Here is a 125,735-nt window from a genome sequence, read left to right on the forward strand (position 1 = left end):
TTCTGAGGCAGGGTCACCAGACCCGAAACGTTAACTCTGTTTTCTCCTTCACAGATGCTGCCAGACCTGCTGAGCTTTTCCAGCAACTTTGTTTTTGTTCCATCAGATTTTAAATTCAATTGGCTTTGAATTGCTGATTTTGGTTTTAAATTAATTGGCTGAATTCAAACTCATTATCACAGCATCAAAACAAGACTGTTGTTTTGTCTGTCCCTGTAAGGCTTTTTTGAGGCTTTTTGTACTGACAACTTCAGCTGCTGCTCACAGGCATACATTATAGACAAAGCACAAATCTCTTAAAGGAACTACACATTTTAGCTTCCTGCCTTCCACCTCACAATTACTCCAGTCAACTTCGTAACAATAGTCATTGCTTGACAATTGTATGGCGTGAATGTCAATTGCCACTTTTTAGCACAAACCTAAATATTATTCAGGTCTTGCTGAATTTCGACATTAACTTTTTCACTGGCTGAGTAGTTGTGAATGGTGCTGAACATTGCATAGTAATCAGCAAATTTCCCTGTTCTGATCTTCTGATGGAGGAATGGTCATTGAAGGAGCTGAAGATGGTTGAGCCAAGGACACTAGCCTGAGGAACTCTGGGCTGTTGTGGCACAATGGTAGTGTCCCTAACTCTGAACTAGGAGACCCCAGTTGAAGTCTCACCTGCTCCAAAGGTGCGTGTAATAACACCTCTAAACAGGTTGGTTGATTAGAAAATATCTACCTTGAGAAATACCTGCAGTGATATCCTGGACCTGAACTGGTTGATCCAACCATAACAACCATCTTTCTTTTGAGTCAAGTATGACTCCAACCAGTGGAGAGTTATCTCCCAATTCCTAATGACTCCAGTTTTTCTAGGGCTCCTTAATGCCACGTCAGTCAAATGCAAAATTGATGTCAAGGGCAGTCACTTTCATCTCACCCCTCAGATTCAACTTGGACCAAGGCTGTAATGATGTCAGGAGCTGAGTGGCCCTGTGGAACCCAAACTGAACGTCTGTGAACGGGTTATTGTTAAGCCAGTGCTGCTTGATAGCACTGTTGATGACACCTTCTTCATTTTTTGTGACGATCGAGAGTCGACTGATGAATCGGTGATTGGCAGGATTGGATTTGTCCTGCTTTTTATGTACAGGATATACCTGGGCAATTTTCCACATGCATGGGTAGATATCAGTAGTGTAGCTGTGCTAGAACAGCTTGGCTAGGGGCAGCAAGTTCTAGAGCACAGGTCTTCAGTATTACTTCTGGAATATTGTCAAGACCCCCCTAGCCTTTTCAGTATTCAATGCTTCGTGAGATCACATGGAGTGAATTGAGTTGGCTGAGATGTTGATCAACATCTAGTTGCCACTTCTGGCTGTAGGATGTTCCAAATGCTTCAGCCTTGTGTTTTGTACTGATGTGCTGAGCTCCCCCATCATTGAGGATGATGTTTATAAAGTCTTCTCCTCCAGTGTATTGTTTAATTTTTCACCATAATTCATGACTAGATGTAGCAGGACTACAGAACTAAGATCTGATCAGTTAGTTGAGAAATCACTTGGCTCTTCCTATCACTTACTGCCCTACTGTTTATGCTGTTTGACGCACAAGTAATCCTGTTTTGCAGCTCCACCAGTTTGACACCTCATTTTTACATATTCTTGTTACTGCTCCCTGCATGCCCTCGGAGTCATAGTTATAGAACATGGAAACAGACCCTTCGATCCAACCAGTCCATCCAGACCATAATCCCAAACTAAACTAGTCCCACTTACCTGCGCTTGGCCCATATCCCTCCCAAGTATTTCCTGTTCATGTACTAATCGAAATTTCTTTTAAACGTTGTGACTGTACCTGCAACCACTACTTCTTTGGAATTTCATTTCACACGAACTACTCTGTAACAAAAATTGCCCCTCATGTCTTCTTTTAATCTTTCTCCTCTCACCCTAAAAAAAATGCCCTCTAATTTTGAAATCCCCCACCCTAGGGAAAAGACACCCACTATTCACCTTATCTGTACCCCTCGTGATTTTATAAACATCTGTAAGGTCACCCCTTAACCTCCTACACTCCAGTGAAAAATATCCCAGCCTCTCCTTATAACTCAAACTTTCCATACCCAGCAACATCATAGTAAATCCCTCCTGAACCCACTCCAGTTTACTAATATCCTTCCTATAAGTCGGCGACCTGAACTGGACACGGTACTCCAGAAGAGGCCTCACCAACGTCCTGTGCAACCTCAACATAATATCTTAACTCCTATACACAAAGGTCTGAGCAATGAAGGCAAGCGTGGTAAACACCTTCTTGACCACCCTATCTTTATGTGCTGTAAATATCAAAGAATTATGTGCCTGAACCCCTAGGTCTCGCTGATCTACCAAACTTTCCAAGGCCCTGTTTTTAATTGCATAAGTCTTGCCCTTGTTTGTTTTACCAAAATGCAATACCTCACATTTATCTAAATTAAACTCCAACTGCCATCGTTCAGCCCATTGACCGAATTGATCAAGTTCTCTGATGACTCTTCCATCCTATGTTTGCCTGTTTAGAGTCAGAGAGTCATATAGCATGGACCAGACCCTTTGGTCCAACCAGTCTACCCTGACCATGTTCCCAAACCACACTAGTCCCACCTGCTTGCATTTGGCCCATATCCCTCCAAACCTCCAAATATATTTTCAAGCGAACTGTACCTGCATGCACCACTTCCTCTGGATGTTCATTCCACACACACATCCGTCACTGTGTTTTAAAAAAAAATTGCCCTTCATGTCCATTTTAAATCTTTCTCCTCTCATCTTAAAAATATGCCCCCTAGTTTTGAACACCCCCACCTTGGGGAAAAGACCTTTGCTATTCACCTTTTCTGTGCCCCTCGTTGAGTCATAATCGTACAACACGTAAACAGACCCTTTATTCCAACCAGTCCATGCCAAACATAATTCCAAACTAAACTAGCCCCACCTGCCTGTGCCTGGTGCATATACCTCCAAACCTTTTCTATTCATGTACCCAGCCAAATGTCTTTTAAACATTGTAATTGCACCCACATCCACCAATTCCTCGAAGTTCATTTGACGTGCAAACTACCCTCTGTGTAATGATTTCATAAACCTCCATAAGGGCACCCCTCAACCTCCTATGCTGCAGTGAAAAGTCCCAGCCTATCTGGCCTATTTTTATAACTCAAACCTTCCATTCCCACTAACGTCCTGGTAAATCTTTTCTGAGCACTCTCCAGTTTAATAATATTCTTCCTATAACAAGGCAACCAGAACTGCACACGGTACTCCAGCAGAGGCCTCACCAATGTCCTGTGGAACCTCAACATGATGTCCCAACTCCTATATTCAGAAGTCTGAGCAATAAAGGCAAGTGAGCTAAACATCTTCTTTACCACCCTGTCTACCTGTGTTGTACATTTCAAAGAATTATGTACCTGAACCCCTAGGTCTCTGTTCTACAACACTACCCAGGGCCCTACCATTCATTGTACAAAACCTGCCTTTTTTTGTTTAACCAAAATGCAAGACCATGCATTTATCCAAATTAAACTCCACAGCCCATTGAGCCAATTGATCAAGATCGCTTTGTAATCTTAGATAACCTTCTTCACTGTCCAATATACTGCCAGTTTTGGTGCGATCTGCAAACTTGCTAACCATGCCTTCTATATTCTCATCTAAATCATTTATATAAACAACAAACAAAAGTGGACCCAGTACCGATCCTTGTGGAACACCGCTGGTCACAGGCCTCCAGTCCGAGAAACAACCCTCTGTCTCCTATCGTCAAGGCAATTTTGTATCCGGTTGTCAGGCTCACCGTGAATCCCATGTGATCTGACTTTACTAATTGGTCCACCATGCAAAACCTTTCAAAGGCTTTCTAAAGTTCAAATAAACAAGGTCTACCGCCATGCCTTCATCGATCTTCTTGGTTACTTGCTCAAAAAACTCAACCATGTTTGTGAGACATGATTTCCCTTGCACCAAACCATGCTGATAATCATTCCTTGTCACTCCAAATGCATATAAATCTGATATTTCATAATCACTTTCAACAACACATCCACCACTGAAGTAAGATCACAGGTCGACAGTTCCCAGGCTTTTCCTTACATCCCTTCTTAAACAAAAGCACAACATTAGCCATTCTGCAGTCATCTGGCACCTCGCCCATAGTTATAGATGATACAGATATTTCTGCAAAGGGCCCCACAATTTCCTCTCCAATTTCCCATAATGTCCTGGGATACACTAGATCAGGTCTCTGAGATTTATCCACCTTTGTTTCTTAAGATCTCCAGCACCACCTCTTCTGTAATGTGAATTGTTTTCAAAACACAAATATTCATTTCTCCAAGTTCTCTAGCATCCACAGTAAAAACTGACGCAAAATAATCATTTAATATCTCTCCCATTTCCTGAGTTTCAACACAAAGATGACCCCTTTGATCTTTAAAGGGCCATATCTGTCTGTAGTTGCTGTCTTGCTTTTAATGTACTTTGGCTTATCCTTAACCTTATTTGCCAAGGCTGTCTCATATACCCTCTTTGCATTCCTGATTTCCCTCTTAAGAATGTTCCTACACTCTTCATACTTTTCAAGAGATTCATTTGATCCCAGTTGTCTATATCTAATATGATTTTTTTTGTTCTTGCCTCGAACCTCTATCTTTATTCATCCATTGTTCCTAATCCTACCAGCCTTACTTTTCACTCTAACAGGAACCTAATGACTGAACTCCCATTATCACATTTTTGAAAGCCTCCTGCTTATCAGATGTCCTTTACCTGCGAATAGTCTACACCAGTAAATTTTTGAAAGTTCTTGTCTCATACCATTAAAATTTGCCTTACTCCAATGAAAAACATTAACTTTTATGGAAGGCTTATCCTTTTCCGTAACTATTTTAAAAGAAATAGAATTACAATCACTGGACCCAAAGTGTTCGCCTGATATGCCTTGTCTTATTAGCCAAGAAAGGTCAAGTTTTGCTCCTACTCTCGTAGGAACATTTATGTATTGAGAAACAAAATTTCCTTGAACACACTTAACAAATTCTTCACCAACCAGATCTTTAACACTAATGGTATTCCCAGTCAATGTTTGGAAAATTAAAATCACCTATTGTTACAACCTTATTATTCTTAAATATATCTGAGATCTCTCTACATTTCTCTTCAATTTCTAACTTCCACCGATATATTTTCATTGGACTGTTTTTCAGAATTATCTTCTCTAGTTACAGTAGTAAGATTTTACTTAACGTTTTCTGTGATCTCCTCTTTGAACCATTTCATAGCATTGCATACGATATGTAGAAACCTAGAAGATAGGAACGGGCCTTTTGACCCCTTAAGTCTGCTTTGCTATTCATGATCAAGGCTGATCGTTGAGCTAGTACCGTAACCCCCAACCCTGCCAATTATTCCATGATCCAGTCTGTTTCTGTGTTGTATGACTCTATGATTCCATAATTAGTTTGAGCTTCCGGATTGCTAGTTTAGTAAAATAGTCACTGTACACCTTTTTCTAGAGTGCTCAAGGAATTGAACTTTGAAGGTGTGGGTTGTTAAAGCAGTTGGGAGAGCATTCAAATTCAGTGAGATTAATTCAGTTAACAGTAGGTTGAGTAATGTCTGAAGAAGGGTGTAGGCCCGAAACGTCAGCCTTCCTGCTCTTATGATGCTGCTTGGCCTGCTGTGTTCATCCAGCTCTACACCGTGTTATCTCAGATTCTCCAGCATCTGCAGTTCCTACTATCTCTGAGTAATGTCATATATATTTGAATAGAAAGCAATAAATATGTGCAAAATGAAAAATCTCATTTAACAAAGATGAAAATGTTTACATATTGTTTATTGAAAGTTTCCATTTGATCTGTCACTGTTACCAATTTAATAAGATGGGTTGCAATAAGAAAATGCTAGAAATACTCAGCTGGTTTGGTATCATCAAAATTTACTCTTTCAAAAGAGAGCCCACATTAATGTTTTAGGATGAGGACGAAGGCCCTTAAATCTGTCTCTTCACATGCTGCCAGATCTGCTAAATGTTTCGAGTATGTTATTTTCAGTTTTTTTTAATTTCTGATTTTTGAAATCTGAAGTATCCAGTGTTTTGCTTTCATGTTACAGTAAGTTACATTTAGGTAGCATTTATTCTGTCAAAATTAATTATTCTCATCCATAAATCACGTCCAGTTTCAACATCCATCCCCCATGTGGGCAAAGAAGAGATAAAGATGAAACCGGGGCATAAGTAAGGAAAAGTTCATGGAGCCGAACTCGTTTTTGCAGAAGAAATTAACAACGTTGATAAATGATCTAACTTTTAAGCGCTCAGAGGCAGTAGAGATTCCGTAGAAATAAGGTACATGCTGCTACTAGTCTTGCTTAGCGTTAGTGCACTAATTCAGTGTTTATAGTAAAACCTAAGCAAACCAATTTTAATAGTATAACAATATACTGTCCGTGCAATACATTTAATTTATCACTTCTAATTGCTTCTAGCATTGCCACCAACGATGACATATCGTAAGCTGCTAATACGTTAGTTATGTGCTTCGAGTTCAGCAGACAGTTTGAGTTTGGAAGCACAGAATCCAGGATTGCAGTCCTGGGTATTTTCTGTAGTTCAGATAGGCTTAATTTGCAAACCTGCCTTGTCCACCATCAGGTTTATGAAGGTTTAGTGACACCGATAAAGACTGAGTGTAAGCTCAAAGCTTGCACGCACAAGTGTAATATTAAACAATGCTCAAATGAAAGTATAAATTAAAATAAACATTTCGCTTCTTAGCTCAATTCTATACTGGTTAAATGGATTCTCAAACAAAAACACAAATCCTTCACAAATGGACTGTACAAAAACTGGAAGAAGACAGGGACCAAGTTAACGGTTACTTTTCTGCATGCTGGTGATAGTGGTCGTGGTACCCCTCGGACTTTAACTCTGGAGTCATTTCTATTTGTTGTACACATCAATGATTTGAATATTGTCATAGAGAGAAGAGTATTAAGCTTTGCAAATGACACCAAAACTGGGTGATACAGTTGATTATTGTGCTCAAAGGTAACTCAATGAGGAGGATAATGATTTGATTGTGAATAGGCTAAATAGTGGTGAATATATTTCACTGTCCATAAGTAATTAGGTGATGTGCTTTGGTCTTTAAAGAAGCAACAGCAGTAATTGCATTCTGATTAAACTAGTCTCAAGGTTATGGAAGAATAGAGGAGTTTGAGGCCAAAGGTTCCCAGAACACTAATACAAAAGTTCAAGACACAAAATTCAAGGGGTGATAATGAGACTCTAAGTCTTAAGGCCTCAGAGTATGGTGCAGCATTGGTCAGCATGTGTTGGAAGAATATTAGAGCTTTGACAGTACAGCACAGATTTACAAGCTGTTTTGTTTTATTCATTTACAGGATGAGGGCATTGCTGGCATTTATTGCCCATCCCTAATTGTTAAGAGTCAACTACATTGCTGTGGGTTTTTCCCAACAATCAACAATGGATTCATGGTCATCATTAGACTCTTAATTCCAGATTTTTATTCAATTCAAATTCCACCATAATGGGATTTGAACCCCGTCCCCAGAACATTACCTGGGTCTCTGGATTAACGGAGCCAGCAGTAATACCACTAAGTCTATCTTTGTATTTCTTATTTCTTATTTCCTGGAATTTATCTTTGGTCGTCACAATGGTCAATATACTTAAAACATTTTGTTTAACATACTTTGGGTGTTCTGTTATGAAAGGCATTAAATAGGTGCATGTAATTTGAGTTTTATAATTAAATGACGTGATTGAGTCAACACTTTGTATTCCCAGAAATACTAATCACTGAAAAGTGATTTCAAAAGGTGCTGATAATGGTATTGGTCCACTGGCAATAAAACTTAATATATTCATTCTGTCGCATTGCCAGTTTTCTGATTAAAAAGTTTCTTTAATGGCGTTGCCCAGCATCGCGTACTTTTAATTATTGCACTTCTCCAATGAGAATTTGGGAAATTGCTTCCTAAAACACACTGGTCCAAAATTTGCATTTGCAATAATGGTTGCAACAAATTTGCAACAAATAAAACTGTCAACAATTACCATAATTACTACAGGTGACACCTGCACCACCATGAGGTGTGATGTGGACGCAATCTACATAGGATCGCTAAATCACATGAGCAATCAGTCTGTAACTGTACTGAAAGAATTTGGCTGGATGTGCAGCAAATTCTGAAGCACAAGTCTTCAGTACTGTTGCTGGAATGTTGTCAGGGCCCACAGCCTTTGCGGTTTCCTCCAACTGTTTCTTGATATCATGTGGAGTGAATTGAATTGGCTGAAGACTGGAATCTATGGTGCTGGTGACCAATGGAGGAGATGGATCATCCACTCGGCACTTCTGGCTGAAGATTTCTGTGAATGCTTCAGCCTTATCTTTTGCAATGATGTGTTGGGTTCTCCCCATTTAAGAATGGACATATTTGTGGAGTTGCCTACTCCAGTGAATTGCTTAATTGTCCACCACCATTCACGACTGGATGTGGCAGGACTGCAGAACTTGTGTCTGATCTGTTGATTGTGGGATCGCTTAGCTCTGTCTATCACTTGCTGCTTATGCTGTTTGACATGCAAGTAGTCCGATTTCGTCGCTTCACCAGTTTGATACTTCATTTTTAGGTATGCCTGGTGCTGTTCCTGGCATGTCTTCCTGCACTCTCTGTTGAACAAAGGTTGACTCCTAAATAAAACCAAAAGAACTGCGGATGCAGTAAGTCTCGAGCAAAAACAAAGTTGCTAGAAAAGCTCAGCAGGTCTGGCAGCATCTGTGAAGGAAAAAGCAGAGATAACGTTTCGGGTGTGGTGACCCTTCCTCAGATCCCTGGCTTGATGATAGTAATGTTTGACTGGGGCATATGCTGGGCCATGAGGTTGCATGAATAATGCCAATGTTGGAGATTCCAGAACTGGGACTGTGTGGCAGTGGTGAGCCCACCTACTTGCTAGAAAAATTCAGGGTCAAGTGTATTACCCTGAAAGCCTCGACTCAAAATGGTGAGATAACAAGGTGTAGAGCTGGATGAACACAGCAGGCCAAGCAGCATCAGCGGAGCAGGAAAGCCGACATTTCAGGTCTAGATCCTTCTTCAGAAATGGTGATTGTTCAGGCAGTAAATAGCCTACAGTAGTGACTTCTGCATCATGAAGGCCAGCATCGCTGCATTGCCAGCAGGGACACTGAGTGATGTTGGAACTGCAGTAGGCCCTGAGCTAGAAACCATTCAGCAGTCTGCAGAGTGCAGGTAATTAAGTGAAGTATGTACATACTAAGGCCAAACTGCATAGCATGTCCTGCTGTCTAATATTTTTACATTATCCACATTTCCCATCCCAGTCCAGAAGTGGTTTGCATGCATGCGCATGCAGGTGTATGTGTGAATACTGTACACAGTCCTCCACATTCTCCAGTTCTCAATATCATCCTGAACAAGTGTAGCATATCCTTCTTACTTTTGTATCCAATTTCCCTCAACATTCATAAATAACGGGCCAAATTCTGCAAATAGCAGCAAAGGGACAACAATCACCACACCGCTCCAAGACAGAATTTGCAAAATGATACTGCAGAATGTAGATTTTCTTCATTCCATGGGAATCTATGATGGTCAGGGGTGGCAGGAGAGATGAAAGGGGAAGGTGATAGCTTGGTGGTATTTTCACTACATTCGTAATCCAGAAACTCAACTAATGTTCTGGGGACCCAGGTTCTAATCCCACCATGACTGATGGTGGAAGTTGAATACAAGAAAAATATCCAAAATTAAAGAATCTCCTCATTCATGAGCCAATGCCCTTTTAGGGAAAGAAATCTGCCATCCTCACCTGGTCTAGCCTACATGTGACTTCACCCTACAGCAATGTGATTGACTCTCAATTGCTCATTGAAATGGCCTAGCAAGCCATTCCATTGTATCACATTGCTACAAAATCTCAACAGAGAAATAAAACTGGATGAAACACCCAGCATCGACCTGGGCATCAGGAAAGACAACAGCAAGAACAGCTCTGTTGATCTTGCTAAGTTCTCCTTACTAACATCTGGGGGCTGGAACCTAAATTGGGAGAGGTGTCTCACAGCCTAGTTGAAAAAAAATCATACTCCCAGAATCATACCTTCTAGATAGAATGTCCCAGACACTACCATCACCATTCCTGGTGATGTCTCATCCCACTGACAGGGCACGCCCAGCAGAGATGATGGCACGTACACAGCATAAATTGGGAGGAATGCCCTGGGAGACCTCAACATTGATTCCAGACCCCTTAAAGTCTCATGGCTTCAGATTGAACATGGGCAAAGAAACCTCTTGCTGATTATCACCTAGTAAGGGAATTGATGATAAGAAGGAAGATACTCGACCTCAACCTTACCAATCTGCTCATTGCAAATGTATCTGTCCGAGACAGTATCAGTAAGAGTGATCATCATTCAATCCTTGTGGAGACGAAGTCCTGCCTTCACAGTTGAGAACACCGACTGATGTGTGGCACTATCACTGTGCTGAATTTACATCATGGGTTATTTTTAAAGATATTTTTAAAACAAATTAGCTTAGCAAACCTCTGAAGTTTTTTGTGCTCTTGGAATGAAGTCTTGACAAAAGATAGTTGGGAACTTATTGAAGCGTGTAGAATGAGTGGACTTGTAGAAATGCAGGACAGTCCAGCACAGGAACAGCTCCTATGACCATAATGTGCCAACTGTGATGAGATTGCTAAGGCAAAAACAAAATACAAACTGCAGAACAGATTTTAAATAGGGAGACTACTGTCATTCTGAAAGTTTATAACAGCCACTTTACATTCCTCCCCAAACACAACCATTTTCCTCAGTAGTGACACTTTTTTTCTTCTTTCCTTCACTTTATAAGTTTTAGGGCTGCCCATGTTTCTTAGTTAACATAAAAATAGCGGAAGAAGATAGTTAGCTGAGTAGTAATTTACACAGAATTGTGGCCTTCATACTGTTCGCAACTGAATAGGGTCTTAAGAAGAAGCAAAAATGTAACTACTGCTTACACAGAGACAATTATGACTATGACTGATAGAAGACCATCTTGCAAGCTAATTTAAAGCATGCTATTTAATATGAGATAGACGGAGAAAAGCCTGACTCTTATTAGTTTAGGACCCGTTAGGTGATTGTAATCACATGCAAATACACATATATAATGATTTTAATTTGAGATCAAGGAATTTAATTGGATTTCTGTAGAGTCAGCTTTAGACGCAGACTGTGTCTTGATAAGGAACATCCTTGAAAAACATTGTTTGAGGTCCCTTTTACCAGCTGGCTCAAAGTTTGTGAATTAGTAAAAGTTAGAAGAAATACCCTGATACCACAATAATTAAGACTGTAGGTGATTATCACTACATATTAATATATACACCTCTACAGGTATACTGAAGTTCTAAATGCAACTAACAAACTACTATTTAACTGAATTCCTATGGACGGACAGCCTTAGACAGTAGAGAGAAGCCTCCATCCTGCTAGCAGAAGGAATTGAATAACAGATGTCGAATTCAGCAATATTGGAATGTGGTTGAATAAGGTGCATAGTGAAAATCCAAGCATAGGTAGTAAGGATGTCTGCTAAATATCATGAGATCATGGAAAGATAATCATTTACCACGCAGTTGATTATCCTGATTACATACATTTCCAATCAATAACACGATCGGTTTGCAATTGGTTTGTAAATAAACAGTTAGGTGGGCTGAAAACAAATGTCTAAAAGTTCATCTTTCCTTTTGTTCAGTGAAGAAGCTTCTGAACTCCCAGAGGTTTCTTACCACGAATATAGCATCAATAAATTCTTTGGTACTGGAAGTGAACTCTGGGTGTTAAATGATTCATTTAGTCATTCTGCCCCAGCACCATTCAAAACTTGACGCAAGTCCTGCACGTGGTCCATATTCTTCTCTTCCTTTTCTATTTCCATGTCTGTCGAAATGCTTCTTAAATTTTCCTAATGTATCTGCTTCTACCACCTCCCTTTGCAGTGCTCCCAGACATCTACCTGGTTTAAAAAAACTTTCCTTGCACATCTTCATTAGCGGAACTGGCTCAAAGGTGGAAGACAGAGGGTGGTGGTGGGGTGGGGGGTTGCTTTTCAGACTGCAGGTCTGTTACCAGCAGTGTGCCACAAGGATTGATGTTGGGTCCACTGCTTTTCATCATTTATGTAAATGATTTGGATGTGAACGTAGGAGGTATGGTTAGTAAGTTGCAGATGACAGCAAAATTTGAGGTGTAGTTAAGCTAAGGAGGTTACCTCAGTCAGTGGGATCTTGATCAGATGGGCCACTGGGCCAAGGAGTAACAGATAGAGTCTAATTTAGGTAAGTGAGAGGTACTGCATTTTGGAAAGGCAAATCAGGGCAGGACTTACCATTACCACTCCTGCGGAGTGTTGCTTGAACAAAGAGACCTTGGAGTGCAGGTTCATAGTTCCTTGCAAGTGGAGTTGCAGGTAGACAGGATAGTGAAGAAGGCATTTGATATACTTGCCTTTATTGGTCAGTGCATTGAGTATAGGAGTTAGGAGGTCATGTTGCAGTTGTACAGGACATTGGTTAGGCCGGTTTTGGAATACTGCGTTCAATTCTGGTCTCTCTGCTATAGGAAGGATGTTGTGAAACTTGAAAGGGTTCAGAAAAGATTACAAGGATGTTGCCAGGGTTAGAGGGTTTGAGCTATAGGGAGAGGCTGAATAGGCTGGTGCTGTTTTCCCTAGGGCATTGGAAGCTGAGAGGTGACCTTTATAGAGGTTTATAAAAAGATGAGGGGCATGGATATGGTGTATAGCGAGGTCTTTTCACCAGGAAAGAGGAATCCAAAACTAGAGGGAATAGAAGGTGAGAGGGGAAAGATTTAAAAAAGGGACCTAATGGGCAACGTTTTCATGCAGAATGTGATGCGAATATGGAATGAGCTGCCAGAGGAATTGGTGGACGCTGGTACAATGACAACATTTAAAAGGCATCTGGATGAGTATGTGAATAGGAGGGCTTTAGAGGTATGTGGGCCAAATGCTGACAAATGGGCCTAGATTAATTTAGGATATCCGGTCAGCTTAGTCGAGTTGGACCGAAGGACCTTTTTCTGTGCTGTACAGCTATATGATTCTATCATCTTTCCCCTCTCAACTTAAACCTGTGCCTCCTGAGTATTTGACATTTCCACCCTGGGGAAAAAGACTCTGCCTATCAACCCTTTTATTGTTTGGGTTTTGTAGTGTGATCCTCTGAGTTAAAATATTACTTGACCTACAGTGCATACGTTTTTGATAATTTAGCAAAATTTGGATTTTCCACTCTCCCACTTATTATGATAGTAAAATATCTACCTTGAGTTTGAAGAATAGAACAATGGTGAACAATCGTCACCATTATCTTCCTAAAAATCATCCACTGTCAAACAAGCCTGAAATGGAACGTAACTGAAAAATAATGCATGCTTACAGACCAAAACTGCAAATCATAAAGTCCAAAGTGTGCCATTCATTGTTATGTTGAACTAAAACAAAGTCATAAAGCTATAATTCAAGCACTTTGAAAAAAATAATTGGGTACAGGATCATAAAGCTAAAACTGAAGAGATGGTTTAACAATAAATAGGTTCAATAAAAAAAAAATCCAATGACGCCTGTTGGATAAATGTAAATGCTGAGGGGTTGTTTCTCCCCTGTGGAACAGTCTAGGACAAGAGGGCATATTCTTTAAAGGGTCACTTGATTAGAAAAAAGATGAGAACCAATTTCTTTTGAGTAATGAAATCATGGCATTATCTACTGCAGACGGCTTTTGAAACTGGGTTGTTATAGAGAGATTTTTAATCTTTGACCGCTTGGATCAAACCCCAGTATCAGTCCTCTGTATTGCCACCCATGTTTTTGAATATGAAATTTATTATAAATTTAAATCTTCCCCTGGTTTTGCATCGCAGTGTTTTGAGCAATGCCATTTGTTGTATACTGGACTGTTCCAGAAATAAGTGATAGGGTGAATAGCCAAGATCTTTTTCCCAGGGTAAGGGAGTGTAGAATTTGAGGGCATAGGTTTAAGGTGAGAGTGGAAAGATTTAAAAGGACCTAAAGGAGCAACTTTTTCACACAGGGTGGTATGTGTATGGATTGAACTGCCAGAAGAAGTGGTAGAGTCTGGTGCAATTATGATATTTAAAAGGTATCTGCATGGATACATGAATAGGAGGGGTTTAGAGGGATATGGACCAAATGCTGGCAAATAGGACAAGATTAATTTAGGATACCTGGTCAGCATAGACGAGTTGGACCTAAGGGTCTGTTTTTGTGTTGTATGACTCTAATTGGTTGTTGAGGAAAAAACAGTTCTGTACCTTTCCTATATTAGAACACAAATGATGGTACAAATAACACTTGCAATCCAATAACCTTATTTAACATAATATACATTTCCTTCTTTCCATAGCTTCTCTAGAAATGTTTTTCTTTAGTCATAATTATAGTCATAGAAACACACATTTTGGCCCACCATGTCTATGTCAACCAATAAACACCAAGCTACACTAATCCCATTTACCTGTACTTGGTCCGTAGCCTATTAATCATACTTGCCATATTAATATTAATAAAGTCAAATAGTATAAAAAAGAACTTTCAAAATAAATTTTATTTCTCCTGGTTGGTCTGCCAATTTTAGGCATGTTGATAGTGACGGGCAGCTCTGTTGCAAGAACTAGTTAAAGGCCCAGAAGGCAGGAAACATTCATAATGGCCTTTGCAGTACAAGAGCACCATCAGTTGATTTTGACATCTTGGTACAGACGCCCCTCTGTCTTCATCTAAGTGACCTTGGGTAATGTGGCTTCTTCTTGAAGGAGGATGTTGCAATGTTGCCTAACTACAAGTTTGAAAATAATTTGAAACGTCCTCTGAAATCTATATTTAGTTGTTTAACCACTTTGGGGCTGTGCTGGCAGGAGTTGTAGGTTCCAGCACAGAAATAAGGTAGAATTTGTCAATCTTGTAACTTTTTTTTTGGAATATTTGACCTGTTGCCAATCTCTTGGAGACTAATTATGATTTTTTTTTGTTTATTTTAGGTACTGGTAACATAGTCGCAGTCATGATTTCTGAACGTAGAGGTCGTGAGATTCTGAGTTACATAGAAAAAAACTTCACTGTTTTGATGTCTATAGCGGTTGGAACAGCACATTTTCCACAGTACAGCCGTGGCTCTCTTGTTTTTGTGTCCATCTCATTTATTGTGCTGATGATCATTTCTTTGGCTTGGCTGATCTTCTATTTCATCCAAAAGTTCAGATATGCAAACCTACGTGGGCGGAACCAGGTCAGTGACTTTCATTTTTGAACTTCTGCTAGATTTTAGATTAACTGAGACTTAACATGCTGCTGAAGTATGATTTTGATTTTGTGAAGATGGTGGAAAAAGCCAAATTAAAGGAGACAGGTTTTGGTGGTTAAATTTCACCATTCCTTTTCCCAATCCGTGCAGAAATGAAGAATGCACTAAAGCTTAGTACTGAGTGAAATGTCTGAACAATCTGTGTTTATTTTTCAGAAATTTAAAAAAAAAACAGTTGTGATCCCAACTCTGTCACAACAGCAGTATCAGCAAGCTTGGAAACCTGAAGTTCTGCCCTGAAAATGGCATTTCTGTGCTGCATTTTCATTTTTGAACGGAATTATTCCAGTAGTTAAGTGGGGCTGTTAATATTGTCTCCATGTTGTCAATGAAATCTTTTTTTTCCCTAAAGATGTTATCACAAATATGAGTGCAAATTTATGCATTCATAAATAAAAGAATGATAGAATCATAGAGTACAGAAGATGCCCTTCGGCCCATCAGTTTGTATAACCAAAAATATATTTCTACCCACACCAATCCCATTTCCCCTTGCTAGGCCCATAGCCTTGAATGTTATGACAGTTTGCGTTCATCCAGATATATTTTAAAGGTGGTGACGTTTCCCTCCCCAATTACCCTTTTTCAGTAGTGCATTCCAGACCCGACCACCCTCTGTGGAAAAAGTTAATTCTCAAAACACCTCTAAACCTCCTGTCTTTAACTTTAAACTTACGTCCCCTTGTTATTGACCCTTCAACTAAGAGAACAGCTGCTTTCTATCAACGCAGGCTGGAAGAACATCATCTCATTTTCTGCTTGGGGCTCTGCAGCCTTCAGGACTCCATATAGAGTTCAATAACATTAGGGTCTGAGCACCTTCTCCTATGTCCTTACCCTAATCCCTACACACCAGGCCTTGACCTCGCATAGGCTGCTGCCACAACTAAGGCAACGTCAGCCACTAATGGTTTCCATTAGCAGGCTGACCTTTACCTATTCCTTTGACTATCCAACTGTTGTTCTGTCTCTTTGGGCTCCATCTCCATCAATTGTTTCTTACTCCTGCACCCCACCTTCAGCACATATGTACCAACCTTTTCCTAGCTACAATCGGTTTGAAAGAAGTGTCACTGGACCCGAAACGTTAACTCTGCTTTCTCTCCATAGATGCTGCTAGACCTGAGTTTTTTTCCAGCAATTTTTGTTTTTGTATCTGCTTTTTATTCACCCAATCTTGGCCCCTCATAATCAATACACCTCTGTCAGGTCTCCCCTCAACCTTCTCTGCTCTAAAGGAAACAACCTGAGCTTATTCAGCCTCTCTTCATTACTGAAATGCTCCATCCAAGGCAGCCTCCCGATATATCTCCTTTGCATCTTCTCCAGTGCAGTCACTTCCTCCGCATAATCTGGTGACCAGAACTGCATTCAGTATTCCAGCTGTGGCCTAACCAAAGTTCTGTGCAGCTCCAACATGACCTCCCTGCTGTTATTGTCTATGCAATGACTGTTAAAGGCAAGTGTCCTATATGCCATCTTAACTGCCCTGATAACCTGTCCTGCCATCTTCAGGGACTTGTGGACAAGCACCCCAAGATCCCTCAGTTCCTGTGAGGTTCCTAGTGTCTTGCCATTCATTGAATGTTCCAATGTCCTTGTTTTAAATTCCCTTGTGGGACATGGATTTTGCTGGCTGAAGCCATCAGTTATTGCCTGTCCCTACTTGCCCTTAGAAGGTGCTGTTGAGCTGCATCCTTGAGCCGATGCAGCCCATGTGCTGTAGATAGGCTAGCAATGCTGTTAGAGGGAATTCCAGGATTTTGACATGGCAATATATTTCAAATCAGGTTGGTGAGTGGCTTGCTGGGAACCTTGCAAGTGGTGGTGTTCCCATGCATCTGCTGCCCTTACCCTTCTAGAGGAAGTTTTTATGGATTTGGAAGTTGCTCTCTAAGGATCTTTGCTGAATTTCCACAGTGTATCTTGTAGATCATACACATTGCTTCCAAAGTGCATCACTTCACTGGGTTAAATTCCGTCTGTCCATCTCGCCAATATGTATATCTTTCTGTAACCTAACACCTTCCTCCTTACTGTCAAACATCTGGCTAATCTTTGTGTCATAGAGTCCTACAGCACGGAAACAGACCCTTTGGCCCAACCACACCACGCCGACCATAATCCTAAACTAAACTAGTCTCGTGTGCCTGCACTTGGCCCATTTTCCTCCAAGCATTTCTTATTCATGTACTTATCCAAATGTCTTTTAAATATTGTAACTGTACCCACATCCACCACTTCCTCTCCTACAAAGTTACTTGTGATTCCTTCCCACACTCTCATCTACATCATTTGTGAATGTTGCAAACAATAAGGAGCACTGCACACCAACCTCCAGTCACATAAATGGCCTTCTACCACCATCCACTGTCTCTTAGCACTAAACCAATTTTGGATTCATCTTACCAAGTTACCCTGGATCCATGAGCTTTTACCATCTTTATCGGATTCCCATGAGGGGACTTGTCAAAGGCCTTGCTGAAATCTGTATAAACTATATCAACTGCCCTCCCTTCATCCAAATACTTGGTCACCTCCTCAAAAAGTTCAATCAGATTTGTTAGGTATAACCTCCCCTCTGATCCATGATCAGATCTTGCCTCTCTAAATGAAGATTAATTTTCTCCTTCACTATTTTCTCCAATATTTTCCCTACCATTGATGTTAAACTCAGTAGCCTGTAGTTCTCTTGTCTATCCCTACAATTCTCAAAGTTAAACCACATTTATACCACTATTATACTTGGGCATTGACTGAAAAAAAGAGACGTGCTGTCAAGGCTTTTTGTCTTGCACTTAATGTAAGAATGCTAACTTCCAGAGGCAGCACCAATTTGTACTATATGAAGAAAAGAGAAGAGTCAACTCTGGTCAAGGTGCAGTGAACATAGAGAATGCACCAGGGAACTACTGTCCACAATGCCCACACACTCACCATTCTTTTGTTTAGTTTAAAAAAAGTGTTGGTGGCAAGACATATTGCTTTTGCGTGCACTGTTTGGGTCCCTGTGTAGTATATGTAGCTTCTGACAAGCATTAATGAGCCACGTTCTGAACCTGACGGATAATCTTGAATTGGTTGTTAGCATAATTCTTAGTACATTTGGGATTATTCAGCAAAAGTTGTGCAGCTACAGAATCACATTTAAATTAGACATAATTTTCTAAGTCTCGAAAGGATGGGTTGGTTGTGTACATTCAGTACTCTGCCTATTGTGAATAGCGGAAGGTATGTGCTGTTTGTTTGACATGATCCACCAGTAATGAAGATGTAAAGCCTAAATACATCATACCGACTTAGAAATTCATATAACACATTACTAATTTGTGTTCTGGCCAGAACATCTTTTTGACTTGATGGCAACATCCTGTTAATTGACAATACCACAAAATACTACCATGAGTTAGTAACGTGTGTACATTTTTGAGATGAAGTTTAATTTGAATAAATGCGAGGTGTTGCATTATCGTAAAACGAATAAGGGCAGGATTTGTACAGTTAATGGACGGGCCCTGGGGAATGTTTTTCAGCAGAGCGACCTAAAAGTTTCAAGTACACAGTTCTTTGAAAAATGTGTCACAGGTAGATAGGATGGTAAACAAGGTATTCTGCATGAGAAAAAATTACTGCAGATGCTGGAATCCAAGGTAGACAAACAGGAGGGTGGAAGAACACAGCAAGCCAGGCAGCATCTGGAAGAGGGTAAGCAGTCAACATTTTGGGTATCAACCTTCTTCCTGACTGCTGTTTCAGGACAAAACTCAAATCACCCCAGGACCTGAAGAAGTCCTGAAGACGGGTGATACCCGAAACGTTGACTGCTCTTTTCCTCCAGATGCTGCCTGGTTTGCTGTGTTCTTCCAGCCTCCCGTTTGTCTACCAAGGCATTTAGCATGCTTGCCTTCATTGCACAGACCTTTGAATGTAGGAGTTGGGACATCATGTTGAAGTTGTGCAGGACGTTGGTGAGGCCACTTTTGGAGTATAGGATACAGTTCTAGTCACCCTGCTATAAGGAAGGATTTTATTACATTGGAGAGGATTCAGAAAAGATTTACAGGGACGTTGCCAGGACTGGAGAGTTTGAGTTATACAGAGAGGCTGGGTAGGTTGGGTCTTCTTTTGTTAGAGCATAGGAGGTTGAGGAGTGATCTTATAGAGGTTTTATCAGTCATGGGGAGCATAGAAAATGGGAATAGCAAAGATCTTTTCCCTAGGGTAAGGAAATTCAAAACTAGAGGGCGTATTTTTAAAGTGAGAGGAGAAAGATTTAAAAGGAGCCTGAAGAGCACCCTTTTGACAGAAAGGGTAGTTTGTACGTGGAATGAACTGCCAGAGGAAGTAATAGATGCAGGTGCAGCTAGAATATTTAAAAGACATTTAGACAGATACATGAATAAGAAAGGTTTATGGGATATGGGCCAAACAGAGGCAGGTGGGACTAGTTCAGTTTGGGAAACTTCGTTGGCATAGATGAGTTGGACCGAAGGTTCTTTTTCTGTGTTGAATGAATCTATGGCTCCGACCTTTACTCTTTCTGGATAATTTGTGAAAATCTCTTCATGACAGACCTTGATGAACTTTGGCCCTTTCAGTGAGAACGCATGATGTACATTAAGCCATGATCTGATCAAGTAACCATTATCCTGCAGAATAGCTTTAATGAGCTTTATTTCAGAGTCAAGCTTGCACTGTGAGCAAAAAACTTAAGCCCTGGTTAGGAAATTGCCAATGAGGCCAACCTTTGGGATAGTTAAATGTGTTAAATGTGTACTTTGACTGATGAAACCAGGTTTGTAGGGGGCACTAATATAGAACCTACTGGCAGATTTCTCAATTAGCATGAAGAATAAACGAGTTCATTAGGCTGTTCTGTTTCAAAGGTGAATTTGATCACAAGATGGAGTGCATTAAGGTGTATAAGAAATTTCATTATATATAGTTGCAGAATCAAACATAGCAAATGTACCAATTAAGTATTGGAAAAATATAAAGGGGGAGTCCAAGACTTGTCAATTCCTCATTTGTCTGTTATTAGTGAATGTTGTTATGAATGCAGTTCACTTTTCTGTTGGTCTCAACATACATTGAAAAGTTTCTGATATAGGCAGTTGTATATTTTAGCTAGCCATTAATTTCAGATTCCAAAAAAATCCATCAACCACATTTCTTCAGTGGGCAATATAATTTATTAGTTTCTAATAAAAAGATTTAGTCAACAATAAGATGCAAAGTTCAGTTGCAGTACTCTGAAATATGAATATCTAAACGTTAACCTTCCAAATTACTCTTTCTTGAGAATACATTTTGGCCATGTAAGTGCAAGTCCCTGAAGAAAAAGTATATGATTTGAAATATTCCAGATGAATTTCAGTCTGGTGTCCTAGCATATGTTGACAGTGTCATCTGACTTGTGTGGTTCTCATTGAGATCTTTCCAAAAGCAGTTCATTCAGGAGATGCTGAAAGGTGGTCTTCCAGTAGTTTCTTGGGAAAGTTGCCGCATCAGTTAATATCTGCGCTCACACTGCACCTTCCGAAAGGGATTTCCTAAAGTTGGGAAAACACCAGTCATGCGGCTTCTCTCTTGGTATTTGAAGAAACTGAGGGTTACATGTGGTGATTTTAAATGTAGGTGGGCCTTCTAATCTGTCACCTTCACTGTCCACCCACCTCTGGGCTTCCTCAGGCCTGTCTCTAATCTGTGACCACGTTTCTGACATAAAAGTAGTCAGGTGGACTATCCAGGATGGAATCAGGATTGCAAGGCGGCAACACCCATCTCCTTGACAAAACTACAGCTTAGGTTTCTCACAATTTCTGTTATGTTCTTTGGTGTCTGACTTCATAGTTATGCCAAATTTTATTTTTGATGGTTACACTGTGTTGTTCTTCCCAGTTATTATTTCCCCTGTCTTGTTGTTATGGCTAATGAAGGTATGTCCTATTCATAGCTTCAAATATGGACTGTATTCATTAGAAAGCTTCTGGAACTGTCTTTCCTATGAGTTCTATGATTCTATGAGTTGTATGAGTCATCTGTGGTTGGGACCTTCCCTGGAATTGACATGATTGACAGCAACGCTTTGTGTATTTACACCAGTTATCATTCAAAGTCATCCTCAGACCCAATCAATATACTTGGTAGATTTCTCATCAAGGTCGATGCCTCACAAAATTGACTGCTAAAGACACCAATTTTCAGTAAAGCAAGTGCGAAAGACAACCATCTATCAGCGTAATAATGTTGTTAGACTTCCAAGCCATTCTGTTTAGACAGTACCAGTATTGATCAGAAAGATCTAGCTAGAAATAACAGATTTTGATGTAAAAACTTTTAAAAACTGCATACTACTCAAGTAGACTGAAAGCTACAGAACAGCAGCAAAAAGTTGTGTCTTCCCTTTTTAAAAAGCTTCCCAGCCTGATTCCAAACCCCCAACTCTATCTGTAAAGAAATCCTGCTGATCATTGATTTCAGCTACTTTTGGACCCAACAGCAATACAGTTTGTGTGGAAAAAGATTCCTCTTTACCAAGCCCAATTCAACTGATCTTCTGTGTCAGTACTTCCCAAACACTTTCCCACTCCGGCCTTGTTTTGAAGCTTAAACTGTTGTGACACCTGGAGGAGGAGGCCACCTGTTAGATCAGGGGTCAAGGGGATTGGCCATTGCTAGCTCAGAGCTCGTGATCCCACAATTTCAGCTTATGACCCCATGTGGGATCCTGACCCACCATAGTTTGGAAAGCACTGTTCTAAAAATAGGCTAACCATTAACACTAACTACTTTTTTGGTGTGTAGTTGTAGAAGTATAGAGCCTTTTTGAATTGTATCTTTTTACAGTGTGTTAATGATTTAGACTTCCTTGGTGTGTGTGAATAAATCACCTGTATTTTAAATCAATGGAAGTCTGCTGTTTCTTTAAAGTGACCACACATTAAATAGGGTTTAGAAACACACTCATCTACCTTTCCAAAACAACCACACTGCAGACAATAAGGGAAGCAGGTTGGGGGATTTAGTTAATTTCTCCTCCCTTGCCTATGACAGCTGTAAGATACTAACACTTACTGATTTTTTTTTTTTCCTTTTGAAATACTTGCAAAAGGCCTTGCAATCTTTTTTTTTTATATCTCTAATTTACTCTCCAATTCTGTCTTCTGCCTCTTTATAAATTTCCCAGGCATTTTCTTCTGGTTTTGAAAACTGTCCCAATCCTGTTTTAAAGTGATGTGCAAAAGAAGCAAGGGTGATGTGAGGAAAACGTTTTTTTCCACACAGTGAGTAGTTAAGGTATAGAATGCACTGCCTAGAAATGTGGTCAAGGCAGGTTCAACTGAGGCATTCAAGAGGGCTTTGGATAATTATTTGGTTAGGAGGAGTGTGCAGGAATATGTTGAAAAAACAGGAGATTGGTACTAGGTAACTGAAGGCACGATGGGTCAAATGGCCTCCTATGCTGTAACAATTCTGTAATTTATTTCTGGACACACTGCAAACCTCTTTTGATCTAGTACTATATTTAACATCTCTAATTATTTTCAACTTTTCTGATTGAATTTTTCAAAGGAATATACAGGTTGTATTCATTCAAGAATTGCAAATTATTTCTCTGTTTATTAATTAGCTATTGTCATACCTTTTAAATAATCTCCCAATACATGTCAGCCAACTCACCTATAATTGGCAATGTTTAAACTTGAGACTATAGTTGTGGATTAGATGCATCATTTTCAAACCTGATGTATTATTTATTATGTTTCTTCAGATAATTTTCTACTGTAGGATTTCTAATTAACCCTGCATCATCTCACAATTGTATAGTATGTAAATAACAATAAAAATCATAATGTATTATTTATTAAGTTCAGGGTATGATGGGCTCTTAACTGTGCATCTTATTTTCTGTGCCCTTTGTTACAGAAGTAAGAGTATTTCATCCAACTCCTAATAAATTACTTTTGCATCCAAAGTATTAATATAATCAGACTTTGGATTAAGTGCATCATGAAATTTGCCTATGCAACTTTGAGATAAATCTATGTTGTAATTATAAACTAAAAATCAAATTTCATCACTTGGTTCCACCTTCTTTCTCTTTGATATTTCTTGCCTAACAGTGGACTAACAACCTGCTTCCAACCATTTGTCTTGGCTGTTCTTCTGAACAGGGCATGTCAGAATGGTTTGGGTTAATGTTGCTTCCATCTTGATATTAAGTAAAAACTCTCTCCATGGTGAGTAGCAGAAAACGTGCTGCAATATTGCTTGTAGAAGGATTGTATTATGCCTTTGGCTTTTCACTTCTAAAGTCTTCTGTGTTCAGCGCCTGATTCGATGATTCCAATGACCTACATAAAGTGAAGCCTAGAAATGATTGAAACATAGGATTAGAATTAGATTTTATTTGAATTAGATTTTATTGTCACATGCACTCAAGTATAGGAATACATGAGTACATGAAAAGTCTACAAAGTTGGCATTCTGTGGCGCAATCTTGGTTAGGAAACAACTTCAAAAAACAGAAAAATAGAGTCACAAGGTAAGAAAACATCCAGGTCTTTAAGTCTAAAGTCTTATCTTCATAAAGGTGTTTGGAACACTCAGCCACTGGTGCAGGTACCCAGGCCTAGTCATAGCCTGGAGTCTAGGTCAGCCTGCAAGTCTCGCATTGATTACTGGGCAGAGCTGTGTTCTTGTTGCCTCTGATTGCTGGGAGAAGCTTTGCTGCCATTGAAAGTGGGCTTTTTTCTGAAAACTGTACTGAAAGCAACAAATGCTAGAGATCACAGTGGGTCAGGCATGTCTTCCGGAATGTTCTGTGCCTTCTCTATCGATTCTTCTGTCAGGAATGCCTTCTCTGTTGATTCTTCTGTCAGGAATATTTGTGCAATGTGTACCTTTGTTAATTAGATGTTACTTTCTCTAAGACATGGAGGAGGCTGTGGGAGCCATCAATTCTCTCTCTCGAGAGCGAGCTGGGGGCTGTTTGCTCTGGTGCTTTGTCCAACTGCCCCTTCTTTTATACCCTTGATAACATATCAATATTTCTTATAACAGAATTGGTCCTATGTTGTAAAAACCATCATATTTAAATTTAATTGGTTTTTGGTATCTAAGTGCTTGGTTCAAATTGATTTGCCAAATTCAAAAACTTGTTGTCTTGTTTGAAAAAAAACCTACTGCTTGGCCTGCTAACTGTACGGCCTTTTGATACAAATGTTTCAATTCGGGTGCTCTTTGTTAGTTTGCAAACTTTCAATCTGCTGCTCACAGGCATCCATTTTAAATCTCTAAGCGCAGAAAAAGCACATGATCTTTTAAAGGGACCAAGCAATGTCCCCCCCCCCTGCCCCCCCCCACCCTTTGCACTTTACAAACACCAAATTCTAACTTCTTACCTCTCAATCCATGAGTACTCCACCTAACTTTGCAACACTTCCCCTTTTTAAAAAAAAAAGGACCCATCATTATGAAAACATGGCTTCTTTTTTTTTGCTCTCTTTTTGTAAAACTTTAACTCCATTATATTATTAGATCCATAGCTCATTAATCTAGAGTTACACATTTTATCCTAATTCTATATAAGAAGATAAGAACTAGGAACAGGAGTAGGCCATCTGGCCCCTCGAGCCTGCCCCGCCATTTAATAAGATCATGGCTGATATTTGAGACTCAGCTCCACTTACCCGCCCACTCACCATAACCCTTAATTCCCTTCCTGTTCAAAAATTGATCTAGCCTTGCCTTAAAAACATTCAGCGAGGTAGCTTCAACTGCTTCACTGGGCAGGGAATTCCACAGATTCACAACCCTTTGGGTGAAGAAGTTCCTCCTAACCTCAGTCCTATATCTGCTTCCCTTTATTTTGAGGCGATGCCCTCTAGTCCTAGTTTCACTTGCTAGCGGAAACAACCTCCCTGCCTCCACTTTATCTACTCCCTTCATAATCTTAAATGTTTCTATAAGATCTCCCCTCATTCTTCTGAATTCCAGTGAGTATAATCTCAGTCTACTCAGTCTCTCCTCATAATCCAACCCTCTCAACTCTGGAATGAACCGAGTGAATCTCCTGTGCACCCCCTCCAGTGCTAGTATATCCCTTCTCAAGTAAACTGTAACATTACCGTTTCTATCTTACATAAACATTTTTCTTTTAAACTCGCAATAAAGCATCTGTGATCACATCTTCACAACCTGCAACATGTACAATCTGTAAATTAAATGCTTGTAATATGAAATGCCGCAAAATAATCTGGTGTTCTTGTCCTTAAATCTTTGCAGAAATGTCAAAGAATTGCAATTGGTATGCACAATCCTCTCTGATGCATTGTTTGCAATGTAAATATTAAAATGTTGTAAGGCCATTACCAAACTGAATGGTTGAATATTTTTTCTGGTGGACAGTGAGTTGTTTTGAATAATAACCAATTGGCCTTGCAGTTCCCCAATTATCCTCCTGTAACAACAGTACAGCTCCGATACCTACATCACTTGCATCGAAGGCGACTTTGAAGGGTTTCAAAAAATTTGACATGGCTAAAACTGGTGCGGTGGTTAACACTGCTTTTAAATTCTCAAATGCCTCCTTGTTCTGTCCACCAAAATTTCATGTATTTTTTAACAAATCCATCAACAGTGCCGCTACGATACTAAAGTTTGGTACAAATTTCCTGTGGAATCTGCTCAATCCTAAAAATTGTAGCACTTCCTTCTTTGACAGTGGTCTTGGAAATTCCTCGATGGCCTTCATCTTCATGTTCCTCCATGTCATCTGTCCGTATCCAATGTTGTGTCCTAAGAACGTCACTTCCACCTTCAAATTCTGTTTTTGCCAAGTTTTTGCCAAGTTTATGACCAACTTTGCCTTCCATAGTCTCTCAAAGAGCTCTGTCAAATGTTCCATGTATCTTTCTATGAATGGCTAAAGATCACTTAGTCCTCTACGTAGACGGCACAATTAGACAATCCTGCAACAACTCTGTTCATAAGCCTTTGAAAAGTGCTGGCAGGTTTTTCATTCCAAAGTGCATTACTTTAAATTGATAGAGCCCATTTGGGGTTACAAAAGCAGAAACTTCTTTTGCTGTCTGTGACAAAGGTACTTGCCAGTAACTGTGAAGTAAGTCTAACTTTGTGATGGAAGTGGCTTGTCCTACTTTTTCCACAGTCCTCCAGACTTGGAATTGGGTATGAGTCAGATTTGATCAAGGCATTGACCCTCTGGTAATCTTCGCAGAATCGTTGAGTACCATCAGGTTTGTGAACCAACACAATCGGGGAACTCTACTCACTTTGACTTGTCTCAATGATGTCTTCTTGGAGCATCATTTCCACTTCCTGAGTCTGCGCTGCTTTGAGAGGATTAAGCCTGTAGGGGTGTTGTTTTATTAGAACAGCATTCCCTGTGTCAACCTCGCATACTGTGGCATTATTCCTCCCCATTCTATTTCTACATAGGTCCTGATAGCACTGTAACAAGTCTTTCAATTCAGTTTTCTGTTCTTGGAACAGATGGCTCACTACCCTATCCTATTCCTTAAGGACTTCCTCATTATTCAATTTATTCTGAGGCACATCAAAATCCCAATCATGTGGATTTGATTCCTCACTCTGAGTGGCAGTACCTAATACTTGTTTCTCCGGTTCCCTTTCCCTGTCATTGTAAGGTTTCAGCATGTTCACGAGATATCCGATAATTTTATTTTTCCTATCTGGCATCTTTAATTTGATTTTGGTTTCGATTTTATTGTCATGCGTACCAAAATACAGTGAAAAGTTTTGTTTACAAGCAGTACTAGCCGATCACAGCGAGCGAAGGATATACAGATCAAAAGGACTTGGAGGCATGCAGGTTACATTTTTTGAGGCTAGAGTCCATTCAACAGTGTGATAACAGCCAGAAAGAAGCTGTTCCTGAACCTGCTTGTGCGTGTGTTCAGGCTTCTGTACCTTCTACCTGACGGAAGAGGTTGTAGGAGGTCATTACCAGGGTGCGATGGGTCTTTGATGACTTTGGCCACCTTTCTATGGCAGCGAGCATATAAGTGGAGTCCGTGGATGGAAGGTTGGCTTCCATGCTGGTCTAGGCTGTGCCCACCACCTTCTGTAGTTTTGTACGGTCCTACATACAGCAGTTGCCATACCAGGCCATTATGCATCCGGACGGTATGCTTTCAATGGAGCATCTGTAGAAGTTGGTGAGGTAACTTGCGGACATGTCAAATTTCTTGAACCATCTGAGGACGAAGAGGCATCGTTGTGCCTTCTTGACTGTCACATTTACATTGGAAGTCCAGGACAGGTTGTTGGTTATAGTCACTCTGAGGAACTTGATGCTGTCCACCCTCTCAACCTCTGTTCTGTTGATGTAGATGGGGACGTGTTCTCCTCCTTTCTTTCTGAAGTCGATGATCAGTTTTTTAGCTTTTCTGACATTGAGGGACTGATTGTTTTCAAGTGAACAAGTTAACAAATATTTTAAAAAACCGAATAAATCCCTTCTAATTCTCAACTATTCCCAAATAGATCAAGATTCCAATGATATGCTGTTCCAATTAATACAAATCCTACTTACATTTCTTTTAAAAAGTAGAATTCACTCTCTTAAAATTAAAGCCAGGCTATATGTCTTCCAGAATATTCTGTGCATTCTCCATTGATTTTTCTGTCAGGAATATTAACTAGTTGTGCCGCGGTTACCTTTTGTTATTTAGATGGTGCTTCCTCTAAGAGATAGGAAAGTCTGTGAGGGTCAGCGATTCTCTCATGAGCGCTGATGGCAATTAGCTCTGATGCTTTGTCTAACTGCCCCCTTCTTTTATACTCTGCTCACTGTACGGGCTTTCAATACAAATGTTTCAATTTGGGTGCTTTCTGTGTACTGTAAACTTTCAATCTGCTGCTCACAGACATGCATTTTAAATTTCTAAGCACAGAAAAAGGACATGATGGTTTAAAGGAACCACACAATGCTTCCTTCACTGCCCCCCCACCCCCCAGCATTTTACAGACTCCAAATTCTAACTTACTGCCTTCCAATCCACAAGTACTGTAACCAACTTTGCAACAACATCCTCCAGTACACTCTGCACCCCTTCTGATCTGCGTGACCTTTGCTAATTTCAGGACTCCATCTTTTTAAGTACATCCTCTTTGTTTTTGATCTGTCCAGAGAGGAGGTGATAGCCGAGTGATATCATTGCTAGACTATTAATCCAGAAACTCGTGTAATGTTCCAGGATCCCGGGTTTGAATCCTGCCACGATAGATTGTGGAATTTGAATTCAATAGACTCTTAATTCTAAATATTCAATGATGACTGCCAATTGTCAGAAAAACCTGTCTGCTTCACTAATATCCTTTAGGGAAGGAAATCTCCCTTCCTTATCCAGTCTAGCCTACAAGTGATTCCAGGCCCACAGCGATGTGGTTGATTCTCAACTCCCCTCTGAAATGATCTTGTGATTACTCACTTATAACAATTGCTACGAAATGTCAAAAAAGAAATGAAATCAACCTAGACACCAGAAAAAACAATGGCAAAAAGAACCGAATAAACCTTGTAAACCTGACATAGTCATACTCGCGGAATCATACCTTACCATGTCTCGGAAACCCTGGATATGTTCTGACCCACCAGTAGGACAGGCCAAGTGGACGTGGTGGCACATTGATACACATTCAGGAGGGAGCTGCTCCGGGAGCCTTAAAATTGACTGTGGATCCAATGAAGTCCGATGTTGTCAAGTTAAACATAGGCAAGCAAATTTTATGCTGATTACCACATACCATCCTCCCTTGGTTGATGACTGTGTTCCTCCATGTTGAACAATACATGGAGGAAGTACTGAGGATTTCAATGTCCACCACCACGAGTGGCTTAGCAGTAGCACCATTGATCAGGCTGGTCGCGTTCTGAAAGACATTCATGCTTGACTAGGTCTGCAGAAGGTGATGAGGGAACAGACGAGAGGAAAACTGTTTTTGACCTCATCCTCACCAACCTACCTGCCGCAGATGCATCTGTCCATAACACTATCAGTAAGAGTGATCACCGAATCGTCCTCCTAGCAACCAAGTCTCACTTTTTTACATCAGTAAACCTTTGCATCGTGTTCTGCTGCATATGACAGACTTTGAACAGATCTAACAGCTCGAGACTGAGCATCAGTGAAGTGCTGTGGGCCATCAGCAGCAGCAGCAGAATCATACTCCAACACAATCTGCAATCTCATGGCCAAACATATCCATTATGCTATCACTACCATCAAACCAGGGGATCAAGTTCAGTTCAATGAAGGGTGCAGGAGATCAAGCAGGAGCAGCAACAAGCATAGCTTAAAAAAAAACTAGTTGTCAACCTGATGAAGCTACAAAGCAGGACAAGTGCATGACAAGCAGCATAAGCAGCAAGTGACAGAGCTAAATGATCTGATCCATTGGTTGTGAGATCTAAGCTCTGAGGTCCTGCCAAAACATTGTGAACAGTGATGGATAATTAAACAACTCACTGGAAAAGAAGGATTCACAAATACCTTCATCCTTTATGATAGGAGAGACCAGCACATCATTGCAAAAGATAATGATAAAGCATTCACAACAGTCTTTAGCCAGAAGTGCAAAGTAGATGATCCACAGGTCTCCGGCATCATAGATGCTAGTCTTTAGCCAATTTGATTCACTCCACATGATATCAAGAAACTGTTGGAGGCGCTGGATATTGCAAAAGCAATGGATTCTAATGACATTCAGGCAATAATACTAAAGACTAGTGTCCCAGAACTTACTGCACCTCTAGCCAAACTCTTCCAATACAATTGCAACAGTGGCATCTGCCCAACAATGTGGAAAATTGCACAGATAGATCCTGTACAAAAACAAGCAGGACAAATCCATCCTGAGCAGTTACTGCCTCAGTCTATACTCAATCGTCACTAAAGTGATGGAAGGTGACATCAGCTGTTCTCTTCAGCAAAGCTTGCACACCTTCTCACTAATACCCAGTTTGAGTTCTACCAGGGACACTCAATTCCTGACCTCATTACAGCCTTCGTTCAAGGCTTCATTCATGGACAAAAGAACTGAATTCCATAGGTGAGTGACAATACTTGACATCAAAGCCACGTTTGACTGAGTGTGGCATCATGGGCAGCACTGCGGCTCAGTGGTTAGCACTGCTGCGTCACAGTGCCAGGGACCTGGGTTTGATTCCACCCTAAGGCAACTATCTGTGTAAAGTTTGCACATTCTCCCCGTGTCTGCGTGGGTTTCCTCCGGGTGCTCCGGTTTCCTCCCACAGTCCAAAGATGTGCAGGCTAGGTGGATTGGCCATGCTAAATTACCCATAGTGGTTCAGGGAAGTGTAGATTAGGAGGGTTATGGGAGATGGGTCTGGGTGGGATGTTCTGAGGGTCGGTATGGACTTGTTGGGCCGAAGGGCGTTTCCACACTGTAGGGATTCTATGATTCTAAGCAGCTCTAGAAAAACTGCCGTCATGGAAACCTGGAAGGACGTCTCTCTGGTTGGAGTCGAACTTGTCGCTGTAGAAGATGGTTATGGTTGTCAGAGATCAGTCATCTCAGCTCCAGGCCATCTCCATGTGTTTCTCAGGGTAATGTTCAAGGCCAAGCCATTTTCATCTACTTCATCAATGATCTTCTGTCCATCATAGTATCAGAAGTGGGGATGTTTGCTGTTGACTGCACAATATACAGCACCATTTACAACTTCTCAGATACTTAAGCAGTCCATGCTCAAATGCAGCAAGACTTGGACAATACCCAGGCTTGGGCTGACAAGTGGCAATTAACATTTGTGCCCCGAAAATGCCAGGCAATGACCATCTCCGTAAGAACGGGTCAGAGGCTAGGAAAACTGTGGCGAGTAACTTGCCTCCCGACTTCCCAAAGCCTGTTCACCATCTACAAGGCACAAGACTGGAATGTGATGGGATTCTCCCCATTTGTCTGGATGGGTGTAGATCCAACAACACTGAAGAAAGTTGTCACCATCAAGGACAAAAGGACAGCAGATATATGGGAACAATACCACCTGCGAGTACCCCTCTAAGCCATTCATCGACCTGAATTAACAATATATCTACATTCCTTCACTACCACTGGGTCAAAATCCTGAAACACCTGCCCCAAAGGTATTGTGAGTCTACGTACAGCACATGGACTGCTGCGGTCTCGAGGCACCTGGAGGGTAAATAGATGTGGGCAATAAATGCTGGCCCAGCCATGATACCCACATCTCTCAATTTTTTTTAAAAATCACTGCCTCCTTTTTTTTAAACTGCTGTATGAGCAGCGTTCTCTTCTGTAACAAAGACAGCTGTGAAATATTCACTTAGTACCTCATCCATTCTGTATTCCTGCTTTTTTGGATTCTGATCAGTTCCATCCTTTATTTGATCATCCTTTTAATATTTACCTGCTTGTAAAAGACTTCTGGGTTCTCTTTTACGTTAGCTACTAATCTATTTTCAAAATGATTTTATCCTTTTTAGGTGTTCCTCTGTATTAATTGTGTATTCTGTTTGGATCATAAATCAGCTGAGAACTATACATTTGTCATAAGCCTCCTCTTTCTGTTTCATTTTAAATTTCTATATCTTTAGTCATCCAGGGAACTATAACTTTAAATGCATTTCCTGTCTTCCTTATGGAAATTAGTCTCGTCTATGGGAACTATCTCTTGAAAGACCTTCTGTTGTTTGATTACTGATTTTTGTCTGTTGATTTTGTTTTAAAAAGCTCTATTGCTTCCATGTCATATACTTTTTCATTGTGCTAAAATTAGCTGTTTTCCAGTGAAGAATTTCCATGCTTGACAGTTCCTTGTCCTTTTCCAAACAATCCTAAACCTGACGATATTATGATCATTTACCCGACATCTTCCCTTTCTGAAACATGATACATTTTCCCCCAACTCCTTCTTTAGAACTAGATCCTCTGTTGTTTTCTTCCTTATTAGGTTGCAATCAACTGATAAAGAAAATCTTTCTGAAGAAAAGTCAGCTTTTCAAAAAAGGAACTTGAATTGTTAACTCTGTCTCTCCACAGATACTGCTGTTCTGAGTTTCTGCAGGATTTTCTATTTTCACTTCAGGATTCTAGAATCTGCAGTGTTTTGTTTTTAGAAGAAGTTATTTGTAATAAGAAATTTATTGCACACATTTTAAAAATCCCTTCATTTATTTGCCCTTTACATTGTTACTATCTTTTTCTTTTTAAGAGTTAATTGGCCTATTGGTCCATTAAGGTCCAAGTGTTGTACTTTTGTATCAGGTGGTCATGAATTTTGGTCTCTCTCATTCTCTCTTTCAGCCTTTGCAATCTGCCCCTTTGTTGAGCTATATCTTTGTTATTGTTATGGTATCATATTCCCATATGACAGCTTGCACCTGCAGTTCACCAACTTTATTTAGCATGCATTTTTTTGCTTATTTTTTGGGAGCTGAATCTTCCTCGGCAGTTGCCAAAGTTGTTGGGTATAGAAGCTGAAATACATAACTGGTCTCGTGCAATCTGGGTCACTGAAATCTTTTAGTGGCTAGAAAAGATAGATATCCTTTTGGCTGTCTTGGAGGGAGTCTGATTTACCTTACTAAGCTATTGTTGAAGTCACAGTGCTCTAAAATAAGTGCACTACTAAATTATGAACTTTAAAACTGGCACATTTACATTATGACCTTTGAAGATAAATTGCTGCTCATCTATGGCAAGGTGCCATGGATGTAGTTAACTTGATTGTAGTATTTTTCTCTCATGCTTACTTCCTTTCACCACTCCCAAAGCTAAACATCATCACCACCCCCAATCTCGCCTTTCTCCGATAGCAATTTTGTCCTCTTCCATGAGTCCTATCTGTTTCAGGAATATGAAACTGTCCATCTCCTAAGTATTTCCATTGAATCATCTATTTTTGGAGTAGCTAAAGGTAAATCTATAGGAGAGCAACACTGCTTAGATAGTGATCCAGCCTCTGTCATTGGTTCAGTCTACCCAAACAAATAAACCCCCATGGCTGCACATCCATGAAAATCTCTGACAGTTGATTTATATTTATTGTATTGGTTAATTTTAGATTTGAGTCTTTGCATGGCAAGTCATTTTTTTTTTTAAATTTGTGATTGCTAGCAGTTCCAGATTGCTTGACTTATACTTACTACTCCATATCACTCGTTAAATTATTCTCCAGTTAAGTCTGGCTTGTAATTTTCTACTTTAGTACACAGCTTACAAAAGTCAAAATAGCATTTTGTCACTTTTTTTCTTTTGTTAATGTTTTTTCTTCAGCAATTATACAGATTAAGTTTCTACCATAAAATTGCATAATTGATGAGTGTATTAATGTCTTTAGATGTCACCTTCATGTTTTTGCAAAAATATTCAAAGCGTTTTAAGACATTGTAGTAAGTGACAGTTTTACTTCAGAAGTTTATGTTGCATATTATTGAGAGAGATTGGGAAAATAATGATTATCTCCTTAGCCATACTTTTTAAGCTATTAAATGGATGTGCTTACATCAATCACTAGAGTATATTTAGAAATTCAGAATTCTGAAGGATTCCAATGGGAGTGTTTAGTACAGATCAATCATTCATCATCAGTACTGCTTTTTGCAACTCTATTTTTATTTAACTTCTTGGATCCCAGTGAGGCCATAGAAAAACATTTGTTTTTCCTTCAAGAATTCTTCAAATAGTCTTTTGTAAACTACATAAGTGCAAGTTTTTAAAATTCTTAGGGCATGCTACTGGATAGCATTAATTGAGTAATTGTGTAGAAATGATGTGATTGTTGCTGCACAAAGCATTTAGGCAGAATCATTTACATTTAGTGTACAATTCTGTTTTTACGTTGGCCCTCAAGAAGCCATAGGTGCGAGCAACAACACTTGATTCAGGTCTAGTGCCAAAGGATAAAAAGTTAGGCTTGTTCATTCTTTTTGGAAAATTCACAAATATGATACTCAAATTTTCAAGAGTTTGGGCACATTGACACAGTTGATCCATAAGCATTTGCCTTTCTGGTGAAACGCTCAAATAAGGGATGCAAACTTAAAAATGAGAAAGTTAGAGTAGGAAAGTTTTGAAGTATGAGACATACCAGCTAACAATCATGCAGCAGGATATAAAGAATATGAGAAGGAATGGGTTAAAAAGACAATTAAATGTTTTTTACAGAGATTAAAATTGAGGGGTTGTGAGCACATATGTGATTGAAATAAATCAAAATATACCTTATTGGGCCTGAATGCTTTTTTCTGTTCCAAATGATTGTTTTGTTTCACAAGCTGAAATTTTATGCAGGTTTATCTGAATTTAATTTGGCAATTTTTCCAATAAGCTTGGCCTGTACATAAGTTTGGTTTTAACAATTGTACATTGTGTTGCTATTTTATTTCCAATACGCTTGCATCCATAATAATTTAAGCATGCTTTGGTCCACTGAAGGAACAAGAATTTTAAGGAAAAAGAAACCGCCATAATGAGTTAAAATTAGAGTAATATTTAGCTAATCCTTGACAGGAAACAAACTGTCACTTTAGTTTGGCTTTTGTTGCCAGCATGAGATTGTGGAGAAGCTACCACGTGGTGTCTTAAAATATGGCACGCATTTTTATCCCTGATGTGATAACTTAGTTGTGAACTAACAAATATCACAGCGTGCTTGTGGGCAGAATTAGCTGCAGTATTTATCAATTTGAATTTATGATCTTCATGGTAAGTAAATGTGAAGAGTAATTTAGTTATTTGGAAATTTAATAATTTTTCAGTTTTAATAGTTAAATGGAAATTGCAGATAGCTATCCAAACGTCCATTTAGTGTCAACTTTTGGCCCAGCTACAAAATAGGATTCTTTGTGCTACAGAGTTATCTTGTGTTACAGGAAGTGAACAAATTGCTGATTCTTTCCTTCCACGAAGTGCATTTTCTGTTGGATGAGCTTGGAAGAGAATTTATATCAAAGGGAGATCTGCAGAATCACTTGTTGGTCTCTCATCTAAAGATGATGACTAATAAATAAAACCAAAAAATAAGCTGGACTGATATATTAAACAATAAACTATTATGACTTAATTTTAATGTGTCCATTTTTGAGAAGTGACTTTTAAAGAAAATACTGGAATTTCCATTCCAAGTCTGTGAAATTGCCTAGTTTATGTATTTAGGATATTCTTAAATTACAGTGTGAAAATTGTACCAGCAGTAACATACTGGTGCCACGAGCCGCTGAGGGTAGGAATAGGAGGATAGAGCAAATGAATGCATGGCTGAGGAGCTGGTGCAGGGAAGAAGGATTCACATTTTTGAATCATTGGAATCACATCTGGGGTAGAAGTGACCTCTATAAGAAGGACGGATTGCACCTAAATTGAAAGGGGACTAATGTACTGGCAGGGAGATTTGCTAGCGCTGCCCGGGAGGATTTAAACTAGGAACGTGTGGGTCTGGGGTGGGGGGAGCTTAGGAAGCTAGTGAGGAAAGAGATCAGTCTGAGACTGGTACACTTGGGAAAAGGAGTAAGTCAAACAGTCAGGGCAGGCAGGAACAAAGCAGAGAATGAGGTAGGACTGATAAATTAAGCTGCATTTATTTCAATGCAAGAGGGTCTAACAGGTAAGACAGATGAACTCCAGGCATGGTTGGGAACATGGACTGGGATATCATAGCAACCACAGAGATGTGGTTCAGAGATGGACAAAACTGGCAGCTTAATGTTCCAGGGTATAGATGCTATAGGAAGGATAGAGAGGGGGGAAAGAGGGGAGAGGGAGTGGCATTTCTGGTTAGGGATAACATTATGGCTGTACTTAGGGAGGATATTCCTGGGAATACATTCGGGGAAGTATTTGGGTGGAACTGAGAAATAAGAAAGGGATGATCACTTTATTGGGATTCTACTATAGACCCCCTAATAGTGGGAAATTGAGAAACAAGTGTGTAACGAGATCTCAGTTATCTGAAAGAATAATAGGGTGGTTTGTAGGCGATTTTAATTTTCCAAACATAGACTGGGGCTATTGTAGTGTTAATGGCTTGGATGGAGAGGAATTTGTTAAATGTGTACAAGAAATCTTTCTGATTCAGTATGTGGATGTACCTAATAGAGAAGGTGCAAAACATGATCTACTCTTGGGAAATAAGGCAGGGCAGGTAACGGAAGTGTCAGTGGGGTGCATTTTGGGGCCAGTGACCATAATTCTATTAGTTTTAAAATGGTGATGGAAAAGGCTAGATCAGATTTAAAAGTTAAAGTTCTATATCAGAAGAAGGCCAATTTTGATGGTATTAGGCAAGAACTTTCAAAAGTTGATTTGGGGCACGGATGTTCACAGGTAAAGGGGCGGCTGGAAAATGGGAAGCCTTCAAAAATAAGGTAACGAGAGTCCAGAAGCAATATGTTCCTGTTAGGGTGAAGGGCAACGCTGGTAGTTGTGGGGAATGCTGGATAACTAAAGAAATTGAGGTTTTGGTCAAGAATAAGAAGGAAGCATATGTCAGGTATAGACAGCAGGGATCAATGAATCCCTAGAAGAATATAAAAAGCAGTAGGACTATACTTAGGAGGGAATCAGGAGCGCAAAAAGAGGACGTGAGACGGCTTTGACAAATAGGGCAAAGGAGAATCCAAAGGGATTCTACAAATACACTAAGGACAAAAGAGTAACTAGGGAGAAAATAGGGCCCTTTAAGATCTTCAAGGCCTCCTATGTGTGGAACTGCAGGAGATGGAGAGATACTAAACAAGTATTTTGCATCAGTGTTTACTGTGGAGACGGATATGGAAGTTAGAGAATGTGGGGAAATAAATAGCGACATCTTGGGAAAATGTCCGTATTACAGAGGTGGTTCTGGATGCCTTAAAATGCATAAAGGTGGATAAGTCCCTGAGACCTGATCAGGTGTACTATAGAACTCTGGGAAGCTAGGGAAGTGATTGCAGGGCCCCTTGCTGAGATATTTGAATCGTCAATAGTCACAGGTGAGTTGCCAGAAGACTGGGGGTTGGCTAACATTGGTGCCTGTATTTGGGAAACGTGGTAAGGAAAAGCCAGGGAATTATAGACCGGTAAGCCTGACATCAGTAGTGGGTAAGTTGTTGGAGGAAATCCTGACGCACAGGGTTTGCATGTGTTTGGAAAGGCAAGGACTGATTAGGGATAGTCAACATGGCTTTGTGCGTGAGAAATCATGTCTCACTAACTTAAGTTTTTTTTGAAGAAGTAACGAATAGGATTGGTGAGAGCAGAGCGATGGATGTGATCTGTATGGACTTCAGTAAGGCATTTGACAAGGTTCCTTATGGTAGACTGATTGGCAAGGTTAGATCATGTATAATACAGGGAGAACTGGCTCAAAAGTAGAAGACAGTGGTGGTGGAGGTTTGCTTTTCAGACTGCAGGCCTGTGATCAGTGGTGTGCCGCAAGGATTGGCGATGGGTCCACTGTTTTTCATCCTTTATGTAAATGATTTGGATGCGAACATAGGAGGTATGGTTAATAAGTTTGCAGATGACCCCAAAATCGGAGGTGTAGTGGACCATGAAGATTACCTCAAAGTACAACGTGATCTCGATCAGATGGGCCAATGGGCCGAGGAGTGGCAGATAGAGTTTAATTCAGATAAATGTGAGGTACTGCATTTTGGGAAGGCAAATCAGGGCAGGACACTTGATGGTAAGATTCTGGGAAGTGTTAATGAACAAAGAGACCTTGGAGTGCAGGTTCATAGTTCCTTGAAAGAGCAGTTGCAAGTTGATAGGATAGTGAAGGAGGCGTTGGTATGCTTGCCTTTATTGGTCAATGCTTTCAGTATAGGAGTTGGGAGGTCACGTTGCGGCTGTACGGGACATTTGCTAGGCCACTTTTGGAATACTGCATGCAATTCTGGTCTCCCTGCTACAGGAAAGATGTTGTGAAACTTGAAAGGGTTCAGAAAAGAATTTACAAGGATGTTACCAGGGTTAGAAGGTTTAAGCTATAGGGAGACGCTGAATAGACTGGCGTGATTTTCCCTGGACCGTTAGAGGCTGAGGGGTGACCTTATAGAGGTTTACGAAATCATCAGGGGCATGGGTAGGGTAAATAGACAAGGTCTTTTCCTTGGAGTGGGGGAGGGCAAAACTAGAAATCATAGGTTTAAGGTGAGGGGGGTAAGATTTAAGAGGAACCTAAAGGGCACCTTTTTCACGCAGAAGTTGGCACATGTATAGAATGAGCTGTCAGAGGAAGTGTTGGAGGTTGGTACAATTACAACATTTAAAAGGCATCTGGATGGGTATATGAATAGCGGGGATTTAGAGGGATATGGGCCAAATGCTGGCAAATGGGCTTAGATTGATTTAGGATATCTGGTCGACACTGACAAGTTGGACCGAAGAATCTGTTTCTGACCTGTACATCTCTATGACTCTATACCTGAGAAAGTTTTGAAATCTTAGTAGAAATAAAGAAACAAAGCCAGTTTTATGGGTCCAACTGAATTGTTAAACCCCTGCTATAAGTTTAAAGTACTCCCCTAGATTATGAATATTTATATCACAATTTTCGTATTTTATCATTTTCCTTGTCACATCGCTTGGTGTGAGAATATTTTTAGGGTTTGTTCTTAGCTAAAGCAATTATGACAGTAGTGTAGATAGAATTGGTTAAAATTGTGTTCTTGCAAATCCTGTATTTTCCCATCAAGTGAATATTAATATCGAAGAACATAAAGTCTGGGGCTGAGAGATAAAGGTCTTCACACATTCTTTTAAGCTTCAATGAGTACAGGCCCAAACTACTTGACCTCTCCTTATAAATACCCTCCATACTCATGATCTACCTAATGAACTCTTTCTGGATTTTCTCCAATGCAATTATACCTTTCCTTTAGATAAGGGGACCGAAACTGTTCACAGCTTTCCAGTATGATACAGTTAGTGCCTTTTATAGTTTTAGCAAAACTTCCCTTTAAAGGGTAATACGGTGGCTCAGTAGTTAGCACTGCTGCCTCACCACCAGGGACCTGGATTTGATTCCACTCTGTGTGAAGTTTGCACATTCTCCCCATGTCCACATGGGTTTCCTCCAAGTGTGCCAGTTTTCTCCCACAGCCCAAAGATGTGCAGTTTAGGTGGATTGGTCATGCTAAATTGCCCATAGTGTTCAGGAATGTGCAGGCTGGGTGGATTAGCCATGGGAAATGTGAGGTTGCAGGGATGGGGTGGGTTTGGCTGGTGTGCTCTTCAGAGGGGTGGTGTGGACCCCATGGTCCGAACAGCCTGCTTCCACACTGTAGGGATTCTGTGATGATTCCCTATTTTTTATGCCCCATTCCCTTTGAAATAAAAGCTAATATTCAATTTGCTCTTCATATTAGCTGCTGAACCTGTATGCCAGCTTTTGTGATTGATGCAAAAACACCCCCAAGCCCTGAAACTGCAGAAAGCTGCAGTACATTCTCCATTAAAATAATATTCAGTTCGTATACTCTTCCTACTAAAATGCATAACCTCACATTTTTCCACATTGTATTCAATCTGCCAAGTTTTTGCTCATTCCCTACTATCTATATCCCTCTGTCATCCTCACCACTTGCCCTTCTACCTATTTTTGTATGAACCACAATGATTATACTGCATTTACTTCTGCCGTCTATGTCATCAATATATTTTGCAAATAGTTGTAATCGTAGCACTGATCCTTATGCATATCATTAGTTACAGGCTGCCATTGTGAAAATAACCCTTTATCCCAAGTCACTTTTCTTTAGCCAATCCTCTACCCATGCCAATGTGCACCATCCCCAACCCCCCACCACCAACTACCATTAAGTAGCCTAACATGCAGTACCAATTGAACACCTTTTGCAATCCAAATATTTTACATCTACTGGTCTCCCTTCTCTATCCTACTAGTTACCTCTTCAATGAATTCTAATAAATTTGGCAGGCATGATTTTGCCTTTATGAATCCATGCTCATTCTGACTGTGCACTTCTAAATATTCTGCTATTACATCCTTTATAGTAGACTCTAGCATTTTCCCATTGACAGTTGTTAACCCCCTTGTTTGAATAAGGGGGGTACATGGGCAATTTTCTAGTCCTTTAGGTTTCCAAAATTGAGATTTTAGAAGATTACTATCAGTGCGTCTATTATCTCTATTGCTACTTCTTATTTATATCCTACGTCCAGGGGCTTTATTGGCCTTTAATCACACTTAATTTCCAAGTGTTTTTCTTCTAGTGATAGCTATTGTGTTTATTTCCTTTCACATGTTTGCCCCTTGATTATTTTATATTTTTGGAATGTTATTAGTGTCTCCTGTTATGAAGACTGCTGCAAAGTATTTATTCACCTCCTCTGCCATTCCTGGTTCTCCATTATTATTTTCTGAGTTTTGCTGTCCATTTTGATACTACTTACTAGGTTCATTTTCTCCGTCTTATTTTGTTGGTTTCCAAAACTTTCGCAATCCTGTGGTTTACCACTAATCTTTGCCACAAAGTATTTTTCTTTCAGTTTGATGTAATCCTTATCTTCCTTATTTAACTATGGTTAGTTTGTCCTTCCTTTAATCCTTCTTCCTCACCGGGATTTATCTTTGTTGTGAGACATGAGCTATTTTCTTAAAGTTTTCTTAAAACTAATGATAGTTCCTCAACCAACTTTTCCCATGAAACTTCTTTCCCAATCCACTTCAGCCAACTGGGCCCTCACTTGTTTTGTAATTAGCCTTATTTAAGTTTAGCACAGCTGTTACCAACCCATGTTTCTTCCCCTCAGATTGATTGCCAAATGCTGCCATGTTACAGTCACTGTTTTCTAGGACACCTTTAATCTTGAGATCATTTATTAAACCCATCTCCTTGCGTATCACCAGACAAGAACATGTTCTCGTACGAAACTGTCCCAAATGCACTCTGAATTCTTCCATGTCAATTTGATTTTCCCAATCTACATGAAGTTTAAAGTCACCCATGATTTAATGGTGATGCCTTTTCTCCATGTCCTCATTATCTGCTGATTTTATTCTGTCCTGTAATATCAGTACTGTTAAAGACATATAGACTGTTCCCACAAGTGTCATTTTCCCCTTGTTATTTCTTACCTACACCCTTATTGATTCTACATCTTCCAAGATGATTTCTTGTTACCGTATTTATTCCATCTCATACTAGCAAAGCTGCCTCCCCACCTGTTTGTTCCTGCCTATCCGTTTGAAAAGTCACATATCCATGAATGTTAGTTCTCAGCTTTGATCTTCTTATCATGCCTATGTGATGGCTATAAAATCTATTAATTAATTTATTAATTTTTTCTCAACACACTATGCATTTTTCCCCCCTCCACTTTGATCCCATTGCTGCTGTTTTTCTATGTTTGTACACTTTGTCCCTTCATGTACCACTCTGGATATCATTAACCAAATAGCTGTCATACCATGCTGCCCATAACCTTTTGCTTTGAAGGTCTACATTCCCATCTCCAAAACCCTTTCCCCACTCTCTCTACAGTTCCAGTTATTCAGTTTGCCAAGACAAGTCAAGTATAGCCCATCCTAACAGAACAGCTTCCTTCTACACCAGCACTGGAGCCAGTGCCCTTTAAACATAAACCATTCCAACCACACCAATCTTTCAACCATGCACTTAACTCCTTGACTTTATCCTATGCTAGTCTGCCTGTGGTTGAAGTGGTAATCCCAAAATGATTATGTTGGAGTTTCTGTTCAAAATTAATGTGTATTGCTCTGGAAGGGGTTTTAAGATTACTGTTTGTAGCAAGTTAATTATCAGATATATTGTCTGTAGCTTTTGGAAACTTACAGTAAGGATGTAATATTCAAAACACATTATAATTGTTTTCCTCATTCATGGGATGTGTAAGTTGCTGGCAAGGCCAGCATTTGTTGCTCATTCCTCATGCCCTTCAACCACATTACTGGGGATCTGGAGACCTAAGTATAGTCTCACCACTAGAAGACCATAGGGCTGCTCTGTCAGTAGAGGGAGAGATGACTGGTTGTGGTTTAACCTGAGGGTCACCACATCTGAGACAAGGAGAGAAGTTGAGAAGAGAGTCCTTTATGGTAATCTCGGCTGGTGCGGGTATTGAACTTAGGTTGTTGGCATCACTCTGAATTGCAAACCTGGCGTCCAGCCAACTGAGCTAACTGATATTTAGACGTTTGTGGTATCAAAGGATAGGGAAAGAAAACAGGAGTATGGTGTTGAGATAGAGGATTGACCATGATCAGATTGATTGGCAGAGCAGGCTTAGTTGGCCTATTCCTGTTTTCTAAGTTTCACTGTGGTCAAATAGCTGAAAGGTTTCAGAAAAGAATTGAAGTGCAGTCACTACTCATGAAACTTCCAGCAGGAGAGAAAGAAAGGCGAATCCTTTCCTCAGTACAGGATCTATAATTCCACTCATTGGTGCAAGAGCCCATGTATAAATGGGACACCCAGTGAAAGTGGTGGTTGAAGCAATTTACTTGTGATTTTCATGGTACTGAAAAGCCTGTGGCCATATGGTTGTAAGAAGGATCCTGGAAGGATAGCTGGAATTTTTCATTAATGCCTGGTTGAAAAGCCATGACAAGATTTAATTGTTATCAGGCAGTTAACCGCCTGACGTTGTGGCTTCCCCGACAATGTAAAAGAATGTCCCAATTCTAAGAGTACTTGGCAAATCAGAGCCTGGCATCATGCCAGTATCAGCAGCAATGTAGGAGTGGTAGCCACCACTGAAAGTGCAGCAACCTGCCACAAAGAACAGAAATTGAGGCTGGATCTGGAGGTAACTCTGGGCTTCCCTGGGGTCAGTTGGCAGATCTGGAAAGGGAATGAGGGGCTGTGATTGTGAGATGGAGGAGGGAGACAAGAGGCCAGCAATTCCTTTGGGGAATTGTCTCCGCAAGGCAGTAGGTGCGCAAACAGAGGCAAATGCAAGCCTGCCAAGTAAACATCGGCAGGCTCACTACAAGGTGTGGACAACCCATGCTGCTTACGAATATATAAACAAGGAGCAAGAGCAGGCCATTCAGTCCCTGGATTCTGCTCTCCTATTCAATAAAATCACAACTGAACTGATTGTAATCTCAAATCCACATTCCTGCCTACTCCTAATAACCTTTCATCGCCTTGCTTATCAAGAAAGTATCCACCTCAGCCTTCCAAATATTCAAGGACTGTTCCCTCAGTACTTGAATATCTGTCTAAAGATGAGCAGAAATGCAAACTGTTTTCAAAAGCATTGTCCACTCTTCCGATCAGCCACGATCTTGTGGAATGACAGGATTATAGGCTTGAGGGGTTCAGTGGCCTAATTCTGCTCTTGTGAAGTCTGACCAGAGCACTGTGCACAGCAATGTGAATGGTTAATGCTATTATTGTAGAGAAGTCTCATGATGCAATTGAATAACTGCACAGTACTTTATCCCATTCCATATTATTAAAACTCATGCAGAAAGAATGTTTGAATATCGGGGTCACAGAGGTATTTTATTATAACTTATAATATCTGACACGCATTAGTATTGAGCTAATTGTGTTAACAGTGTTTTGAAAAATAATTCATGTTTAGTATTTCACAATCTTGTCTTCCTGTATATCACGCTCAAGCTGCAGATTTACAGGAAATAAACTCATTGGGTAAAATCCCTCCTCATTGAAAACAGGAAGTTCTTCATTGTCGGTTCAGGTTCTGTGTACTTGCAGTTCTTGTCCATCACTAATGTATGGCAATTCATAAAACAATCTATCTGAAAATTATGATATTTCAATAACTCATAAATAGTTATCAGAGGGGCTTTGTGTTGAAAAATTGGAAGATTTCTTTAACACGTATGATAAAAATAAAATATTTTTGGCAGAGAACAAGAACTGAAAGAAAGCCAGTAATAGGCTGCTTTTAGTACAAAATGTTCAGTTCATGTTTTATCAGGTATTGCTAACATTTTAATTTTAAGTAAACAAACAACTAGTTTAGTAACACTACAAATGCAAATTTTAAAAGTTGGCTGATTTGCTGCAGTTTCAGTGTTGCTGATTTAGTGCATTGCACTTTTTAGAGGAGTTCTGAGTCAGCTCAAAATTGCAAAGAATACTTAGAACATGAGATGCATTCTTCGTGGAAGTGAACTTTGTCCAAATCCCAAGAGCTACTAATCTGGTTTTGTGTTTAGATTACAATCTGGCATTTTATCAAACATCTGAGAGAAATTATTCTAAATATTTTTAGATCATACATAATTTTGTTTTGACTAGTTTTTGGTTTTTATTTAATGATTAAAACATTTGTTTATGTAATATACGATAATTGAATTATTTATGGATCAGAACTTTCTTTTACATCAAATGGAAATGGTGTACTTTTAGGTTTCAGTACCTGCAGCTTCTGCTGTAGATGTATCTTCTGTGTTTGGTAGTTTTCCATGATTGATGTTCTGATCACTGCAAACTATCTCCTCAGATATAATCTTTGTCTCAAATTAAAAGAATTTTTCTTTCATTAATTCATGGGATGTGGTGTTGCTGGATACGTTTATTGCCCATCCCTAATTGCACCCTGATCTGATTGACTTGTTTGGCCTTTCAGTGGGCAGTTAAGAGTCAGCCATATTGCTGCGGACCTGAAATAGCATGCAGTCTAGACCAGATAAGTATGACAGCTTTCCTACCCTTAACGGTAGTGAATCAAATGGGTTTTAACAGCAAGTGACAGTTGCCTATTGTTACCAATTCCAGATTTTCATAGAATTCAAATTTTACCATTTGCCACGGTGGGTTTCGAACCCATGTACCCAGAACATTAGCCTGGAATCTGGAGGCTAGCCCAGTGACAATACCACCACAGCACTACCTCTCCAATCAGAATGTTAGATTTAATTTTACATCATGTGATTTTTTTTTTAAAGTTTGCAAAAATGAAATGATGCATCAAACACTCAGATTTTGTAAAAGTAATATAAATACTGGAGTCTGTTTTAGGTGTAGAAATTCAACGAATAAAAAATTCTTAACCTTCTACCAGCTTAATAGTCACTAGGTAAGATCCCCAATTACATTTTAGCACTCAGTCCTCTTTGTTCATAGGTGCATTTTAAGAAGCTTGCTGTAGGAGGCTCAGCACATTCCCTTTATCCAAAAAAGTACATTGAGTTTTAGTACCTCTACTGAAATCCTGAGTAAAACCAACTAACTCAACATAACATGGTCTGCACTGAATTGTGGAATTCTGGTTATTAGAAATGATGACTGGCATTCAATTTGACTAATGATTAGATGAATCCGCATTTTGTTCAGAATAAAACACTGTCCTCTAAAGTAAGATTAGAATTGTACCAAAGATCTGCAACTTTTTAAGCCTTGTTTTCCTCTTTGAAGCATGTTTTGAATATTTTTTTCTCTCCTTTTTTATTTTTGGTTTTATGTACATGAATCCAGCGTCAATTGGGTGACGTTGCCAGAAAAGCTACCAGCAAACTAACCACCAGAACCGTTAAAAAGGGTGATAAGGTAAGCATTGACACTTGTGATACTGTTTGAGTTGCTGAATTGTTTGATCATAGCATTGATATGTCTTGCTGGGAAGATGCTCTATACCCAACATCATCTCATTTGCACCAATTTACATAGCACGTGCAACCCTATACATATACAGTTGAGCTTCACATTTGAGATGAAATTCAAGTGCCAGTAAGTGAATATGACCAGAGGTGTTTAATTCCACTTTATTGTCAAATCTGAACCCCTGAAAAGCAGTGAGGATGGTGAAATCCAATACAAGTTTGGGAATTTGGATTTGATAGTGATGCAGTACATGCCTGTGGCAGCTTCTGTGATAATGTGACAAACATTTTTAGAAGTTTTTACTATCTGCAGTATATTAAGTAAACTGGATATTGGGACTGTGAAAATGCTAGGAGCAGTGGAGTTACGCTGCTCCTGAAGATTTCTACATCAAAATCACCGGCTAATGAGTGAAACCCAGTATAAAAACCTTAATATCCAAGTCTCCTCTCGTTGGCAGTCTCTTTTTAAAGCTACGTGGTTTTTTGCACTTAAGCTAGGCTAATGCTCAGTGCCCTACAGGAGAAATGCAAATTACCTGACGTGACATTAAGGCTTCACTGAATATTACAATTTCATGGTACTATTCAAAAGCAGGAGGGATTTCTCACAATCCTCAACTAATGGTCCTTCTTGAACAAACACCATCAAAATAAGTTACTCGTTGTTCAGCTCATTTCTATATGTAGAGTCTTGTTAATGCTTTTGTCTCCATAATTCACTGCAATTTAATGCAATCAATTGTGTAAAGTGTTTTGAGACATTACTGAGAATTATCATGAAGCATTGTATAAATTCAAATCTTTGCTGAATTCTCTGACTCTGAGAAAACACACTGCCCTTTGAAGATACAGAGTGCATTTCTTCAAACTATTTTTTTTTTTTGGAAAAGTGTTGTCTTCCAAGAATTATGAATCTTGTGAATTTTGCACACCAGGTTGAAAAAATGAACCAGTAAGTAGCATCATGATCTTATCTCAATCCACTTTATGCTTTTGTGGAATGTAAGCGTTGCTAACAAGGCCAGCATTCGTTGCCCAACCCTAACTACCCATGAAGTGAGTGGCTTACTAAGCCATTCCAGAAGAGTCCAGAGTCTGTAGTCATATGTGAGCCAGATCAGGTAGATTTCATTCCTTTAATGACCTAATGAACAGAAAAGTTTTACAACAATTGATGCCAGTTACCATGGTCTAGGAGACGAGCTTTATATAATGCAATTTTTTTACCAGGTGAATTTGAATTCCAGCAGCTGTTGTGGTGGGATTTGAACTCCTGACTCCAGAGCAAAACCACGGGCCTTTGATTTACCAGTCCTGTGATTTTATCATTATGCCAAAACCTGCCCTGTTTAGCATGTGTTCTTGAGAGCCATACTGGGGTGCGGAAACCTGGAATTATTTAGTGTAATCCAAGGTGCAGATTCTAACTTAATTCTGGGCTTTTCTGTACAGATTTGCATTGAATATTGGAAGATTTGGGGCCAGCATGAAGATATAGTTGCATAATGGTTATTTATTAGATTAGCAATCCATGGGTTCCTAACCCACCATGGCATTTTTGGAGTTTTAAGGCCATTAAATAAGACTGGAATTAAAGTTGCTATCAGAGATGGTGATCATGGAGAATACTGATTTGTGGTTTTAAACTCAGCTGTTTCACTGATGTCCTTTACGGAAAGAAACCCGCCCATTCTTAGCTAATCGGGTGACCCACAGCAATGTGGTTGATTTTAACTGCCATTGGAAATAACCAAGCATATCATTCGGATCTATCAAAACAGCTAAGAAAGCCTCAACCCACATAGACCACAGTGGTTCAAAAAGGTATTTCACCACCCCAACTTCTTGAGCCACGGGTTTTGAGAAATGAATGTCGAACTTGATAGCGATGTCCACTGAATACTTTTCTAAAAAAGTCAGAGTTATAGTTCTCTATATCTGGCCATCTCAGCAAGGTATGTTATTCCAGACCATTTTACAGTGGAATGAGCTGTTTAATGACCATGTAATGACAATGGTTGGAGGGGCACACTAATTCCTTTCTGGTTCCATTTCTGCACTGGTTGTAACATTTTAAATTTTGCCATGGTGATGATATGGTCAATTTAATGTAGATTTTAGACTGTATCTGATTTAGTGTTAGAAATAATTCAAATCAGTTTCTTTAAAAGAACTAGTTCATTACAAATAAAACTTAGAAATATACAAAGATTATTGACATGGAAAAGTTTAGAATGTGTAAACATGTTGCATATATGTTCAAACATCCCCAAAATTAATGTGAGGCAAATATGGGTAACAGATTAATGTGGTTGACCATCCCTCAGTCCACATGAAATATCAAACAAATGTTGACAAATTCCACATATTTCACAGCAATATCCACATCTCCCCCCCCCCCCCCCCCCCCCGCTGAGAAAAATAATACTGTAAGCATCCAGTGTCATTAAAACCTTAAGGCATTCATCTTCAACTGGTGAGATATGGGGCATCACTCCATACTTGGGCGCATAGCGTTAAATTGAGAGGGCACAAGTTTAAAGGAGATGCATGAGGCCAGTTGCTTTTTAATGTAGAGGTTGGTAGCTGCCTGGAATGCGTTACCAGGGGAGATGGTAGAAGCAGATACGGTAGCAATGTTTAAGAGACATTTATACAGACTCGTGAACAGACATGGAATAAGGGATACGGACCAAGTGCAGGCAGATGGGATTAGTTTAGGGTGACATCATGGTCAGCACAGACATGGGCCAAAAGGCCAGTTCTTGTGCTATACTGTTCTGTGTTCTAAGTGGATGAAACTGAAATAATGGCTGAGGCAGATTAACTGAGCAAGTTAAAATGACAGTGGTTAAGACGGTGAATAAGCAAGATGTTTGACACATCCAGGGAACTGTCATGATGTTTAGGAAAGCACATGGACGGTCCGGAGTGTGGGATCTCACAAAATATGAGTCCATTGTTAGTCAATGGAAAGTCAATGATATACGATATCAGCAGTTCTTCTGATGGGAATAGCTATAAAAAGAAAAGGAGGAAAAGGCTGTTGTGGGAAGGGGATGTTCTTTTCTATGGAATACTGGTGCCAGTTGTAAGACAGGAATGTGGTGTACCGATAGGATTTGCACCACATGAACTGGGATGGATCCCTGTCCTTGTAGAAAAGATAAATAGTCAAGTGGCAAGATCTTAGAATAGCATGGTGGCAGGGATCTACAAGAAATATAAGCAATCTTCATGTAGAACAGCATAGGAAAGAACAAAGGAAAACATTTGTGACATGGATATACATAAAGTTGTAGAACAGGGAGCAAGAAATGTAAACACGATAGCAAGATTTTACAAAGGATCTAAGAATGAAAACAATAGTGCAGTGTTGCTTCTCTAGATAGTGAGAGTGGGCACTTAATAGTAGATAATAAAGAAATAGTGGACGTAATGAGTAGTATTTTCCTTCTGTCTTCATTTTAGAGGATATCAAAAACAGCCGAGTAATACCTGTAAATCAGTAGATTGAAGGAAGAGAGGATCTTGATGAAATTATATTCACCAAGATGTGGTACTAAGCAACTGGAATTGTACTTTTTAAAGTCTGTGTCCAGATGAAGTTCATCCTAGACTCTTAAAAGAGGTGGCTAACGAGATAGTGAATGCATTGCTACTAATCTTCCAACAACCACTGGATTTTGGAAAGGTTCCATCACTGTAAAGTAGCAAATATAACTCTTCAATACAAGAAGGAGGGCCAGTAAACGGGAAACTATATCCCACTTAGCTTGACATCTGTCATAGGGAAGATGTTACAATTGATCTAAAGGAGGTTATAACTGGACGTTCAAAACAAATTCTGGTAATTAAGAAAAGTTAGCATGGTTTTGTGTAAGGGAAGTAGTATTTAACCAATTTATTGTAATTCTTTGAAGAAGTAATGTCCTTTGGATAAAGTTGATATACTGCACTTGGGTTTCCGATGACATCTGTCAGGGTGTCACATAAAATGTTATTGCACAAAGAAGGAGCTGATGGTCAAAGTTGTTGAGAAGATTTGTAGCTCGGGTTGTGGATGAGGTTGTAGACTTGCTTGCCAAGCCGGTGTGTTTGATTGCAGAGGTTTCATCACCCTGCTAGGTAACATCATCAGTGTGTCTCCAGTGAAGCATTGGTGTTCTGTCACGTTTGTTATTTATATGCCTCAATTTGCTGGGGTGGTTGGCATTCCTTCTGGTTCTGTTTTCAGTGGTTTGTGTATCGGGTCCAGTTCAACGTGTTTGTTGATGGAGTTCTGGTTGGAATGCCAGGCCTCCAAGATTTCCCTGGCATGTCTCTGTTTGGCTTGTGCTATTATGGATGCATTGTCCAATCAAATTCGTGTCCTTCTTTGTCCATGTGTGTTGAGACTAGTGAGAATTGGTTGTGTTTCTTGGTGGCTAGTTGGTATCCATGTATTCTCATTGTCAGTTTTCTTCCAGTTTGGCCTATGTAATGTTTCTCACGGTACTTGCATGGTATTTTGTATACTATGTTAGTTTTATTGGTTATGGGTATGGGATCCTTTGTGTTTGTCAGTAGCTGTAGCAGGGTGGTTGTTGGTTTGTGGGCTACCCTGATACCTACGGGTCTGAGTAGTCTTGTGGTCATCTCTGATATGTCTCTGATGTACGGTAGGGTGATTTGTGTGTCTTGCTGTGGTCTGTCGTGGAGGTAACAGTGGATTGTGCTTTTTGTGTATCTATTCCTTTTAAAAACTCTGTATAAGCACTCCTGTTCTGCTTTGCGCAATTCCAGGTTGCTGCAGTGTGTTGTGACTCATTTGAATAATGTCCTGATGCAGCTCCATTTATGGGTGTTGGGGTGGTTGCTGGTGTAATTAAGTATTTGGTCCATAGGAGATAGCACACTAACATGGATAGAAGATTAGCTGTCTGGCTGGCAGAAAACAGTATGCATAAATGGGTCATTTTCAGATTCGTAGGATGTCACACCTGGGGTCTACACTCAGCCTTCATCTTTTTACAATCTTTTGTAGTAACGATGTGGATGAGTGGAACTAAAGCATTGTAGCTAAATTTGCAGGTAACGTAAAGATAGAGAGCAAAGTATATTGTGACAATGACCTAACAAGGTGCAGACTGATTGGGTCATATGAATTAGCAAAAATCCGGCAGATGGAGTGTACTGTGGGAAATTGTGAAATTATTCACGATGGCAGGAATAATAAAAGTTCGGCATATTGTTTAAATTGACAACAATATCAAAATTCCAAAGTACAGAGGCAATTAGGTGTCCTAGTACGTAAGTCACAAAAGCTGAATATGCAGGTACAAACATGTAATTATGATTGATAGAATACTACCCTTTATTATGAGAGAAATTGAACATAAAAGTAAGGATGATATGCTTCATAGGTACAGGGCATTAGTGATACCACATCTTGAATTGTCTGTGCAGGTTCAGTGGATCAGAGGAGATATACTGAATTGATACTTCGTAGGAGCCGGTCGTTTTCCGAGGATAGGTTGGACATGCTGGGCTTGTTTCTGCTGGAGTTTAAAGTAGTGAGGGCTAATTTGATTGAAATATACAAGATCCCAAATGTTTTTTACAAGAATGTTTCCTCTTACAGGTGAATCCAGACAAGGGTGCGTCTTTAAAATTTAGGGGTCAGATGAGGGGAAATGGTTTTGAGGGATTTATGACTTTTGAATCCTGCTGTGGGAGACAGGGTACTTGAATATTTTTAAAGTAGAGATAGCTAGATTCTGGTTATGCATAGGAATCAAAAGTTATCAAGGGTAGTTGGGAATGTGGAATTCAGAACACACTCTGATCATGTCCTTAGTGAATGGCAGTGTGCTGGAAGGGCCAAATGGTCTACCTCTGCTTCTAATTGATGTCTTTACAGTTGTGGGGAAGAGTATAACTAGAGACTATCAATTTAAGGTACTCACCAAGTTCAGTTCGGAAGGAACATATTCGCTCACAGTCTAAGTATGTAGAACTCATTGTCATAAAGAATGATTGAACCAAATAGTATGGATGTGTTTACAGATAGGTTAGATGAGCATATCAGGTAGAAGGGAAGGGTTATAACAGCTTTAGATGCGGAAAGATGGGAACTTGCTCCAATTAAGTACAAACCTGGACATGTTGGGTCAAATAACCTGTTTTTGACCTATTTGAAGTAAACCAACGTAGTTCTTCTATTTTATGTTAAGGCAACCCAAAGAAATGATGACAGATTGGCACATTATGCAAATAAGACTCCACTCACATTTCATACACATCATTTTGTAGCAGCATATTTAATTGGTTTCAATATCCGCCACTATTTTGTGAATAAAAAGTCAGAGTTCATATGCATGACAGACAGAACAAAGCTACATCTAGGTAATGTTCCAGTGGCCAGAAATACATTTCTGGAGCAGGGATGGGACTTGCATGCTGGGATCCAGATAAATCCATGTTATAGACGCTGAGGGAATTGCCTAGTAAATTCAAGATTCTGTTGTATAGTTCCCCAGTATCTGAAGTCCTCCAAAAGTATCCATTTACATCTGAGAATTTTGAGGGTTCGACTGTAGTTATTAGCCTCTGCCCCAATTACATAATCTGCTGCCTGACCTACTGAGGATTTTTTTTGGTACTTTCTGATTTTATTTCTGATGCCCAAAATGTTATGTCATTCTGGTGGCCAAGAGGAATGGAATTCACAGCACCTATGTTTTGAAGTAAGTGGTGTGAGCAGATCCCTTGAAATGAGGACCAAGGCTTTCGCTACGTGCACCACTTGCTGTAGCCCTTAGTAAATAGAGGTAGGAAATCTTTATCATTTTTACAAACACAGCAGTAACCAGTAGAATTGAATGGTCAACTAGGCTGAAAGGACTGGAGAATCAATTTAAATAGCTTTGGTGAATGTCCATCCTGCAGTTGAGTTCATGTTCAGTTGTGGGATGTTGTGACAGCACTTTAGCTAGAGCATATGTTAAATAGGCACCATCGTGCATTCAGAATGGTAGAAGTGACAGAAAATTTATGCTGGGGAATGGAGTTTGCAGCCCCATCCTCCATATGTTCTTCTACCATCCCAATATCTGTCACCAAATCTGGTGTTAGGTCGCTGTTCTTTTAATTTACTGACCTCCAACTTGCACTGTTCTGAGATCTCCATATATGTTAACATCTTAAATCTGTGCTAACTTCTGCCCATGTTGCATTCTGTTTCAAAACTACCCATGAGTTGAGATCATTCTGATCAAAGTCATAATCAATATTTGTGACTGTTTCTTTTCTTTTTCACTCTGGCACTGTCAACAATTGTATTTTCATCCTAGAAGGAGATCATTCAACCCATTTTCTGCATCAGCCAAAAAAGAACTTCCCAGTCTAATCCAACTTTCCACTATTGGAAAAGTTTTTTTTGTGTTTTGACAGAGCAGATAGGTCCTTCCTGCTCTAGACGTTTTTTTGTTACTTTATATATTTCAATTAAATGTCCTGTCAGCCTCCTCTACATAAAAGAAAACAGCCCAAGTTTATCAAGCCTTCTCTATTCCTGACTGCATCCTCAAACCTCCTTTTATACGCTGTAGTAAAATTAAAGCCTTACTGTATTCTGCTAACTAGAATTGTCCTCTAACTGTGGCTCACCGTTGTTTCATACCACAACTCCATAACATACATTTATGCTGCACTTAATTTTGGAGAACAGCACAAGATGTTTGCAGAGGCATTATTGAACTAAACGATGTCAAGCCATGTAAGAAGAGATTCGGGCAGATAACCAAAAGCTCGCTCAAAGAGCGGTTCTGAGGAGGAGGTTGAGGGTCAGAGAGGGAATTCAAACTCGGGGCTTATTGGCCTAAAGGCATAGCTACCAGTGGGGGAGCAATTAAATTAAGGTATGCCTCAGAGACTGGAATTAGATGACATCTCCTGAAGTGGGGTTAGTGGTGTGTTGTTGGAAAGGCCAAAGGAAATTACAAAGATAGGAAGTGGCCAAGTCATAGGCAACAATAACTCAGGATAAAATTCAGTCACGAGGATTAATGCAAATTAATCAAAGAAAGCCATCTTCAATTTCTTAAGGGAAAATCATGTTTACCTAAGTCACTGATTTTATGTTGACATGCTATAGGAGGGCTGATAAGTGCAATGCAGTAGACATGGTGATCTCCAAAGGGCATTTGTCACAGGGCTGTGCAACAGACCTATGAACTAAGTTATGGTCCATGAAATGAAATGGTCAGAAGCAACCTAGATTTCAAATTGATTGAGGGACTGAAAGCAAAAACTAGTGTTTAATGAATGTTTCTCAAGTAGAGGAAAGTTTGAAGAGAACATTCCCCAGGGTTAGTTGGAACCCTTACTTTTCCTGATATGTTAATGACATGAACTTCTGTGTACACGACACAATTTTAAAGTTTATGGATAAAACAGAACTTAAAAGAATTATAAACTGGGAGGAACATTATGTAATATGGAACTCAGAAGGACACAAGCAAGTTAGTGGAATAGGTGAATATGTGGCAGACAAAGTTCAATGTGGAGAAGCGTGAAAATTCCACCCAATGTGTTGGAAAATAAAATGATACGTATCTAGTTTACTCTGCTGTAAGATCATCAAAGGATGTGAAACATCTGCAGTGCCATCTCAGAACCCATTTCAAAGTACACATTAAGAGTTAAGAATTTATTGCTTGTTTTATCTGCTAGTTGTATATACTTTTAATCAATCTGTTTAGACATATTGTGGCACATCTGCAGGCGTGTGGGATTCAAATCCAGATCTTACGGTTTAGAGGTAGGGGCAGTACCACTGCGTCACAAAAGCTCTTCTGTTGTATTCTTAGAAAAAAAATCAGAAATTTGGTTTGTTATTTTTAGCCTGAGCTATAACATCCCAGTGCTTTTTTTTCTCTGTACTTTTGAGAAATGAACAGAATTATGCAATTAAATTATGATCCTATTTATAGTATGTATCATAGGTAAATAGCCTTGTTCATAGGAAACATGCATGAAAGCTAATCTTTGAGTTCAGGACTGAATGAGTAATTTAAGAGGATTAACTGAACAAGCTGGGTTTATTTCCACTACAATTTGAAGAGCGACAGGTGAGTTGATTGAAGTTGTTCAGATCTCGAATGATCTTGACAAGATATTTGTGGAAAAATGTTTCCTTTTGTGGGTCACATCAGAACTAAGGGATATGCTTTTGAGGTTAAGGCTTGTCCTTTCAGGATAGGGATGAGGAGAGTTATTTTCTCCAGGCAACTTCAGAACTCTTCACCTCAAAAGGCAGTGTGGATGGGGTCATTGAATATTTTTAATATAGAGATGGATAGATTCTTGTTTGGCTAGGGAATCCAGGATTATCAAGAGTAGATGGGAAGGTGGAATGGTGCAGCAAGCTCGAAGGGACCAAATGTTCAACTTCTGCTCCTGCATATTAGAATTTGTAGGAAACCTAATCTTAATTATTCTTTTCTGACTCTACTGCTAAAATCCATTGCCATAGTACTTTTACCCTCGACAGTGTGAATTGAGTCTTATTGCTGTTGTCCATGCTTGGGACACATCAGTCAGTTTATGTATTAAAAACACTTTACCCAAGCAATCTTGATGATGAGATAGACAAAGGGACACCGAACTCATATTATTAACAAAGTATTCCTTATTAAAACACCATGTATTTCCCAAATTCCTATAATATTTACACTCTATCTAGCTCTGCTTGTCTGAGAAATTACTCACAACAATCCATGCGTTTGAGCTGAGCTGTTGAAATCTCCTTCCTTTGTGATGTAGGGCTGGCTCTCTCCATGTAGAAGTGTCTTGCAGGTCAGGGCAGATCTCCTCCTGGGTGGTCTTGGGTTGCCACATGGCCTTCGGCCAAAGACCATGGAGGTCATGAGTGCGATTCAAAGTATCCAGTGAAGTCGTGCCATCATCCTTCACAGTTTCCATGCCAAGGATATGTAAGGTGAACTTTCTCTGACAGTGACTGAAAGTCAAGATGCCAGAAAGTCTGATTGATACTTCTGCAATACACAACCCTCGGGCTGGTTGTAACTGGTCTCCACTAAACCTTCCTGACCTCTTTTTGACCTTGGTTTCCACTGTTCTGTGTAGCTGATGGCTGCTGTTTAATTTGGTTTGGCCAGTTTTCTGTCAGGCCCAGTTTCTCTGGCTATGGGTTAATTTAGAATGTCGAATTTTCGGCTTATTGTCCCTTGACCACACTGCCTCTTGGAATGGTCTAACAAGCCACTCTGTTACATCTGGCCACTACAAAAACAGCAAAAGCCACATGTGCATTGGTTCAAAAAGATGATCCACCATAGCCTTTTCGATGACTCTGACTCTGTATCCAGCGAATGAATTAAATTGAAAAATGCTCCAGATATTGATGTGCTGTTGCTTTCTTTATCTAGTCATCTTATAATTTATAAATGGCTTTTCAAGCTCAAGTAATGACCAATAATTTAATTATAGCTGTTGCAAGCTTGGCTCAAACTTTGACTTATGGTACTCCTGCAAAATGTGTGATCGAACACTGCCTTTTTTAAATAAAGAAAATGAATAATGCATCTGGCATATTTTAACAATTCTCAGTGCATTAATATGAGCTAGAATTTGCTGCCAGACTAGTGGTAAGTTCAATGTGTATGCCCATATTAATGTGTCAATTTCCAGCAATTTGTTTGAGGAAAATATAACATATGAATTGTGACTCACCAGAAGTTGCTGCATGATTTGTTTTACCCTGCCATTGGACTCGTTGGGCTGCATTTCATAGGCCATCCATTAAAAGGAAAGCAGGTGGGTGAACCATGAATTAGGGTGCCCTACTGCCAGCAGCTCCTCCTCCAGAGCCAGCCTACCCCCACTTTAATTTTGAGTATCAAAATCCTTAAGGGGATAATCAATGCTCTGATTTGACGGATTGTAGGAGATTCTGGAGCTCCATATGCAGTCTGGCTGTTTTATTTATGTGGGCTGCTAGCCAGTTAAGGGGTAAACAGTGCTTTTTGTTGTCTACCTCGTGTCCTTTGGAAGCCCCTCATGAAAGTTTTACCACCTGCATGTTCGCCCTCCCTCCTCTGCCCTGCTAGTCACAAACCACTCCCTTTCAGGGATCAGCCTGGCCCAGCAAGATTGCAGATGTACATAGATGTTCAGAACAATTGCTGAAAGCATCCTCCTTGGCCTACCTCTAGCACCAACAGTGCTCACACTCCTTCTGAAACTACTGACTTTGACTGGCTACAGCTTTGTGGCAGGACCTGCTTTTAGAGATTAGTATGAGGCAGGAATTCTATCAATTACAGGGCAATCTCCCAGAAAAATAAAAGCAGTGAGAGCTAACTAAGCAAAGACAATGGGGAGCCCACCCTCGTTTTATAATCCAAGACCATAAGTAGAGCATTTCCAATCTGAACCTTGCTGTGTTTCTGCATTTTAAGATTAATGACCAATTAAACTTGTGTAAAGTGACACCTGTTACTTATCAGCCTAAGTACACTTTTGATTAATAGAATTCTGTTTTTGTCCCCAAATGGCGGCGGAGTAGCCGCGCAACGTGCAAGCTCCTCAACCTAGGAGCCTGAAGCTCGTCTATTCCGTCTGCTTTACTTTTATTTTCTTTCTATGCTTTTTAAATTATGTTTCCATTTATTATGGTACCTTACGTTATTCTAACGACTTCGGCGGAAGGCGTCTTCTCCCGGCCCGTGCCCAGCGACAATGTGGCCTCCAATGACCAGGAATGGCAATATAGGCCTGGCAAGCAGTCTCCTGGTATGGTGGTCTTGTCCAGGAGGGGCAGTCTCAGCCTGGAGTGGCATTCTTGTCCCAGTGTAGAGGTTTTCTTCAGCTGCTTCCAGGTATTCCAGCAGTCCAGCATGGAGGTCTCAACTTGGTGTGGAGGTCTCGTCCTTGCTTCAGAGGTGGCTTCGGTGTCTTTGAACAGCCTGGCATGGAGGTCTCGCCTCGGCATGATGGGGCGGTCTCATCCCGGACCTGCATGGTGATTTTGGCCTGGTTTTCCAACATATCCCAAATCTAGGAGCCATTAATTGAACTGCAATAAACTTTTTTTTTCTTCTTATTTATGACGTGTCATTAATTTAGGCGCCATGGTATGGCGACTTATAAAACTTTCCACTTTTTATAAAAATACACGTGACAATAAATTGCTATTCTATTCTATTTTATTCCAATCTCTCTCTGCAACCAAGAATAGGAACAGTTGAAACAACGGAGTTTAATTCTGTTGGTAGTAAACTATTATTCAATTAAACTTCTTTTCTTTCTTTGCTTCCTCATTACTTTGCCTTTCTCTTAATCTAATATTTATTTCTTCATTTAATTTCTCTTCCAGTATCTGAATTAACTACTCCACTCAAATTCCTTTTGTTTCTTTGTTTGGTTATCAAGCTTCAATCTCATTGGTTAAGGAGGTAAACTGCTCTGTTATCTGTCAAAGTTCAACTGCTTTGTTGTCTTTCTGTGCTACTGAACTGTACACAGCTACAAGTATGCAAATAATGGTAACTGATACAATGGACAATTGCAGCTTGTGTGATCTAGGTGCATCCACAGTTTAGGGAATTGTGATCTAACATATTCCTTTCTCATAGGTGGTGATATAAATTGTGATTTCTATACTTGAAAGATTTTGCATACAATATTGGAATTATTAATATACTTCATCCTTCTGTACCAATGTGTAATTTAAGCAGTATCTAATAAGAGCAATTTTGACCAGGACTCTTCTTAAAAGAAAAAGTGAAAGCTTATTAACTGCAAGTAATTATTAACTCAGTTGTACATTTTTGTGTTTTTCAGGAAACTGACCCAGAGTTTGACCACTGTGCAGTCTGCATAGAGGGATACAAATCTAAAGATGTGGTCAGGATTCTGCCATGCAAGTAAGCTCTTCAATATGTGTGATAACAGTTGCCACTTCATGTTATACTTTTTGCAGGAGAGGATTATGTTGTCTCTTGATGTAATATTATTTTAAAACAGCAATTATGTGCCTCTTGAACAAAAACTATCCCAAAATTCTTGGCAAAAGTGGTGAATAAAGAAACAATAAAAGAGAAGTAATGTAATTCGCAAGGGAAATAGTTAAAGATGTGCATTTTAAAGGTGACGAGTTGGAAATTTTAGAAGAATAGTTACAGAATGCAAGATTAAGGTAGCTGACACAGCTGAAGTATAGGGAGATTATGCAAGATTGGAATTGATTAGAATACACTCAGTCATCGGAGAGAATGCAAGGAAGAGTTTCAAAAATAATGCCAGTAATGTGTGTTTACATAATCGGGAGTGGAGGACAGGTTGTGACCCTGTTTTGGAAAAAATAAATCTGAGTGATGACCTAATAGAGGTATTTTAAAAACTCAACATTGCTATGCAAAGAACCATGTGTCAACATTAAAGAATTATTAGTGAAAGAAAATAACTCATCAAATCCTATGCTCCAGCCTGGTGGTATCAAACTACTTCCCTGATTATTTTTTTTCTCCACCCTTCGTATCTATGTCTTGTCTGTCTTTGTTTGCGTGTTACTGAAGGGGGAGAGTTTAGGAAGGGGTAGACTTTAAGTTGTAACCTTAAGTTAGCAATTCCATTGGTTAAAGATAATTCACATTGTTAAGTACAGCGTTTTAACCCAGGTTTGTCAGTCAGGTAAATTGGGGAATTCAGATAGTTTGACTAAATTTTTTCACATTTGTGACGATGCTGGGAATAGATGGGCTTGATACCCTGCACACTATCCCATGAGTCATGGTCGTTGTTCAATGGTTGAAGAGAATTATACAGCTGTAATTGAGGAAAAGGTAGGTCAAGATATGAGGGAGCAATGAATGGGTGGCCCCAGTGGTAAGTTTAATTGAGGAAAGGTAGCTGGAAAGTTTGAGTGGAGCATACGCACCAGGACAGTGAAATTAAAATCGGGTGGAGGCAGAGTGAATAACAGGGTTTCATTTGGAGCTTCTTCTTTAGAATTCAATGCAATTTTGCTGAACTTGGATCTGCAGCTTTCAGCCTTTAAAATGATACCTGTAATAATGGCTGTAATAACCAGCAAAAAACACAAATTGTAGTAATTTTCCTTTAGGTTTGGGTAGGATAATGCATTATTAGGGTACTCTGGAGGCAACTTTAAGTCTGCATTTAGCCAAACTATATTTGAATTTAGACTTTGGAATGTGACTTGAGTTCTGGAAGCAGGAATCATTGCATTTGCCTCCTGGCCTTCACTTGTATTAAATCATCCAAAGCAAGTTTGACATGGGAATAGGGGACAAAATTGTATGAAAGCTGACAAGTTCACTGGAAGATAGTTCAGTAAAATGATTGAACAAACTTGCTGTAGTCTTTACCCTTGTACATTTTGAATGTAAGATTGTAAGAGGATAGCTGAAACTCTTGCTGTACCTGAAATTTTATTTTGTAACTTGCAGGAGAGTTCACCAGGGTCTGACCTAGAGGATGGGCAGGTTTTATAAACAAGGAGCATGGCGCTGACTGACTGCTATTAAGATGCCAGGCATAACAATTTGCAATCTGTTAAAATTTATGTTGCCTTTTAGGGAAAATGTCTTGTTACATCGCTGTTTCTTTTTTAATTTTTGTTTAAAGATGTTATGACCCCGGCTTATGATAATACCAGGCAAGTCGGATCCCAGAATGAAACCTGGCTTCAAAGATCATATGTTTAATTTTTAAAGTTGGCTATTATGATGGTTAATCACTGAAATAATTTATTGTAGGACTGCAGATGCTCATTAACAAAGCGTAAGTTTATTACACAAAAGAAAAAACAAAACAAAGATATAATTGTAACCCAAACAGCAAATCAAAATTTCACCCCTCGTTTCCCAGCACTGCCCTTTTTACAGATACTTAATCTCACAAATATTGCTCCTATTTAAACTCTTTTTAATTCTTTCTTAATTGTCCCTTTCTTGCTTCCTTTTCTTGGACTGCTCAGATGGTTTTACTGTACGATTCCTTTACCATTCTGATGGCAAGAACCTTTGATTTTGTTAACTTAAACCATTTCTAACAACGTAAACACTTCTAAACGAACTCTTTTGTTTGGAAGCTTCACACAATAAAATGTTTGGCTAGGTTGTCTGTTTCGCCTGAACTAAAAACATGGTTCTCTTTGTAGATAGAACCTGTTCCCCCTTCTAAACGACCTCTAATTCTTCTGAACTAAAATCAAAAGCTAAACTAATGCTGTCTAGTCTGCTATAAACTTAGCAACATAAACATTGCCTCCATTAACACCACAGGCATTTGACATCTTGGAAAGGATGTATTTGGGTCACTCTTCCAAATTACTTATATTGGTTCAAGGACACAGGAACAAGAGTAGGTCATTCAGCCCTTCAAGCCTGCCTCACCATGCGAGATCATGGCTGATCATGTCAATGCTACTTTCATGCACCATCTTCATATCCCTTAAGTTTCTGGAAACTAATTGCACTAGCAATTTCTGTCTTTAACATGCTCAATAATTGAGCTTCCACAGCCCTCCAGGGTGGAGAATTGAACTGATTCACCACCTTCTGGGTTAAAAAAAAATCATCTTCATATGATCTTAGGGTAAGGACTCAAAAATTTATATTCTCTGGATCTAGAATCACTAGCCAGAGGAAGCAACCTGTTGATATCCCTAGCCCTAATCATAAAACATAAAACAATATAGCACAGGAACAGGCCCTTCAACCCAATGATATTGTGCCGAACATGATGCGAAATTAAGCTAATCCCTTCTGCCTGCCCTTGGTCCATATCCCTCCAATCCTTGCATAGTCATGTGCTTATTCTAAAAGTTTTCAAATGCCCCTATCATATCTGCCTCCTCCACCACCCCTGGCAGTGTTCCAGACTCCTACCACTCTCTGTGTAAAAAGAAAAATGCCCTCTCACATCACCTTTGAACTTTCCCCCTGTCACCTTAAATGCATGCCCTCTAGTTTTAGACATTTAAACTCTGGGAAAAAGATTCTGACTATCAACCCTAGGTATGCATCTCATAATTTTATAGACTTCTATCAAGTCTCCCTTCAGCCTCCGCCGCTCCAGAGAAAACAACTGAGTTTTTCTAGCCTGTCCTTACAGCTCATACCCTGTAATCCAGGCAGCATCCTAGTAAATCATTTCTCATTCTTCAATGCCGTAGGGAATTCAGACTAAGTTTCCTCAATCCCTCCTCCCAAGACAAAACAACCGTCTCAAGGATTAATCTGACTTTATGACCTTATTTTTTTAAAAATTGCTTTCCCAGAACTGACTAAAATCTCTCTGCCTCCGTTTTAAAATCCAAGTACCAAATGATGTATAAATTATACAATTGCCTTTGTGATAAAGTTGTACCTTTAAAATGAAGGATTTTGACTCCTAATCAACAATTCTTTAAAAAGAAATACATATTCATAGATACTACATGATCACATTAACCTTTCCCTTGCTATTTACTGCACAGTTTTTTAATATTTAGAATAGTTACTTCAGTGAGCTTCAAAAGTAACCAAAGCAAGGAATTAGATCTCAAGGTATTTAAATATAACCCTTTAACTCTAGGCTTGTATTTCAGAAGTGTGGAACTGATGGTTCAGTGAGATGTAGCCTTATCTAGGATGCTGAATTTAATTTTGGGTGTCACACGAAATATTGACCTTCGTAGTGATGCGGTGCAGAATCATACCAGGATGTATGAGCACAGGTTGGTTTGTATTTCCTTGAGTTTGGAAAGTTGAAGAATGATCTGATTGAAATGCTTATAATTATTAAAGAATTTTGTAAAATAGATAGAAACAATTTTCTCTGGTAAGAAGCTGGAGTCAAGAGCATTGTGGACATAATCATCAAATTAGAGCCAGGCTACTTAACAGAAGTCAGGAAGCAACACCTCTTACGAAGGGTCACGGAAATCTGAAACACCTCCCTTAGTTAGACTCTAGATTTTGGGACCCAATTGTATTTTTCCAGCACTGAGCTTGCTATGATTTTTTAAATAATATTATTATTGAGAGAGACAGAGCAGTGGCAAGTTAATAAAGTTGAGTTACATGTCTGCAATAATTGAATTATGGAACAGGCACGAGGATCTAAATGGCCGTTTCCTGTTTTTTTTTAATAAAGCAGTGAGTGACATTTCAGCTGAATCTGTGGATTTGACTTTTGGGTATAGCTATTTCATTTGAGAGCCTAAATAAAAGTGTTGAGTATATTTGCAGAGTATGTTCTTATTTTGAGACTTAAATTGTGCAGCTATGTCCTGATTCTAGCTGCTCAAGGTCTGCCAAGATAATGATTGTAAAATTAAACCGGAAAACAACAGAACCAGAGGAGGGCATTCTTCAGCTTTAAGTCATTCTATACTGTTAAAATGCTACTATGGCTAAATCCACAGTGCAGTTTATCTTATTGTTGCCAATGTTTTACGTAAGTCTGCCTAAAAAGAAGTAAATTCAAGAAATCCAATTTTAAAAATAATCAATATTGAAGTTGTTTTTGTTCCCTTCTGGGAATGAACATGTTTAAGTGTATTTTAGCATCCTATATTTTAGCAATTCAACCAGAATAATGACCTTTTTATCAAAGCTTTATTGCATTTGAATCATTCAGTTGCATTTACATGTTATTGATGGGAGTGACCTCATGCAGACCACATGTCTCCCCAGTATCATAGTACAGAAATTAACTTCCAGTGGAACTGAAAATTTGCTATCAATTTCGATGGGTTGAAACTGACAATAAGAAAAAAATTTACAATAACCTTTATTCCACATCCTTTATCAAGATCTTCCTGATCAAAAGTTGAATGATCACATGTAAGTGTCGAATGTTGCATATGGCATTAATTATGTCACCATAAGAGGTTGTTGCAAATTGTATTTTCTCATAACTTTGCTCTCCACAATATTCATCCTAGTGTTAAACAAAACAACATAATCAATCACCCAAAAGACAAAATAAGGAAAGTAACAGGAAAAGTATCAAGTCTGTCCCTTCAGATTCAGTCCTCATGCATAAATCATACTCATTGCCACTTTGCTCACCCATTTGCAATCCCGGTGGACAATAGCTTATTGTTATGCTCTTGATTTGTAATACAGATGCCTTGTAAAAATCCATCCAGATCACAAAGTCCTTTTTATTGAAGAAAATCTGTGTCCTTACCTGGTCATCTTTTCAGTCCCACAGCAATGTTATTAAGTCTTTATTATCTTCTGAAATCATCTAAGGAGCATCTTAATCATATCAACCTGTAAAGCCACCCTGCTTTGATCTCAACGGAGGTTGAGGGGGGATCTGATTGAGGTCTCAGTGATAAAGTTGATAGATGAGGGAAAGGCTGTAGATGTCATATACATGGACTTCAGTAAGGCGTTTGATAAGGTTCCCATGGTAGGTTGATGGAGAAAGTGAAGTCGCATGGGGTTCCAGGATGTACTAGCTAGATGGATAGAGAACTGGCTGGGCAACAGGAGACAGAGAGTTGTAGTGGAAGGGAGTTTCTCAAAATGGAGAACTGTGACCAGTGGTGTTCCACAGAGATCTGTGTTGGGACCACTGTTGTTTGTGATATACATAAATGATCTGGAGGAAGGTAAAGATGGTCTGATTAGCAAGTTTGCAGAGGACACTAAGATTGGTGGAGTAGCAGATAGTGAAGGGGACTGTTGGAGAATGCAGCAGAATATAGATAGATTGGAGAGTTGGGCGGAGAAATGGCAGACGGAGTTCAATCCAGGCAAATGCGAGGTGATGCATTTTGGAATATCCAATTCAAGAGTGAACTATACGGTAAATGGAAAAGCCCTGGGGAAATTTGATGCACAGAGAGATCTGGGTGTTCAGGTCCATTGTACCCTGAAGGTGGCAACGCAGGTCGATAGAGTGGTCAAGAAGGCATACGGCATGCTTTCATTCATCGGACGGGGTATTGAGTACAAGAGTTGGCAGGTCATGTTACAGTTGTATAGGACTTTGGTTCGGCCACATTTAGAATACTGCGTACAGTTCTGGCGTCACGTTACCAAAAGGATGTGGATGCTTTGGAGAGGGTGCGGAGGAGGTTCATCAGGATGTTGCCTGGTAGGGAGGGCGCTAGCTATGAAGAGAGGTTGAGTAGTTTAGGATTGTTTACATTAGAAAGACGGAGGTTGACGGGGGACCTGATTGAGGTCTACAAAATCATGAGGGGTATAGACAGGGTGGATAGCAAGAAGCTTTTTCCCAGAGTGGGGGACTCCATTACTAGGGGTCATGATTTCAAGGTGAGGGGGGAAAAGTTTAAGGGAAATATGCGTGAAAAGTTCTTTACGCAGAGGGTAGTGGGTGCCTGAAACGCGTTGCCAGTGGAGGTGGTAGAGGCGGGCACGATAGCGTCATTTAAGATGTATCTAGACAGATACATGAATGGGCAGGAAGCAGAGGGATACCGATCCTTGGAAAATAGGCGACAGGTTTAAATAGAGGATCTGGATCGGTGCAGGCTTGGAAGGGCCTGTTCCTGTACTGTAATTTTCTTTGTTCTTTGTATTGTACACTATGATAGCATATGCAGCTCACATGCCCCTGTAAAGTCTTCCCCTCAAGCAACTGGGGATTTGCATCAAAGTTACAAGAGCTATTCCACAGGCTAAATTAAATAACATCAGCCAACATCCCAGATTGGTCCAACAGAATGTTGATAAGCTGTCGCCCCTTGTGTTGTAGGTACACCCACAGTACTGTTAAGGAAATACTAGGTTTTTGACCATGGTGGACAAACAGCAATATAGTTCCAAGTTCAGAATGTTGTATTACTTGAAGGAGAGGTGGCAATTGATGGTGTTTCCATGCACATGCTGTCCCTGTCCTTTTAGGTGGTAGTGGTCACTGGTCTGGAAGGAAATATCAAAGTAATCTTGAGTCGCTATATTCATTTTATAGCAGGTACTGCCACCAAAGTGGGCTACTAGTGGAAGGAATGAATGATTACTGTGGTAGATGGGTGCCAATTGAATGTGTTGTTTTGTCTTGCATGAATTGAGCTGCTTTGGTGGTGTGGAGCTGCAATCATTCAGACAAGTGGGAGTATTTTATCACACTCCTGACTTGTGCCTTGTAGCTGGTTAACAGGCTTTTGGGAGTAATCTTGAGATTCTTAACATGAACTTCAGACTCTGAAGTATCATGGCAACGGATCATTACCACCTACTGCCCTTGCTTGTTTGATAAGTCATTAATCCCTCATGTTGAACATGTGGAAATGCTGATGGTAGCACGGGCTTTGTATTGTCTCACCCAGAGTACATTCTGTGTTTAACACCAAGTATGCCATGATAACCGAACTGGCTGAACTCTGAAGGATATAATTACCAGTCTGGGCTTGCAGCAGATAGTGAGTAAAGAGTACAAGGTAAAACCCACTTAACTTGTTCCTCTCAAATCTAAATTTTGCAGATCCACCTAACATGACAGTCAGTGATCTATATATTTTATGTCCCATATATTCCACCTCTCAAAGGCAAACATTGACAAGGAGATCCAGCAACAGGTCATCTGCGCCACGCCAATCTTCTACAAACTACAGCACTGACCATTAAACAACAAAGGCAACTGCAACAAAATTGGCAGCATGCAGAGCATTTGACATCGCCACACCTCCTATATTGCAGTTAGATCTGGACTGTGTGTCAGCAACACGAGTGCTCAAGATAATTCCTCTGCCATATCTTCCAAATTCAATAGGGGAACAAAGGCTAGTATGTTCTTGAAGCCAGTTCAACAAGTTTTCATTTGTTTTGATTTGATTTATTATAGTCACATGTACCTAGGTACAGTGAAAAGTTACGTTTTGAGTGCAGTACAGGCAGATCATACCATACAAAGATCGTAGGATGACAGAACAGAGTGAGGAATACAAAGTTATGGCTTCAAAGAAGGTGCACAAAAAGCAACATTAGATTTGAAATTTGAGCGATCCATTCAGAAGTCTAATAACAGCGAGGAAGAAGCTGTTCTTGAACCTGTTGGTATACATGTTTAAGATTTTGTATCATCTGCCTGACAGAAGAGGTTGGAAGAGATTATAACCATGGTGGGCGGGGTCTTTGAAGTTGGCTGCCTTTCTGAGGCAGCGAGTGGAATCACTGGAATGAAGGTTGGCTCACATGGTGGACTGGGCTGTGTTCATGATCTTCTGTAATTTCTTACCATCCTGGGCAGAGCAATTGCCATACCAAGCCCTGATGCATCCAGATAGAATGCTTTCTGTGGTGCATCTGTAATAGTTGGTGAGAGTCCTTATGGATATGCTGAATTTCCTTAGCCTCCTGAGAAGGAAGAGGCATTGTTGTGCCTTCTTCACTGTAACATCAACGGGAGTGATCCAGGACAAATCGTTGTTGATTATCGCTCCTAGGAACTTGGCGATCTTGACCATCTCCACCACACTTGCATTGATGTAGTCAGGGGCAGGGGCATGCCCTCCTCCTTGCTTCCTGAAGTCAGTGATCAGCTCTTTAGTTTTGCTAATGTTGAGGCAGAGATTGTTAAGCTTACAGCGTGCCACCAAGCACTCTATCTTGTCATTTTTTGATATCCAGCCTACAATGGTGGTGTCGTCAGTGAACCTGTAGATGGAGTTCGGTCGAAATTTGGCCACACAGGCAAAGTCTTCACAGTTTGCAGATTGCCAGAACCATATTTGCTGCAAGGTCTTGTTTTCTCAATCCTTTGTGGTCAGCGTTCCAGAGGAGAACAAATTAAATGTTTTGAGGGCACTCTGAAGCTTTTCTAAAAGTGCAGCAGCATGACATGAATGACTAGGAGGATTTTGCTAGGAGCCATTCAAAATGGCAACAACTTTTCCATCATGCTTCAAGTCCAAACAGCATAATGACGAGGCAGAGCGGTAGCTCAGAAGAAAAGGAAACAAATCCTGCCCTTGGATCTCAGTATCTCATCGAACGTTCTGTCCCATGTGTTCTAGATCTGTGGGTTGAGAGTCAGCTTGTTTAGTCATATGAAGATCTATAGCAGACACTCTAGACATGGTCCGGAAACTGTGGGACAGCCAACATAAATAATCAGATTAACAGTGATCACTGTGCAATCTTAATGGAGATTGAGGTCTGTTGGCAAACTGAGAATGCTTCTCCCTGCAACCCTGCTTCCCACCAGGCCCCCCACAAAAAAAAACAACCACCAACTTTGTCTTGTGTGACGCTACAATTTTGTGAAACAGCCTAGATTCAGATCAGACCTAACCATTCAAAACAAAACATCATTTAGGAACTGTGGGCCATCAGTAGCAACAAAATTGTATTCCATCATGATTTGCAACCTTGTGGTCCTTATTTCCCTCACTTTGGACCCAGATGATGCTCTGGCTTCTTGGTAAACAATGAGAAATGTAGATGAGAATAACAGGAGCAGCCAAAAGGGCATCTAAAAATGAAATGCCAGTCTAGTGAAGTTACATCTGGTTTCATGTGTGCTAGACATTGAAAATGGATTCTATATTCTGAGCCAAGCATTCCCCCATAGCCTATGGATCAGATTAAAGCTCTGCAACCCCCACTCATCCATTTGTGAATGATGGACAATTAAACAGATAACAGGAGGAGAAGGTTCCACAAGTTATCTCCAGCCTGAAAAATGACAGAGTTGAGACCATGAATGCAAAAGACAGAATATTACAAACCTGAAGGTGACTGCCAAATTTACAATCTTGTTAGGAATCAGTAACTTTTATTTTTAAAGTAGACAAAATATGACATCCAGGGGACTTGCAAAGAGAATAAACCACGAGATTCTACGATTCTGAGCAAACCAAAGTAAACTTTGCTATACAATATTAGAACAGTAATATATTCTATAATACATGTACGACTTATTTCTATTGCACATTAGCATCTTGCAAGTATGGATGTTAGAATGAGATTGAATACCCCAAACCACATTTCAAATAGTAAATGTGATCAAGGTGGATTCCATGAATTTCACAGCAGACCCCCCCACAGTGGCTCATCAAATCTCATTAAATTTCACAATAGATTACAATTCTTCATGTATACTGTTCTGACCTTAACTCCAGCTCTTCGCTGACAGCTGGCTTCACCAGGCTGAATTGCCTCTGGATCTTTGCCTGAGCTCTTTTCTTGCTCAGTTGCATTCAGCAAGTGTGGTATGTAGGCTTTTGAAACCTCCACTGTCTCAGTTGCAGTGATGTATCAATATGCTCAAGCTTCTTCTGAGTTCCTCGTGGCTTCCTCCAACATTAAGTCAGCAACCTTCCCGCATTCTCTGCTCCCCAGGAATTTTTTGGAGTCCTGGCTCCAACATATGAATGAAGAACAAGAGTAGGTCACTCAGCCCTTCAAGCCTGCTTTGCCGTTCAATAAAACTATGCCTAATCCGATTTCAACCTCAGATCTATATTCTTGCAACAGTTAACTGTTTATTCATTCCTGAGTTCTAGATCTATACAGCTGCACTGTCTCTTCACTGTATTTCCTAATGTGCAATGGAATACTCTCCACTTGCCTGTTGAACTTAGTTTTTGTGAAACAGAAACAGCTGAACATGCAAGACAATACAACCCACCTGATTGGCATCCATCCTCCACTAAGTTTCAAGTTTGCCTTTGGCACATTATGAGTGTGTACTAGTTACACAATAGCTTTTCAAAGACTTCTTCAATAACACCTTCCAAATCAGTGACCTCAACTGCCTAGAATTACGAAGAGGTGCATGTGAACACTACCACCTACAAGATCCGAACCAAATCATGCATCTTCCTAACTTGGAAATGCATTGCTATTCCCTCACTGTTGCAGGGTCAAAGGTCTGGACCACCCCATTTAACAGCAATGTTGGTGTGCCTACACCAGATAGATTGCAATAGTTCAAGAAAGTTGCACGCCAGTACTTTCTCAAGAACAGTTAGGAATGGGCAATAAAAACTAGCCTTGCCAGTGATGCTTGCACACTGTAAACAAAGTTTTAAAAGTCCTAAACTTTTGTCAAAGACAAGACACCATTGCCAAAGTCTAATTTAGGAACAATTCTTGAAAATTCTCCTCAGTTCCTTAAGGAAATTAGTAAATTCAAGCTAATTGCACTAAGCCTAACTGTTCAAAATAATATCGGTGTATGCTGCATCTTTGAAGAAATCAATGAACAGCCAATTTGCTCCTAGTTTGTCAGTCACTACCTATTATAACCTCTTATCTATCTTGCACCTTGTACTGTGTGTCAGTCGCATCAAGAATTTGCTGTTGATTCAGTCAGCTACAACAGTCAGATTCTGTATAGCATCTACATTAACAGTTGTTTGTTTTCAGAAGATGTGAAAATTGCCCTGATTTGGAGGCTTTTAAACTTCTCTTGCTTAAAAATTAATCTAAGAATGTTATTCTGAAACATTCTTAATGTAATAGTCTGTTTACTCAGTTAAAATACTTGTTCATTCACATTGCTGATTGAGCTTTAGAATGGAGCAAAGCAGTTATATAATACATTGTAGCATTTACTGTCATGTGTCTTTCAAAACTAATCATGTTTTATCTTGTTTCAGGCATGTCTTCCATAAACATTGTGTTGATCCCTGGTTGAATGAACATTATACTTGCCCCATCTGCAAACAAAACATCCTGAAAGCCCTTGGATTGCTGTTAGGGGTAAATGCAAGTTTTATTAATCTGTTTATCCTGTTACTGTCTATTAGAATTTACAGAAAAATGAAATGAAATTCCTCTAGAGCATAGGCTATGTTAAATGTACTTTCCAGGCCTCATTAATAATATAGCAGCGAGGGAGCAGGTACAGTTTTAAAAAATAAAAATAGACTTTAGTTATTCTTAAATTACTTAAATCCTTCATCCAATTCAGCTAGATTATACTAGCATGCTGAAGATGGTATTTTTGCATTCTCTCATTAAGATACTTATTTCAGTAATTTTATTGAGAAATTTATATCACAATTCCATAAATGCCCTGTTGAAATTTGATTTCTGGCTTTGGTTGTCACATTGCTGTGCCAGCTAAACTTGCCTCAAGGATTGAAAGCCAAATATGTGCTTGCAGATGAAAGAAAAAATCCATACCAGCAATCTTCTTCAAATTATGTGGTTAGCATATAATGGAACAGGTCGCCATAAATTGTGCTAAATTTGAAAGCTTGGTAGCCTAACTTCACCACAAAGGATGTGGGAGTTTTAAAGGGACAGTAATTTCCTCAATTGAGATTGAGACGGGCGGGCGGGGGAGAACTAGTTTTATATAAAATAAGAAAATATCTTATTTGTAAATACCTGATTCTGTAATTGACATGTTTCAGAGGTATGACTTTTTTCATTTTGGTGCTTCAAGTGTTAAATGTAGTATAAATGAAAGCATCTGAAGAAAATGCAAATACAAGCAGACCTTTAATTATCCTTTAATCTACATGTACCAATGTCTGATGAGGTCAAAGTTAGAAGGGTGAAAAATTACATAATAGTAGTCTTTTCTTGAACTTTTGGTAGGGACAGAAGATCTCCAATTAATTCAAAAAGATATTTGGATCATTTATGCTATTTACAAATCAAGGCAGCTAAAAGCACTTTTGTAAATATGGAAGCTCCTTTATAGGGAAATAGGGAATCGTGGTGTGTGGAGAAAGAGCCATTAGTGAGAGAAATTGTGAGATAAAAGGTAATTAGATTATACTTGTGTTTGGAACATCCCAAATATGCCATATTGTTGTGGAAATGTCCCTTTCTTTAATTTTATCTGTGTGAGTTTTGCACATGGAAGCAGACAGAGGTAATTACAACTGTGGCCTTGTGTAGTTTGTAGCTCAGAGTGAAGGAAGCCAGCGCCTTCAAACCAATGCTGGCTGGAGGCTTAAGTCAGGATTATGTCCACATCTTAGATTAAAATATTTTTAAAACATTTTTCTTGATGTGCTTGTCAATGGTTAAATGAACAGTTATTTGGTATCTTGCAGCCAGATGTACGCTGTGCAGAGAATTCAGCACTTGATATGGAGAGATCAGTCAGAGAATCACCCTCCAATCAGAGATCCATGCCTATTGATGTGACGAGTAATGGTTCCATCAGTCTCGAACCACTCCGTTTTCTGGGAAGTTCACCGTTGAGCCAGGAAGAAGAAGCCATGCCACGATCCAGAGAAATGAACGTCACTGTAACCAGTAAGGTTTTCAGTAATCAATAACAAAAGGAGAAGTGCCTGATAAAGGACACGAAGTATTAAGCAGTGGTGTTGTTTTTCCCTCATGAAGGAGAAGCCAATTCATTGATGTTGCCACTAACACAATTTTTATGCTTGTTTATTTGAAAAGAAGGGTGCATACAAGAATATCGGGGAATAATATTCCAACAAGTGATATAGTGAGATATTCCATTTCTGTCGCATTGAACATTTAATACTTTTTGGTCCGAATGACATATTTTTTTAAAAATGTCCATCAAAATTAATATTTTTGCCACCTGATGCATTCGACTATACCATTATGCCTAACAAAAAGGAAGGCTGACCCATCCATTTGATTATCTCTGATCTGAGATCATATGATTTAACAATGCTGCTGTATTTAAAAATGACAGGTTTAAGGGCACGTTTGGTGTAGTGGTAGTATCCCTACCTCTAGGCCAGGAGACCTGGGTTCAAGTCTCACCTCCGGGGTTGTGTAGTAACATCTCTGAACTGGTCGATCGAAATATATGAAATGCAGGGTTTGTTTTGAAGCTTGCTGCCACCATGTGGCAAAAAAATAATTTTTCCAACATAAAGTGAGTAGTTTGGCTTTGCCGTGTTCCACATAAAGTTACATCTATTTTGAATGTTCTATTCCCCTTTTCTTCTCACACCTTGCCCAAAAGGTCTTTGTTCAGTTTCATGAGAGTTTAAAGAAAACTTCAGGTGCATTTTAAACAAGAAAAACACTTGCTCATTGTTATATTTGAAGATTTCCATAGAGTTAGAATAATGCTGAACTGGTAATACACCCCAGTGTGTAGGGCTTGTATGCAAAGTTTGCCTTGAAGTAATCGTCTTCATCGGACTAGGATCTATTGATTTGATCATTGTGAAATGCTTTCGTATGTTTTATATCAATAATTGAAATAAGCTGTTATACTGCTGACATGCACTTACTAAGCTTCTTGCTGCACTGCTGGTTCAGTGACTTGCTCACCACTCTAACAAACTACTAATTTTGTGCAACATCTTTTTTGCCTTTAATCAAACTGCAAAACTGCTGTGAAATTTTGTGCAGGGTCAACCTGTGTGAAATAACAGTATGCTATATGGAAATTTCTGAGAGATTCAAAAGTAAATGAATGACTGGATCTTCCTAGTTTCAAGTATTTTGTCTGTAAAATGCTTGATAATACTTGTTGTCGTAACATTACAGACATAGAGGACACATTTGAGGTAATTGATAAAACAACCCAAGAGAAATGAAAATTTTTGTTTATTTATGCCATGCCTTATTATGACCTGGAATGCACTGACTGAAAGGATGGTGGAAACTGATTCTGTAATAACTTTCAAAAGTGAATTGGATAAATACTGAAAAGGCAAAAAAAAATTATAGCGCTATATGGAGAGAGCAAAGAGAGTAGGACTAATTGGATAGCATTCGAATAGCTGGCACAGGCATGATGGACTGAATGGTTCCTCTTGTACTTAATAGTGTGCAAAACCTTTTGCAAAAATGTGCATGTTTTCCAACTTGTATAAAAGAGGTTTTTTACAAAGCAGTTTCAATAAAGGGTCAGGTTTTATTTATGCGTTGAAATTATCCTGTTCTAGCCTTGATGATTGTGTGCCGTATGCCTGGTTTAGATATTTTTATAAGTAGATTTATTGTCTCCAGCTGTTTCTGATCCAGTGCTTTACTTTTGCAATCATGTTTGCTTCTTCATTTTTGTTTCTTTCTTTACAATTTATTGCTATAAATAACCAGATCTTATAGGAGGAAGGGATTGACCTCTAACTGAGACAAGAGGCAGGATTTTGTTTCTTGGGTCAGTTCTCTGACCAATATTAAAATATTGATTCTGATACCCCAGTATGTCAGAAACAATATTTCAAAGTCAATTTTTAGTGACCAAGTGGATGCTCACTGTTCGGTAGAGGATAACAGATAGGCTCTCAAAGCTGAATGGCTTTCCAGAACTGAAGGCATTGCAGCCTCTCATTTCAGGTTATGCAGAGAGAGAGGCGCTGTCCATTTTGAGATGTCCTGTCAGCAGTTTCAACGTACTGGAATTAAAAAGAGCAGCATCAGCTTCACCACCGTTTGTGGGGAGGAAATCCCTCATGGTCAAATATAGGGAACATATGCACATGCCCATAACATTGTCCTAAACATCCTCAAAGCTACTGCTCTACTGCTGAAAAGCACCTCCAGACATTTGGCATGCTTCTGCCTGAGTTGACTCTTCCAGTTGCAGTCAGCCTTTTTAGTTGACTTAACAATCTACTTGTGGCTAGGTAGATGTTCCTCACCTAATCCAATCTCAGGAAAGTAGCTGAAATTCAGGACCCTATTAAAAAGAACTGATATTCTGACCATCAGGAAACTTTATACCTTCTGATCTCCATATAATGGATAAAACCTTGTTCCAGATCTTTCATAGCTGTGAATGTATTGTACACAACCTTTGGTCATTTTCTTTTCCATAATCACTAGAAATTTTATGCCTCATCTCTGGGTGATTCTGCTTGTTATAAAAACATATCAAGATAATTATTTTTCTTTGGCAGTCCCTTATGAAGTAAGCAAGTTGTTGGTGGCCAAAAGTAGAATTCTCACCTTCTGCTGAGTTTTAACTTTGAAAAGTCCTTTTAACTGATTAATGTTTCAGAAGAAACTTTAATCTCAGGCACAGAAGGAAAATAACTGGCTTTGTTTTGCAAAAGTAGACTCATGTTCTACATCTTGCAACCTTTTGAACAACTTCTGTAAAATTTGACTTCACAAACCAACAAGTGTAACCTTTATTTTTGTATTTGCATTTTCAGCGTACAGTTTGTGAGACCTGTCTATGTAAGAGTAAATCTGTATGATCTACTTATTTCAAAAGTTAAACAGACGTAACAATAAGTTTTACAGCATTGAATTTTAATTACAATTTTACTGCCAAGCATCTGATTTAAAAACACATGAAAACTTTTATGTTGTGGTTAGAGTGGCAAATGGAGAATGAAAGATTGGATTGCTTATAAATCATGGATATTGATAAAAGCTTCCACATGTGCCAGAATGACACAAGTTACGTCTGTACCCTCATAAATATTTTTATTATGACTTAAAGAGGGACAGAATGTAAGAGGTGAATATTATGTCCTGGTCTCAAAGTACCACCATCAACCTCCTCAGCTGTTTTAGCGATTCATATGATTTTTAGCATGTTGCAAAGTAAATTGAGACACTGCTGTATCAAATATAAGATACCTTCTGTCAAACTTCATTTTTGTTCTAAATGTTTTGGCTGCATAAAAAGAAAACTATCAATGCAGCTAGAATATTAGAAACTGAGAAACGTCAGTTGTTTGTAAAGTACATATATGCACTGCCAGTGAATAAATTTAATTTTCCAATTTTAATAAAGTGCCACCATTTAACAACTTTTTGAACACTTCAGTCTCAATTCAGCTTTTTTAAAAATTATGCTGATCAATGAAGAGCTACCCTTTTTTCTATTCTTTGATTGGATGAGGATATATCTGCCTAGGCCAGCATCTTTTGCCCATCCCTGATTGACCTCAAGAAGGTGGTGATGAGCTGCTTTCTTGAACGACTGAAGTTCATGCTTAGGAAGTAAGTTCCAGGATTTTGACCTAGCTACAATGAAGGAATGGTGATTATAGTTCCAGGTCAGACAATTTGTGGCTTTGAGGAGACCTTGCAGATCCTGGTGTGACCATGAATGTGCTGCCCCTTCTAAGTGGTGGAGGTTGCAGGTTTGGAAGATGCTGTCAAAGGACCCTTTGTGAGTTTTTTATAGTGCATCTGTAGATGGTACATACTGCTACACTGCATCGGTGGTGAGGGGAGTGAATGTTGAAGGTATTGGCACTATTTCTAATCAAAGGGGAGGCGCTGGCCTCATAGTATTATCACTGGACTGTTAATCCAGAGACTCGGATAATGTTCTGGGGACCCAGGTTCGAATCCCGCCACAGCAGATGGTAGAATTTGAATTAGATAAATCTGGAATTAAGAGTCTATTGATGGCCATTAGTCCCTTGCCGATTGTCGGGGAAAAACCCATCTGGTTCATTAATGTCCTTTAGGGAATGAAACTGCCATCCTTACCTGGTCTGTCCTACATGTGACTCCGGATCCACAGCAACGTGGTTGACTCTGAACTGCCCTCTGGGCAATAAATGCTGCCAACGACGCCCTCCTCCTGTGAATGAATAAAGAAAAAAAAAAGCTGACTGCTTTGACCTTGATGATGCCAAATGATGAAGGGATCCAAACCAAAACGTTGACTTTCCTGCTCCTCTGACGCTGCCTGACCTGCTGTGTTCCTCCCACTACACACTGTGTTGACCCTAAATGTCTTGAGGTTGTTGGATCTGTACTCATGACATAAATTGAGAATGTTCTGTCACACCTCTGATTTGCACCATGTAGTTGCTTGCCACTTGTCAGCTTAAATAGTAACTGGCATCAATGCAGCACATGGGTACATTTTGAGAGTTTTGTGGATAGCGTGTTTATTTGTAGACATAATCTTAAGGTGCAATTAGTACGCAGGCAGATAAGAAATCTGTGACTATCAGGCATTCCAGAAGGACCGGCAGGTAGTACATGACTGCTTTGAATACATCTCACTCTCCAACTAGTATTTTGATTGAATGCTGGTGAGATGGATGGTTCTTCTGGAGGTGTAGTTTATGGCAGAATGGCTGTCTCTACACAGCTGAGCCAATGTGTTAGGGGATTAGATGATTAAGGAATAGACTGACACTTACACAATAAATGCAATTTGTTGCCTCCCTGGTGTCAGGAACAAAGATGTCACTAAGCAGCTGCAGAGCTGGGCTAGGAATGTGAGAGGTCGGCATGCACATTTGGTACTTGCCTCCCCTTTGTAGAAAAATCCCATTGTTGGCAGAAAGCTCTTAATTGGCTATTAATTAGCAACTCCAGGATCTCAGTTGGTCTTCCTGCTGCTGGTTTCTGCCCCTGAGGATAGGCTAAATTCCTTCCCTGCATTTGAGTTTATTCTATACGATGCCAACTTTTAGAATAGATATAAGGGAACAAATTTGCAAGGAGATTACAGGGAGATGCAAGAATTAGAGTTGTGATAATTGAGAAACATTAATTATCCTAATGTAAACTGAGATTGTGAAGGGCGAAGAAAGACGAGAGTTTCTAGAGTGCTGCAAATAATTCTGTACGTCAGTATGTTTTCAGTCCTATTAGGAAGGAGGCATTGGTGGATCTAGTTCTGGGAAATGAGGTGAGTCAAATGAATCATGTGTCAGAAAGGGAAACATTTCAGGGATAGTGAGATAACAAGGTGCAGAGCTGGATGAACACAGCAAGCAAAGCAGCATCAGAGGAGCAGGAAAGCTGACGTTTCAGGCCTAGACCCTTCTTGAAACATCACTGTTTAAGTTTAAGGAGACAAGTCTCCTGGCCCTGATGAAATGCATCCCAGGGTACTAAAAGAGGTGATGGGGGAAATAGCAAATGCACTAGTAATTATTTACCAAAATTCACTGGACTCTGGGGTGGTTCCCGCAGATTGGAAAACAGCCAATGTGACGCCACTGTTTAAAAAAGGAAGTAGATAAAAAGCAGGTAACTATAGGCCAGAGATAGTAGGAACTGCAGATGCTGGAGAATCCGAGACAACAAGGTGCAGGGCTGGATGAACACAGCAGGCCAAGCAGCATCATAGGAGCAGAGAGGCTGACGTTTCGGGCCTAGACCCTTTTCTGTTAACTATAGGCCAGTTAGCTTAACTTCGGTAGTGGGGAAAATGTTTGAATCTATCATTAAGGAAGAAATAGCAAGACATCTGGATATAAATTGTCCTATTGGGAACACCCAGCATGGGTTCATGAAGGGTAGGTCATGTTTAACTAATTTGGTGGAATTCTTGGAGGACATTACTTGCATGGTGGACAATGGGGAACCTATGGATGTGGTGTATCTGGATTTCCAGAAGGCATTTGACAAGGTGCCACACCAAAGGCTGCTTTATAAGATAAAGTTGCACGGTATTACAGGTAATGTATTGGCATGGATAGAGGATTGGTTGACCAGTAGAAAGCAAAGAGTAGGGGTAAATGGGTGTTTTTCTGGTTGGCGGTCAGTGGCTAGTGGTGTGCCTCAGGGATCAGTATTGGGACCGCACTCGTTTATAATTTACATAGATGATTTGGAGTTGGGGACTAAATGTGGTGTGTCAAAATTTTCAGATGACAATAAGGTGAGTGGTAGAGCAAAGTGTGCAGAAGACACTGAAAGTCTGCAGAGGGATATAGATAGTCTAAGTGAGTGGGCAAAGGTTTGGCAGATGGAGTACAATGTTGGTAAGTGTGAGGTCATCCATTTTGGTAGGAATAACAGCAAAATGGACTATGTTTTAAATGGTGAAAAATTGCAGCATGCTGCTGTGCAGAGGGACTTGGGTGTCCTTGTGCATGAATCGTTGAAGTTGGGATTGCAGGTGCAGCAGGTAATTAAAAAGGCAAATGGAATTTTGTCTGCCATTGCTAGAGGGATGGAGTTTAAAAACAGGGAGGCTATGCTGCAGCTGTATAGGGTCCTGGTGAGGCCACACCTGGAGTACTGTTTGCAGTTTTGATCTCCTTACTTGAGAAGAGATATACTAGCACTGGACGGGATGCAGAGGACATTTACTCGGTTGATTCCAGAGTTGAGAGGGTTGGATTATGAGGAGAGACTGAGTAGACTGGGATTATACTCATTGGAATTCAGAAGAATGAGGGGAGATCTTATAGAAACATATAAGATTATGAAGGGAATAGATAAGGTGGAGGCAGGGAGGTTGTTTCCGCTAGCAGGTGAAACTAGACTAGAGGGCATCGCCTCAAAATAAAGGGAAGCAGATGTAGGACTGAGGTCAGGAGGAACTTCTTCACCCAAAGGGTTGTGAATCTGTGGAATTCCCTGCCCAGTGAAGTGGTTGAAGCTACCTCGCTGAATGTTTTTAAGGCAAGGCTAGATAACTTTTTGAACAGTAAAGGAATTAAGGGTTATGGTGAGTGGGCGGCTAAGTGGAGCTGAGTCTCAAAAAGATCAGCCATGATCTTATTAAATGGCGGGGCAGGCTCGAGGGACCAGATGGCCTACTCCTGCTCCTAGTTCTTATGTTCTTATGTAAGTTGCCAATGGAAAAGGACAAGGTTGAGTTGCATTTTCACCTGCCTAAACGGACACAGGTAGCCAGTACTAGGAGAATAGTGCGTAAAGTGTCCATCTGAATTATATACTCAAGTACACTGATATGGGGCTTATACCCACAATCTTCTGACTTTACAGTCTAAGTTTAGCACCAGCTGAGCCAAGCTGACACTTGGCAAATAACTATAACACTCTCGTTCCAGGTGAGATTCAGAATGTTCTTGTTGTATTTCTGTACTTAATTGTTGTATAACTCCAGATGTCAGGCAAAAAAGCAGTGTTATTAAAGCAAGTGCATTTTCATCTTGATGGAGATGCAATGGATTCTGAGAATCTCTGTGGAATTATAACTGAACTTCTTTGCTTATTTCGTGAGTTCTCATTCAATTCTAAGCAGCAACATTTGGGAAGATATAAAGACAAATGCTTGAGGCTCTTTCTTATTTATCTTTGCCACATGCCAAGAGAATCCTAGGACAAAATTGCTTGGATCTTCTGAGGATGAGGTGTTCTCACTTCTCAATTGTATGAAAATTTCAAACTGGTTAGAGGTTAGCCTGTCAGATGGAAAAATCAACCCTGTGCAATGTTGAACTTTTAATTGAGGTTGTATGTTGGGAACAGCATCTGGGATGAGGAAAAGTGCTATTTCCTGTTGATCTCAATGGTGTCTTGAAGTTGATGAGAAAGACTGGTTCTTTTTAGTTTGCATTTACTGCTCATAAGGTGTATTTGTGTCAAACTTGTGTCACATATGTATTAAAAATACAGAGTAAATGTTCCAAAATACTGACGTCTATCTGGGTTGCAGTATTTTCACTTTGTGACTTTTTTATATTTTCATCTTTAATTCTTTTTGTGTGAGTGATGTGTTATGTGAATGTGTTTCCTCCAGCAATGTGGACTTGGGATTTGTTTCCACAAGCTCTAATAGCTTTCCAATACTTTTAGTGATGATTCTTCACACTTCACCTGAAGGGTGAATTGTCAGCTAGCAACTTGACTGTGCAAAATCGCAACTTGCTTGATCGTGATCTCCTGTTATAACCAATGTACCTACATGCAACAGTTTACACTGGTGATCATCTATGCTGTGGAACAGGAACCAGTTTCCCATCTCTTGAGCATATGTGGACACTAATGTGAATTGCATTGGCAGTAAGAGACCTAGCTGAGATCATTTAATTTAGGAGAGACTTGAAAACAGATACTATAACCGGTTTATTTACTCACTGAGTCATGGAGAACTCGAACAGAATTTTTTTCTTAAAGATCTCAAATCAGGATGTTTTGAGCAATGTTTCGATAATGTTTTGACTCACTGGGGTAGCGTACTGAAATTAAAGCCCCGCTATTCCTGATGTCACAACAAAAGTTAAATATTTGAAAAATACATGCGAAGTTCCCCAGTCTACCTGACTTTCAGACCCAGATTGATAGAAAGCACAGACTAGGTCTCTGTATTGAACAAGAATTACTATTTATTACTAGTAATTAGGCTGTAGTTACAGGGAAACAGATGTGAACCAACAGCATATAACACCATTAAGTAAAACTCTGAATAGTTTGTAAATTACCTCTCTCTCTCATTCAGTCAGTCCCTTATGACTTCTCTGATGTCCAGCATGTCATTTTTCTCCAGTTTCTTTCATTTGTTGGTGAGAGACATAAAGAGACTAGTACACTTATTTTAAAAAGTTTCTGACTTATCCGTGAAAAGTCACCACATACAACAACTATTTCAGGAAAAATAAACTGGTTTTCTTCAGGTTAACAATGAGTTTTGGCTGGAGAGAACAAAGACTGCTGAGCTGGAGGAGAACTGAATGCTTTTTTCTCTCTCTCTCTCATTTGTTCCCAACCCTTAAGCTGTTCAGTTACTGGCGAACCAATCAGTTTTTGGCAAGCAAAAGATCTGTCATTCATAACAAGAGGTTGGTCAAGGGACTACCGACAGTTACCAGCAGAAAATGCATCACTATACTCCTTTGACTCCAAATCCTCTACAACTCTGCAGTTACTGCTTGTTCAAAAACGTTGTTTACATAATGCCTAGCATTAGTGTCAGGTTATTTGCTTTTCTAAATTGCAGCTCTTGTTTTAGAAAGTTGTTTTAGAAAACATTTCTTTCTCATTTCAATCCCAGTTTTTAAAACATAAAAGTAAAAGGCACGATCCTCACAACATCAGTGGCATTTCCCAAATCTGCACCTGGTTCAGCTTATTGCTGCTGGAAACAATCAGCCATGCCTATATAGATTAATCCAGCATAGCGCTGACGGACCTTCTACATTCTATCCTCTGTAAACTTGAAATTATACAAAACTCCTTATTTGCACCAAGCTTGTTTTCTTACTGCCCTGTGCTCACTGATCTGTCATCGTATTAATGCAAAATACAGTGGATGCTGAAATTCTGAAATAAAAACAAAAAACAACTGGGCTTTCTCAGCAGATCAGGCAGCATCTGCTTGAGAAACAAAGTTAATGTTTCAATTCTGATGAAAGGTCATTTTGACCTGAAAATGTTGGCCTGGATTTTTAGCACTGAAGCAGATAGCAGAAGTTAGGAAACTTCTCTTCAAAGTGCCCATGTGTGCAGCAGCTGAAGGCTGCAGTCGGGACAGCTGACAAAGAGAGAGGGATGCGTAACAACAAGCCCCAAGCCCAGAAATCCTTTACTCCAATGGAACTCCAGTGGAACATCAGTGTCCCAAGGAAAATACTGCTTCATTGACAGCTCTGGATTTCTGATCTCTGCTGTCCGTTGCACAATACTCATTTATATGAATTTGAGGCTTCTGCTATTGGCATCATAAAGGATCTGGATGATTGATATTTTATTGCCTTGGAGTCAAATAACTGTTTTTAAGTAGTAGATAGTTCTGTATTTTTTAAGGATTGTTTACTTATAACATTGATACAAAAGGATTTTTGGTTCTATGCATTGTAAAGTGGATTGGTGGAAATGGAAGTGGTATAGAATCATAGAATCCCTACAGTGCAGAAGGAGGCCATTCAGCCCATTGAGTCTGCATGACCCTGCAAAGAGCATCCCACCCAGACCCAGCCCCCCATTGTACCCTAAAACCCCCAATTTACCCTGGCTAATCTACACATCCCTGAGCATTATGGACAGTTTTCAGCATGGCCAATCCACCTAACCTGCACATCTTTGGACTGTGTGAGAAAACCAGAGCATCCAGAGGAAACCCATGCAGACATGGGGAGAACGTGTAAAGCAGCAGTGTTAAGCACTGAGCCACTGTGCTGCATGACACAGGGAATGAGGCGTCATATGACTGGATGTGGGAGGCAGAATCTCACGATGAACCTTTTGATCTCTCTTTTGAAATGGTTCCCTTGTAAACAATGGTTCACAACACCTTTTGAGGTGCCATGAACCAAGACTGTTTGTGACCTGAACCACCTTGCACACTTAAACTGCATTGCTGAAGTTTGGAAAACCTGGACATAAGGTCAGAAATCCTGCATCAGGACATGCCGGTCATATTTAACAGGCTCCTGAGTCAACCTGACTTTCTGAAATCCAGCTTGTCAAATCTGCAGATGCTGTCTGACTTGCTGAACATTTCCAGCATTATGTTTTGTTTTTACTTAAGTCTTATCCTTGTTTTCAGATGTCTCCACAGCCTCAACCCCTCTCTATCTCCATAGTCTCCTCCAGACCTAGAATTTGCCAAGATTTCATCAGTCCTCTAATTTGGCCTCCTAAATGTCCCTGATTTTAATGGTTCAACTGTTGGTAGTCATGTTTTCATCTACTTTAGTCCTAATCTCTGTAATTTTCTCCTCGGAGCACTCTACTTCTCTCACTTTCTTTAAATCCTTCTATCTTAGCCATCTGCCTTACTGTCACCTTTTGAAACCATGGCAAATATTGGGTTTTTGTCCTGTGAAGTGCCTTTTGGAAATTAATGCACTGCATAAGTATATATGAATGTTCTAATTGACTGACTGGCTGGTCATTGTAATATAGAACAGTTAACTAATTAGCTATGTCCTTGGTCCTTTTGTTTATTTTGGTGTATTTTAGAAATGCACAGTGAGGAATCATTTCAAATAGTAATATTTAGAATTGTCCTCATTGAGCATGACTGGAAAGGTGTAAAGTAGGGCCAGTGTTTCCAAGTGATGTGTGTTTTTTGGATGCCTGTCAATCCCACTCACCATTTCCTCGCACTGCACTGTTGTTGGTTTTGCTTTCATGTCTGATCAATATTTTCTTAGACATGCTCACTTGTGCTGCCACGCTGCTGCTGCATAGGGGATTCACATCATTTTTCACATATCGTGCCCAGAATGATTTACCTTTCCTTTGTTAACAGAAGAATGGCTTATTATCGCAAGTTTTGGTGTGCTTAGCGCTCTCACTCTCTTCTACATGATAATCAAAGCAACCACAGGCACAGCAGAAGATGAGTAAGTATTCAATCAATTCTCTTTTTATTTTTCATATATCATATTTTCTAGGTGACATTTGAGATTATGTTGATTTGTAGTTTGCATTTTTGGAGGTTTCTTGCCTTTACTCTCAATGAACATTATGAGAGAATTTTTCTGATTTCACCGTTGGCTACTTAATCTCAACTATGTCTACTGATTCATCTACTCAGAAAAGCTTGTTCCAGCCCTTTCTGATAAAGAAAATTAATAATTGGAAAATAAGTAACATTTTAACCATTCAGAAATGATAGTGTTTTTTTTCTGAATTTCACAGGGCAGTGATGTAATTTATTTATGGATATTTGTATGATATGATAATGGTACCAACTTGTTGAATCCAGTAAAATCTGATTCAGGCAGTTGAGCCAAACTGATTTTGGATCAGTGGCCTTTAAATGCAGAGCTAACACCTTTTAAACCCTTCACATATTTGATGTAAATATAGTTTTACATTTAAAACCATTAACTGCTTGCAGATCTGGCTACACAGTAGATGTACAATCTGATCTATATATGCTATATTAAATATTCACTCCTCGGATACTGCAGCAGCCAATGTTCAAATACAACATGACCTGGACAATATCCAGGCTTGGGCTGAAAAGTGGCAAGTAACATTTGCGCCATATAAATGCCAAGCAATCTACCACTGCCCCTTAATATTCAGTGGCATTACTATCACTTAATCCTTATGGCATTGTGGGTCTACCTGCAGTTTAGGATTGTATTTGTTCAAGAAGGCAGTTCACCAGTATCTTCCCCCAGGGGAAACTGGGGACGGGCAAAAATGCCGGCCAGCCATGATATCTATATCATAAGAGTGAATTTTAATAAAGAACATAGGAACACAGTCATGCAGAAATCTAAAGCAGACTGATAAATTTAATGGCTAAGAAATGCAGAAAAGTTGGTGTATTTTTGGCATTCCCTTCATTACATCATACTAGTTTCAAACTCAGCAAAGGTGATAAATTTCGACATGGTTAGATGGCCAGCAGCTTTCAGGGTACATACAGTGACATAATCATCGATAGCCATTCATTATCCCATTTCTTTCACATATTTTAAGATTAGCAGACGGAGTAGCAGCTCAACGTATACCTCTAAAATTGTAGTGCAGTGGCAACACCATAGCTGTGTTCTGCCCATATTGGCAAGAACATACAAGATACATAAGTGTTAGTCAGTGACCATCCTAACAATAGAAGATTTAATCATCTCCCCTTGGCTTTCAAGAGCAGTGTCATCTCTGAATCCCCCACTGTCAAAAATTGCAGAGTGGGGCTGTTTGCAGAGGATTACCATAGATGTAAGACTGAAATCAACCAATTGTCTAAGCACTGGCTACTTGAGCAATAGGCTGAGAATTCTGTGACAAACACTTCTTCCCCAAAGCCTGTCTGCGATCTACAGGGCAAAACCTCAGAAGTGTAAAGTTACAATCTCCACTTTTCCTGGATGAGTGCAACAATGCTCAAGAAATTCAATACCATCTAGGACAAAGCAATTTGCTTGATTGGCACCTCCCTCTTCACCCCACAACCGCCACCCCCCCCCCCGACCCCCCCAAAACCCCGGCCACCTTCAACCTTCACTTCCTCCACCATATTGCAAGCCATAAGCAGTGTGTATCATCAGCAGGATGCACTGCAGCAACTTGCTAAGGCTTCTCCAGCAATACTTTCTAAACCTCTGACTTGTATTACCTGTCAGAACAAGGATAGTAGATGCTTAGGAACTCCACCAGCTGCAAAGTTTCCCTCAAAGTTGCACATCATGCTGATTTGGAACTGTAGTTGGATCACAATTCCAAAATTCCCTCCTTCACAACGTTGTGTAAACCTAGACCATGTGGACTGCATTAGTTCACAAAGGTGGCTCACTACCATTTTCTTGAGGACAATTACGATTGGACAATACACGCTCGCCTTGTCAGCAATGCCCACATCCCTAAAACAACTAAAATGAGAAACGGCAGGTGACCATTCAGCCCCTCAAGTCTGTTCTGCTATTTAATAAGATTATGGCTAATGAGTGTCTTAACTCCATCCGCATGCCTTGTCTCTATATTCCTTAACTTCTGCCTAGTAAAGTATCTATCAATGTCAGATGTAAAATTATTAATTGAGTTAGCATCTATTGCTTTTTCTGCGAGAGAGCCCCAAATTCTACCACAATGTGCATGAACTGCCTCCCAGCTTCTCTTTTGAATGTCATGATTTTGAGGTTCTCCTTGTTCTGGACACACTCTGTGTATATTGTCAATGCTTTTCAAAGCCCAGGAGACTTCAGTCAATGCTAGAATGTTAAAATGGGGGTAGGATGAAAACGCACATAATTCATCTTCAGGAACAGAAAGAAACAACTAGTTTCCAACTATGATAAACGGATAATAACTATCAAGTAAGTCTGTGCCATTAGGCATGATGGAACCACAGATCCAAGAATAACCTAAGATTTGTTTGACATCATTGATTTCCAAGCAATAAATTGCAGCAGATAAATTGAAAATAAACTGCGTATCTACTACAGCATTATTGAGGATAGATTTGAAATGCAATTTCTGAGAATTATTTACTCTTGTATGTTATGAACAATCTACAAGAGGTAGATAATATTCTGAAATCATTCAGTGAAATTGAGATTACACAAGTTAAGTGAACAGTATGATTCCCATTTTAGATATGAAAATGAGACAATACAGTGGTGAAAGATTGGAAATGAAAGAAGATAATTGAACAGGTAAGTACCATCATGGCGAGTACTTCAATGGACTTTCACCATATCACTTTTAAAGATGTTTGATTTTGGATGAATGCTATTCTATAGGATTCACAGAAAACCTGCTTTTCAAGTATGTTTAGTGGATTAGATGGAGAGGGAGATGGCAATTGAACTACACGTTTCACCAAATTTTACTGTCACCTTGACAGCCTCCTGAAAACTGATTTTAGTAGTGATAGTATTTTTCACCTTAAATATATGTAAAAAGAAATCAAACCCATCAGCAAAAGGAGATCCTTCTTCTCTATGGGGAATGTGCAAAAGTGCTTTATTGTGACTAACTTCCCCCACTCTGAGGTTTAGGAACCCTGTAAATGAAGATTATATTTGAAGGAAAACCCAGTGCCAAATTTAGAGGAACAGCATGTGAGAGTATCTACCTGTGGTGATAATGATGTGTAAAGATATTGTACCCTTTGAATTACATAAAATAATAGATTATGCTACTTTAGTACAATATTTCTTCATGCTTCCAATTTTTTTCACTTGTCAAGTTATAGAACCTATTTAACACCTACCACATGCAGGGTGGAATTTAATGGTCACAGTGATGGAAATTCCACTGGCTGGAAAGCTGGTGGCAATCTTGTTGTAGCCCTACTTGAGCTGATAAGCGGCAAGTCGAGTGCCAGGCAATTTCCATTTCAAGAACAGAATCTTACTGTCCCCCCTTGATATTCAATGCCATTAACATTAGCTGTGAAACCCTATTGTCAATATCCTAAAGGTTACCGTTGACCAGATTCTGGACTGCCAGCCATGCAAATATTGTGGCTACAAGAATAGGTTGGAGATTGGGAATTGTGCAGTTACTCTCCACCAGACTCCTGAAAGCCTGTCTACCATCTTCAAGGTACCAACCAGGAATATGACTGAATAATCTGCACTTGCCTGGATGAGTGCATATCTGACAACACTCAAGAAGCTCAACACCATCAGGGACAAAGCATACAACAGATGCATGGGAACACAGTCACCTTCAAATTCTCCTCCAGGTTGGACTTCATCCTAACTTGGAACTATGTCACTTTACTACCACTGGGTCACAATCATGGAATTCCCTCCCTAATAATTGGTGTACTTGTCAGTGGTCAAAGAAGGTAGCTCATCACCTTCTCAAGGGACGTTAGGGATGAACACAAATCCTAACAATTCACATCCTGTAAATAAATTTTTTTAAGAAAAATAAAACTGGGCCCTCCTCCCCAAGTTACTTAATGCAAACAGGTACTTTTCTCGTTAACAATAGTCTACATCTTCAGATGTCCCACCTCTGAGAACCGCTACTGACAAATGTAAAGGATCCCATACCCAAAACTGGCAAAACTGGGGTAATGCACAAAATACCACGGAAGGACTGTGAGAGACATTACATAGGCCAAAGCAGAAGAAAATTGACGATACGGATACATGAACACCAACTAGCCACCAAGAGACACAACCAATTCTCACTTGTCTCACTACACACGGACAACGAGGGACACGTTCAATTGGGACATCATTCAATTCAACACATCCATAATCGCACAAGCCAAACAGAGACGCATCACAGAATTCCTGGAGGCCTGGTATTCCAACCGGAACTCCATCAACAAACATGTTGAATTAGACCCTGTGTACAAACCACTAAGAAACAAAACCGGAAATAATACCAATCGCTTGAGCAAACAGAGGCATATAAGTAACAAGCGGGACAGAAAACCGATGCTTCACCAGAGGCACACTGACTATGTTACATAGCAGGGTGATGAAACTTTTGCAACCTAACCCACCGGCTTGGCAAGCATGTCTACAACCTCATTCCATTATTGTTTCTGTAATTTAAATCATTTCCAATCCTCCAATCATCTCAGATCGTTCTTTTTTTCTTTCCTGTACACTGTTTACTGGCTGTGTTGCTCCTTTACAAGATAATAATTTTCACAGAGCTGAAACATGGCATTTAACCAAATTCTCTCCACAGTTGCTATATAATTTGAGTTCTGTCATTATTTGCTTTCATTCATAATTTCCATGGTTTTAGTTTACTCTCTCCCACATTTTTTACTGTTTTTTTTAAATGTCTTTGACTCAAGGGTAACCTGGCAAAGCATTTGTTGCACATCAGTAGCTGGATTTCAAAGGTATGTTGGATAACCTTAAAGCATCCAGTTCATGTGGTGAAGGTATTGCCTCAGTGCTGTTTAGGGTGTTCCAGGATTTTGGCCCACTCATGATAAAGAAAGATCTATAAATATTCAGCTCAAAGCTAATGTGCTCGCTGAAACTCTACGAAAGTAAAGCAAAAGGGCTAGGGAACGTATTGCTGAAAACAAAGGGAGATGCTGTCAAACCTTTTCATCTTGTACTCATCAGGACTGACACAACAATGTCAAATTTCAAAGGAAGCAAAAAATATACTGCATGAGTGAGAGAGACTCAGAACACCATAGAGAGTTTCTTATTATTTTTCAACATTTTAAACAAATGCTTAGAAACCAGGCCATTCTTCAAACTTCATGTTTAATGTTTTTTCACCTTTGAATTTTCCAATTAGGCATATTCTAGCTTTATGGTTACATCACTGAACTAATAATCAGAGACCTGGAGAAATTTTGAATTGTGTCACCACAGTTGTGGAATTTAAATGCAACTAATTAATCAGTATCAGGAATAGTAACTTTCTAAAGTTGATTGGAGGAGACTGTTTACAGGTAAAAGGACGATTGACAAGTGGGAAGCTTTCAAAAATGTGATAACGAGAGTACAGTTCCTGTTAGAGTGAAAGGTAAGGCTGGTAAAATTAGGGAACAATGGATGAATAAAGATCTTGAGGTTCTAGTCAAGAATAAAAAAAGAATCATATATTAGGATATAGATAACTGGGATCAAATGAATCTCTTGAAGAGTATAAAGAGTGTAGGGGCATCCTTAGGAGGGAAATCAGGAAGGCAAAGATGGGATATGAGATAACCTTATCTGCCAAGGTTAAGGATAACCCAAAGAGTTTCTACAAGTAATTTAAGAGCAAAAGAGCAGCTGGAGAGAGAGAATAGGGCCTTTTAAAGATCAAGGTTGTCTTTATAGAATATAGAACAAAGAACATTACAGCACAGGAACAGGCCCTTCGGTCCTTCAAGCCTGCGCCGATTCAGATCCTCTATCTAAACCCTGTCGCCTATTTTCCAAGTATCTGTATCCCTCTGCTCCCTGCCCATTCATGTATCTGTCTAGATACATCTTAAATGATGCTATCGTGCCCGCCTCTACCACCCCCGCTGACAACGTGTTCCAGGCACCCACCACCCTCTGCATAAAGAACTTTCCATGCATATCTCCCTTAAACTTTTCCCCTCTCACCTTGAAAGCGTGACCCCTAGTAATTGAGTCCCCCACTCTGGGGAAAAAGCTTCTTGCTATCCACCCTGTCTATACCCCTCATGATTTTGTAGACCTCAATCAGCGTCCCCCCTCCACCTCCGTCTTTCTAATGTAAATAATCCTAATCTACTCAACCTCTCTTCATAGCTAGCACCCTCCATACCAAGCAACATCCTGGTGAACCTCCCCTGCACCCTCTCCAAAGCATCCACATCCTTTTGGTAATGTGACGACCAGAACTGTACACAGTACTCCAAATATGGTCGAACCAAAGTCCTATACAACTGTAACATGACCTGCCAACTCTTGTACTCAATACCCCGTCCGATGAATGAAAGCATGCCGTATGCCTTCTTGACCACTCTATCGACCTGCGTTGCCACATTCAGGGTACAATGGACATGAACACCCAGATCTCTCTGTGCATCAATTTTCCCCAGGGCTTTTCCATTTACCGTATAGTTCACCCTTGAATTGGATATTCCAAAATGCATCACCTCGCATTTGCCTGGATTGAACTGCATCTGCCATTTCTCCGCCCAACTCTCCAATCTGTCTATATTCTGCTACATTCTCCAACAGTCCCCTTCACTATCTGCTACTCCACCAATCTTAGTGTCATCTGCAAACTTGCTAATCAGACCATCTATACCTTCCTCCAGATCATTTATGTATATCACAAACAACAGTGGTTTCAACACGGATCCCTGTGGAACACCACTGGTCACAGTTCTCCATTTTGAGAAACTCCCTTCCACTACAACTCTGTCTCCTGTTGCCCAGCCAGTTCTCTATCCATCTAGCTGGTACACCCTGGACCCCATGCCACTTCACTTTCTCCATCAGCCTACCATGGGGAACCTTATCAAACACCTTACTGAAGTCCATGTATATGACATCTACAGCCCTTCCCTCATCTATCAACTTTTCACTTCCTCAAAGAATTCTATCAAGTTGGTAAGACATGACCTTCCCTGCACAAAACCATGCTGCCCTACACTAATAAGCCCATTTTCTTCCAAATGTAAATAGATCCTATCCCTCAGTATCTTCTCCAGAAGCTTCCCCACCACTGACGTCAGGCTCACCGGTTTATGTTGAACCTCAGGGGATGGGAGAGATATTGAATGAATAGATTGCATCAGTTTTTACTGTGGAGAAAGAAATGGAGGCTAGAGGACTCAGGGAAATAAATATTGATGTTTTGAAAACAGTTCACATTACAGAAGAGTAAGTGCTGGAGGTCTTAGAAAACAAAGGTATCTGAATCCCAGGGCCTGATCAAGTGTATCCCCGGATGTTGTGGGAAGTTAGGGAGGAAATTGCAGACCCTTTAGAAGTAATATTTTTATCAGCTATAACTATGGATGAGGTGCTGGAGGACTGGAGAGTGGCTAATTTTGTGCCTTTGTTGAAGAAAGGCTGTGAGGAGAAACCTGGGAACTATAGACCTGCGAGTCTGACACGGGTGATGGGATAAGTATTGAAGGTGATTCTGAAAGATAGGATTTACATGCATTTGAAGAGGTAAGGAATGATTAGGGATAGTGAACGTGGTTTTGTGCAAGGAAAATAGTGTCTCACTAACTTGTTTCTGCTTTTTGAGAAAGTAACCAAAAAGATCGATTGAGGGCAGAGCAATAGACGTTCTTTACTTGGACTTTAGTAAAGCTTTTGATAAGATTCCGCATGGTAGACTAATTAGTAAATTTAGATCACAGGGGATTTAGGTTGAGCTTGCCAATTGGATACAAAATGGCTTGACGGTAGGAGACTGAGGGTGATGGTGGAGGGTTGTTTTTCGGCCTGGAGGCTTTTGACCAGCAGTGTTCCATGGGGGTGGGTGCTGGGACAACTTTTGTTTATCATTTATATAAATGATTTGGATGAAAATGTAGGAGTCCTGGTTAGTAAGTTTGCAGATGACACCAAAATTGGTTGTATAGTGGACAGCAAAGAAGGTTATCTAAGATTACAAAATAGATCTTGATCAATTGAATCAATGGGCTGAGCAGTGGCAGATGGAGTTTAATTTGGATAAATGCTCGGTATTGCATTTATAGGTAAAATAAACAAGGGTAGAACTTATACAATTTATGGTAGGGCCGGGGTACTGTTATAGAACAGAGAGACCGTGGGGTTCAGGTACATAATTCTTTGAAATTTGCATCACAGATAGACAAGGTGGTTAAAAAGCCTTACCTCATTGCTCAGACCTTTGAGTATAGGAATTGGGACATCACGTTGAGGTTGTACAGGATGTTGGTGAGATCTCTTCTAGTGTACTGTGTGCAGTTCTGATCACCATGTTATAGGAAGGATATTATTAAACAGGAGCAGATTCAGAAAAGATCTACCAGCATGTTGCCGGAAATGGAAGGTTTGAGTTATAAATATAGTATGGATAGCTGGGACTTTTTTTCACTGGAACGTAGAAGTTTGAGGGTTAACCTTTTACAGGTTTATAAAATCTTGAGGAGCATAGATAAGATGAATAGGTATCTCTTCCCTAAAGTGGGGAAGTTTACAACTAGGCGGCATATTTTAAAGGTGAGAGGAGAAAGATTTAAAAAGAACATGAAGGGCAACTTTTTTCACACAGAGTGGTTAGTGTGTGGAATGAACTGCCTGAGGAAGTAGAGGATGCAGGTACAATTTCACTGTTTAAAAGACATTTGGATAAGTACATGAATAGGAAAGTTTTGGAGGGATATGCATCAAATGCAGACAGGTGTGAGTAGTTTAGTTTGAGAACAAGGTTGGCATGGACTGTTGGACCACAGGGTCTGTGTATGACTTTATGACCATGAATCTACCAAAAATCCATCTGATTCACTAATGTCCTATAGGGAAAAGGAAATCTGCTGTCCTTACTTGTTCCTGGTGATGGGTGACTCCAGATCCACAGGAGTGAGGATTGATATACAATTGTCCTCTCTTATGTCCTAACAGTTAGGAATGAGCAATAAATGCTAGCCTTGTCAACATCCTGTGAATGAATAAAAAGAATCAGATGGTGACATTTATATAAAATTTCTGGTCACAAGGTTAATGTCGATCTGTAATTGACCTGACATGTTTGGTATATCGAAGGAGAGGGAAATAGAATTAATGTTTCATTCATGTGTCTTGACTCTCACCTACACTGTATATCTAATTGTAATTATGAAAATCATCAAGAGTTGATAGGGATTGGATTTTATCCTGCATTAAATGCTCAGGAGATTCCACGTGTTAGATTTATTACAGAAATCAATTTATATTTTAGCTGTCAGAGGGAAGTAAAAGATAAGCAACGTCATTGCATATTCTAATTAGAGGTAACAAAAACAGAAATCACTGGAAAAGCTCAGTGGACCTGGCAGCATCTGTGGAGAGAAAGCAGAGTTAACGTTTCTAGCCCAGTGACCTTTCTTCAGAACTGACAGACCTGCTGAGTTTTACCAGCAATTTTTGATTTTGCTTCTGATTTCCAACATTGAGTTTTTTTTTTGTTTAAAATTAGAGTTACTGGATTCTCATTAACCCTCCACTAAAAGCAAATGAATTTCAAAGATGTAGAAGCTCAGCCATGGAGAACCTGAAGCTCCTTACGTTATAACATATCAAATACCTCTGTTGTGTTAAATTACACATAATTACTATTAATAAGTTTTTCTGACACTAAAACAAGATATCCACATGGATATTTGCAAAATAGTACAGTTGCAATAAATATAATACTCCCTTGAGGCAAGCATGAAGGAATGAAATACAGCTGTTTTACCAGTCATGCAATCCCAGTGGGACATGTGCTGGCTGCCCAAAACTGAGATGAGAGAATTTAATACTCTGCAGGTGAGCTTATCATTCCAAATGTTTTCTCCTCTCTTATATGTTTAAGATCACTTAGCTGCCTCCCTTCAGAAGATCTGAAAAGAGCTTTAGGCGAGAGCCCAGATGTTGACTCTTCAAACTGGTAGCATGGATCTTTATATTCAACTGAACAAACAGGATTTCTGATTTAATATATTTACGAGACGACACATTCTGGATTTTCTGATTGTTGTGCAAATGGATATGATCAGAAAACAAGGCTAGCCACCTCTGAAAAAGCACAATATAATCAATAAAGTGTCTAAGTTATGTGTCTAAGTAGTGTCCCAGTTGAATCCATAACTTAGTTTGAGGTGAGACTCTACCAAACCGAGGCAAGCAGATATTGCTTTGATGTTTGACTTGAGGTTTAGTTAGTTTTACAATGGTCCAACCATACATAAAGTAACAAATAAAGTTTGAATTTTAGAGAACAAATCCTTGTTCAGTTGAGTAAAATTTATACTTTGATCTGTATTCAAAATTTTTCAGCTAAAATAAAGAAGATCAATATATTTAAAATGCTTCTTTTAAAGACTAAATATACCGGATATTTACAACATGACTTTTAATAAACTTTTCCTTCTCTTCACAGGCCTCTATGCTGTTGAATCCAACCCTGCTGTAGCAACAGACCATTTGGAAATGCCTTCCTTTTCACTAGAGTTTTGCTAAAGCAAAATCTATTTTTTATATGTTATTTTTTCACATGCATCAATGAACGCTTTGTAAGAAATATCTTTCAAATAAAAAAAGGAACCACATTTGTTTTATGCTCTTATTTGCCTGGGCACTAATTGTATTGAGATTCCTTAATTGCTGGCAAACAATTTGCTGTAAGGTTCTTTGCCATTGGGGAATCTCACTTACTCCTGAGGGATGCGTACTTTGAAGATCTCAAATATTACATTTTAATTTTGTATAATTTTAAGTTACGAGACAAACGTTCTCATTCCAATTATTCGGATTAATTTTATGCAACCTTTTGAGTTTTCTTTCCCACATCTTATGTACATGTGCTAATATCTAAAGAGTCTTATGCTGTTATTGTTCCTTGAATAAATTACAGTGTGAGCTAAACCACGGACAATTTACAAACAAGAAAATAAACATTCTGGTCCAACAACATTATTTTCTGGTATTCTGTCTCCAACAGAAAATATTTCAGCCTAGTCTCTGATGCTCCTGAAGACAAACAATGTTTTTTATTTGCAAGCTGTTTAATTCCTATCCCTGATTGTTCAGGAGGAAGTGGCGGTGTGCTGCCTCCTTGAACTGCTGCAGTCTGTGGGCTACCAAGCTATCCATTATGCTGTTAGGAAGGAAGTTGATTTTGGCCCAGTGACAGCAGAGGATCAATGATATAGTTCCAAGTCATGATGGAATGTGGCTTTGAGAGGAAACTGTAGGTGTTGGTGATGTTACTGTGCATTTGCTGCCTTTATCCTTCTAGCGGGTAGAAACCACAGGTTTGGAAGTTGCTGTCAGAGGAAACCTGGTGAGTTGCATCCTGTAAACGGTACACAGTGTTACTACTGTGTTGATGGTGAAGGGACTTAAAGGTTTAATGATAGACCAGTCTGAATGAATGCAAGAACTGCTTCATTATCAGAGTAGTTGTGAATGAAAATGAATATTTTGTGGTTATTAGCAAACATATCCATTTCACACCTTGTGGTGGTAGGAATATCATTGGTGAGTTACTCAAAAATAATTGGACCAGGAAATTCACAGTGATAGCTTGCGCTCAGATGGATGGCCTCCAACTACCACAACTGCTTCCTCAGTTTTTCTATTATGCCAGCTGGTTCAAAGTTTCCTCTGGTTGCCATTGATTTCAGTTTTGTTCAGACTTCTTGATGTCATTGATCAAATGCTGTCTTGATGTCAAGAGCAGTCACTTTCACCTCATTTCTAGAATTAAGCTCTTTTGTTTATGTTTGGACAAAAGCTGAACAGTGTTTTAGAACTAAGCGCTCCTGGTCAGCACAATTCTACAAAAAGCAATGGTCCTAGTCTGAACTCTGGAAGTTCCACTTCATCAAACTGACATACTGCAGAGACTATGGTGTGGGAAGCTGTGGAATGAAACAGAATTTGAGTCCTAAGCTTTGGCGATTTGGGATATATTTTAGAGTAATTCTATCAATGTTACTGACGAATTTGTACAGAATTATAAAGTACAAAGGGTCATTGGGCCCCTTGCTAGCTGTTTGAAAGAGATATCTACTCATTCCCACTCCCTGGATGTTTATTGCCATGCAGTTCTTGTTTTTTTTAAAGTAAATTAATTATTTTTGAACTTACTGTTGAGCCTGCTCCACCTTTTCAGGCAATGTATTCCAGAGCATTGTAATGCACTGCATGCAGAAAACATTTTTCCGCAGCTTTCCTCTAATTCTGTTGCCAGTTACCTTAAATTGGTGTCTTGTAATTGCTGATGCCAGTGGCAATAATTTAGAGAAACACAATGGGTAAATTGAGTATTTTGACTTTATTAACTTGTGGTGCCATTTGTTTATATAACCTATTCTTCCAACAATGTATTCATCTGAGAGTCTGAAATCAACGTTGCAGTGGAAGCAATTTTGAAATATATTAACTAAACATTGCGATAGTTTCATTATGGGTAACTGCAATGACTTGACTGGTATTCATTAAAAGATATTGATTAATTAAATATTTCAATCTTGAGAAAGCCCTTGCACTCTTGGCATTTTGATGTTTATGTTTCCTTAAATTAGGCATGGTTAACGTAACAGATGTTGATCATTTAGATGTCAGCTGCAGCTTAGTTAATAGCTCTTTCACTTCTGTATCAGAAGGTTGTATGTTCAGGCCCCATTCCAAAGGAATTCACATAACCCACATTGGTAATTCTAGTGCAGCACTGTGGGAGTTTGCAGTATTAGTCATGCTGTCTTTCAAATGAGGCATTAAACTCAGCCATGACCTAACCTCTGCAGTGGATCTTGTGGTGCCATTTTGATAGAAAGTTCTCACTAATGCCCTGGCAATATTTAGACCTCAGCCAAAATCTTACATAAAATTAAGAACTGGAAATCTAAAACAAACACAGAACGGAGGAGAAACTCCACAGCTCTGGCAGTTTTGAGACCAGAGTTCCAGTTGCCAAATTATAGAATATAGAGATCCTGGGCAGGGTGCACAGATGAAGATAATACCAGAAATGCACGTTTATACTATCCAGAAGGGATTGACAGGATCTCTCTTTCTTGAAAAAAGACTGAGGGATGACCTAATAGAGGTAATTAAAATTATGTAAGGATTCAGTGGTGTCAATATTTTCTCTTGTGTGGAAGATAATAACTGGCAGCATCTGTATAAAATTATTACCAGGAATTCCAGGAGAGAATTTGGAAGGAGCTTCCTAATGCAGAGTGGTGAGAATGTACTGAAGATGTTTGCTGTGATCCATGTTAAATTATGAACAATTACCTGTTTCATTGGGAGAATTCCGATCATTCATTAATGACATCTTTAAAAGAGTGCTTTGATTTCCCAGTTCAATTTGAAAGCCAATAGCAGAGTAACCCCAACAGGCTGACAAGTACCTGCAGCTTTACTTTGTGCTTAAGGAAAACATGCCTGAAATACAAGGCTGTTCCAATGGCCCCTGAGAAGAGAACAGATAAGATGAGGTTTTGAGTGTTGAATCTTCATCTGAACCAGTAAAGAGGTTATTACCCACTTCCAGTGAAGATCCAGAAACATAAGGAGAGACTATTTAATTCCTTTAGTGTGTCCTTCCATTCAGTTAGGTTTGAACTTCGTCTACTCGCCTTGGTTCCTTATGCTTCAGAAGAATTTCGAATTTCTATTTCCTTTCATAGGGAGAAATGCTTCCTGACGTCACCCTTGAACAACCTGACTCTGAGCTTATATCCCATTGTTCTGGGCTCACCCTGAAGAAGTAATAGTTGTTCTGTATACACCCCATCAAATTCAGTTATCATTGTAAACATTTTATTTAAAGGGTGGCAATGATATGGTAATACCATTGAATTATTAACCAGTGACCTTGGTTAATGCTTTGTGTTCTGAAGTGGGGCCACTGGACCCGAAACGTTAACTCTGATTTCTCTCCACAGATGCTGCCAGACTTGCTGAGATTTTCCAGCAATTTCTGAAATTTGTTGTTAATGCTTTGAGGACATGGTTTCAAATTCCACAGCAAATGGTAAATTTTGAATTAATTTAATAAATCTGGAATTAAAAGATAGTTGAATAGTTATCATGGAACCATTGTAGACTGGTTTAAAAATTCATCTGGTTCATTGATGTCCTTTGGGGAGAGTATCTGGTCTGGCCCAGATGTGGTTCCAGATCCACAACAATGTAGTTGATACTTAACTCCTCTCTCAACTGACCCAGTGAGCCACTAAGTTGTCTTGTAAATGAATTAAACTGAATGAGCCACCCAATATCAACCAAGGTACTGGAACATTTCTTCTTGCAAAGTCATCCTTACTAACAGGTGGGAGCTTGGGCCAAAATTGAGAGAGCTATTCTAAAGACCAATCAGTCAATGAGCCTGAAATAGTCGATCTCAGGGAATCATATGTTATAGGTAATATACCAGATGCCCCCACACCAATGGAGGTGGCAGCCCAGTAATATACATTTGGGAAGGAGTTGCCTTGTGAATCAACTCAGGCTCCATGAAATGCCATGGCATCAGGTGAAACATGCCCAAGAAAAGCAAATTGTGATTGCCACTTCTTATATCCATCCTCATCCACCCACCCATTAACCACCCTGTTGATGCATCCGTACTCCTTCATGTTGAACAGCATGTAGATGCAGAGGGTGGCAAGGAGCTTCAATGTCTCGTATCGAAAGTATCAATGGCACTGCTGCAAACAAAGCTGGCCAAGTTCTAAAAGACATGTCTGCTAGCATGAACTTGCAGCAGATGCTGAACAAACCAATTTGGGGAAAAGCTGTACTTGACTCCGTCCTCGTCAGTCTACCTGTTGATGATGCATTTGTCCATTACAGTATTGGTAGGAATGACCATCACATAGTCCTTGCAGGGATGAAGTCCTGCTGTTACATTGAGGATACCTTCCATCATATTCTGTGGCACTGCCACAGAGCTGAATGGAACAGATTTAGCTGTATAAAGATCCTGTATATGCCCACCCCTACTCTACCATTACCATCAATTCAGGAGTTCAATGAAGAGTGCAGGAGGGTATGTCAGCAACAGCACCAGACCTAGCTAAAAATGAGGTGTCAACCTGGTGAAGCTACAACACAGCTACTTGCATGCAAGTGATTTAGCTGTGATCCCACAACGAACAAATTGGATTTAAGCTCTGCAGTCTCGCCACATCCAATAATGAATGGTGTTGGATAATTAAGCAACCAGTGGAGGAAACTCCATAAATATCCCCATCCTCAGTGTTGGAAGTGCCAAGCACATCTGTGGAAAATATGAGACTGAAGCTTTTGCAAGCCTCTTCAACCAGAAATGCTGGATGAGTGACCCATCTTGGCCTCTTCTTGTCAATCTTCCAAATCTTTGTCAAGAAATGGCTGAAGACATTGGATACTACAAAGACTGAGCCCTGATAACATTCCAGCCATAGTACTGAAGGTGTACGCTGAATGGAGCCACATCCCTAACCGAACTGTTCCAGTACAGCTACGACATTGGTATGTAACATTGTGAAAAATTGGCCAGTTATCTCCAGTCCTCAAAAAGACAGCAAATCCAATCTAGCCAATTACCCTTCATTCTCAAATCTAAATTATCACAATGACGGAGGAGCTGTCAACAGTGCTATCAAGCAGTTCTCTTTCAAAAATAATCTGCTCACTGCGGTCAGTTTGCTCTCTGCCAGGCCCACTCATTTCCTGACCCTCGCGCCAAAAGAAAAAATCGAGGGGATGTGTGTGTCACATGCCTGTGATATCAAGGCAACATTAACTCAATGTGACATCAAGGGCCCCAGCAAAGCTGGAGTCATTGGTGCTAGTTGGACTCATACCTGGAATAAGAAAGATGCTTTTGCTTCTTGGAAGACAATCATTTCAACCAAAGGACATCACTGCAGGAGTTCTTTGGTATAGTGCCCTAGATATAACAATTTTCTGCTGATTAATCAATGATCTTCCCTCCATTATAAGGTCAAAATGGGGTTGGTTTTTGATGATTGAGTAACCTACAACTCCTCAGATACTAAAGCAGTTCATGTACAAATGCATCAATACCTGGACAACATTGAGGCTTGAACCAATAACATAATTATCGTGCAATGACCTTCAACAAGAGAGAATCCAATTGTCTTTCCTGGATATTCAATGACATTACTATCTTTGAATTCACCACGATCAACCTCCAGTGCATTTACCATTGGCCAGGAACGGAGCCGTACTAGCCATATAAATACTGTGGCCACAGGAGCAGATCAGAGGCTTGGAATTTTGCAGCAAATAACTCAACTCACCTCCTGTCTCCTCAAAGCCTGTCTACAATCTACAAGGTAAAAGTCAGGAGTTTGTTTGAATATAGTCCACCTGATGCGTGGCTGCAGCTCTAAGAATCCGAAAGAAGCTCAGTGCCTGCTCAATTGGCATCCTCTGTAACACCTTCAACATACACTTCCTCCATCAATTGACACACAATGGTAGCAGTGTGTACCATCTAAAGGATGCAGTGTAGCAACTCAGCCAGCTTAGACAGCAACTTCCAAACCTGTGACTGCACCACCTGGAAGGACAAGTGTAGCAGATACATGGGAGCACCATCACCTACAAGTTTCCCTCCAAGCTCCACACCATTCTGAATAGGAATTACACCATCATTCCTTCACTGCTACTCAGTCAAAATCCTGCTGCTCCTTCCTTAATAGTATGGAGAGTATCTCTACCCCACATGGACTGAAGTGTTCAAGAAGGCGTTATACTTTCCAAAGAACATTAGCATGGATAATAAATGCTGATCCAGTGAATGACACCTACATCTTGTGAACACATTTTTAATCTTGTATATTGAAGGAAGTTCATCCCAAGCTAAGCAAACTGTTCTGATTTAACCATATGAAACCCTAGTATAATTCAGGTGAATCTGTGCTGTGCTCTCTCTCTGAATTGAGGTGCAGTGTCCAGTGTTATGACCAGCCTCCAAGTGAGGTGCTGCAATTTGGTATGGTTCTAGATGGGATACTCCAAATTGTTAAACTTCTGGAAGAGGAAGGATAAATTGGCTGCCCTTATTCACCTGCACCCTCAGTTGGTCACAGCAAGGTTAATTTAGAAAGGATTCTTTGCGTGTGAATACCTTTCTTCCAAACCAAAGGAATGTAGGTTTGAAAGGGAGCCATTTTAATCAGACCTGCTTGACTTAATGAAACAATGGGTTGATTAGTTACTAAAGCAGGAATAAATAATGCAATCCACATACAGACCAATTATAAATGAGAAGTGTGTCCATAACAACAAAGTCTTTGTGAACTTCTGTTGTGGACTTTCCAAAGCATCAGTCTTTGCGTTTTTGTGATGAGTAATTAATGGAATATTGATGGTTAAACTATCTATTTCAAGATTCTTGGCTTTGCAGGTCAGCTAAAAATTTGTTGCTCTCTGTCCTTTTGAACTGGCTTGCTAATTAGCTTTCAGCAATCAGTGAAAGACTACTTTACCCGCAATGCTGGAGTAACTGGTGGATAGTTCCTTGACTGTGATTTGTAGCACACTAGTGCTTGAACCTAGATTAACAAATACCTCAGCCTACCAGTGCACACAAGCCCCTCAGCTCACCAGCACATTCAGACCATGGTTAAACTCTTTTCCATTGTGCATAGCCTGAAATACTTTCAGGAGATTGCAGTTCTGTCTGAAGTGCATTTCTCTCTTTTGAAGCTTCCTTAATAACTTCAGGGGTGACATTCCAAGATTCCCCTCCAAATAGCCACCGAATTTACATCTGCAATCATCTTTTAGCTGAATCTCTTTCTTCTTTTTTTAAAAGAAGCATGTTGCAATTAAAAGGTCAGTATGTCCAAAGATGATCATGGGTTATGAACTGTGGTTATCACAACAGTACTGAGCTCAGTTCTATGTTGTCAACCCAGGGCTTTGTATAATTCTAACGTAACTTACACTCTCTTGCATTCCACTCCCTTAAGAGAAAGACCAACATTTAATTCCTACTAGAAAGCATTAAATAGACTGTTTTCCCCAGAGTACCTGAAATTTGGTGTTTCCAAATTTCAATGTGTTATTGTTTGGATTTTTATTATTTGCAGTTTTTCTGCTGTCTGCTAGGCCTGTAATGACAACAACCTCAACCTGCAGCTACAAAACCAGGCATAACACCAAGAAAATTCCCTCCTTCCCTTAAACCCCCTCCTGTGGCACGTGTGCATGCACACCCCCCACCATCACCAAACCACCAACCCCCCACTTTCCCAAATCAGATTCCGTTCTATCTGGCAAAGAAGTTGAACTTTACTACAGAACTTAAAGCCACATAGTGTAGTTTCTTACTTTTTGTGCTAGTTTAGATTTAAGTATGTTCCCCAATAAATTGGGCAGGCAGAGGGAAACTATTTCCAGTGAGGGTGGTGAAGAGGTAGGGAGGTGCATGCACATCAAAGCCAATGAAGCACAAAAACTAAAGTTGCTGGAAAAGCTCAGCAGGTCTGGCAGCATCTGTGAAGGAGAAAACAGAGTTAATGTTTTGGGTCCGGTGACCCTCAGAACTGATGGTGGTTTAAGATTTAAAGGCTTATAGTCCCTGTGACTAGTTGCAGGTAAGTTCATGAGAGCTGGATTTTGCTGCTATATTTGATTTCCATTGTAGCATTTGACAGACTTTCAATTGACCTGTCAAGAATAATTCCACTGATGTCGCTTTAGGAAGTGTAGTGAATGGCTACCAGAAAATACAGCAGCTGTCAGCAACTTTAGCTTGAAAGCTGCTGGTCAGTTTCAAAGTTCCTGACTATTTCTCTGTGACTGTCTTAGAAGTTAACATTTAATTAGGGGTTGATTCAAAAAAAGGAAATATCTGTCAAATGTAATCACGCTAAAAGTCTGGAATCCTCAAAAGATCATCAACTTGGTTCCATTGTTACTGATGTATAATGACTCAGTGCCACAAGACAGGTGGCAATGAGTCCAAACAACTGCTTTCACCAGTCAAAATAGCTGGCCACCAAATACAATTCAAGCAGTGTCTCAGTATTTGGCAACTCTGGTGATGGTAGATGTTCAGTTCCATTTGCTGAATGAGAGAACAAAGGACGATATTTAGTATTATGAAGTATTTACAGGACAAATGCAGGTCATTTGGCTTAACTGATCTTATATTACCTTAAATACATATACGTTTATGTTCCACAGAAACCATTTTCCATTTTCTTTTTTATTTCCTCTTATAAGACTTATTAGTCTTATCTGTAGTATTACATTGTTACTGCACCTCAAGAAGGATGTTTTGATGTTGGAGAGGATTTGGCTCAGATTCATCAGAATAATACAGGAGCTGAAAGGGCTTAATTGTGAATAAAGGTTGCATAGACAAGGCTTGTATTCCCTAGAATACAGAACATTAAGAAGGATTTAATGGGAGATGTTAAAGTGAATAAAGAATTTAATCAGACTGTGAGGGATTAATTTTTCCTCTGGTGGGCTGCCCAAAACAAGGGGGCATGAAATAAATCCAGTAAATCCATGAGGATTTAAGTGGAACAAGGCTGTTTGAGGTGATGTTAAGATGGACTTCTTCACACAAGGGATGTTGGAAATCTGCAACTGTCTACCCAAGAAAGAGTTGGGGGCAGTTAAAAAAAATTCAGAACTGTGACATATTTTGTTGGGCGTGTGTTAAGTGGCATTCAGCAAAAGGGTAGCAGAGGTTACGATACAAATCAGCCATGATCTAATTGAATGACTGTACAGACTTGAGGGAGGGAATGGCTTCACTTGTTTACCTAACCTCCTTTTTATTTCCTTTTGAGTATATGTGTCTAACTTACCCTTAACTGCAGAATGTAGACATGGGTTAGTTGTTGATTGAGTAAACATTCTCATAATTTCTTTTTGTGGAAGTTAGAAGCATTTGTTTGCTTGCACTCTTTCTTGTCATCATAGATACGAGAATAAAACTTTGCTTACTTTATTTCTCTGTTTTTTCAGATGGTCAGAATGTTCGTCCTGACGCTAGCCCTCAGCAAATGATGTTATATGAGCTCGACCTGTCCACCATTCAGCCTTCCATTGCCCACAGTGACCAGGACAAAGCATGAGTCAGATTCTGCCCCATCAGATTTCAAACCAATCTCAGCCTACTGCACACAAATAATTAAAGCTGCGATCGTCAAAATGTTATCTCGACTAGTGGAATGGAACTGAATGCACAAAAGTGTAGAGGGGAACAATATGACATGCTGCCTGTCTTCATATTGTTTTTCTCATAATTATTCATCCTCATCATGATATCCAGTTACGGTTGACATGTTTGGATTGTGGGGAAAGTTGTTTTGCCCCTTCCTACTAAACCTGCTATAAGAAATTAATACCTTTTAGTTTAATGTTCTGCTGGTGAGCATAACACAGGCCAATGGTCCCAATAACTGTCCATGATCCATGTTCAGTTATTTTGTTCTTGTGTAGTGGAGGTCTAATATTTGCAAAGTACACTTCCTAGCAACAACTCCAGCATAAGAAGCACAAATGGAGGGAAACAGGTCTCATTACTTGATCTTAATGCCAAACGATTGCCTGAAGTAGAAATGCATCTAGTCTGTCAGGCTTTGATAAAGAACAGCAGTGATGAAAATTGGGACTTGTTTGTGTAAATGGGTTTGATTTCAGAAGGTTTCCAATAATTTTAGAGCTTTCACAGAATTGGCTGAGGGCAGCCAATGGTTCTGGTGGATGATGAGATATGTTGAATATGCTCCCTGGAAGAGACCTATTCTTCTGTGGATCTTGTACCTCCTCGAACTGTCTTCATCTCTTTCTCTAATTATTTTAAGTCTTTTCCCCTTACAGCAGATCTAAAGTATTTGGACTTGCCAGGCCAGAATGATATTGCAACTTGGAAGATTTAAGTTATGAGGACCAGTCACACAATATAACTACATATTGTTTATTAGCATCACTAGGCTTTTATTTCCTGGTGACCTAATGCTTCTTTTTGACTGACATAGTACGCTCAAACTGATAGCTTAGGTGCACACAGTCATACAGAGTATAAATGCTTGAAAGGTCAAATTATGAAGCTAGTTTGCACAGCGATCCCTTATATTCCCTTAAGTTTAACAGAATGAGATGATTTATTGGAGGTGTTTAAAATGATAAAGAAATACAATAGGGCATAGAGAAACCATAGTTCAAGTATTCAGTCCAATGGATCTTAATTGTAAAGTTAGTGCTGGACTGTTCAGAAGTCCAGTCAGAAAGAGTTTGTCACATGAAAATTTTTGGAAATCTGAAATTCTCACCTCCTAAAAAGCTGTGAATTCTGGGTGCCATTTGGAGCCTCCAGACTTCGATCACTATATTTTTGCAGGATTAGATATTGAGGATTAGATAGAGCTACACCCTGTAAATGGAGTTAAGATGTCTATCAGCCTTGTTCCAACTAAATGGCAAAATAGGTTGAATGGCCTCACACCATGTCTGATACAGTTGGTTCAGTTAGAACAGATTCTTGTCTATTAAAACTGTTTTAAGTATTGATTGGCCCCACCACTGCTCTCTGCTGTGGTTCCTTGAGTGAGTTGCTGAAATGTTCCACTGTAACATTCAAACTAGGATTCGCATGGCTTGTTCCTTTGAACTTGGTATTAAGATGTGGACATTAAGTCTTAACTGAAGGCTCATTTGGTAATGTTAGTGCGGAGTGAACAGGAAGCCATAGTGTGGTCCCTAGTTTGACTAATCTCAGTAAAATCACAGAAGAACTCCAAGAAATTGACTGCATTGATTCTTGGATTAAGATAGGGATTGGGGCAGCGGGACATGAACCAAGAGGCCGTACTTCTGATTGATGAGCCTTTGTTCCCCATTTCTGATCACTACCCAAGAAATCCTGAATGTAGGAATTCCCTTCTGGGTGTGTCCAGATATAATATGAGAGCAGCAACGGGCTCAGTGTCCCTCCACCAAGCAACCCGCTGCCCTGTAATGTCTCAGTTCTCTGGTGGGAAAGCTAATGTTGCATGGCCTATTACTCCAATTCCTTGAGAGATGGAAGCATGAGCAGATATTGGACCTAAGTAGCAGCTTCTCCATGAAATAGTGCACCTGCTTCCGTCATCAGAATAACTAGCACTTCATGCCGTGCCGTGCACCCCACCAAGTGATGCAGCACACATTCCCCTCTCTATGTGGTGCGGTATGCCTGTTTTATGTAGTGCAGACAGCACATGGTATAGGTGCACCTGAACTCAAGCTGCTTATTAAACATAAGCAGCTTTTTTTTTGAGTATTGAAGGAGAAGATTAAACATTGTAGAAAACAAACTTGTACGCATGCAATTGATTCAGTGAAAACTGTAAATCATGTTTGTCACCTGCTGCCTGCTAGTATTTACAGTAGAAATTAATCTTGTTATTTTTGAAAAGGTTAGATGGCTTGAGCATGAAAACATGTTCTCAGTTCATTTAATTGCACTCAACATCATTAAAGCCACATAAGAAACTTCATTGCCATTTCAAAACATTTCTGATATGGCAGCTTGTTCATTATTATTTTGTTTATGCTAATTATACATAATCTGATGTTTTTATTAAAAAATCAATGCAAACTAAGGCAATTCTGCACTTCTATGTTTAAAATATTTTTGCACCTTGTATTTAGTGAATAACTGCATTGCCTCATTTAGTTCAGTCTGAGCTGATCTTGGTCTCATGCAATGTGAAGCTGTACAGAATAGGAACATTGCAATTGACTTTGCCTTTTATAACAAAGAAACTTAGACAACATTCCTGATCACTATCCAGTGAACCGTGCCAGCTAGTTTTCATGTGTTCCGTGTTGTGCTAAGAGAGATGTCCTCCATGTTTGGATGTCTCCCAGCACCCACTGTTGGGCTGACACCAGAAAAATGATCTAATGGGGCATAGATGGTTTGCTGGTACCAGAAGAACTTGTCCATTTCCCCACACCATGCCACTGCCCCCACCCTCACCCCAATGAGAGTCAGTAACCTTGAAAGAAGTAAAGAAGAAAATTATGGGATGAGGAACCCCAGCTATTTGCATTGAGCAACTTATACAGGACAGGCATCTTTTATCCACAAGACACCTGTATTGCTAAATTAAATCAGAATGTGCTGAGAAAACTCAGCAGGTCTATCAGCTTCTGTGGAGAGAAAGCAGAGTTGACATTTCAGGATCAGTGACCGTTCGTCAGAACTGACTGTAGCTCGGAAAAGGTTGATATACATGCTGAAGATGTGGTGGGGGGAGTAAATGATGGGTGGCGATGGAGCCCAGAAAGAGGGAGAGCCACAGATGGGCAGACAAAGGAAAGGGTAAAAGTCAGCCTGGGAGAATCAATAGCTGCTAATGGGAGCCATTAGTAGCTGACATTGCATAGGTTGTGGTAGCAGTCCATGTGATGACAAGGTCTGGAGTGTGGGGGTTGGAGGAAGGACATGGGAGAAGGTTCCTGTTGCCTGCCACTTCAACACACCACCATGTTCCCTGGCTAACATCTCTGTTTCAGGCTTGCTACAGTGTTCCAACGAAGCTTGGCGAAAGCTGGAAGAACAGCATCTCATCTTCTGCTTGGGGTCCTTGCAGCCTTCAGGACTCAATATCGAGTTCAATAATTTTAGGGCCTGAGCATCTTCTCCCATGCCTTAGTTTTTCCAGCAATTTCTGTTTTTGTTTCTAATTTCTAACATCCACGGTTCTTTGTTTTTTTTTGTATTGCTGAATTGTTGAGTGTGACTGAAGTTGAGTGTCATTTTTGTAACCTTAGAAGAATGTAATGAGAATCTCTTGGGAGAATGGCACATAAAATGTTCACCTCACCTTCGATGTTCACATTTGCTGGAATGATTTATTTCATTCTGCCCAGACTAAGTCCACTTAGTGCTTGAATTTTTGAACAAAGATCAGGAGCTTATAATTCTCCCACTGTGCTGTGACGTTCAGCCCACTAGCTTGCCAAGCTTAGCTTTCCTTGCTCGCCTTCCCCATGCCAGAAAACAAATGGCTCGCTGGTTGCTAGCACTGGCATTTATGTGGTGAAATGAATTTTTATTTAGCCAAAACTAATGTCAAAATGTATTGTGGCTACCTCATTGTATTGAAGGAATTGATGAATAAATATAAGATGTGATTAACAGTTATGAATATTTGGGTAAAAATGGTCCAAGATTAAGTGGGTCATAGCCCACCTACATTTATGCGGGAATGCACATTTACCACCAAGATCATATTGCATGCCACTTGTGCGAATGCTTCTTTGCTGCTGCTCTATTGTCCACTGGAAATTGGACACAATAGAAGAAAGATATTTGTTGCTACAATTGCAATCACCATAGAGGCTTTGGGATGGTACCACACTTCGACCTTCCTTGCAAGCATGTGAAAAGGTTCAGATTGGAACAAGTTTCAATTTTCTTAAACATATTCAAGTTAACTCTGCTTGAACTCAGCATATTAGCATTTATAATTTTCTGGCTTGACATATCAAATTCTACAAAAGGATGTTTAAACAGCTACATGGGAGTTAGTCATTGCCAATTTGGTTAAGGTCCAGTTAGAGGAAATTCTGGGGCAACACCAGTGTTTTGCCATTGTTATAGTGCCCCCTACCCTTACTTAAGGGGGCCATGGCCATTGAAACCAGAAACCCATCTGTAATTCATCGTCAAAACTGTGGGTGTGAGATTGCAATCTCAGGAAGCCAATCCAGCAGAAAGGTTTCACTTCCACCTCAATGCTTCTGCCAACCTAGATATTATTTATTGTTTCATTGCTCTGCAATGCAATATTGAGGTGTCAAGTTCTTCAACCTGCCCTAGTAGTTCCCACCTCTCCCAGTTAAGTGGGCAAGAAAATGCCTGATGGAATATAATATGAGAAAATGTTGATTTTCAGAGAGATCTGCATGTCTTTGTGCTCTGACAAAATTATTCAAGAAGGTGGCTCACAATTCTCTTGCAATTGGGGATGGACGATAAATGCTGACTTTACCAATGACATCCATATCTAGTTAACAAGTAAAAACAGCAAATTAATCTAAAGTTCCTGTACTATCAACCAAGGTTGACAAAACCTTGTATTTTTCTTGTCCTTTTATTAGTTTTCAGACATAGATCAAATTCTCTATATATGAAAAATTACAAGGCCTATATTTTCACTGTCGCCAGGTTAACTAATTTGAAGATTCATTTCAGGTCATCATTCCGCCATCTCTTCTGTTTTAGCTTGTGAAATGTGCTGTAAAAATGCAATGTTTCAATGAGCTTCATAGCTGCTTGTTCTTGTTCCTGTTGCGGTGTAGGAACTGTGGCAGCCAAGTTGTGCACAGCAAGCTCCTATAAATATTTGTGCTACTTCAATTAGATCACCGCCATCTTCTAAACTAGGGAATATGGAACTAATTTAACTCAACTTCTCAACAAAGGACAACCTAGGCACCAATGCAGTGAACTTTCTCATGGCTGCCTCCATGTCTAATGAACAAATGCAAGAATCCAACCAGCTGGTGATTTTAACTCATTTGGACATTAATTGCCTTTCTTGATCTCAGGATGTCCTAAACTATGTCACAGCCAAAGAAATACTTTGAAGTATGGTCATTGTTGTAATTCAGGAAATGCAACAGCCAATTTTCACCCAGCAAGTTCTCGATGTGATAATGACCAGATAATCTGTTTCAGACGCATAACAATTTTGGGTACTTAAAATGTCAGAGCATAGTAGCTAGTCACCAAGTGCAGGCTGATTGGATTAGTATAGTTTGATTTTTTTTGTGTGTATGTAGGTTATAGGCATGATGAGTTGAAGGACCTGTTTCTGTTCTGTACAACTCCTAATCTGTTTTTGTGATATTTTAACGATAGATGTGAGCCAGCACATGGGAGTGCTTTGAATGGTGCATTGGGATCTTTTATGCCCAGAGGGCAGATGGGACCCTTCAATATCATCTCATCTGAAAGACAGTACCTCTGGTGCAGCACTTCCTCAATACTGTGCTGCATTTGCCAAACCAGCATGGCTCAGGCCTTTGGAATTGGGTCTTGCTGACACAATCTCAGATGTGAGAGAGAACTACGAGTATAACATGACAAATGTTTATGCACATCCCTGCAATTGCCATTTGCTCCTGAGACCAATTGTATGTTGTCCTCCTCCTTCCATTGCATCATTGGTGATCACTATTTTCAACCTAGCTTCCCTTTAACTTCTTAAAATCATAAATTAGCTAGTCTGTATTAACCGTGATAATACTCTCCACTCTGAATCACAAGGTTTAGGTTCACTTCTCACTTCAGAGACTCACACACATTTCCTAGGCTCATAGGCTTGTACAGTGCAGAAGGGGTAATGTTGGAGTTATGATCTTTTGGATGTAACACTAAACTGAGGTACACTATACCCATTCAAGTGGATGTAAAAAATGCAATGCCACTTTTTTAATGCGAACGATAGTTCTTCCCTGTGTCATTGGCAATTTTTACCTTTCACTCTGCACCTGTAACAGATTATCTGGTCATTATCACATTGAGAACTTGCTGGGTGAAAATTGACTGCTGCGTTTCCTGAATTATACAATGACTGACCATACTTCAAAGTATTTCTTCGGCTGAGAAGTACTTTGGGACATCATGAGATCAAGAAAGGCACTTAATGTCCAAATGACTTAAAACCTCCACCAGTTGGTTGGATGCATGCATTCATTCATTAGACATGGAGACAGCCATGAGAAAGTTCACTGCAATTGGTCCATGGGAAAAGAGAGCTGTCCTTTGTTGAGAAGCTGAGTAAATTAGTTCCATATTCCCTAGAGTTTAGAAGATGGAGAGGTGATATAATTGAAGTAAGCAAGATTTCCTTGAGGCTTAACATGGTAGACATGGAGAAATTGTTCCCTCTTGCTGAAGAGGAGGGGAGGTGATGGCCTAGTGGTATCATCCACTGTTAATCCAGAGGTAACATTCTGGGGACCCGGGTTCAAATCCCATCACAGCAGATGATGAAATTTGAATTCAATAAAATATCTGGAATTAAGAATCTAATGATGACCATGAATCCATTGTCGATTGTCAGGAAAAACTAATGTCCTTTAGGGAAGGAAACTGCCATCCTTACCTGGTCTGGCCTACATGTGACTCCAGACTGACAGCAATGTGGTTGACTTTCAGTTGCCCTCTGGGCAATTAAGGATGGGCAATAAATGCTGCCTAGCCAGCAACACCCTCATTCTTAATGAATAAAGGGGAGGGGAAACAGAACATGGCACACAGTCTCAGGATAAGGGGATAAATAAATTTTGGGAGTCTCAAGAATTCATGAGGGAAGATGCTGGTGAAACTGAAGATCAGATTGATTGTTTTGAATGGTTCAGGCTCAATGGACAGGACCTTCTACTCCTATTTCTGATTGTTACTCTGACTTTGTTCTGATGGCTACCATAGATGTTTCAACAGTTTCTTTGGTTGATTTCCTTCTGTGAAACTCTCCTATGTATCTCATTCAAGAAGTTTGGTGTTTGTTCAAAAGTGCCAAGCCAGCCTGGGCATGAATCTGAGCTGTTCTGATGATATGCTAGAGGACATCGCTCTGATCATTGTCACCAACACATACTCTCGAAGACTTTCTCTGCTGAGTAAGAACTGTTTTTTTTAAAAAAGAAATCTTGGTTATTTTGCAGGAAATAGCAACCAGAGCAATTTTTAATATCCATTCTGGGTCTGTGGATGTGATACAATGGGTGCCACATATTGCAGCACACTTAAGACATGAAGAATTACAGTATTTAGATGAACATTTGAAATGACATAGCATACCAGGCTACAAAGTGCTGGAAAATGAGATTAGAACAGATAGATGTTTAAATGACCAATTGAGAAGCAATGGGCAGAAGGGCCACGTTCCATGCTGTAAAATCTCTGTGACCTAGTAATCCCAAAGAAGACAGCGATGAGCTGCTATTTTAAACAGCTGCAGCACTTGTGATGAAGATGCCTTCACGGCCCTGTTAGATAGGGAGTTCCAGAATTTTCACAAATATACCGACAACATCATCAAGTCATAAAGATCTACAGCATAGAAAAAAGGCCCTTTGGCCCATCATGTCCACACCAGTCAAAAACTATCACCTATTTGAATCTCATTTTCCAGCACTTGGTGCATAGCCTTGTATGTCTCAGCATTGCAGGTGCAAATCTAAATACTTCTTAAATGTTACGTGGGTTTCTGCCACTACCACCCTTTATAGGCAGTGAGTTCCAAATACCCAACACCCTCTGTGCGTGGGGGGAAAACAGTTCTTCATATCCCCTCTAAACCTTCTTCCCCTTACCCTAAATCTATGCCCACTTGTTGATCCCTCCATCAAGAGAAAAAGTTTCTTCCTGTCTACCCTATAATTTTATACATCTCAAGCATGTCCCCCTAAGGAAAACACCCCAGTTTGTCCACTCTCTCTTTATAACTGAAAATCATTACGGGGCTAGAGTTATTCTCACTCCGTTCCTTCTGTTGTTAGTATCTGGCAAATCAGCAATTTGTCAAATTTAGCTTCAGTTACACCAACTCATAGCTGTGTGGCGAGTGTCCACTTTCAGGAGCTAAGCAAAAAGTTTAGAGACATTTTTATACTGGAATTCTGATATGTCTTTTAGATTAAAATGCTTGAATGTTTTGTGCCTTATTCAACAAGCCCAGTACATCTCAGTTCATTAGACCTACTTAGTCTGGATTTAACTGATCCATTCACTCCCAACCTATAGGCCACAATACTCATAGGAAGGGAGCAAGATGCTTGACTCAAAATAGCCAGGCAATGGAGGGTAGAACTGGATTTTACTCACTTCCAAGTTTTTAATAAACACATTATAGCCATGTACGTCCTAGTAAAAAGATAACTCCAATTGTTGCTGAATGTAGAATTCTGAGTGAATCTCCAGTTATAGCCGACCATCTGAATGCAATTAAAAATTCAGTTGGGCTTGGGCAGTTTAACAGTTAGAAAACCAACAAGAATTATGTCTTGTCAGTTCCGTGACTTTAACAATTGGTCCTGATTATCATTTTTGGAATTGTATTCCTTGGCTGCAAGTCAGCCTAAAGAAAGTAAAAGATCCCATGAAACTGTTTCAGCTGAGACCATGTAGTTCTTTCCCGTGTTCTTGGGGATTTTTATCTGTTGATCAATTCCTAAAACAGAGTACCTGGTCATTATTAATTTGCAATATGTGTGAGAGATGGCTGGGTTAAAATTGGCTGCTGCATTTTCTACAGTGCAGCAAAGCGACTATACATAAAAGTATTTAATTGGCTGTGAAGCACATTGGGTATCCAAAGGTCATGAAAGGCACTATGTAAATGCAAGCCTTTCAGGCTGCTGTTCTAGGGGAAGTCAATGACTGGAGAGTAGGAAAGGGGTGATTAGTGAGGTATTGGATTGTTGTGTGGTGGGGCGTGGTGTATTACTGGTAGGTAGGGTTAACAAGGCAGCTTAGTGAGCCAGGGGAAGTACTCCTATTCCACTTGGACCACAACAAGTGCTGAAAAGGATTTTACCTTTTCTGTGCAGCAGCTCTTGCCTCCCTTCAGCTGCTATGCTTTGAAGACCGGAAACCCAGCTATCCAGCATTAACACTGGAAATAGGAAGGAATCCTTGGGACTCATTAAAGAATCTTAATAGGGGAGCTGATTCCTGAAAGCCTGCCACTCAACCCAACAGTCGTCCACCCACAATCTGTTCTGCCTCCTTTAAGATAGGAAATGGGCATTTTTATTTGTTTTAATTTGAAATTCTGACCCAACCTGAAACTATTTACCCCTACAGTCTTGGTCAGTTAGAAAAATGTTTCTTTGCAGTTCTTGGCTACATATATCAGATGGCTTCATATAACTTATTGTGTGAGCCTAGTCCTGATAGCTATGGCAGTCACTGAGCGAAAAGACCTGATATCAAGCCCATCTGTCACCGGCTGATTCTGCAGCTGCAAAAACCCAACTGTGCCCATAGAAATTTAGACTTCTGCAGTGCTGTGCAGATTAGATACAAGAGTTTAAAAGAAATTGTTGTATTCACTTGGCACTTAAAATCCAAACTGTCTAAGTACTGATAAATTAATATGAAATATTGTAACTTATTAACAACAGTTGTGCTTTGGTTTGTTCATTCAGTGTTGCAGATGCTTAGAAAGTTGGTGACAGTTTGGTCAATCAAAGCTAATTCCAATGTCATAATGTAGCATAGAAGAAAATATCAACAGCATATGCTTAAAGTTTTGATATGTTGTATATTGACAATACTGTAAGTAATAACATCCTTTCCAATATATTTAAGACTCAAAAGTAGATTAATTCCAAATAAATTTCCAGTTAATGGCTTTCATACAGCATGACATTACTAATGTTGCTTTTCCATTGTCTAAACCAATTTTGAAATTTGTCCTAAAGGCACCAAATAATAAATTGGCTAACAGCCATCATCAATGCTATTCCACAGTCTGTGTTTCAGAGTCAAACCAGTACAGATTGAGGTAGCAACAGTTTTCGAACACTCTCCTGTCTGTCTTCGATCACACGTAAACTTCAGTGCATCCAAACCTCTCTTTCCAAAAAGAGTTTTTAGTGCCTCCCATCCACAAAGCCATTGCACTTTGTAAATGCTGATGATTTGACCCTGACTTTCCAGACTAAAGAACTCCAAGGCAATGTGAAAACACTCACAGCACTCTAGTCTCCACAATGCTTTGGGAAAGAGAATTCGAGAATCATCATTGCCTTCTGGGGTGCGAGTGAAAAAATTCTTCCTTAAGTCCCTTCTAAACCTCCTGTCCTTTACCTGAAACCCTACTTTTAAAGAAAATTGCATACTGTTACAAACAGACACTTGTTTGCATTCTTTCATCATTCTGAAGTCTAATCTTTCAGAAGCAGGTTCTGCCACAAGTATTGCACGTGAAGCTACCATATGATGCTGTGCGTTGTTGCAATCGGTGTTGGCAGCTGTTGCCAAGCTACAGTAGCAACTTGTCATCATGCCAGTGCACACAAACCACAGGGCTTGTCGTTATATCCCATTCTCAACAACTCTCAAATGCAGTTGTCAATGTTTAGGGCCGTCACACTTACAAACACGTTTGAAGTGAGGTTTGGGGTCAAAATCCTAAAACTCCCATCTTCCTTCTTGATTGGAAACGCACCCATAAACATTCCATCCCTTCACCACTGTTACTCAGTAGCAGCAGTGGATACTAGCTACAAAATACACTGTAGAAGTTCACCAAAGCACATTAGTCAGCACCTTCCAAACCCATGACACTACCACCTAGAAGGACAACGGCAGCAGATACATGGGAACACCACCACCTGCAATTTCCCCTTCGAATCACTCACCATCCTGACCTGGAAATATATCGCCATTCCTTGAGGGTTGCTGGGACAAAATCCTGGAACTCCATCCCCAACAACACTATGGATCTACCTACAGCACATGGACTGCAGCAGTTCAAGAAGGCAGCTCACCACCACCCCAAAACAATCATGGGTGGGAAATAAATGCTGATCTAGCAGTGACACTCACATCTGTAAATTAATTTTTTAAGAAGTGTTGAGCACTGTCTTGGATCACAGAGTGCATTGAAGCTGTTCTTTTCGGATTTGGTAAAATGTAGTTAAGGGAAGGCTCATCAACAGCAGTTGGCTTGTACATGAACATTTATTGAGTAATAATAAAAGACAAAAAAAGGAACATTTCCTAAGTAAATAAAAAGAATTTTAAAAGGAGAGGAAAGAAACAATGAGCCTCAAGCCCTTCTGGTCGTCGGGGACCCCTCAATCGAGGCTGGACTGGAGGCTGAGGTCATTCCTGCCACCATTTGTGATTCAAGTCCAAGGTGAAGTCCAATGACTTGGAACGAAACTCTTTCTCTCTTATACAGTGTAACAAACAGTGAGGCACAGAAAACAACTACAGAAGACAAAACTTCTGGCAAGTACAGAAAACAGCTACAGAAAAACAAGCTGCAGGTGTCATTTTCAGCCTGTAACGAAATGTTCACAGGACTCATTCAAGGTCATGCAACTTGTCAGGCATCATCCTAACTTCCCCCAGCCCATTTTCCCATCTTGTACAATTTATTTTGCCATGCAGCCGTCAAATAACATCATTACCTTTTAATCCTTTGGCCCGTCCAATACAGACACCCATTAGTATCTGAGTGCAGCTACCTTGCCTTTCCGAAGGTCCTTAGGCATGTGAATATTTTCCATTCTGTAGATGTGCATGAGTCAACAAAGTTGCCCATTTGATTAGTGCCGACATATTTGACAAGGCTGCTTTTGAGAGGATTGTTCACAAGGAATGGTCACACTGTGTTATGCAATAGTGTCCTGAGTAGGAAAATGAGTCTCCAGGGTATGCACGCTGACAACCTGAGAGTAAGCAGAGCTCCCACTTTCCACTCGTGGTGTGCACCTGTACATTTACACCTGACTTCTAGTTTGTTCATATTGTCAGCTGTTGGGTTAAAGCCACAGGCAAAGATATTCACCTTCAGGAGACCCACTTTGTTGTGGTCTGTATAAAGACTCAGCAGAGGCTTCAATGTGACACGATTGTTAAATGCACACAGAGAATTCTAATTCTTCAAAAAGTAACACTAACCTTTATGCTCAAAAACTGCAAGAAGGCAACATATTACCTTTTATGTATATATTTACCCAGAAAAATCCGAAGACAGTTACTTGTCTATCACCTGAGTTACAAAAATTGTTTACATCCCCTGTTGAGAGGTCATTCTGTGCTATTCTATATCCTTTCTGGTTCATTGCCTAAGTTACAATGGTCTAATCCAGAATGCAGTTCCTCCAGCTCACCACCACCTTCTTAACTAGGGATGGGCAATTGTTATAAACTGGAGGTTAACCCTCCTCTGAGAACAAAAACTGAAACACCCTATAATCTGTAAAAGGAATGTGAAAACTGGTGTAACCTGCCTTTCAGCCACTTCTAGCGGCTAATTAAAAATAAATCCCTGACACTCACTTTAAAATCAACAAGTAACTACTTATTTATCTAACTCTAACAGTGAACAAATTAACTAAACCATTAACAAGCCAAAAAAATCCCTTCTAACTACTAACTATTCCCGAATAAAACAAGATTCTAATGGTATGCTGTTCTAATAAATACAAGTCCCACTTATACAAAATAAAAATAGAATTTAGTCTCTCAAAATTACAGCCAGGTTATGTGTGTTCCAGAATGCTATGTGCCTTCTCCGTCAATTCTTCTGTCAGGAATATTAACTGGCTGTGCCCTTGGTACCGTTGTTATTCAGATGGTGCTTTCACCATCAGACACAGAGGAGGCTGTGAGAGCCAGCGATTCTCTCTTGAGAGCTGAGGGCTGTTAGCTCTGGTGGATGGCAGTTAGTTCTGGGGTTTTGTTCAACTGCCACATTCTTTATACTCTTGGTGACATATCAATTTCTTACAATATGATTGGTCCTATGTTGTCAAAACCATCAGATTTATATCTAAGTGCCTGGTTCAAATTGATTGGCTATATTCAAAAGCCTGTTGTCTTGGTAAAAACTGCTGCTTGGCCTATTAACTGTCCTGTATTTTAATACAAATGCTTCAATTTAGGTGCTCTCTGTGTACTTGCAAAATTTCAAGCTGCTACACACAGACATCCATTTTAAATCTCTAAGCATAGCAAAAGCACATGATCTTTTAAAGGAACCACACAATGCTTCCCTCCCAACCCCACCACCTCCCCCACCCCCCAGCATTTTACAAACACCGAGTTCTAACTTTCTGCCTCCCAATCCATAAATACTGTACCCAACTTCGCAACAGTATTGATGCTGGCTGAGCCAGCAACATTCACTTCCCATGACTGAATTTTTTAAAAATTGTGTTAGCAGTTTAGGTCAAGCTTCTAAGTGCTGCCCATGTTTAATTGTGCTAACCTGTGCAAGGCTTAATCATCTGTGATAGAGTTGGGTAAATGCACGAACATTTACAAACTATAGGAGACTGTCAATGCTAAAATACCCAGGTATACCTCCAACCAAAATTGGAAACCTTTAGCAAAAAAGATTTAAATGCGACACTTTGACTTTTGCATCATTATCTCAATCAAATGATTCACATCCCTTTTAAATTGCCTAACAGACTTGTTTGCAACACATAAAGCTTCATTACTGGCAATGTGGAATTTAGTAGTTAGCTGCCAGAAGTCCACACATTTTTCCAAATATACTTTTACCAGTAAGAATCAGTTTTGTTTTTTTTGAGGATTTAATGGATAAACCTGTTGGCTGATACACTTGCAGAAAAGCTGCTAACTCTGGAATCAGGCATTCCTGGAGGTTTCATCATAAGGTTTTGGTAACATTGTGATTGTGTTACTGGACTAGTAAAGCCAAACTAATAATCTGCAGAATAAAAACCAAAAGTACTGCGGATGCTGTAAATCAGAAACAAATACAGAAATTGTTGGAAAAGCTCAGCAGGTCTGGCAAAACTTGTGGAGAGAGTCAGAGTTCACGTTTCAGATCAAGTGACCTTTCCTCAGAACAGAAACATTAACTCTGATTTCTCTCCACACATTTTGCCAGACCTGCTGAGCTTTTCCAACAATTTTTGATTTTGTTAATAATCTACAGACATGAGTTCAAACACACCAACTGGGCATTTTTAAACTCAGTTGATTAAATAAATCTGAAATTAAAATCTACAACCATTGTTATACGAAAATATACATAGATACATAGAAACATAGAAGATAGGAGCAGGAGGAGGCCATTCAGCCCTTCGAGGCTGCTCTGCCATTCTTCACGATCATGGCTGATTGCCCAAATCAATAGTCTAACCCTGTTTTCTCCCCATAACCTTTGATCCCATTTGCCCCAAGTACTATATCTAGTCACCTCTTGAATATGTTTCAGCATCAACTACTTCCTGTGGTAATGAATTCCACAGGCTCACCACTCTTTGGGTGAAGAAATGTCTCCTCATCTCCATCCTAAATCGTCTACCCTAAATCCTCAGACTGTGACCCCTGGTTCTGGACACACCCACCATCGGGAACATCCTCCCTGCAGCTACCCTGTCCAGTCCTGTTAGAATTTTATATGTCTCTATGACATTCCCTCCTCATTCATCTGAACTCTAGCGAAAACAATCCCAACCTAGTCAATCTCTCCTCATACATCAGACCCGCCATCCCTGGAAACAGGCTGGTAAACCTTCGCTGCACTCTCTCAAGAGCAAGAGCATCCTTCCTCAGAGAAGGATACCAAAACTGCACACAATATTCCAGGTGTGGTCTCACTAAGGCCCTGTACAACTGCAACACATCCCTGCTCCTGTACTCCAAACGTCTCACAATGAAAGCCAACATACCATTTGCCTTCTTTACCGCCTGCTGCACCTGCATGCTTACCTTCAGCAACTGGTGCACAAGGACATCCAGGTCCCACTGCACAATCCCCTCTCCCAATTTACAGCCATTTAGGTAGTAATCTACCTTCTTGCTTTTGCTTCCGAAGTGAATAACCTCACATTTATCCAAATTATACTGCATCTGCCATTGATTTGCCCACTCACCCAACCTGTCGAGATAGGAGCAAGCCATTCTGCTCCGACATTTGATTAAATCATTGACTGATCTGATTGTGGCCTCAACTCTACTTTCCTTGGTGTAGGCATCACTGGTCAGGCCAGCATTTATTGTCTATCCCTAACTGCCCTTGAACTGAGTGGCTTGCAAGGCCACTTCCAACAGCAGTGAAGAATGAACCATATTGTGTGGTCTGGAGTCACCATGGAGGCCAGACTAGGAAAGGACAGCAGATTTCCTTCCCTAAAGGACATTAATGAACCAGACAGGGTTTTATGACAATTGAAGTGTTTATGGTTGCCATTAGGCTAGATCCTTCTTTTTGATATTCCAGATTTTATTGAATTCAAATTTTGCCATCAAACCCCTGTCCCCAGAAGTTAGCCTGGGGTTCTGGATTACTAATCCAGTGTTATTACCACTACACTACTGCCTGCTCTAATACCCCCTTTACCCTTTGATTCCTTTCTGAATCAAGAACCTGTCTAACTCAGCCTTGAACGTGTTCAATACCTGCCTCCACTGCTCTCTAGGTTGTAAACTACTGATTCACTACTGTTCGCTAAGGAATGAAATCTGCCATCCTTATGGGGGTTCTGGAATGCTCTGCCTGGGAGGTTAGTTGAAGCAGGTAACCTCACAACCTTTAAAAAGTACTTGGATGAGCACCTGAAGTGTCAATAACATTCAAGGATATTGGCCTTGTGCTGGAAAATGGGATGAGTATAGACTTAGTGTAGCTTTGGTAGTACAGGCTTGATGGGCTGAACAGCCTACACTGTACTGCCCCTGTACTGCTTGAGACTGCTCCTCTATTTGAGATGGTCATAAATGATCTAATTGTTGCCTCAAGTCCGGAGTCCTGACTTTGCCACTCAACTATTAATTCTCTTGTTGATCAGAAATCTATCCAAGTCAACCCTGGATACACTATGCAAGCCTACATGTGACTCCAAACCCAGAGCAAAATGATTAATCCTTAACTGCCCTCTGAAATGATCGAGTTAAGCATGACTCAGTTAGGGATGTGTCAGAACTGGCCTTGTGAGAAATGTTCATATCCCATGTATAAATAAAAAGCATGTGACATTCTGATTATGAGATATCTGCAACTTTTATTGAACTTGGCAGAGTTGCGTAGTAGTTGAGTATTTTTTTCTTTGTGGTTTTTGACTAATATCTGTCAAGTGGCAAGTTACAAGAAGCATAGGAATGCCCATGAGGGGGTGGGGCAGGGAAGCTAGGTCCTGAGGAGACCAAGGATTGGGAAGAAGGAGGAAACCAAGACTGAGAAAGTGGAGACCAAGGATTTGTGTTTAAAGTGGGAACACTGGGGATAGGATAAAGAAAAAAACAGGGAGGAGAAATTGGGGAAACTGGATGTGGGGATGGATTAAACTTTGTTTAGGGGAGTTGTTGGGGGGGAAATCTAGGGTTTGGGAAAAAGGGGGTCCAGGAGCAAGGAAAGGGAGAAGCTGTGTTGGAGGAAGTGGGGAAACCAGGGGAAGGGAAAGAGACAGTCCAGGAGCTGGAAAATTTGGGAAACCAAGGTCAGGGAAAGGAATGAGGGAGACCAGGGTCAGAGGAAGGAGTAAAGCTGAGGTGTGGAAAAGTTATTTGAAGAAGGAAACTGGAGATAGGGAAAGCAGAGACAGGTGTCAAGAGTGAAAGAAGCACATGGGGGAACATAAGAACATAAGAACTAGGAGCAGGAGTAGGCCGTCTGGCCCTTCGAGCCTGCTCCGCCATTCAATAAGATCATGGCTGATCCTTTCGTGGACTCAGATCCACTTACCCGCGTTCTCACCGTATCCCTTAATTCCTTTATTGTTCAAAAAAAAATCTACCTTTCTTTTAGAAACATTTACTGAAGTAGCGTCAACTACTTCACTGGGCAAGGAATTCCATAGATTAACAACCCTCTGGGTGAAGAAATTCCTTCTCAGTTCAGTCCTAAATCTGCTCCCTCTAATCTTGAGGCTATGCCCTCTTGTCCTAGCTTCACCTGCCAGTGGAAACATCCTCTCTACTTCTATCTTATCTATTCCCTTCATAATTTTATATGTTTCTATAAGATCCCCCCTCAATCTTCTGAATTCCAATGAATATAATCCCAATCTACACAGTCTCAAGGATATGGGGCAAGGCAGTAGGAGGAAAGAGGGAACACAGTGGCTAGGGAAAATGAGGGGAAACTGAGGGCCGGGTTAAAGGGTAAATTGAGGTGAAAGAAAAGATGGAACACCAAGGAGAAAGACGGTTCTTTGAAAGGGGAATGATGATGGAAACTAGTGAGGTAATTTATTAACTAATAGGTCAGTGGTAATGTATATTACCTTCATTTATCCTTCCTGTAACTATTAGTAACTCTGTAACCCAGTGATATTAACCCTGATATAGCTGTACTGCTCAGGGTGTGGTTGGACTCCCCAAGTGATAATATATTAAATTAGACCAAGTCGCTTTGGATTCTCGTTCTATGTGATGATGATAATGATGATGATGATGACTCTGAACTAGAAACTTTAGTCAGAGCCAAATTGAACCTTGATTTCACACAACACAAGACCAACCAGAACCAAATCCAAGTGATCACATTTTGAGCTGGTCCACTTCCTACAGGACACATTGTCTTAAACCTAATTTAGTGCCAACTAAGTGTAAACTACTCTATGCCAAAATCAATGCAGAAGTTTCATCGAAATTCCATAGAATCCCTACAGTGTGGAAGCAGACCATTCAGCCCAACAAGTCCACACCAACTCTCCAAAGAGCACCCCACCCAGACTCACGTCCCCTCTATCCCTGTAACCCTGCATTCTCCATGGCTAATCCACCCAACCTACACATCCCTGGATGCTGCGGGCAATTTAGCATGGCCAATCCACCTAACCTGCACATCTTTGGACCGTGGGGGGAAACCAGAGCACCCAGAGGAAACCCACGCAGACACAGGGAGAATTTGCAAACTCCACACAGACACAGACACAGGGAGAATTTGCAAACTCCACACAGACACAGACACAGGGAGAATTTGCAAGCTCCACACAGACAGTCATCTGAGGCTGGCATTGAACTCAGGTCTCTGGCACTGTGAAAGCAGCAATGCTAACCACTGAGCCACCATGCTACCCAAGAGTCAGAGCTGCAGCATTGAGGAGCAGGGGGAAGAGGGTGGTAGCAGCAGGAACAGGAGCTCAGGCAGGACCGGGCAGTTTATGGGCTGTGCAGCCACCATCAGGCCCTGCTCCAAGTGCCTGAAAACCCAGTACAGAGGCAGTCAGGAAATGGGAGTAAATTCTTTATTATTACTCCTTCCCGGCAAAGTAGTTGTAGACTCGTACGGTCTGAGGCCCTTTAACCCATCAAGTCTGTACTGACTTATCTACACTAATCACACTCTAATAGACATTGGCTCAAAAATCTTTCTCTTCCCTTTTGACTTGTTTTCTCCAATGGCAAATCTCAGTTTCCATTCCCTTTTCACCCAACAATGTGACGATTTTTCAATGTTTACCCATTAGACTGTTCCCAGTTTTACCTGAAACCTGTAACAAGTTTAATTTGGCTTTCCCCCATTGCTAAGATTGCTGCAGATCAATAGGGTCAGCTGTGGGAAGGATATAGAAACAGAATGAGGCAATTTAACTCCTAAAACCTGTTCCACCTGTCAATGAGACTTTGGCTGAATCTGCAATCTAACTCCATATATCCAACTTTTGTCTCAAAGTTACCTAAACTCAACTTCGTGCCAACTAAGCGTAAACTACCACGTGCCAAAATCAATGTAGAAGTTTCATCGATATTAGAATAACTGCAGGACATGAAGAAGCCACCTAACCCCTGGGCCATATATTCTTCCTTCAGAAAGCAAAAATCTGCTAATTTCAGATTTAACATTAACAATTGATTTTGCATCAATGTTGCCATTTGCAGATGAGAATTTCCAATCTCTCTATCCTTTTCCAAGAAGACATTTTTGCCAATTTCACTCCTGAAAGATTTGGTTTGAAAAGGAACTTGCGGGTTCATTTCTCATCCTGAATATCTCCATGTCAATCATGAAGCAGGAATGAACTTGAGTGTTACATTGAGGGCCAGATTTTCATAGATTCCAGTAGATTCCATGGACCTTGCAAAATGGCAGGCTGGATGGGGGACCCAGACTCAAAGGTTACACACCCCATTTCCAGCATATCCAAAGTTTGCTAACAGGATTGGGCAGGATGGGAATAACACTGGGGAAACCCAAATTCAGTGACACCTTTTGAGCTGAATTTAAGTAGGCCCATGTAGCAAGGACATGAACCCACAGTGTGGTAGTCGAGAGTGATACTGGCATTGGAGGTTGATTCCAGATATGGAGGGACTGTCTTATGAAAACAGGTTAAGTAAAGTGGGTTTGTACTCATTGGAGTTTAGAAGAATGAGGAGAGACTTTATTGAAGAATAAGACTCTTAGGCTGCTTGACAAGGCACTTGCAGAGAGGTTGTTTCCCATTATGGGAGAATCTAAGACCAGAGAAGGCATAATCTCAGAGTGAGGGATTACTCATTTAAGGCAGAAATGAGGAGGAATTTCCTCTCTCAGACAGTAGCGAATCTGAGGAATTCTTTATCGCAGAGGGATGTCAAGGTGGGTCATTCAGTATATTCAAGGCTGAGAGAGACAGACTTAAATCAGTAAGGGAATCAAGAGTCAGTGGGAAATGTTAGGAAGGAAAATGGAGTTATGGATGATCAGACCAGCCATGATCTCATTGAATGAGTCAACTCAATGCTTTGAATGGCTTCTTTTTGTTCCTATGTCTCATGATCTTTTGGAGGTTAGAACAACGTAGAACATAGAATAGTACAGCACAGGAACAGGCCCTTCGGCTGTGCTGACCATGATACACATGGTCTGTATCCCTCTATTCCCTGGAGTGTCAGAGGCTGAGGGTTGACCTTATAGAGGTTTATAAAATCATGAGGGCATGGATAGGGTGACTAGCCAAGGTCATTTTCCTAGGATAGGGGAGTCCAAAACTAGAGGACGTAGGTTTAAGTTGAGAGGGGAAAGATTTAGAAAGGATTTGGCGGGTAACTTTTTCACAGAGAGGGTGGTGCGTGTATGGAATGAGCTGCCAGAGGAGGTGGTAGAGGTGAGTGCAATTACATTTAAAAGGCATCCGGGTAGGTACATTAATAGAAAGATTTAGAGGGATATGGGTCAAATGCTGGCAAATGGGACGGATTAGGTCAGATTGGGATGTCTGGTTGGTGAGGACGAGTTTAACCAAAAGGTCTGTTTCTGTGCTTTATGACTCTATTGTTCCAAGAAATTACATTTTTATTTAAATCACCAGGAGTGAAAATTGGCGGTGAACCTTGAATCCAAGGTGGACGTGCCAAACCGGGAAATTTGTGGCAGGTGGCAAGTTTCCATCATACCCTCAGAGTCCAACCACCCCCCAAACCATTTACAGGGATAGAATCATTTTTAAAGTCACAAAACTGGGAGCAGAAGTGAGCCATTTAGCCCATCTAATCTGCTCTGCCATTTGATGGCTGATCTGATAATGCACAACTCCATCTTCCTGCATCGTCCCTATAACATTTCATTCCTTACCAATTGTGAGACCTGATGTAGAGGTGCCAGTGTTGGACTGGGGTGGACAAGGTCAGAAGTCACATGACACCAGGTTATAGTCCAACAGGTTTAATTGAAAACAGAAACCTTTGGAGCACTGCTCCTTTATGGGGTGCAGTGGAAAGAGCAGCACTCAAAAGTTTGTAATTTCAAATAAACCTGTTGGACTATAAGCTGAGATAGTAGGAACTGCAGATGCTGGAGAATCCGAGACAACAAGGTGCAGGGCTGGATGAACACAGCAGGCCAAGCAGCAATATAGGAGCAGAGAGGCTAGCCTCTCTGCTCCTATGATGCTGCTTGGCCTGCTGTGTTC

General features: G+C 40.0%; 1 protein-coding gene across 6 annotated transcripts; it reads left to right on the forward strand.

The window, feature by feature from the left end:
* Nucleotides 1–6,285: 6,285 nt before the first annotated feature.
* On the forward strand, nt 6,286–94,735 carry rnf130 (ring finger protein 130). 6 transcript variants are annotated; one of them, XM_048603759.1, is made up of 9 exons: nt 6,286–6,381; nt 15,167–15,414; nt 45,948–46,019; nt 58,925–59,007; nt 70,677–70,779; nt 72,090–72,294; nt 83,858–83,948; nt 86,655–86,714; nt 94,567–94,735. In XM_048603759.1, exons 2-8 carry the CDS (start codon nt 15,190–15,192, stop codon nt 86,680–86,682), a joined length of 807 nt encoding a protein of 268 aa, XP_048459716.1. In that variant the 5' UTR covers nt 6,286–6,381; nt 15,167–15,189; the 3' UTR covers nt 86,683–86,714; nt 94,567–94,735. The 6 variants fall into 6 exon arrangements, with proteins under 6 accessions (XP_048459716.1, XP_048459718.1, XP_048459713.1 ...); XM_048603756.1 differs by lacking the exon at nt 94,567–94,735 and adding an exon at nt 88,832–88,897 and having other exon boundaries at nt 6,298–6,381; nt 83,855–83,948; XM_048603757.1 differs by having other exon boundaries at nt 6,299–6,381; nt 83,855–83,948.
* Nucleotides 94,736–125,735: the final 31,000 nt, after the last annotated feature.

The sequence above is a fragment of the Rhincodon typus genome, chromosome 12, assembly GCF_021869965.1.
Source record: "Rhincodon typus isolate 14 chromosome 12, sRhiTyp1.1, whole genome shotgun sequence".
Taxonomy (NCBI): Eukaryota; Metazoa; Chordata; class Chondrichthyes; order Orectolobiformes; family Rhincodontidae; genus Rhincodon; species Rhincodon typus.

What these genes read in the sequence shown, in the direction of transcription:
- rnf130 (XM_048603756.1), top strand. Translation starts at nt 15,190, where the DNA reads ATGATTTCTGAACGTAGAGGTCGTGAGATTCTGAGTTACATAGAAAAA. An exon ending in CCGTTAAAAAGGGTGATAAG is followed by an intron (nt 46,020 to 58,924) that starts GTAAGCATTGAC and finishes TGTGTTTTTCAG; the next exon opens with GAAACTGACCCAGAGTTTGA. An exon ending in GTCAGGATTCTGCCATGCAA is followed by an intron (nt 59,008 to 70,676) that starts GTAAGCTCTTCA and finishes ATCTTGTTTCAG; the next exon opens with GCATGTCTTCCATAAACATT.